Source organism: Panthera pardus, unplaced genomic scaffold, assembly GCF_024362965.1.
Source record: "Panthera pardus isolate Hobbes unplaced genomic scaffold, ASM2436296v1 HiC_scaffold_25, whole genome shotgun sequence".
NCBI classification, from domain to species: Eukaryota; Metazoa; Chordata; class Mammalia; order Carnivora; family Felidae; genus Panthera; species Panthera pardus.
This window is the reverse complement of record NW_026526821.1, coordinates 77,314,719-77,458,897: the sequence shown is the minus strand read 5'-3', so window position 1 is coordinate 77,458,897 and position 144,179 is coordinate 77,314,719. Positions and strand designations below refer to the sequence as shown.

Sequence of the window (144,179 nt, the reverse complement as noted above, 5' to 3'; positions counted from 1 at the left end):
CAGAAAGCTATTTCTACCATGGCTACAGTCATTGCTTTGTTTCCTCCAGAGAACCCATGGATCAGGGAGAAGGAAGACAGGGCCTTAGGAAGTAAGAACGTCAGTGTGTCTGCTGGAAACCCTTAGTCACCTGGGGGAGGAGCTCTAGGACCCAAGTGTGGGGTCTTAGAGAGGCACAGATACTTAGAGCTGAGAGGGAGAAAAGATATTAACATTCCAGGTTCACAGTGGTGGGCAATGAGGCCAGAATGTGTGGTGACTGGCCCAGAATCAGGCGGCCGAGGAATAGTGGGGTCAGCAATAAAACTAAGACTTCTCGGCCCCCGATCAGATCTGGTTCACCTCACCACTGCACCAGAGGCAGGCGGCCCCAGGACTCTTCGCTGGTGTCAGTGATTTTGGGGTGGGGAGCAAGAGGAATCCCATCCATTCAAAAATCTCTGTTCTTTTACTCTTTTGTGCCACTCCATCACTAGCTTTCACTCTTTGTTTCATTGACCTAAAGAGCAAATTGGACATGGCCTTTTGGAGTTGGGGTACTGGAGGCTGAAAGGTGATTTCCTACAAGAAACATGTGTATTGTTATTGCCAGTCATGAGCTGCCTCTAGTCCTATGGCAACCCAGACTTTTCTCACTGAGCCTTTTTGTTATATTGGGTGGAGTCTGGGTTTGAAAGATTGTTTTCAACGAAAATGTTTGCACAAACAACGTTTACCTCCTTGGGGTCCTCACACTCACATCGCATCGTCTGGTCACCACCCCTGCAGCTTGGCCTACTAACTGACCTGCTGCCCCTGACCATACCCCAGAGTGTCCGGGATGCATCTGGTTCTCCTTAGATGGATCTGGAAGGTCATGGGAACTAGTGGGTTCTGGGCAATCTAACTCAGTTGGTGAAAGCACAGCTTCTGAGGCTAGTCTGTCAGGGCTCCCATGCCGACTCCACCACGTCCCAGCTCTGCAGTCCTGGGCGCGTCACCTCTTTGCCTCAGTTTCCACAACTTGAAATTAGAGATAAAGATAAATAATAATAAAATAATAACAAATAGTAAAAAAGCCATATAAACAAGTGAACTAAACATAAATAATAGAAGATAAAAATAATAAGGTTGTCATGTTAAATGAGTTCATGTGTGTGATGTGCTCAGAACAGTTCTGGCCATTATTCAATTGCTTGCTATTATTAGTAGTAGTAATAGTAACAGCACTGGTACTACCATCTTTATGGTGCCTTCAACATAGTCCGTGAGGAAAGCCAGCAAAGGAAGTGGGGTTGCTGAGAGAGAGGAGGAACACCTAAAGAGAGAAACGTGGTTAAAATCTCATGTGCTGCCTGAAGGTAAGACAGAGATATAAATATGGAGACAAAAAGATATAAATATGGAGTTGGATGCCTCTCCAGGCCGCGGTTCTGTTATCTCCTGAGGACCAAATATACTTCTCCCTTTTGGGTCCTCTGAGCTCCTCTTGTAATAAAACTTCTCCCTTGAGTTTCTTTGAATGAAGGTTTGTTCCGTGAGACCAAAGTATTCCTAAAGAAGGACAAAGGTAAATCGTGTGAGGATGAAAGCAGACAGACATCTTTCCCCTGTATCTCTTGCCTTCTCTAGCACAGCGTCCTGGTTTAGGCTTTATGCTCAGGTGCATCTCTGGCCAAGCCCCATTTTGGGTAATTCAGTTTAAATAAGCAAGGCCTGATCCCATGGCAGCAAGCACTGCCCTGGCCATTGAAGTGAGTACTGTGAGCTAGGAGACATGGTCACAGGCTGGCTCCACCAGAGAAAGTGTGTCTTGTTCCATTTTGTACAGAATCTGGCACATAGAGGGGCTCAAAGAATGTGGACTGTGGAATACATAAAGGAAGCAGCATATGGCTGTGGATGAGTGGTCAGGCAGTTAGAGGAGGAAGAGACCACTCTGGGGCTGGGGGGAGTGGAACTGGGGACTACTTTTTTGGGTGTTAATATCCCCAATGGGAGTGTATTACGGGACAGCTTTTGGGTGTAAATTTGGTCCACCTTTATCCCCATTCCTAGACCTCTTTCACCCTTTCAGTCATTGACTATTTCAAAGATTTCCAAAATAATCAAAATGGGAAAATCAGGGCTTTCACGTAAATTTACTTTACTATCATTTGTTTTTTAATTGATTAACTGCATTTGGGTTTCAGGGTGGGTTGAGGTTTTACCCTAATCTTTATAGTACTTGGAGGCCCTCTGTGCTTTTAATGAATGGAGATTCATTTTATTCTCTTTACCTTCACACCCTGCTGAGAAGGGAGGGCAGGTGTGGATAAAATCTTGATCTAGACATTGGCTTCATCTCTGGACTTTTCAAAGGGGTGATATTTAAAATATTTAGCCACCGGTACTGCTCAGGCCCCAGCAAATTGGGTTCAAATGTTATTCCAGTCAGGGTCAGAACGGGGCTGGCTGTAAACAACCTGCCTGGTGAGTTCTCCCTGAATACCAACGTTGCTCTTTCCAGATATGGTTTGCTAGAATTTGGAAGGTTTTTTGTTGTTGTTGTTGTTGTTTGTTTGTTTGTTTTCTTTTTCTTTTAGAAATCCGTAGGTGCCAGCACTGGACTTCTAAGCGAGAGGTTTTTGAATACTGTTAGCGGGGAGGTACAGACCAGCCTGCACACAAGGGTCACTGGGGCAAAACCCATTCGCATGATTGAATGTGATCCTTCTGTTGCTTTGCATCTCTTCCAGGCAGGAAAATGGAGGCAATTTTGAACACTCGCCTTCATTTCATTACGTAGAGATTTTTGTAACGTGGCTCCCGGCCCCTGGCCTTTTGAGTCTCTATCCACCCACCTTTGTATGGTGGTCGTGTCATACACCCGACACAGATGTGGAGATCTAACCAGAGACTTGGGGGAAGGACAGAGGCCCTCCCACAGCCCCTCTCCAGCATGAAGAATGAGAGTGGCCCGACTCCTGTCCCCACCTCCGTGGCTCGCCTCACACAGAGGCACATGAATTTGCCAGCCGGATCCCTTTCCCCTTTAACTGAAACTTCCTTCCTTGATGATTTCACTTCAGACACTGCTTTCCCTAAACCTTGCCTTGACTAGAATCATGCTAATGTTGACAGTTCTTCCCCCACCCCCACCCGCTTTGTTACATCCTGCAACCTAGAGAGAGTGTGAGGTGAGCCTGTCGGAGGAGATGAAAGATGGCAAGAAATGGGTGTTTGGGGACCAGTTCTTTGGTGACATCGACTCTGCAATCCTTTTTTCACTCTCAGTACCTTAACTCCCTCTCTCGCCTTCTCCCTCTCCCTCGCTCCCCCTGCCTGCTCTTCCCTCTCATTCTCTCTGAAATGGTGTGTGCCTCCAGTAATTTACATAATACTCTTCTGACACCTTTACTTTAGTCATCAATCACGGTACCTTCTCTCAGTCTATCTTTTGTCTGAGCATGTCTCTTCTTTATCAGGCCATGCACAAAAGATTAATTTCACAGTTTTTCTCCCTTCTTTCTTTCCTTGCAAGATACAAAGCTCATGAAATGACAGAAGCAAGATAATGAAAACAACAATGCAAGCAATTTTTTTTTGTTCTTGCAGGTTGGATCTCAAGATACTTTTTCTAACCTCATTGTGTGCCATCTGTCTTAGAAAAGGTCTGCTCTGTATTTTTTTTAATACCTTTCTGATGCTGCTCAGTAGACTACCTGGGGGGGGGTGGATTACATATTTAAATCAGGTCAGAGGCTTTGGTTTTCAAAATCTTTGGAACAATTAAAGCAAGGGGCCCGTCTCTAATGGAGGCATGGACTACTGCACAATGCCCACGCCCCAATTAATATTAATGAGCTCTTATGCATAGCCAATTTATGACATTTGATTGACTCACCAACCACCCTTCAACCTGTCTTATAAAGTGAAATATATGGCAAAGAGGGGCTTATTTGCATATGCATATGTTCTTAATATTAATTAGGCTAATGGATGTAAGGACTTGGAGATAATTTGGGTCCTGGTGAAGAAGAAAAAAAAAGTCTACCACCCACAAAATACAAAAGTGTTCTGTGTCCTGTGTCTGCACTTGAACAAAAGAAGTTGAGGTGGAAGGTAAAAATAACTCGTGCCAGTATTTCCTCCTTTTCTTGTATTCCATAGGATTCAGAGTTTTAAAAAATAAAAATATTGACCTCAGGCATTAGTATCACTTATCTCCTGTCTTCCATTTAAATTGGGAAAGTTTAAATAGATTATGGAATAACGTAAAAATAAAAGCCTAGTTCAACTGTATGCCGGCAGCCATAGGTCAGATCTCTCCCGTCAGCTCGGGACGCTGCAGCTTTAGGAGGATGTGGTGTCTCACAGGGACACATGTCAGACATAGGACAAGGGTTTAGGTCAGGAGGAAGTGTTCCAAGGACATCTGCTTTAGCAGGGTCACTAATGGAATTTATCCCCACCGTGGAGTAGAACTCTTTTGATGTAGCCTAATTAAGCCTAGAGAACAGAGTCAAACTTCATGGATTTTGTTAAGGAGAGTGGGGGCAACAACAAACCCTGATTTTTCTCTCCAACAATCCTTTAAAGTCCCACCGTGATGATCTTTGAGACCAATGATAGAAGGAAAAACATTTATGTAACTGCTCACCCTCTATATTCTGAAGGACATTGATAGCAGGTAACTAGCAGGCTTTGGGCAGCAGAATAGCATATGTCATAGGAGCTTGCTGTGTGGTACCATAAAAAAGATCATCATAAATAATCACAGTGACTGTTACTTGAATGCTTCTTCTATAACGAATGTTATGAAGAGCACATTCCATATTCTTTCTATCTAATCCTAGTTGTGTACAGTATAGAGTTGGGAATGCCGAAGCCAGGATTACACTTAGGGGGACTGTGACTCTGAAGTATAATCTCTTTCCTTTGGTTTTTCAAGGTCGAGACCACTCAAGGGTATTGTAGACTGGAGGTAGCTGAGCCTGGAGTAAATAAAAACGGCAACTGGCACCACAGAAGAGGGATACACTGCCCCTTCCCGAGATTGCCAGTGACTCAGCTAACTCTGTGATGTCCAATTAAATAGTTAACATTCAAAGTAGACATTATTATTTGTTGCCACACAGATAAAAAGAAAGTGAAATATGGAAGGAAACTTGATTAATTGGCAGTTCAGTGAAGTGTTTTGGAAGAAAAAAAATTTATTTGTATTTAACATTAATGAATGAAAACTCTTTATAGGATAAGTCCTACTGGACAGAAATCTTTCAGAGCTTGCTAGAATGGTTATGTCCATGGAAAGAAGGATGGGGCAAATAGATGGGGACCGAATGAGGCCCATGCTGGGAATCCAAGGTGGTGACATTAGAAACAAGCAAGGAATGGAGGCCTCCAGAACCAGGGATGGCCTCATGGATTCTTCTTATCTCAGCTCCCCATCTCCTTTCTGAAGTCTGGTGGCTAGGCACAGCTGGATGCTAAAACTCCGCTGGGGGGGGGGGGGGGTTTACCTTCTGATGGCATTCCTAATGAATTTTATGAGTTGCCACAGCCCTTACCTAGCTCTCTAGTCCAAGTCTGTATGTATCTTATGTGACCGTGCATTTTGGGGAGGGGAGTGGGAGGAGCAGAAAATGGTGAGGAAACACTTACAAGGAGAAAAGGAGGAGACATCCTCTTCCTGGTGGTCCTAGGCTGGGGTTCAAGCACTGACAGGACCGGTGGGGACAAATATGAGTCCTTCTCTTTGATAATCATTTGTTCTGCCAAAACTTGTTACTTTTTTTTTCCTAATTATCTCTGCTGCTGAAAATGCTTTGACTGTATTGTAAAGATGTGACAGGTAGTGAAAGAGTGTGTATGAAGTGATTAGGGAGCTGATATACTTTATTCTCATCTCACATTAAATATATGTTCATTACAGCAACAGTTTGTTCACAGAGAGACAGTAGGAGAAGGAGGAAAGGACTGAGGGGTGCCTAATGCCCTTTCTTCTCCTCCACGTCAAGTTTAGCAAGAGTTAACTTAGCGGAATGAATGGTTCAGTGTGCGGGCTCTGGATCCAACTGCTTGAAATTGTATCATGGTTCCACCCTTTATGACTTGGGTGTCCTTAGACATATTCCTCAAGCTCCCTGCACCTCAGTTGTTACTTTCTGTAAAAGAGGTATAATCACAGCATCTATCCCATACTGTGTTGTTGTGAAGTGTAAATATAGTACAGTGTTTGGCAAAGTAGGTATTAACTCTCATTATTACTAGGTTTCTCCACTCAGTTGATACACCAAACTGCCTACTTTTTTCACTTAGCATTTTTGGAATTCACTCAAGAATGCTCTCTTTCAGTAAACATGTCATTGCCATTGCCATGGCAAAACCATGGCCGATCACTTTATTAGTTGCTGGGAATGAGCAGGGCAGATGTGATCTCTGTCCTCATAGAGCTTATGGTCTAGCTGAGCAGAAAGGTATTTAACAGCTGAATACAACAGAGTATGATGACTGTTAGAGTGAGGATTTACGTGAGTCACTGGAGGGGTCAGAATGGGGAGGTGCCTGAGTTCTAGATGTCTGGGAAGATCCCTGAGGTGAGATGTGAAGGACAGGTCAGAGAGAGGCGCTGGAAGGAGGTCAGAGAGGAGTGGGTTGGAGAAGGTCGTAAGAGTACCATAAGTAAACTCCCAAAGATGGGAAAGGGCAGAAGAAGGTTCAAGGGACTAAATGGATGTCCAAGTGGCTGGATCTTAAAAACTTCAGGAAAGAAAATGGTGAGGGAAGGCAGAGCCCAGCTGTGCGAGGTGTGCTTAGCCATTCAAGGAAGTGGGATATACTCTATGAGTAATGGGAAACCACTTGTGGATTTAAAGCCGGAGAGTTAGATGTGCTGAGATGTCCGTTTTGCAAATGGATGGGGAGGGTGTACTGGCTGGTGAGGAGTCAGTTGCTGCTGTGACAATTAAGGAGAGGGCCAGGGCAATGAGAAAGGGCAGGGGTAAGTACCCTCCAGTGCCCGCTGGCCAAACACTTGTCTCTTGAACAATCGCTAGACTGGCCCACTGTGAGTCAGTCCAGGAAGGGCAAGTCGTGTGCTTCAGTGCATGAGGGGCCATCTGAAAACCGGACACCCATCTGCGAGCTCCGGGAACGTTTTTACATAAACCCTCCAGTTTTTTTTGTTTTTTGTTTTTTGTTCTTTGTTTTTTGTTTTTTTTTGCCACCATCTGCCAAAAAAGAAAATGTGTCGAGAGCACTTTGGGCAAAAACACACCGGCAGTTTCTCCCCCTTCACCCCTCTGTCTCTGCCTACCCTGCCAGTGAGAAGGCTGAGCTGTGGAATCCTTTGCAGTAGAAGAAAGCATGTGCTAGAAATGTCGACCATTTCTCTTTTCCGACTCTGCTAGCTTCAGGGCCAGACACACAGTAAGTGCACACTCAAGGCACATTGACTCACCTGGTCTCCATGATCTGTTCTCTCCTCCTGAAGAGGGGCCAGAGTCAAGGGACGTGATGCTTCTGTGATTGCCAAATTCTCCTTTTCCATCTGCTCAGCATTTATCAAGGTAACAGCGGTCAGGCTTCTGGGGAGGAGAGGACATTGCAAGAGGAAGCTGCATCTGACGAGCCCAAGATGCTCGGCTGCAGTCAGAGGACAAAAATGTGGTTTGATCCCGAGCCTGTCATTCAGCTCGACTGCCTGTCAGGCCCCTAGGGTTCCCAGACCTGCAGGCCGCCATTTGGCCCAACATTTGGGAAGCAGGATACTTATGGAATCCATTTTGGGTTTGGCAGCCAGAACAAAGAGTGGGCTGGAATGGAGCAAAGAGGTGTAAATGTAGCCCAGAGCAGGGGGCTATCTGGTGTCACATAGCTGACCCTTCTGTGGCAAGGGTGGGGTGTTGGGGAGAGAGCGTGTGCAAGGAGACCACATAAACCCTTGCAACAAGCCAGAAGAGGGGGAGCCACATTGCAAGTGAGGTCTTTCAGGCAGCTGCCTCCCAGAGATGAGCAAACCCGGTCTTGGTTCATCTGTAGGTCGAAAGCGTTTTTTGTTCGGCTCTGTACAGTTGCGGCCTGCCAGAGGTGGGATGGGCATCTTGCATATCTGTGGGAGTCAGCACGATCTCTTTCGCCCCTACAAATAGCACTTGCTACTTCCCGGGGCGGTCGAAACGAGTTTGGCTGCTGGCAGCCCCTGTGACCCTGCATCTGAAAGAATGTGGGCATTTGCATGCCCATCTTCCCAGCCCCCACCCCACATACGCGCGCATACACACACACACACACACACACACACACACACACACACACACACACACCAGTGAGCCCTGTTCTGCTTGAAAAAACTCTAAAATATTCTGTGTCCTTCATATACGGGGGAAAACCCTTTAGGCGTTAGATACTGCAGTAATTACTATATAATGGAGTAAATACTATACTATAATAATTAACTTGTAAACCTTGAAATAACATTTACTGTAATTTAGACCAAATATGAACTGTGAGTAATGAAGCTCGATCCAACATGAAATCATTTGCAGGGCGCTTTAAACATATGCCTGGGAAAGAGAGCAGCGGTTTCTCGTCGTTACCAAAATGGGCCCCGAACAAGGCCCTCACAGACTGGAAGTGCATGCAGCTGCCGTTATTTTGAAATATCTTGGTAGCATTTTTTTTCCTTTTTAATAAATCACTTCCCTCCTGCCTTTTCCTAAACTGTCCTTTTAGGCCATGGGAAGGAGCCCAGGGTTTTGTTTTAAATTTAGTTTTGACCCAAATGATTGCAAATGCTCTATGCAAAGCTAACATTTGAATCCTGGGCAAAAGTCTTGGAGTTGCGCAGAGGGTGAGAAGGTTCTTGGGTTGCCTACATCAATAGTGAACGGTGGATGCTTCTGGAAAGTGGCCTCTTCCTATTTACTTGAACTTGGGAAATTGTTTCATCTCCAATGGCCTTATATTTGCTTCATCTGTAAAGTGGAAAATACACTAGAACCCACCTCATAGTATTTTTGTGTGTGTCAATGGATAACATGTGGGAAGCACTTAGTGGAGAACTTGGAGTTTGGTGGGATGTCCACAGCAGCTTTGGTGGTGATAATAATGCTATTGCAGGGACAGCCCCAGGACTCCAATCATGGGATGGGGGGAAATGATGGAAAAGATCAAATAAAGAGGAAGAATATGCCAGGGATAAGCTCTGCTTCGGGTCAAGCTAATATGGAACGCATGTACGCGCCTTCTGACATCAGACTCCTGTGCCTTCCTCTGAGCTACTGCTTCGGCTCAAGGTTCGGTTAAAACGGTGCCTCGGTTGATCTCACACTGCCCAGCTCCCAGCCCTCCCTTCTCAGAGTCATACTTTTGGGACACATGATCCGTCCTTCACTTACCTTTCTAGCTTTTTTGCTCATTAGGTCGCACACCTTGCACTCTAGTCAGACTGAAACATTTACTGCTCTCTATTTTGGCATTCCCAAGTCTGATACCTCGTGCTTTCAGGTCCTAGGTCCCCAGAATGCTCTTTTGGCTGACTTGAATTCTGTCTGTCCTTTCAAAGAGACAGTTAAGCTCTACCTTTTCTCTCATGCCTTTTTTTGAAGGAAGACTATTTCAGTTGGGAATAATAATAGGTGGCATTCATTGAGCACTTACTGCATGTCCTCAAGCATGGACTGGGGCATCCTATGGTTTATTTTATCTGATCTCCACAAAACTCATGAGACCGACACAGGTACTATCCCTTACCCTATCTCAGAGACGAGAAAACTGACACACACACTAAGGTTCAGTAACATGGCTGAGGTCACACAGCAGGTGTGACAGAGGATGTTTCTTAGGTGATCGTGGCCTGGAGCTGACAGTTTAGGAACACTCACAAGAGCCATTTGAAAATGGGCTAACTACTGCAAACAGAACTGGTTGCCCTGTGAGAATGAATGAGGTACTTTTCACTGGAGATATTCTAGCAGAAACTGGGCGTGAGATTCACCATAGAGATGATCTCTTTGGGCAGAACAGCTTGGTGGCTGGGAGCATGGTTTCAAAATCTGGATGGTTTCAAAATCCCAATTCGACATTTACACTCGGCTCCTGACCCTTTCTTTTTTTCCAGCACACAACCCCTCACACATATCCACACACCCCCAGCACGCGCGCTGCGCGCGCGCGCGCACACACACACACACACACACACACACACACACACACCCCTACTTTTAGTTTCTTAAATCCACATATGCTACTTATGCTTCCCAACCTTAATAAAGACATGAATCACTTCAACCTTGAACTTTGTTATAATGCAGATTCTGATGCAGGAGACCCGGGCGGAACCTGAGATTCTGAATTTCGCATAGGCTCTGGGTGATGCTGAGATGCTCTGGTATAAGGCCACACTTTGAACGGCAGGGCCTTATATCATGTGCATCATCCCTACCTCCAAAACATTGTAACACTTCCCTATTAGGTTTAGGTAAATGATAATGATTGATTGATGGATTGATTGATTTATTAGATAAACTCTCCGATCTAAGAAGGCCAAGTTTGGGTGATCAGAAAAATAATCCTTCAAGTGCCCACTCCCCAACAGGGTCCATCCGTATCCCTCTTTGTCTTTGTGCCAACTAATAGATTGTTAAAAATTCTGTGTGATCTTCTTTTACTCTTTTATGAAAATTGCCCTGACATCTCTCGTAGTGTTTGCCAGCAGAGATTTTAATTGGGACATGGATAAGGTTTGGAGCAAATGGCAAACAGTGAGAATTTAGATCAGTTAGGCTAGTGGTTTCAATAATGGGTGTCTCTGCAGAGATAAATTATTTTCAGGGAAAATACACATTTAAATCTGTCAAGTTATTCCAATATATTTATATCAGTTTTTTTTTTCTTTTCAGATAGCACTGCACATACAGATATGATCTTTTTTCAACTACATAGTGAGAGCAAGTGACCACTGAACTCTCACTTCTCAAGAGACCCGAAAGTGTTAATGTCCTCTTTCTGTCTGTTGACAGACAGAAAGCGCTTGGCATCACAGATGGGTTTTTGCTCAACGCTGGATCCAGGCACTTCTGTGTGTGCATCCTGATATTAACACAATGGATTGAAATCATATTTATTGTTTTCTTTTTCAGAGAAGGATCAGAGATGGGGGAGTGAATGCTTTTAAGCAGTTTTTCAAGAAACAAAAGGCTACATTTTTGAAATGCCAGCTATTACCAGTCCATAGTTCAGACTCTAGGAAGACTCGTTAGCACTTGCTCGGGTCCGTCCCTCCCTGGAAACAGTGCAGGAATTACACTCTGAGATGTGACCGTTGAAACAGACTCAAAGTCAGTGTGCATAATTACTTACCACAACAGTGGTTAATGTGCCCTGAAATATTCCCAGCTCCCCTCGGCCTGGGGCTTGATGGTTGATATTCAGATATTCTTGATAAATGTCTTAGATGCTTTGCTTATGCCATTTCCACAAAATACTTCTAGGTTCTAATGCATGTGCTTGCCCTCGCCATGTAGGTCTTGGACTGAGTGGAGGAAGGAAAGCCTCAAATGCTGTCACATTACAGCTGTGATGGGGAATGAATGCTGTCTTAGCATGTTAGAGCTAAAAAGGGCTATATAGTATGTAACCATCTCTCTCTAGCTCAGTCTACTCATTTTATAAATGAGGAAATGGAGGCCCAGAGAGGTAGAGTGACTTGCCCCAGGGCCACCCAGCTATTTAGTGGCTCAGTGAAAATGAAAGCCCAGTTCCCGCCGAATCGGAAGTCCCATGCTGCTTCTGTGTCCTAGTGGGCTGCTTCCAGTGCACCTGCCCCTGTTGCCGTGAGAAGGGCTGATTTCTTATTTGGAATCACCAGAAGGTGTGGTTCTCTTGCATTACCTTAGGCCATGCCCCTTGGCTTCTCAAATCCTCTGCCCCAGGAAGGAGGAGATTTTCCACATCTGCCTCTCCTTACCCCCCCCTCCCCCACCCAACAATAGTTCCCTTTTCTGTTCTGAAACTCTGAGCTCTGGCACTACCTCTCATACTCCGAAGACTTGCAGAGTGGTGCGGCCCACAGCTACCCTCATCACGCTGAATTCTGTGTCCTACAGTCTGGTTGGTATTTACTCCTTCTATGTCAAGGCTTCTGCCTCCCCTGTCTCATTCCCTTGGGTCATGCTCTCTATTGTGACGCTAGACACAATGGGTGATGTGTTGTTCGGGGCCCAGGTCATGTACTTGCCCTTGAGCAGCCCCTCCAGCAGTAACCCAGAGTGACCACAGTGCTGGGCATTGGGTACACCATGGACAGAGGTGAGCAGGGCTGAGGATTGAGGCTGATATGATGTTCATAATACACCCTGATGTTCCCTCTGTGTGCAGGTCAACCCTGCCCTACCCCTGCTCTGCTATGTTCATCTGAGGAGTGTTCATCTCCTCAGACGTGCCAGATGGCCTGAGGATCCCAACGTGAAAAAGACATGGCTCCTGCCATTATGAAGTGCACAGGGCAACATGATAAGTTACTAAATCATAGCCTGGCAGTGCATTGTGTGACCACAGGGGTAAGAGGGTTGGGTCCCCCAAGGGAGTTCAGAGCAAGTTTTGCTTCAGAGGTGGTAGTTGTATTAAGCTTGAATGGCAGTGGGGATCTTGTTGGTTATCTCTGGGGGTAGGGGTTGGGGTGGGGGGTGCTGAGGAGGATTGGGGTAGGTACAAAGAGAAGAGGTATTGCATAGATGAAAGCATGGGCAGAGCCAAGAGGCAGAAAGGCTCAGGACTGCTTGGTGGGGGGGACAGAATGACACCAGTGTTCTTGGCTCAAAGTGACTCTTGACAACATACTGACACCATGTGCTGGCAAAACAGGCCTTAATGTCGGAGGAGGGGGGACTACAGGGAAGCCCACACCCCTGATCCTGACACACAGCTCCCTCACATATTATCTCTCCACAGCCCTGCTTCCCCCATTCCAGTCTGGGCTACTCCTGGCCTTTGCTCAGACCACTTGCTTCCATTCTGTCCTCACAGGTGGCCTCTCTCTGGCATCTGCCTGGATGCTCCTGTCCTTCCTTCTGCTTCTCTAACCTTGACTCTTCCCATAATGCCCAAGTTCCTCCTTCCTCCCCTGTGAAATCTCTAAACATTCCGTAAGGGTTAGAAGCCTCTCACACTACCGACTCAGGTCTGCAAAAATGGCCCTTTCCCCAATTTTCTTTAAATCAAATGAAATCAGACTGTAAGCCCCGTTCTGTCCAGAATGATAGTAATTCAATCTCAGAGATTGTTAGGGCGTTCTCTACTTCCTGGGAGTTACCAGCCCCCCTGTAGCTGGAAAATGGAGGAAGTGTCTCTGGTTTTCAGTCCATTGTGCTTACAGAGATCTCTTTCTCTCCAAGCCTGTGTTCTCCTCAAAGGTGGCAGACACTGTCATTCTCAGGCTTTGCAGGACCTGCCCAGTTGCCCAGGTCAGACCTTTTTGGAAGACCACATAGCTGTTGTCTTCTGGGGTCTTGTGCTACCAGGGAGTGGGGCCTGGGTCTCTGCCTTCCCAGCACCTGCGAGTATCCTCCTGCAAGTCCCCATCTTCTCATCCGTCTCTCCTCTCTCTAGCTCCCTCAAAACAACTCACTTCCCTCTGGGCCCCCAGAGCTTTGGCATAACCTCTTCGGTGAATTTAGGCTTTTGTGGAAGGCAGGAAGAGGGGGCCCTTCTGAATCTTCTACTTCCAACCTGCTTCACAAACCTTCTAGAGCCAAGTGGGCACCGCGGGCTTGGCTTCCTTCTTAAGAGGTAGGATTTGTGCAACAGGGAGGAGAATACACAGAGAATGAAATTCAAATTCTAATTATTATGTCAATAAATTATCTGAATCACAGTCCCATCCATCCCTTGAATTCTGGATTTAGATGAGTTACCTGCCTAGACAAACTCTCCGTGCCCTAGTTTCATTATCTATAAAATGGTAATAATATTAATAATTACTTCCTAGGTTGTTACAAGAATTAAATTACTTAATACCTGCAAGTTACATAGAATAATACCTGGATCATAGCTAAGCTCTTAAAAAAACTGTGAGCTGCTTCATTAGTTATTATCCATTTGACCATTAACATGCCATAGAGGACTGTTAATGATTTTATTATGAGTATGGCAGTAAGCATGCACACATGATTAAAACCTCTTGTGCATTTCAGTGCTCAATACATTGTGGGTGATTCTGACTTGACAGAAGAGCAAGATTTGTCCCACGAATCCCAGAGGAGAGTCTGCGCCCTGAATAACTATTCCGACTATTGCTCACCATATGTCCACAACCAAAATATAGTTTTGGAGGGCAGGAAATGAGCACACATGTGCACATCTGCAGAGAGTCGCCTGCTGAAATCAACACGTAAGACATATTTACCACCGAGGCAAATGCCTTCATGTGTTTGTAAGTGGCTATTTCTGAACACCCAAAAGGGAAGAAGAGAGGAGCCAAATTCAAATGGCATCATGTGTTTGTTATTTTGGAGCAAGGTTATGTGGAAGGAGAGCTTCCCTTCTGCCTGGAACACTTTAAGGGGGAGAAATGAAGTATTTAAAGGTATTTTAATGATCATGAAAGGCACTGGCTTAATAGGGCAGGAAACTACGGTTCTCTTTTTAATCCCAGAAGGAAAATAACAAGGCTGTAGCGTAGCCTTCCCTGAAGAGTCATAAACTGGACTGCAAAGAGGCAGCCCCTTGAGACCCTCTCTGGGTCTCTGTGGCCCCTTAACTGTGGGTCTGTCTGCTTAGGTTTCCAGTGTGCTTATTAATTAATGATCATAGCACTGTGCTTAGGTAGCAGAAACCTGAACAGGGTTCTGGGAAAAGCCATTGACTTCTGGCATACAGGGTTAGGGACCTTCCTGAACAACTCAGCCTATTTAGTCCCACATTTCCTGCTTCCCAGCTCTCTATGGCCAGGTCCCCCACTTACCTGTTCAACTGTGTCTTCTCTTCTTTCCCTGCTCAAACATGGAAGTCCCCCATGCTGGTCCCTGCTTCCCCACCAACAGCATCACGTGATTCTTGTTATTTTCAGTGATTATGTTTTATAAAGTCACAACGAATGCTGAATTCGTGAATACTGAACCACTGCTCCTAGGGGAAATACAGGGTTAGGTTCCTGCAAGCCTCTGGTCATAACATTTCATCAACTAATGAATACAGAATCTTATGATGTGTGTTTCTGTTCAAAGACACCTTAAAAGCAGCCAGCTGGACACTCTGGGGTTATCAGTGACTCAGGGCTTCATGGAGGAGAGCCCTCAGCCCCCAGGCACTCTCTCCTCCACTTTCACCTTCTCTGTTCCAGCACGTGGACCTGAAGTGCAACAACCCCGGATGCTTTCCTGCCTGGAACCTCAGGTGTTACAGATTTTACTTCCTCTGAGTACGTTTCCTCACACCCTATATCTGTGTCACAGACCATTTGATAATCAGACCCTTGAACTTGGTCTTTGCCTTTGCTGGAAGCATCCACTGCCACTTTCCCTTATGTCCCGAAGCCTACTACAGCAAACCCTGCCCATAATATTGCCCCAAGCACCTTCTGCTGACATCTCTCACTTTGGGATGGAATTATTTTTTGAAAGTGCTAAGAGTATATTTTTCATCTCTTGATTTCCTTTCATCTCCAGAATCATTTGACTCTCTTCATTAAACAAAAACATGCATTGTAACTGTGGTGGGGCCCTCAAGCCAACATGTTAAGGACACGTGTTACAGACATCATGTGGAGGTCATCAGCAGGCAGTGAGCCTGGCTAGCATCAGCCTTCCTTCCTGACAGCACCCCCAATGGCCATTCTACGGAAGGGATTATGAGAGGGAGGAAGAGAGTCCAAATAGTACAATTCCACATGAGATGACCTAATTGTGGAAGGCTAAAGCAGGTTTATATAGAAGACTGGGCATCTCAAAGAAACCAGGACTTGAATATAATCAGGAGAATGTTTGGCAGATGATCAGAAGGCTATAAATAGGACTGTGTTTTAACAGCCATCACCTTTTGTGACAGCATTTGTCTCCAGATTCTTAAAAATTACCATACCACAGTCACTGGTGGCTTCTCTAGGAGAAATCACAGTGTATTTCCAAGTGAGTTCCTCCACTCTGATTTCTTGAGTTTAATTTCATTTGTATTTTAGTTGTTTTATCTCCAGCTGGCTTTTTCTCTGTTTCCATTCATCTTCTTATAGTACCTCCCCTTTCCATTCCACTATATCCTCCTCCTCTGTTCCTCATGCACACAGGGACATAAACATGTTTTGGATTAGAACCCAAGCTGATTATCCTCCAAATGTATGACAAATCAGTTGTCCACTAATGACCTTGGGTAGTGCCACATTTGGGAACGCTCATGGGCCTGTTCTTCAGCTTGAGAGGAAATACTGGGAAAGTTTTGTTGTAGCTCAGGTAGAAGCACTCCATGTAAGAATGGCACCATCTTTGTGGGGAAGTCTGAAGAATGTCCTCGTCATTACCCCCAGAGGGTGAATTTGGAGGGTAAAACTTCTGTCCATCATTGGACAGAGAGAGAATTGGAAGTGCAAGAATATCCAATGACTTCCAGACTCATACAGAGAAACAGAATAAGGGCTAGGATCCAGGACTCTTGTCTCAAAATTAGGCCTGACCAAACAAGCTTAGCCTGCATGTGTCTCTGTGCCATTGACCAGCTTCCTACCTGGATGGAGCTTCCTTTTCTCTTTGCCAATCCCAGATTAACTAACCTGCTCTGCCCAGAGACCCTCACATGTTCCCTCTTTACGCGGCCCATAGGCCCCCCTCACTCCATGACCAGGAATGTCCCTTTTCCCAGTGCCAAGGTACCCAGAGAGATTCAGAAATCAAATTATGGTTTAGTAAACTGAGTCTTAGCATGTGCAGTGCATTGTGGGAAGTTGGCTTATGGAAGAGTTAACGCAGTTGGATTAGAGAACACGTATCTTTGTAAGGCGTATTACCATAAATACAGTTTCATGCTGCAGGAAACCTTTTCTCTGACAGAGTGCTTGCCTCATCTCCTATCTGCACCACCCCCTACCCCAGTTCCGTCCCCAGCCTCTGTTTTCTTAATTGTACATTGAAGGATCGGCATGCCTGGGATACATCCATCTGCCCTTATGTCTCTCTTTGTCTCATCTTCTCATAGGCAATGAGGTCTCCTTCCTGCAGGGGTGGTAGAAAGGGAAGGAAGGACACAAACTGATTTATCTTGGCCTGTCAGTTGTTTTGAGAACATCAGCAGTGGAGGGCGTCTGCTCCTCCTCAGTCATCGCAGGCTCTGAGGCAGAGCCCCGCCTTCCATTAAAAGTATGCGCAACGCCCCTTGACTATGACCATGATGCTCATTCATTGTCTGCTTTCCAACACAGCACTAGCAGGGGGTCTGGAGCCTCTACTTCCAGGCAGCCTCCTGTCAGAGCTGAGCAGAGAGGCAGCCGAAGGCAAATCCTTCTCTTCTGGGAGGGTACTTGATGGTATTGGTGCCATGGCTAGAGAGTTTCATTTTGGGTATAAATGAGAAGCAAGCATTGCAAGTGACAGTTATAGCAAATCAGAGTACAGTGGATGGTTCCAACCTTTATTCACATTATGTGTCATAATAAACGTCTTTTTAAGAAAGATGGCATGTGCAGAGTCAGACAGAATAGCCCAGGCTGCAGCTTTGCAAAGGAGTAGGAGGAATCACCACTGTAAAAGCAGAGTGTGGCCACAGGATGAGATCACACCTCCAGCTGGAGCCCTACAGTCTCCTCCCTCTGTCCTCTAGGAAACATGACACATAGCATGGCACTGCATCCATTATTTGTAATGTCAGAGTTAGGGAGGGTTGAGTTTCATACTGATTGCACCTTTGGAACAGAGATGGATCGGGAAGATGTTGCTGAGCTTTGATGTGGTGGTTAGCACCTCTGGGGTGAGGAGCTCAAGGTTTATACAGGTTATGAACTGAAGTCTCCTCGTGGCCAGCAGGAAATCTGGTCACATGCCATCTTTAGTTTTGAGGAAGCTGAACACGGGAGGTTCCATGACATATCTCACGTTCTCAGCTAAGTGACCAGCAAAACCTGATTTCTGAGTATTGGTCCATTCAGAAGAGACAGCTATGCTTCCCATGTGTAGAGGATGTACTCTATACCAACACATACCTGCTCAGCATCCCCAAAGATTGTCTTCTGATTCCACTTAATGCAGAGTATTTATGGCCAAATAAACCTGTATTTGTCTTCTGTGTTTGCTGAACTCAGAAGAATTTGGTTAGAGAGATCTCTCAACATCAGAGACCAATAAATGCTGTAATGTGGCATAGTCATTATGATGTGTATTTAAGCTACATTTCTTCATAGAACTTGCCATTTCTATGGGTTACTTAGTCTAAGAAGTCATCTTCGGGATTCCTAGACAGACAAATAGAGAAGGAAAGATTATTTACGCTGATTCAGAGGAAGCATACCCTTAGAGATGATACTTACCTTACCTTCTCCAGGAGTTAAATAGCAGTGACTACATAATTGACAGTCATCGACCATATCAGAAGGCCCAGAGATATTAGGTAGCTGGTCCAGAGTTTCATGGTTAGCTGGTTTCTGCTCTGGAAGGCAACACCTTGCCTTCAGCATTTGAACTGGTTGGGGGGAGAAGTTCACAGGTTTTCTACCCAAAACATGGGCCATAGAAGAAAGAACATCCCAATAGCTTACCAGGGAACATCCACTGTTGAACTTGAATTCTGAGTTAAAATTGAGCACACTATTCTCTGCTCCACTGTGTCAGTTTCAGCCTTAGTGGAGTGACTAGTGAGCATGGAGGTGGAGTATCTTGAAAAGGCAAGGCTGATCACTAGGGGTGTGCAAACTTTATAATAAGTGGTCCGGATAGCATGGTCCATATCGTCTCTCTTGAATCTGCTCTTCTCTGCTGTTGTCAGAAGAAAACAGTGGGCTGAATTTGATCCATGGGCCTCAGTTTTCTGACTCTTGATTTAAAACTATCAAGTTATGATAATGCTCTGATTTCCCTTCAAAATCAGTAGCCTTCTGCCATTGAATGGAGAGACCAGGGTTTTTCCAGGTGAATTTAAAGGGATGATAAAGAAGGTGGGACTGTTAAAGAGTACCACTATAAAGCTTTGTAAACCACTGCTATTGCTTTGTACAAAATTATTCTCTCCTCTCCCTGTATTAATTGAACATATCTGCACAAGTAGACACTGATATCGATCCCTTACAAAAGCCATGAGGGCAAACACAAATGCACACACAGATACAGAAAGACTTGTGCAACACCAGCTGCATGTTCTCAAGCACATCTGGGCACACATGAGCACATGCACATGAAAACACTCAGGAATTCATCTGATTCGATTCCCACACTGGGTATTTTATCTGACTCTTTAAAATCACAGCTATGCTTAGAAAGTCCTCAGCTACCCAAACTTTTTCTGTGATCCTCTTTGTCACCTGTTTCTTGCTGCAAAAACCCTAAATGATGACACTAGTAGTAGCATCATTCTGTATAAAAAGGTAAAAGTTCCTTTCCATTTCCGCCCTGTGTTTTTCTCTCTCTCTCCCCCCCCCGTCTCTCCCTCACTCCCTCTCTCTTTCTCTCTTGCCTGCAGGCCGTCTTGAGTTATGGCCAAGAAGCAGCAGCTTTTCCACCTCACCCTCTGTACACAGGGCTGAGGTCCTGGCATCGAGAACCTTCCTTCTGTGGGCTCAGTGCTGTAGAGGAAATTGATTTTCGGGCTCCGGCACAAGGTTTTCTACTTGTGTGGGCTGTCTACACTGAGTCCCTGTTCAGAGGGAAGGACTGGGGCAAGCTGCAGAGTCCAAGATGCTCGTTCTGTTTCCAAACACATTTCACAGTTTACTTAGGATGAGGAGCACAAGTAGCCATCAAAGCCTATCTGGTTTCTCTTCTGGGTTCTGCAGGTGAGGAGGAAGCACAGTGGACAGGATTAAGTGGTCTTGATTCCAGAATTCATTTAAGGATTTGCATCCAGTCTCCTGGCCATACCAGGAGTGCAGAATTTAAAAGTCTGCAAAGATGTGGTTGGGCATGGTGATATCCTTGAAGGTTGGAGTGCCCTGGGATTGAGGCTGGGCTGGGGTGGGATGGAGACATTGTAGTTTCCTGGCAGAACTCTCCCTGTCCCTTTGTTGAGTGGGAGAGTAAGAAGAGCTGTCTTGACCCAGGTGGACATATCAGCAGAGTCACATGTGATTCCCAGGTGACTCTTGGGGATGCTGACAGGGGAGTGGCATGAACCAGCAAGGTTCTGTGTTGATGGCACAGTTTTGTAAGCACAGAGGGGAGAGGTTTGAGATTCACCGATGGGCACTAAGAGCTACTGTCCATCCTGGGTGGAGGATGGGGCTCAGTGAAACAGAGCGGTTCTCTCCTCCATGGCTCTCATCCTTATAAGATAGTCTATAACCTTTAACATCCACTTCTTCCCTCAACATAAAAAATGTTTTAAGAGTACCTGCTGTTGAAGAAAGTTCCCAACTTTAGTTACATTGCTATTTATTTAATGCGTTACCCTCAAGCCAGGTTTGCTAAACTGGGCCAGAGTTTACTAAGTCTCTGAATATCCTGAGACAGCATGCAAAATTATAAGCAAATTTTTCTCTGTGTGTATATGAAATGGTGCGAGTGTGTGTGGTGGCTCTTCAGCCTTTACCAAATTCTCAGGAAGTCTGTGATGTCTGCAAGGTTAAAAACTCCTTTCTGAAGCCAAAGGAATCTTGCCCCAGTGGTTGAATTTCAGGTGCTATGGCGGGTGGCTATAGAAAGTGCTTATCACTTGCCTTGCATGGACAGTGTTCCCCTCTGGCCTACAGATAAGACAGGAATGGGTGATAGGACATCCAGGTCACCAAGGGATGTGATGCTTTGTAGCATGGAAGGGGCTGATACAGCTCTCTCCGTCCTTCGTCTGTGATGGCGGAGCTAAAAGTAAATACACATTCCAGCTGGGTGTGGAATATCTTCAACTGTTTTGCAAGGTCTAGAAACAATGACAGCTTTAGCTTTAAGAACCTCGCACGTATTGATTTATATGATCCTCATAACCACCTTAAGAAGTAACTTGTGAGTTAATTCCACTTTACAGCTGTAGGAACCGAGGCCTAGGGAGATAGGTGAGTTGCTCAAGTTCACTCCACTGAGGAAAAAAGTTCCCTTTCACATGACTGGACAAGCTATTGGGATGGAAAGGGTTTTTTTTCACAGGTCCTGGGTAGACTCTCCCAGGGAGGCCAGCTGCATCCTTTGTCTCTGTGGGGCCAGGCTGGGCACCCGTTCCCACATACCTAGCAGCACAGTCTCACTCGGGAGCGTGCCTTTCAAGAGCACACAGCTCCTCTTTTTCCTGACCTTCCCACCCATGGCTGTATCCCCAGTGGCATGGCCTACCAGATCCCTGGCCCAAATAATATAGCAAGAACATACTTTGTGCTGCCTGCCAGAGTCCCTGCTTGGACCAGCTGATTCTGGTTTGGAATGCCAGGCAGAAGCTGGGACCTGGCTCACCCTGCCTACTGCTTCTGCTCAGGCTTAGCCAGAGGCAGGGTGGCTATTTCTCCCCTTCATATGGCCAGAGCAGAAGAGGACATCTTTTTGATAACTCTATTTGGTATTAGATTTTTTTCTTCTTTCAGAACTCACAAGGAGACATTAATAAGTGGAACTTCGGGAGAAGACAAGGGGCTGTGTATCTCAGGGGTGGCATGGGTGTATCGGGAAGGGCAGACTGTGATGTTGGCAACTTGCTTTACCTCTGCGAGGCTCAATTTTCATCTCTTTAAAAGGAAGAGTAATAATAATAATAGGTGCTCTATGGATTGTTGGGGAGATTCAGTGAGACCATGCAGATGAAAAATTATTGGCATATGCATGCTTAGCACAGTTCCTGAGATGTTGCCAGCACTTAGTCCGGGATTGCTATTAATGACTGAGGGGCAGAGAGTGAGAGGTCATTGTAGGCTGGAGAGGTGAGGGTGGGATTAGTAGGTTTTGATATTCGTAGAAGTAGAGGAAAGGATGACGGAATGGGAAGAAGCCTGAGGCAAAGGCACAGAGGTGGTGTGGGAGGCGGTGTGGGAGGTGGTGTGGAGGGGCTGGAGGTTGCTGCAGTGACTGGGTTCATTAGAGCAGCAGGGCCAGGTGAGGTGGGAAGAACAGATGGAGGATGTTTTATTGGTGATGCAGTTTGAGTCTTTATTAGGTAAATAATTGGGAATAATTCCAAAAGTTTTTGAACAGAATGGAAATGTGGTAAAATGTTATTCAAATGGTATTTGAGGGGTGCCTGGGTGACTCAGTCTTTTGAGTGTCCGACTCTTGATTTCAGCCCAGGTCATGATCCCAGGGTCATGGGATCAAGCCCTGCATCAGGCTCTGCACTAAGTGTGGAGCCTACTTGGGCTTCTCTCTCTAGCTCTCCCTCTTTCCCTCTCCCCCTCTCCTCCACTTGTGCTATCTCTAACAAATTAAAAAAATAAGTAAAAAAAAAAAAAGTATTTGAGAAAGATGAACCAGACAGGAATGTACAGAAAAAACACGTGGCAGAGACTGTCATGAAGTCACCAAAGTCAGTTTGCTTTTCCTCCTGCGTATATAATTTCATTTCCCAGTTTCTTTTATGGCAAGGTGAGGCCATGTGACTGAATCCTTCCCAGTTAAATGTCAATGGAAGAGATGTGCACTGCTTCCAGGTTTGGCCCATTAATTGGAATCCTACACCTTCCCTTCCTCATCTGGTAGTCAGATGCAGAATATCTGACGGAAAACCTGGAAGTTCTGGGGGATAGCAAGGCCACAAGTGCAAGAAGCCTGGGTCACTGAATGTGTGGATCCAAGCCTCGCCCCCTCCCCCACATCCATTGCTCATTGGACGTTATGCCAGTAAGAAATAAGCATCTTCTGTGTTAAGTTATTGAGGGTTTGGGATTGTTCATCACAGCTGGTAACCTAACGTAGTACAGGTTGGAATGGAGAGAGACCAGAGGGAGAGTCAGGAAGTTTGTGATTCAGAAATGAAACAGAAAGCTTTGACTAATTCGGTAGAGGTTGAAGTGAGAATAAGCGAAAGATATTGTATCCCCTTGGGCAGATTCAGATGACTAACTGATTAATTAGGTGGTGTGTGTGTGTGTGTGTGTGTGTGTGTGTGTGTGTGTGTGTATGTGTTGAAGGAGAGGAATACGTAAAAAAATGCCTGTGATTTTCTAGTCCAGTGACTAAGAAAATGGTAATACCATTGACATAAATGAAGATATCAGAAGATGAGATAGGTCTGGGAAAAGTGGTGATGAGAGTTATTTAGTTGGTGGTGGATTTGAGGTGATGGTAGAAAAGGAAATCTCTAGACAAGGGTTTGTTAACCTTGGCACGATTAATATTTGGAGCCCAGTAGTTCTTTGTTGTGAAGGGCTGTCCTGTGCTGTGGAGAATGTTTAGCAGCGGCCTTCTTCCCTACCCGGTAGATGCTCCCCTCCATCCCCTGCCAGTTATGACAACCCATAATGTCACCATGTTATAATGTCTTAGAAATCGCCACACACCAAGGGAGGTGATACAAAATCACCCCCAGATGAGAACCACTGGTTCAGAGGGAATTAGAGATGTGGGTGAGTTTGAACAGCCTGGGTTCTGTGAAGGACCATATGTATTCAGAGCACTTTGAGTTCTGCAAGGTTCAGGTTTCTGCCAGTTTATCAGAAGTTAGCGGCTCAGTTCAGGCTCCATTGGAAGGTGTCTATAGGAGCTCAGGCCCCAATGTGATGAACGCTCCTATGCTGTGCATTCTGGGCTTTGGAGAAGATGAAGGGTACGGAGATCTGGGGGACACATGACTGGGTTCAGGGACGCAGGAGAGCCATGGTAGGGACCAAACATAGCTTCCCTTCCAACATCCCAAGGCAGGGACAGTGTGGCCTCTCTCCAACCCAAGAGGGGCCCAGGCTCTCAGAGTCGCATGTGGTTACTTCAACGTATTACCAGCTGAGCCTGTAACAAAGCTTTCCAAATGGCATGAGCAAATCTCTTGGACAGCAACTGGCAGCATGATTTGGGAGGATTCCCTTTTCATTTCCTATGTTTTATGATTTTTTCCTTCTACTTTTCAAAGAGCATTTTTATAAGCTAGTATTCTATATTGCTCTGCCTGTACTCTGAAGAAAGATAAATATTTTCAATGTGTTGTCTGAGGCATAAGTTCCCATTGAGAAAATGTATCCCTTATGGACGTAGCCGTTTTGACCTCATTAGCTGGGTAGATCAGAGGGAATTTGACAAACAGGCCCCTGTATGCCCAGGAAGCCTCTGCTAGTTTCCAAGGGGAGCTGGGGGGTTGGTACCACTGGGGGTGCACCTTTGGGTTTCCCAGAGGGCCGCAGAGGGAAGCAAGGGGAGCCTCGTGAATAGGTTCATCAATGAAAGAGGCCCGTGAGAGTGACCCTGCTCCTGGTTCCCAACTCCAGGGTCCCACTTAGCGGGAGTGGTGAGGAGAGACTGGAGAGCTGGCTCAGAATTCTACAGAGGCTCCGGGACCACCCCAGGGAAGCTCACACAGAATGCAAAACCTCCGACAGGTAACTACGGCTGCTTTCTTCCTGAAGGGCATTCCGAAGGTTTCACCAGATGGAGTGTGACCAGCTCCTCATAGTTTGACTGAAACATTCCCAGTTTTATCACTGCAAGTCCTGCATCTTGGGAAACTCCCCTGTCCTGGCTCACCAGGGATGGTTGGTCACCCTAGCAGCTATTTGTGCCCTGAGGAAGGAGGGCAAAGCCTACAGCTTCCAGTGTCTTTCACAGTACCCCACATGTCAGACATTCCGCCCTTTGGGTCTTTTGGCAGCCCTGCATTGTATTTTGGTTCTAGAATCCCAGTTTCAGACTTGCTAATCGGGTGACTTCAGATACATCACAGAACCTTTCTGTACCTCAATGTTCTCATCTGTGATTTTGGGTAATTCTACCTACCTCCACAGTTGCTGTATGGAACCAGTTAGATTAGTGTATGTAAAATGCTTGGCACATAAAAGCTGTCGCAATGTAGATAATGAGCAATTGTTATTACTACTATAATTAATATCTAGCTCCCAGGATCCTGTATTAATAGGTGGTAGCTCCAGAGAAGGGTGATCTTGTAAGCCACCATCAGCTAACAAGCCAGGTCAGTTTCAATCCTCATCTTTCCTGAATTACCAGCAGCTTTTGCACAGGTGATAATGCTGTCCTGATGGTGTCCTGAAATGCTTTTTCTGCTTGAACTGCAAGTCTACTTCGTTTCTTCTTTTTTCTGTCTCCTTTAATAGATCCTCCTCAAATTCCCAACCTCTACATGTTGGGGGGCCCCCAGGTTTTAGTCCTTGGAATTTCTTGTTTCTGTCCATCTTCATTTTTTAACTGATCTCAACCTGTCTCATGGCTTTAGATACCATCTTGACACCGAAGCTTCTGAATGTACACCTCAATCCACAACCTTTCCCTTATGCATAGTGTCATACACTCAATTTATTCTCACCAGCAGGTAGAAAAGCCCCCTTTGTTTCACATCTTTGGCAAAGCTTATATTGTCATCTGTGTGTTTTTCTGTCTCTGATGAAAGTGGAATAGTGCTGCATTATTTACTCCTGGTCCATCGTTGGTCACCTAACCCTACTTCTGGTCCTTGAAGGCATTCTCACTCTCCAGCCTCCTTGCTATGACACTACATTATGGATTGATGCGTTCAAGACTCTAAGATCCTTGGAGGCAACTTTGCAGTACTTCCTTGAAACGCAAAGGATGGAGGGAAAAATAAACCAGCTTCCTATGGATGGAAAGCTAGGACTGGAACCTTTATGTAGACTACAGTTCTGTCCAGGGACATTACCTGTCTGGAATTATTTATCTTTTTTTTCCTTTTATTTATTTTCTTTATCTTTTGAAAATTAAGGCGTGATGATACAATCATGTAACCGGCTTTCCAATTAATACACAAGGATTTTATCTAAATCATGAGACACTGCTCAAAATTTTATCATCATCATCATCACCATTGTCATCTTGCAAATTCTTTTGCAAATGTCTTTCTGAATTTCTTATTTATGGAACAAGGTGGGGATGTAAATAAAAAATGCCTCTATCTGTGTGACATATTCTTTTGAATAACAGAAATAGCAAATATTGTTTCTTTCAAGGTGGTTATGATATTTGGAAACAACTAAAAGTTGACACATAATTATTACTTTAATTGGCTGTGTGACCTGGGACAAATTACTTAACCTCTCTGAACCATTTTTTACTGATTTGTAAAATAAAGGGTCATGTTTTCTAATCATGAAGGGTCTTTCTGTTATGTTCTATGGTCTAAAGGACTATTTAGTTGTCTGACAGTTGTCTGTTATTATTTGGTTATTTCTTCCGTGGATATGCATGTATATGAGGTGTGTGTACAATGTATATGGGTGAATATGTGTGTACAGGGGCTGGAGATTACAGGCTTACACAAAGATTGATGGTGACTTTGAGATAACATTTTATCCCGTCTCTGTCTTTAGACCAAACCATATCCAAAATTACCTAAGCCAAGGGGCTAATCTACTCTGAAATTCACAACTCTTAGAGTTTTTTGTCTTTATTTTTGTTTTTAAGAAATTCTTTTTCTTTTTTAATTTAAAAAATTTTTTAATGTTTATTCTTGAGAGAGAGAGAGAGAGATAACGTGAGTGGGGGAGGGGCAGAGAGAGAGGGAGACACAGAATCTAAAGCAGGTTCCAGGTTCTAAGCTTCCAGCACACAGCCCGACACGGGGCTCAAACTCACTAGCTGTGAGATCATGACCTGAGCCGAAGTTGGACGCTTAACCAACTGAGCCACCTAGGCATCGCTTTTTTCTTTTCTTTTTTTTTTAATTTAATGTTTATTTATTTTTGAGAGAGAGAGAGAGAGAGAGAGAGAGATACTAGGTGCAAGCGGGGGAGAGGCAGAGGGAGAAGGAGACACAGAATCTGAAGCAGGCTCCAGGCTCTGAGCTGTCAGCACAGAGCCTGATGTGGAGCTTGAACTTATGAACTGGGTAGATCATGACCTGAGCTGAAATCAGATGCTTAACCAACTGAGCCACCCAGGCATCCCAAGAAATTCTTTTTCAAGATTAAACTAAATCTTTCATGTAGTCATCTAGTCATGGCCACCCTTGTTCTCCCTGGAGGTAGGGAGGCATACCCCATGTGAGATATTAATCCTGAAAATGAGAATTTGTATCCAAAGGATACCTCCTTAAGAAGAGGACAACATGAAGGAATGATAGACATCTGGAAGGAATGATAGACATATGAGCATGTCCAAAACTTCCCCTTGCAAAGGGGAAAAGGCTATCTGTCCATCCATCCCCCCATCCATCTTTCTATCATCTGTCTGTGTATGCATCTCTCTTAGCCTAACCTACTTAGGTAGTGTTCTCTTCTGGTGTGTCTGTCCCATTGTCAGGTTAGTGGTTTCTGTCTTCAGAGGCAAAGAGATGTCAGAGGCAGTCATCCGTGCTAATACCAGACATTCCACCAAACAAAAACTCACACAGAAGTGTGAATTTGAGGGCCATTTAACACTGTAAATTTCCCCCTTGTATAACAATTATGGAAACACGCCTGCTAATTGACAATGTCGTGCGGCACTGTGTGAATGTGAACAGTGTTCATTCGTCCTCATAATTCCTCTCTTTGTGGCTGGTCGTAAGCCTGTCCAGAGGATGTCGTGCCCAGCCCACTTATGCAGGAAGCTTTCTCCTAGCTGAATATTGTCTAATATTCCACACATGTGTACTCGTACTGTTGGGACCAATATCTGGCTCGTTGTACTAACAACTGCAGTTTTAGTCTAAAAATGCGTGCTCCTTTATCTTTTGGTTTGGGGGTGTGTTGTTTTATTTTAATTTTCTCATTTAGTTATTCCTCCCCTCTGGTGGTTAAGGAATATTACTGTACTCAAAAGAAGAGCCCGTGGCCTCAAACTATTTGGTCCCTGGCAATAGTGGGACTAGACTACCACTTTTTTTTTTTTTAATGTTTGTTTATTTATTTATTTATTTATTTATTTATTTATTTATTTATTTAGAGAGTGTACAAGCAGGGGAAGGTCAAAGAGAGAGGGAGAGAGAGAATCCCAACCAGGCTCCACCCTGTCAGTGCAGAGCCCAATGCAAGGCTCAGTCTCATGAACTGTGAGATTATGACCTGAGCCAAAATCAAGAGTTGGACGCTCAACCGACTGAACCATCCAGGTGCCCCTCTAGACTACATTGTACTGCTTGTATAAAAATCACTTACTGGAGTCTGGAGTGGTATCTTCAACGACAGATTTAAACACAAACAAGACCAAAATACCAATCCTTATACTGACCGGGACACTAACCCCTCCTAAAAAAACTATGCTATCTCTCTGGAGAATCCAAAGAGAAATAAGGCTAAAGGCTGGTCACTGCGGGCTGACCACCTGGGTATAAATCTTGGCTCTGCCCTGATAGCCAGATATGTGTCCTTGAGGAATGTACTAAAGTCACTTTGGGTATTGCTTTTCTCATCTGTAAAATGGGGATATGGTTAGAGCTGTTGCGAGGACTCAATGAGATAATCCTTGCAGAACACTTTGCAAGGTGTCTGGCATACAGGGAGCGCTTGTAAGAAATATTAAGTTGTCTTGGCAGGAGTCTGGAAAGTGAAAGGCACACTGGGTCAGCCAGGTAGCCCTGAAATCCCAGTTTAAAACAAATAGCAGACATGTTATCTCATTTGACCCTAATTCACATCGACCCTGAAGTTGGACCCCAAGTCTGTGACACAGACTCATTGCTGGGATGGTCCCACCGGAGCCCTTTCTATCCAAGAGCACCCACTCTGCCAGCATAGTGGCTATCAACACGCCATTCATATTTTAATCTAGGCATTGGGTATTGCATCTTATTTCCCTTCAAGTTATTAGGGTACACAAGGTGGGCACAAAGATTACCTGGGTGAACGTGGGTGTGCACAGGGCTTTGAACTTGAGCTTGTTCTCATGCTGGCAGGAAGAAAAGTAGCAAAGATACAGGTTGGCCACTGGAATCCAGATTCTCTTTTTAGATTCTCCCTGTTTGCTCAGGATTACTCCCGAGGCCATGTGACCTGATGAAGCAAATAGGATTTTTATTTATTTTTTTTTTTATGACTCCTGTCCTACACAAGAGAAAAATAAAGGAGGGCTCAGAAAGTGAGGGAGAAGAAAGGGAGAAGAAACTTTGTAATTGCTAATGGTGTTTCAAACTTATCTTAGTTGCTATTAAATTAAAATTGCAACTGGATGTGAATTGACACTTTATTCCTCTTAATGTTTTCTGGTACACATAATAAATACTGAATTTAGTAGATTTAGAAATTCTCGATGGCACATCATTAGCAGGCGTGTCCTCACAGCCATGTGCTCACAGGTATGTGTGGGTGTGTTGGCATCTCATTGCATTTGGTGTGGTTTTTTTCCCTGTTTTATTTTGTGCTTTTGTTTATTTGTTTTGTTTGTATAATCTCTCAAATCCAGCCACAGCCTGTTCTTTTTAACATCAATCTTGTTTCCCCAATTCTCTCTCTTTCTCTCTCTCTCTCTCTTTTTTTTTTTTTTTTTTTTTTGCACAATGAAGTCTCAGGGGCTATGGAGGGAGGGGTATGGCAGAAAAAAAACTATTACATTATAACGTTTTATGGATTGTCAAGGCTCTAATGACATTAGCCACCTAACTGCAAGGTAAAAACCTTTGTGATGTCACATAACAGGTTGCCACGAGTTTGACAAACCTTTGTGAAGGAAACCAGAGAAAGGAGCTGAAATGCCCACAACACATCCCCCACCCCCCCACCCCCACCCCCCGAGATTCTGTCGCCACCCATGGACATTCCCTTCTTGCTTATCAGTACCTGAAGGGCACATTTAGTATAAAATATATATAAAGTCTTCCCAAATCAGAAAGGTCTCCAAGTCTCCAATTTAATTGGAATGGAAAATGCTAACTAATTGGCATCAAAATTTGATTTGTGGGAGAAACCTCCTTTTCGTTGGAAACACAACAGTGTGTCTGGGAACACAAGCCCAGTCCTTCAAAAATCATCCGCGAGCGCCGCCGAGGAATCAATTAAAGTTGATTTGGCATATCTGCTTTTGACAAATATAAAGAAGTCTCTGATTAGGCAGAGAAGCAAAGCAGCTTTCTCTTTCTTGCTCTCTCTTCCTCTCTCTTTCCGGTGCCTCTTCCTCTCTTCTCCTCATTTCCCTTTAAAGGCAGTAGGTGTCAGAAGGGGGTGGGTAGTGATATGCAAAACACGGCCTCCATAACCAAAGTAGCCTGCAAAATTAGGTGTCAGCATGCAAAGCTTATTGATGTATGAATGCGGAAAATGAAAGGCGGCAGTAGACAGCCGGGGCTAAAGGTGAGACAGGCACAGCGAGAGCAGCTGTAGATCCACGTCAAGGTGTTGCTATATGAGCTCGGGTTTTTTCTGGAGGGCCACAGCCTAACAAGGTAAGCCTGGCCATGAAATGATGGAACAATACAATATAGGCACACACAGTGTGAATACCAAATAAATTGACATGGTGTCTGCACCCCGCCCCTCCCCCCCACCACGCACAGAACCCCTCCTCCTCCCGCGCTGCCGCCCCCCTTCAAAGTATGCCTGTGTATTCATTAATAAATTCATATTCTTGAGTTTTCAATAAAAGAAGAAAATGCAGTGTAAACTGGAGTTACTTAGTGACACCCAGCTCATTGCTTTTTATTGTTGCTTGCAGCTACGAAGCCTTCACAGTGCACTAGTAGAATTTATTACTGTCTGTCTCTGTAGCAAGTTGGCGAAGTGCGCCTTTTGAAGAAAATTGACCCACACTTCATGAATATGATGAAAAATGCCAATAACACTACAAAGACGAAGCTCTTGACATTACTCTGCAAAGAGCTAAAAGACAGTAATGAAAGTATTGCAATTACAAATCATTACCTCCTCTCCAGCCAATCGCCACCTTCCCTCCTCTTTTTTTTTTTTTTTTTTTTTTTTTTTTTGACCACTCTCAAGCTCTGCGGCTGCCCCAGGTGCTGTTTTGCACAGCATGATGGGAAATGGAGGGTGGATGAAAGATCCAACTGACTTCTCAAAGAAGGAAGAAGGAAACAAGAGGGAAAGAATGGAAGGGTTCGAGGGAGTGCGATAAAATTGCCCCTCCTGTTTCACCTGGAAAAAGAAGGTATAAATGAAAAGTTCTTAAAGCCAGTGGTCAGAAGGTCATGACTTTATGGTGTGGCCTCTTGCAGCTGAAAAGTGGGATGCAGAACACCCCATCTACTTTACTAGAACTGTTCCCTCTTGGCAGGTTTCTCTTCAGTCTGGCTTTAGGGAGAGCACCTTTAGTCCTTAACCTTTTATTATTTGTTAGAGATCCAACTTAGACATTGGCAAATGAATGATCAAAAACGTATATTAGTGTGTTTTCGGTGTAGGAAGCTGGTCTGTCTTCTTATTCGAAAGGTGGTGCTAAAAAAGTCAAAACAGGGTGAGGGACAGAGAGTGCTAACTTTAGACTCTAACTTTAGACCTGGATGTGTAGAAAGGCCCTTGTCCTTACAATTTAGACATCTTTCTGAAATGGGCTTTCTGTTGCATATGCTTTCACTGTTGATCGTTAGAGTTTTGTTTTGTTTTGTTTTGTTTTTAAATTTTTGGGGCTGTGTGTGGAGGGAGTGTGTGAATACATGCATTTCTTGACTCCTGTATGGCTTACGTAGGAAGATAGCAGAATTGTCTTCTGCTTATCCTTTCGTTCAGGGTATTAAAAATTTTGGAACTTTATACAGAGCATATACAGTCAGAAATAGAAACAGGGCAGAAATTATGAAGAGAAGAAAATAGCAGCTTCAGAGATCTGCCTTGGAAAGAGGAGAAACAGAACAAGGACAGATACTGTGACATAATTATTTGACTTTGAGGTGGTCATCTGGCCTCCAGATGCCCTTTCTCAGCTCCTACTGTAAGGTTCATTTTACTCTCAGATGCTGCTAGAAAGTCTACTAATTGGAGATTCGGTTTTGTTTCCAAAATACCCCATTAGAAATTCAAATTCCTCTGGGAATGGTAGACTATAAATCATTTACACATTAGTATGAAATAGCTATATCAGATTTACTTTCCTTCTAAAATCTAGCTAAACTTTTGATTTCCCTTACGGCACAGAGTATTTTGCATCACAAAATACTGAAGTAGGAAGAAGGTAGAGACTAAGTCTAGATGAATCTGGACAATATAGGGTTTAGGATACCCTGAAAGAATTGATTTTGGGGAAGAAGAGCCACAGATGGCAGAAGATATATCTAGGAGAGAAGATAGAAGTGGGGCTAAAATAGCCCATTTCAAAATGTTTGAGGCTAGCCTTTTGACCAGAAAATGGAGAAGAGGCACATTTTCCTGCCTCTTCCTACTTTCTCCTATATTAGATGTTCCGTTGCCTTTTACCAGGACCCAGAATTTAGGCTAATTGAAATATTGCTGTGAGTCAGGTTTTCTGGACTAGCCTGGGAGCCTGGGGATCAACAACGTAACAACAAGAGAAAATCATTGTTTATCTGTCAAAATGCATTGTAGGATTCTAAAACCCAATTTATTAATTGCAACTCATACTCCCAACATAGAATGGGTACCATGAGCTATGGGGGCTGATTGGTTATAAGTGCCCACTGCCTGCCAGATGCTCATGAGATTGACTTAAACCACCACGGCTATTTAACTCACTCTCCTTACTTTAAGCGCGAAAATGCTTACATACTAACAACACCGAACTTTTAAAGCTTCTAGTTTTCTTTTCAGTAATCTCTTTTACATTTATTAACTCATTCGCTTACCTGATGATCTCATAGCTGAGAATATCCAGGTACAACAATTCCCGGCTGTAGACCAGGTTGTCAGCTAAGGACTGTGGCAGGAATGACATTGCCTGTCATGCACATCTTCATACCTCATCGCCATATCCATGGCATCATTACCGATAGACTAGATGGTCCTCTTTTACTAAGCCTTGGAATCCTTCTCGTGCTATGTTCAAGGGAACTCCTATTTGTTGATCAAAGTTGGCATACCAGAGTAGAACTATTTGTCATTCTCAGGCTTTACCAGTTCATTTAATGTCAATATCCCTAGCAAAATTGTCTCCCTAGGAATAGTGGTTGGCCAGTGCATCTCCTAAAGGGGAAATCAAATCTCTGAGTGGTCAAGCTAATAACATAAGGTACTCATCTCTCATTCATTCATGCTTTCATTCCATATAAATACAGTGAATTCCTGTTATTTGCCTGGAACCGTTTTGGGCCATGTAGGTATATCAGTAGAGCTTTCTAAGATTTGACCATGAAGTAGAACCTAGTGGCTAAGCTTTCTGATACACAGCCAGAAACTAGCCTACCAAAGAGAAGAGACTTCTGGGTGGAAGATAGCATTAGATGGAACCACCTTTCTCTGCAGGACAGCAGTGCAGTGGGAGGAGCCTACAGAAGTAAGTACAAACTTAACTCTGGGGCTCCTGGCTGGAACCTGGATTAGTACTGAGCGGAAGCTTTATTTTACATTTTAAAGTTTCTAGAAAAGGACAAAAATGGCTAGAATGGTAGCAGCCACTAAGCAGTAGAGCTGAGACGCATATGTAAATACGAATATGACATAAACTGCATGTCTACAAGAATCCATGTTGCAAAATTGGCCCAACCATCAGAAGATTTTGCATATGTTCTTCTACTCTCTGTGTGAGTCCAAACATGCCAGATCCTCTCTTTCTTGTAGCAAGAGTGATAGCTGAGGCTGGCAGTGGAAGCTGAATGGGCTCCTTGAGGGAGAGGACTGTGTTTGTATCACCAGGTCTAGCATGGTTGCCAGCACATAAGTGGCACTCAGGATATGCTGGGTGAATCAAATTGTTCAGAAGGTCAAAGGAAATGCATGTTCCTCGAAGGGTTGATTTTCAGGTGTTGGCCATTAGGCATTCTGTGGAAATTTGATAAATGGAATTTAATTTGATATTGATACTGGAGAAGTTGCATGAAAGCACATGGACAGAGTAGATATTACAGACCTAGATACTCAGTAAATGCTAGTATGCTTGTCAATACAGGGTTTTCTCCCCTCTTTTTTTCATGCTCTATGTGGTATATGAGTTAGGCTAACACCAAGTTAGGCAGCTGTAACAAATAATTCCCCAAATTTCAGTGGCTGAACACTGGGAGTTTATTTCTTACTAATAAGAGTTCTATGTGGGCATTCCTGTTGTCAGGAAATTTTCCTTTGTCTTATGGTTTTGCTAGCCCTTAGGGCCTTGAAAACTCTAGAACCAGTCAGCAGACAGAGGAAGAAAGTATTTCAAAGACATAAACTGAAATGCTTACATTCCATTGGTAACAACCCCTTCAGACCCCAGCCAGTGCAAGGTGGAGGCTGGGAAGTATGGTCGTGGCTGGGCACTGGCTTCCTAGTGAGCACTGCTCTGTGGAAATGGAGCAGGGATTTGGGGTAGGCAGCTAGCCATCTTGCACACACATAGGAAGGTGGTTCTCAAACATCATTCAGTAGCGGCGGCTAAAAAATGTGATGTGGCTCAACTGGTCAGACCTTCCCTGCCCACTGCCACAGGAGAAACCTCACCATCAGTCATCCCTCAGCTTATTCTTCTCACAGTTCCTCACTCAAAATACAAAATTGTGAAGAAGCAGGAACACAGTTAGGTGGTTCACATTAAGGAGGGTGGTCAGAGAATGCTGACCCCTTGGCTGTATCATGGAAGGAAATGAATACTAAGGGGACCAACTTTAGAATCTGTCCAGGGTCATTCTCCATGCCCAGGCCCCCTGAGGAATGTAAGCCAAAAGGAATCAAGTGTCCTCAGGAAGCTGATGGAACAGTTCATGAGAAGACTGTCCCTCAGGCTTCTGCCTGTTAAGCAGGTGCCACTGATAAAACAATAGGGAACTCTTGGAGGGAAACCCAGGCCAGTCCAGTCTGTCTCAGTGTAGCTCCAGTTAGTGAGTCCTCAGAAGCACCTCTCAAGGTCTGTCTGATCTGGAGGTGGCCATGTTTTCCTGTTTGCCTGCATGATTTGTCCCAGCACCATCTTCCTCCTATTCTGGGCATTTAGGAGACAGGAAAAACCTCTGATGTGAGAAGTGCAGTCAGTGGGCTCTGGTCTGAGAAACTTCTATGATGTGATAGAAACAATCATATTGAAGAAAACAGCCATCAACAAAGATGTCATAAAGTCTGGGACTCATTTAGGCCTGAAACAGTCATCCCTACACTTCTTCATACTCTTCTTTTTTGCCAGGTTCATCTGCATTAAAATTATCATTCAAAAGGCATGGAGATAGTATGATTCCAACTTTGGGGTATTTTCATGGCTTCATTAGGTTTACATACTTCTTTAACTTGGATTCACTGTAAATATTCTGAGGCCAACGGTCTTTATATGAGGAGGCAATGTGAGTAACCTTCCCTCCTAGGGGTGGGGGCAGCTGTAGAGATCAGATGGGGGCCTGTTTCATTGTGGTACAGACGCCACACTTCTTGGTGGAAATAAACGCCCAGATTATTGAAAGAATGTAGAGATTTGTTGGCAGTTCTGGGTCAAGGTAAGTCAGTAGTTATATATTTTTTTCTATTTGGAATTACACTAGGGAGAGGCTGGCCTCAGGTGCTCAGACAACTGGCTATACCCCCTTGTCACTTGGCCACAGAAATTTGAATGGGTTTGTATACATGGCTTCTAATATTTCAGGCCTTTTACTTGCTTTGTAAGTGATGCAGCTTCCCCCTCAAGTTTTGCATTTGCTCTAAACCAGATGGCCATGATGCCTTGGCTAATGCCTTTTAATATCTAAGCCTTGTATATCTAGTGCTTGGTTAATAACAGGGAAAAAGCTCCGGTGACTCACCTTGACCTCTAGAGGGAAAAAACATCCTTTTAATAATCTGGGAGTTTATTTGGATCGAAGGCATACTGCATGTTACACAATCTTCTTGTAGACCCTCACGGGTCACAAAGTGGCACCCTTGTTTTTTATGAAGTCAGCAAAGACGTATAGGGGCCAGGCTCACCGCTTCTCTGAGAGCCTTCACATTCATCTTTAATATGTAACCTCCTAGCAGAGCAGAAATCCTCACTAAGTTTAACCGGATTTTCTCTGACAACTTTTCTAAGTATATTACCTTTGTTGCAATTAAAGGTACGTTTTCCAAATGTCCTTAGGATGGACTGCAGGCCCGTATTTTAGGAGTCAACCCACAATCTCTCATGTCTTTTTACTTTAAAGTTTCTCTCTGCTCCTAAACTGGGAACTACTTGAGGGTAGAGACAAGTACATTGATCAGTGTTCTAAATAGAATGAACAATGCCCGAATACATTAGTCAGATTTGGTGAATAAATGAATGGGTGGAGGCTTATGGTACACCTTCACCAGTAGTTCTCAACCAGGGGTGATTTGCCTCCAGGGGTAATTGATAATGTCTGGAGATGGTTTCGGTTGTTATAGCTTGGGGGATGTATGTATGTGTGTGTGTCGGGGGGGATACTACTGATATCTGGTGGGTAGAAGTCTGGGGAGCTGCTAACAGTCCTCACAACAAAGAGTCATTTGGCCCAAATGTCAATAATGCCGAGTTTGAGAAACTGCCACATGCATCCCATAATGCCACATGTGTTCAGAATGTCTGGAGGTGGCCATTGGTCTTTGGAAGATCCATTCAGCAAATATTTATAGAACATTTTTCATGTTGAAATTCAACCAAGGTATCCACTCATAAAGCCCGTTGAAATTTTCTTTTCCCTGTCTCATCTCCTTTTTTTTTTTTTTTTTGCCTTCCTCCACCCCATTCCCTTATCCTTACCATCTTCCAATATCGATGGGAAAAATGAAAGTATACAATGGACTGTCTGGAGGTAGGAGCATGGCTCTTTCTAATTACTAATTTAATTATAGCTGTGTCTTTCCTGGACCATTCCTTCCAAAGATAAATCTATTTATGCTGCCCTCACACAACTTGGGAAGCCCTTTAGAGATGGGTATTGAAGGTAAAGAAACACATTGACAGGATGTTTACTCTAATGATGCTCTCAAAAGCATTTGGGAGGTTTAAACATATGCTTCCAGCATCTCTTTCTATCTTCACATTGCTGCTAAATTGTGGAAAGCTGTAAATAGAAATAATGGACTCAGTTTATTTTTAATTAGAAGGCTGCTGCTTATAGCCGAAATCGTGACACTACCAAGCATGTCTTTCTCTCATTTGGAAGGAAAGAATGGAGTGATCCTAGGGTTTTGAACTTGAGCCAGGTTCCCTGAGTGTCTTGGTCTCTGAATCCCTGCAAATCCAGTGCCATTCAGTGGCATGTGGCCATAGGATGATTCTCTGCAGCACTTAATAGTGTCTTTAGATGTAGAAAATAATGCTATATTATTTCTGCAATAATAAACACTTCAGGGAGTTGTTTTATTTTTCCTTTTTCTTCATGTTTAGTTGTTAATATTTATCCATCAATTCAATAAAGCTTCATATTCGGTTTTTTTCTGGGAAGGTCCTATTAATTTTTTTAGGCATGTGCATGGAGTAATGTCATGATGCTATCTCCCAAATATACTTTATTCTGGGAATATAATATTTCTCCATAGACAACATTTCTGAGGCTGTTTCCCTCTTGTGCCTCCCCCCCCACCTCCCCCCCCGCCACCTGTAAGATGACATGGATAGACTGAGCTAGCCTGGTGTTCTGTTGTTTTAGGATCCTCTGGATCCTAAGTCAGGAACCTTCACTGTTGTCTCAATCTTCTGCACTAAAGTGGAGAAAATGCCCATGTAAACACTGCCCAGTTTGGAATTGCCTGGTCATGGGGCAGAGAGCAGTCACACAAAGATCCAGCTCTAGGCCCTAGTGCTTCCCAAAATGCTGTGATTTATGATATACTACCTGCCTTGAAAGAACTATTTCTCTCTTCTTTCCTGATATTTGAATTTTTTTCCCCTACTGGATTAACATTTCCTATTCTGCGATGGGATGCCAACCCTAAAGTATCATGATTCGTGGAGAGAAAACTTTACTGTTTGGCATTCATACTATAGTAGAAAGGTCTAAGAAGAGAGTTTGATGGAACTAAGAATTAGCATGTTTAGTGATGCCTAGTTAGGTTTAAAAGGATGTTATGGAGGAAAATGGATTTGAAGAAAAGGAAATATGATAAAGTGGTTTGCAACTGTGCTGTCCACTGTGTTAACATATGTGACTGTTGAGCCCTTGTAATGGGACTAGTCTGAATTGAGATGCAATGGAAGTATAAAATACACATTAGATTTCTAATGGTATGAAAAAAATGTAAAATACCTAATTTATAACATTTTATATTGATTACATGTTGAAATAATTATATTTTAGATGTACTGAGTTAGATAAAATATATTATTAAAACTAATTTTACCTATTTCATTTTACTTTTATTATGTGGCTACCAGAAAACGTAAACTTAGTATGTGACCACAGCTGTGACTTGCATTATATTTCTGTTGGACAGAATGCTTACTGTGAACAGCCTTGCCTTCCAGAGCATGTTTCCGTGGCCTAGAGGTAAAAGTTTAAAAGTTGCCGTAATTTGGTTTAACCCAAACTATCCTCTAGTTTCAAGTTCTCAGTCCTAGAGCAGGAATTCAGCCCCATGGGTAACTGAGCCTCCAAGTCAATGGATAACATTATGTCTGTGAAGACTCTAAAATTAAATGCGAAGTTGTGTGTGTGTGTGTGTGTGTGTGTGTGTGTGTGTGTGTGTGTGTGAATTCCACTGAGGAGAAGCTTCTTGACTTTCTTCAAACTCTCCAAAGGATCCTTGACCAACACGTGATTTGTACAAGTCCAGTGGACCTCTATTCCTATAGAAGTGAATGGTGGCTGGTATTCTCCCTGAGATTGGGCAATAGGGTGATATTGCCTTGATCCCAAACTGTTTTAAAACTCTGACCCATGGTGAGAACTCTCAGTGTGATTTTGTCACTCTTTTGTTCTTTAGTTCCTGGTAGCTTACTGTTGCCTTCAGAATAAAGATCATATTTCTTAGGATGGCATTGAAGGCCGATTATATGACTACTTTTCGAGTTGCATGTCCATATATGTTCAACCACGAAAGTCTGCCTAATTTCTCAGAATCTGACCTTCAGTTAAGAACCCTGTGTCTAGGGGTGTCTGGGTGGCTCCATCAATTAAGTGTCTGACTCTTGATTTCAGCTCAGATCATGATCTCAGGGTTGTGAGATCGAGCCCCATGTTGGACTCTGGGCTGAGTGTGGAACCTGTTTAAGATTCTCGCTCTCCCTGTTCTCTCTCTCTCTACAAACAAACAAACAAACAAACAAACAAATTCATGTGTCTTTGGAGATGCTGTTTCCCCTTCTTAAAATTCCTTCCTCACCAAACTTTCATTCATCTACATTCTACTCAACATTAAACTAAGTTATAAGACAGGATGGGGAGAACGTATTTGTTTATCTCTTATAGGATTAATATGCAAACATGCAAAGACTTCCATAAATCAGTAATAAAAAGAAAGTACAAGAAATATAGGCAAAAGATAATAAGAAATTCAAGAATAAGAAAAGATGCTCCATTAGTAAGAGCCTTTTACTTAAATTTTGATGTTCTAGATACCATTTAAAATCTTTTGTGTAGTTAATCATTTCATGTCAATATTCATTACTACTAATACCTCAATAAAGGCAAGTACAAACAATAGCAGATGCCACGGTTGGTGATGGCAGGAGAAATGAGCATTGGCATAAAGAATCACTGGGCCTGTAAATTTTTTTGAAAGCTGGTTTGGTAACTAATCAAAATTCAAATGCACATACCCTGTGACCGAAAATCATGTTTCTAGGAATCTGCCCTGTACAAATACTAGGAGGAATGCGTAAAAGTGTAGGTACAAGGTTTCTTCATGATAATCTGGATTGGGTAAATCAATTCTGGAATAAGCCTATAATACAGTCATTGAAAAAGAATCAAATTGACCAACATAGACTAATTTGGGAAGAGATGAATAAGTTTAATTAATTCGAAAATATTAACAGTATACTATAGCTAGTTTGATTTTACTTTTTAAAACAAAGTATGCATGTGTGTATGTGGTAGTACCACTGTGTTTATTGAGAATTTCTAAGTACCAGGTACTGTTTATATTCATTTTCTTTGTTTAAATTTCAAAACAGACCTAGAATATGTACTTTTACTAACTGTACTTTACATTCTGGAAAAATACTGCGGAGAGAAGCTAAGTGAATAGCCTAAGGTCACACAGCCAGTTGGTGGTTGAGCTGAGACTTGAAACCAGCCAGTTAGATTCCAGAGCTGGTTGTCTTGGCCTCTGTGCATGTGTTGGGAGAGGGGGTAGAATGACATATTTACTTAAGAGCGAATTACAAGTCTCAAAGCATATGCCCTGCACTGTTAATGCTTTGGAAACTGAGATTGGAAAGTGGGAGGGAGGGACTTAAATTGTTTGTTTTAGAGACTTCAGTAGAAGAAGGAATTAAGGTCAAATTGAGGGTAATTTTTTTATTTTATTATTTTTAAAATTATATTTTTAATTTCTATCCAAGGTAGTTAACATATAGTGTAATAATGATTTCAATGATTTCAGGAATAGAATTCAGTGATTTCATCACTTACGTTAACACCCAGTGCTCATCCCAACAAGTGTCCTCCTTAATGCCCCTTGCCCATTTAGCCCTTCCTCCCCCACAAAACCCCTCCAGCAACTCTCAGTTGGTTCTCTGTATTTAAGAGTCTCTTATGGTTTATCTCCCTCTCTGTTTTTTGTATGATTTTTGCTTCCCTCACCTTATGTTCATCTGTTTTGTATCTTAAATTCCACAGATGAGTGAAGTCATATATTTGTCTTTCTCTGACTGACTTATTTTGCTTAGCATAATACACTTTAGTTCCATCCACATTGTTGCAAATGGCAAGATTTCATTCTTTTTGATTGTCAAGTAGTATTACATTATACACACACACACACACACACACCACATCTTCTTTATCCATTCATCAGTCCATGGACATTTCAGCTCTTTCCATACTTTGGCTGTTGTCCTTAGTGCTGCTATAAACATTGGGGTGCATGTGCCCAGTTAAGGGTAATTTCACATTTTGTGCTTTTCTGTGTTTTCACATATTGTTCACTTTCTATATATTCAAACATAACCTATTGAATATTAGACATATTATGCCTTTGTAATTGGGAACATATCTATAAATGCTGTTTTGAACTTAGGAGACTCTGCTCAGTCTTTGTGAAGCCTTTTCCAGTCTTCTCACTTAGAATCAACACTGCTCTGGTCTGTACTCCCTTCGAGATCATCATGCCTTATATAGTGTTAGTTCGATGACATCTTTCTTCTGCCCTAGATGGGAAGCTCAGTGAAGGCAGAGATGGCACATAATAGCATTCAGCTGGTGTTCTGGATGGATAGATGCGTGGGTATGCAGATGGATGGAAAGAGTAAAACTGGCATGAATGTCACTGAGGGATTGTCACTGATGTCACCTCAAGCTTCAGCCTCACTGCTGTGTTGTGATCATAATAGTCTAACAGGTAGGGCTGCTGGGACCTCTCTGAATCACTGTGTGCTGTGTCTAGCTTGATGCCAGGATGAAGTAGGGCCACAATGACAAGTGCTGTTTAGCCTGATTTCCTTGGCACCACGTTGGGCTTAATAATAGGGAGAAATGTGGCAAATAAATTCTCTAAAAATTTACCAGCCTTGGGTGGAGATAATGAGAAATAGTCTAATCACAGAAGAAAACATAAAACTTAGGAGGGGCCTTAAAATGTCAACTCTTTTACTTGGGCCTCCTATGTAGATGAAAGAGCCCTCAATGGAATGAGAGCATGTGTTTAAAAGCTCTCAGTTCTGTACCTGGCACTTAGTAGGTATTCAGAAAAGGTGTCTGTGTGAACACATTAATGGAATACACCTCCCATCAATTTTTCCAGTAATCCTGGATAGGAAAAAAAAACATAGGAATCATTTATTATATTCTATGATTTAAAAATTTACTCAATAATTATAATCTATAAAAACAAATGAAAGAAAGGGAACTCACTTGATTATTGATCTGCTCCTATATGCTTTCTCTGTCTCTACCCTTAAAAGATAGGGGATTGATTAGTTAACTGGGGAAGCAATCACACTTCCAGATTATCAGTTTGATTCCACTATAAACTTGGAGTGATTATTTCCTTAAAAATGACTGTGCTGAGTCAAAAGTACAAGCTGTGTCTATAGCCCTCAGCAACAGACTTGACTGGTGGGAGCCACAGGCAGAATTGGCCTCCTTGGTCTGCTGATCCTGGCTTAACCCCTTGAATGCCCAGCTGATTTTTAGGTGATACTTGTAGAGCTTTTCACTGCATGCATGCTTTCTGTGGGATCACTCAATTAACTCTAATTGTCCTGCCCTGGAGAGCATGGCCCCGGCAGACTAGGGAGTGTGGCCCTTCAGGGGTTTTATTTCAAACCTAATTGTACAGAGGGTGAATCAATCCATGGACTCTTTTCCTCAATATTTAGTCAGACAGCAGGAGCTTCAGTGTCACAGGATCCCATTCTTCACTAGAGAGTTAACTGACTCCTTGTGGACTTCAAAAACCGGAAAGTAGGCTGTGCTTGCTGGTCAAGAATAAGCAGGGTGCTGCTGTACCTGGTCCAACAGGGGCTAAGATATTTTGAATGAGCTAACCGCTCAAACCCAGGAGTGGGAAACCTGTTTGTAGCATGTATTTTGGTAGAAGTCATTTGTATAGAGGGATCACCAGTGGATGAGATAAGGAAGGAAAGGGAGGAGGAAGAGCCAGAGGAAAGGAAGAGGAAGGAAAAGAGGAGGAGGGGTAGGGGAGAAGGAGACAACTATGATGTTGCTTACTTTAGTAAGAGCCATTCCTAGAGGCCCTCAACTATCTCTTGAGCAGGCACAGGGTTCAAGGCAAAAAGTGCCTTGCCATCCTCCTCCCCATGTGCCCTGACCCCAAATCTCTACTATTTTATACAAGGAAAAAATGCTGAGTGTCAGGGAAGTCCTTGAAGAAGGCAGGTCCTCCAAAGTTGGAATATGTGTGTGTGTTAAGGATGGAGGAGACATTTTTGGTGGCGGCGAGGAAAGATATTTCTGGACCACTTGTTTATATGCATACGGACCTTAGGACATTTTTACAACCTTTTGGAGAGCTGCTTTGTTTCTTTACATAGTAGCTCCAAGAACCATTCAAACTGATGGCCCTTGTCGTGTCAGCCTTAGGAACAGTTCTAGTTCTGGGCTTTGGTTGAAGACCATTCCTCAGTACTTTCAGAAGAGTTTCATCATAAAAATAGAGATAATGTCTGTGGTATAAAGGCCATCATGTGTTTTTGAGTACCTACTACATTTTGTACCCAGTGCTAGATGCTGTATAGGATACAAAAAAGTTCAAAATCCTTGGCCTCAATGGATTTACTACCCAGTCATTAGCCAAGATTTTCCTACAAGATAATTATCTTAGTCACTTAATCATGCAACTTTTCAGGAGCCATTTATGAAACATTTATAAGTTGTTAGGTACTGTACATAAAACAGTTTTTTATTTTGCCTTCAAGAAGCTGGTAGAGACTAAATATTACATTGTTTTGTGTGTATTCAGAGACTATCAAAAATCAGGATAGACTCTATGATGTAATGAGGACCAGAGCAGACTCCCAGTAAATCCTGTTTGAGTGGTCCTATCTCAGTGTGCATTTGTGCATACATTTGGTAAACATGTGGGAAGTAGTAGAAGGCATTGAGCTAGAATTTGATGCCTGGGTAGAGTTTTGATGGCTAGAGAGAAATGCGACTTGCAGAAGGCAGGGGCTGCATGAGAAGACAGGTTAGGTCTCAACTAGAAGCCTTAGTCTGTGGACCTATGGGAGACCCTGATTTATCCTCTCACTTTATAGGTGAAGAAACTGGGCCCAGCAAGAGGAAAAGGATTTGAATTCAGCACCAAGGACCTGGCAAGCAGCAACACCTAGCCAGATCCTATGAGTTCCTTGTGCCGTTACTTCTTTATCCCAAGAATGGAGCACTGCACTCTTGAGTACAGAGGAAAGCTTGGGGGTCTCCAGGGGCAGAAGCCCCGGTATAGTCCATTCTGGATACTGAAAATAATAGCAGCTTGGAATATGGCAAAGAGTGGATGACAGCAAAGAGGGAAAGAAAGAGGAAAGGGGGAATGGAAGGAAGAAAGGAAGGAGGAAAAGATGTATTTATCATGGGTCAGGCAGTCCCCTTTAATCATCATATCAATCCTATGAACAGGGTAGATATTGTCCCCTTTTACACCTGAAGGCACTGAGGTTCAGAATAGTTACATATCTTGCTCAAACTCATACCTAACAAGTGGTAGGAATGAGAACCAAACCCACATGTATCAGACTTTGGGGTTTGGGCTCTAACAACTGCATTGACTGCAACCAGACTAGTATCCAGATGACCTTGTGTTTTGATCCCTAACTTCCTCTGCATCAGTGCTTGGCACAGTGCTCTCTTCCCTGATATTTTGAGGGAAGACAAAAGTGTCAGGTGTCGTGACTTTTTACTTGAAGTTTCACTTAATCTTCATCTCTCTTTAAAGTTGTTAGTATTAGCCCAGTCCTGCAGGACAGGAGACTGAGGCTGGGGAGTTCAAGCCCCAACTTCTAAAGGAGAGAGCCGGAATTTAAACTAGGTCCCTCTGACTCCTAGTTCCACGTTGCTTCCTTTATAGCATGAGTTTTCAGAGCCACAGAAGGGGAGGATCCCTTGCAGGTAGCTGAGGAGCGACTGTCGCATGTCTACCATTCCCAGCTTGGGAGGGAGCCCAGAACTGGAGAATCTTATCAGCTTTATTTCTCTGCCTGCCCTGAAACTCTCCCCTTGCATTTTATCTTAGAGGCAGTTTTTAGGAGCTATATTGTCCAGTAATTCAAGAACAAGATTCCCAGGCTCCAATGTCCTGCTAAAGACTGAACTTCATAGAGTTATCTAGTCCATGCAGTCTGTCTGTATAATATCCTTCCTTTGTAGAGAAAGACATTAGGAAAAAGATGACTTTCTAATGGCAAAGGACAGGACAGGCACCTCCGATATCATATGATAACCATCTGCTTAAGGAGTTAGAGCTACTAATTGGTCTCTCACCTTCAGTTTAAAAAATACACCTCCAACTTGGGGTTATTGTACAGTTCACTCATCAAAATCTACATTAAATGAACCTTCAAGTTGTGGCACAGACCACGACGTTTTTTTTTTCTCCCTTGTCATGGAAATTGAAATGACTGCCAGGAAGGCATGGAGAAAGGTTGTGCGACAGATGGTGGGATTTCTGAGGCCAGGGAAGTCTGTAATTTATATTTCTCAGGGCTGGTTTAAAGCACTATCCAAATAGCCCAAGCTGGAGCACCTAGGGAGGCTGGTCAGTGAGTTGCTAAATGTAGGCTGTCTGATAGCTTTAGGATTTCAGGACGTAATGATCAAATAAAGTCCTTGTCCTCATGGAACTTAGACTTTTCTAGGTCTTTATCTCTCTGGGTAAAGACTGATGCTGAGGTAGACAGTGAACATAAAATTAGGCAGAGTAAGATGACTCACATAGGATGATTTAGGGGCAAGTCAAAGTCTTCCCCACCGACCTTCCCAGCAAGCAAGAAACAACTATTTTGTCAACTTGTTATAGTGTCTGAAATACCGCCATTAAAGATGCATTGCTATTCTGAATTGCGAATTTAGAAATAATCCCCTGGTAAAACGTACATAGTCTTTCAACATATATTTGTTTCTTTGTCTTCCTGGCACAAACATCTTAGACCAAAGCTCTGGGTGGTGGAGATGGTGCAGTGGGTGGGACAACTTAGGGAGGTAGCAGTTGTAAAAATGAAATAGTTCACAATTTTGTTGATATTGGACATTCACGCAGGAATTTCCAGCATCTACTCTAAGCCTTGCTATGACAATGTTGTAGGGGCATGGCTTCACTTAGAAAACCCATAGATCAGAAAGAGAGTGGCTGGCATATATGAAGAAGACGCCATGTTGTTTCTGCTATCAGGAGAGTCCAAGAGTGCTCGCCTTCATCCTTCATTGCTCTCTGACAATTTGTAGAATTAACTACAGAGTCATGATTACTCTGGCAAGCTGATTACCCTGGTGAAAATGTGTTCTTGTTTCCCCAGAGCCACCAGCCCAGTGGAAATCCATGTGCTGCTTGTTTCTTCAATTTCTTGTGGCTGAACCAATGACGATGACGGTTTCAGGAAAAGAAGAAGATAGAAAGTCCTTCCAAGCCATGACTGAGGTAATGAGCTACAAAGCTTGACTAAGCCAGGGTTAATCTCTTCTGTTTCTTCACATGACTTAAAGGCAGTGACCTCATTCGTGGGCTCTCATCCTACTGTCACTCCCAGTTGAAAGGTCCTCCATCACCCTGTCTAATCATTCGGATCCTCCAGTTCCTTCCAGTTCAGAACACGACTCATGTTCTCCACAAAGTGCTTCCTTTTCATTCTTGTCTGCATAGTCCAGTCTTCTGACCTTTTATTGTTCTTATCGTTTTCTTAGACTGTTATGGTTTTATTGCCCTGCAGTATTATATATCAAGTTCACAGGCATCCTTTGTATCTCTCCAGCTAAACTATAAGCCCCTTAAGGAGAGGAACGATGTCTTATATATCTCTAGTGCTTAATGAATTACATGGCACTGTAGCACTTTTTGAATTGAATTGAATTGACCCATTCATCTCTAATCCAGCGGCAGTGCTAAGTTTCCTGCCTTGACTTGGAATGAACAGTGCCAAAGGATATAAGAAAAATATTAAAGTTGATCAAGTCTTCAGTAGAACAGCTCCACTAGAAACCATAAATTCCCTGTGAGGATCGGACGGAGAACATGCTCTGAATACATAACCTTGGATCACTGTGAGCAAGTGGGTGAAACAAGGTGAAAGGTGATTTAGAGGAAAGGAAGAGAAAATTAAAGAAGATTAGGGAACTCAGAGACTATATTTTGAGACTATAACCAGCAGGACAGTTAATCATCATGCGTTTCCAAGGCACGTATTTTGTAGTAAAGGGTGGTTTTAGAGAAAAAACACTGGGGCAGAGAAGAGGTTGTTCAGCCAAAGATGTGTGAGCTCCTGGAAACAACTGGGAGAGAAGAGGAAGAAAGTTCTGGAACTGGAGAAACAGCGTTGTGGAAATGAGAAAAAAAATAGATTGGAGACCCCTGGCCTAGAGCCTAGAAAATGTAGGGCACACTTTGTGTAAAGATTTTACACTTTGTGTAAAAGATTGTAGAAAGCGAGCCAAGGTATGTCTTAAAGAATATTCAGTGAAAGTCCTTAGCCACAGGGCTTGTCTGGGCCTTTGAAGGTCTTGACTACTTTCCCCATCCAGGAACGAGTGGAAAACCTCAAGGGGTGGATGGAAGGGAAATTGTTAAAAGTTTGTTCGGCCAAGGGCTGGTCATTAGTGCCACAAGCTGTCCCAGTCCATCCACCTAGCCCTGGGGGCAGGTTATACCTCTGATAAAGACAGGATTGGGTTCTGGAGAAGAAAGGGCAGTAGAGGACAAGTCTTTACCCCTTCATTTTCCCATGTCTCATTTGGTGACCTTACAGGGTGTGTCAAATTGATGATTTCTTTCCTGCTGCATTTACCTGCCCCAAGGTTTGCTGTCTCTGAGGATGAGGTTTGTTGTTGCTGCTGCAGGGAAAATGGTCTGAACTGGGGCAAGATTCAGAAGCCTGTGGCGATGCTTTTCATGCTCTTTCTAGAACTGATTCCTATCCGTGTCCTTAGGCAAGACACTCTGTTTTCCCATCGCTAAAATGGGATAATAACTGCTCTGACAAAAATAGCATGGGAATAAATCCATTTGCCAGGCTTCTCCCTTTGAAGTCAACAAGGATGCCTTATCATTACTATAACCACTTTAACGCTCTCTCTTTGAAGACACCAGCACAAACCTAGAGGCATCTCAAATACATTTAATTGCGTCCATTTTTCTCCCCGCAGAAATACAAGAGGGGTGGCCAAAATGTGTGAGTGGGAAGAGGCAGCCGTGTGGGTAGAGGGAGAACAAGAGCGGTGAGGTCAGAGCTTCACAGTCCTGATAGGAATCACAATCTCAACAATAACGATAATCAGGAGCACCATCTGACTGTTTTTTAAAATATAAAGACCCTCCACGAGCATGCTGTAAACATTGGTGAAAAACCTGGGTGGCCTCTGGGGGCTGGAAGCCGATTTCAGACACGCAGTTTACAGGTGGGGAAAAGGAGACCTGAGGAATCATTGTCGGGAATCAAATGAGGAGCAGAAAGTTGGAGAAATTCACCTCCAAATTCACGGGGGCAGGCTTGTAGCACCCACATCCTACTCTGGTGGCAGAGCAGTGATTCTGAAGAGAATTGCAACTCTCAGATGCATGCCTTTATTATTCAAGGTCCAACCTCAGCACAAAACCTGTGGGTGATTTTTCCCTCTCTCTTTTTTCCTGCTCACTCTTTCTGGGCTGATTCTATTAATTTCCCCCAATGGCACGTGTGCGGTCCTGCACCGACGCTGCCATTGCTGATCTCCTTATTCGTCTCGTAGCAGAGAGGCCATTTGGATGAATATATGTTCCCCATTTTCTTTGCATTATAAATTCAGTGTTGTGGGAAAAGGAGCGAAATGTAATGGCAAGGCCTCCGCAGAGAAATGTCCCTATTTGAGAAGAGGAGTTTTATAGGGGGGAACAATTGACAGGCTCTCAGTACAGTGGGTACGTTTTTCTGTACAACTGCATCACCACTAATGATAAATGAGGAATGTATGATAGCTGGCACCATTGTCTGACAGCTACAGTTTTGGCCAGAGGGCCGTGGCAGCCTTTAGACTTCTGTTCAAAATGAGTTAAACATATTAGGCATTATGAAGGCACAGAAGCCTCGAGAATGAGTGCTGAAATGAGTGATCCGGGTAGGCTCCTGGGTACACAACTTGCAAAGCAGATGTCATTCTAATAATGTGTGATATAGAACATGCCTGGCCTAAACCCTGCCGGATGAAATATGAAGCCCCGTTGGTGATATTTAATACCATTTTATGAGGTGCCATCTTATAAAGACAATGCCCGCCGTATGTGGAATGCTTAAGGTATTTTGCCAAAGGCACAGGGAGGTATCTGGAGTAAGTAGAATTTTTATTATTTTATAAGCCTTTACTTTGTAATATTTCTGTTTCCACATTATTGTGGGGCTTGCTGCCCTAACCCTCTGTCGAGTGAACCTGACGAGCGGCTTGCTGGTAGATTGATGGATAGCCCTCGCTGTTTCTGGAAGAAAAGGCTAGCTCCCACCTAAATGCGTTCTTCAGAAAGCCCTCAACGCAGAAATACAGCTTTACTACCAGCATTCTCTGAGCGGGGACTTTGAGGGCAGCACACAAAAATATTGCCATTTTGCAAGTGGACCATCTCGAGGGTAATAGAGGATTTGTGTGGACTACAGCTACCAGTTCACATTTTCTCTTTTCTCTACAGTTTCTGATGCCGGGTACCCACCGAAGTTTGGGGTCCCTTTTAGGACATCCTAAGGTTGATCAGCCTTGTGAGTCTTAAGCCACAGCGTCGGTGTGGATCTTGCAGCCCCTAAAGTCCTAGGAAGTCTAAGTGTGTGAACAGCGATGGTCCAGGGCTGGAAGGGATTCTTGGGAGAGGTGTGCGTGGTGCAGAGAGAGGAAGGGCACTGTCGGGAAGGATGAAGTGATGATAAGAGTACCCAATTTAAAACATGTCACATTTTACATTTGTTTTCTAAATGCATTTACATTTACAACTCCCATATCACATACAGCCCTCCATAAGTTGAGAGCCATATAACTGACCAGACTCAGAATGCTTAAGAAAGGCATCACATGTTACATTTCTGAATCAGGGTCTGTACTCCTCATACTCATGGTCTGGGCAGTGACATTTCTTCAAGGATCTGTTCAAGGGGAAGCATCCTGTATTAATTATAGGTGCAATGGATGAAGAAGAGTAGACTTTTAAAATTTTTTTCTTTTTTGAGATACCGGCATATCAAAGAAACTTCCCAGCACATCCTCGGAAGTAACATAACCAAGGTCATTTTCTTCTGAATTTAGGTTAAGCTCTTTGGACAGAGCTCTGCCCAACAGTTTGTGGGCGTGAACACTGCCTTCTCTCAATGATAAACCATCCAGACAGTGTGCACGGCCTGCTGGATGTGTATGGCCAGGAAGGCTACTTTTCACCAAACCGTTGCCTCTCTGCCACCATCAGTGGAGCTATTTGCTAACGCGTAGCCTGGTGTGTTTGTTTTCCAATGGGCTTACACAGATTGTTCTTGTTATTGTGTGATTTAGTTAAATATCTAGTAATTGATGAAATATTACTGCAAAAAGAAGGGAGTTGTTCCTCTGCTATTGAAATGCACACTTTGGGGCTACTCGATGAAAGCAAGACACTAAAAAAAAAAATGTGCTGTTGAATTAGGCATGTGTAAGACATCTGCAGAGGATTGGAGGAAGATCATAAAAAGTAAGAGCATTTTACATTCAGATGGCTTTACAAGTGTCTAGTTCTCATTCCATTTGAAAGAGACTGAAATCAGAGATTGTAACTGATGGATGCTAGGGGTGTGGTTTTTGTAAGAACGACGAGTTGAACCCCCAACAGCTGATGCAAAGACAAGGTTTAGGTCTACATCAGAAGATTGACCGATAATGTACTTTGAGGAGTTTTCAGCTAAACTAAAATATTTAAAGTCTACACAGATGACTTTTGCAATTCCGTGCTTTGGCAGACACTTCTCCTCAACCAGCCCACGACGGTCCTCATTGGGGAGGATCTGAATCTGTTCAGGTTCCAACTGCTGGTATGATTCCAAGCAGAACGGCTCCTTTCTTAGATGAGCTGGATTTTCACATCAGCTTTTTTTTTTTTTTTTTTTTTTTGAAATGAAGGGAGTCAGAAAAGTTTGGTGCTTGAAATAGAAGGACAACATTGTAGAGTCAGGGACAAGAGCATAGGATTTGGAGCTTGATGACCCAGCTCTGCTACTAAGTATGAACAACCTTGAGGAGGTACGTCACTTAACCTTTCTAGACCTGTTTCCTCATCTGTAAAATGAGGATAATGATATTCTTCCCTATCTACCTTGCATCATTGCTCTGACTAGCAAATGATAGAATGTGAAACCTTTCACATCATCTATGAATATGACTTGCCCCTGCTGCTGCTGTTTCTACCTCCATCAGTACCGCGATGGCTACCACTCATACTGTGCTTCCAGCTACTACTACTTGGGTACTGATGTGACTAGGGACAGTAGGCACTGGTTTCCCTCAATTCCATGGGGTCTCTTTTGGAAGGACAGCTTTGCTTCAAAAGGGCAAGTGCTAGACTAGGGGTTAGAAGACCAGTTTCTTGCCACTCAAGAAATGTGTGACTCTGGAGAAGGCATCTCAGTCCCTCCATGTGTGAAATGAGGGGATGTCACTCACCAGTGGTTTTCAAGCTGCTTTTCTTCAGAGCCCTAGGTATCTGCTTACATCTGATCTGTTTCATTATTATATGATTTTATGTGTAGCGTTTCTGTGTAAAATTTTGTTTAGAAAATGAAAATAAAGTTCCCGTTTTAAAAAGGGCTTACAAATCACTGGATTAGAGGTTCCCTAATGTTCCTTTTAACTACAAAAGCCTGCAATTTTGTCATTCTGGGAATTATGTCCCCCATTCCCTGATTCTCGGACCACTGTGGTCACTTAATTCCCAACTTGATCGTCAGAGCCAAAGAGAACAAATTGTCCAACTAATTAATTGCCTCCCATATGTGTAAGTGCCAGCTTTCAGCGTGTGGCCTGGCCCTTCCCTTTATGGACAACGGCAGCCTCAAGGTCCATATGACAATATTTTCTGTGGCAGTCCTCAGGTCTAATCTTTAAACAGGACCTGAGACACCTCACACTTGTCAGGAGAAGTAAAGGAGATTGGCAGATTTGTGACTTTCTATCATTTTCAGCTAAGGTGTTTTAGAGACACGTGTGCCCCTCACCCTCCAAATACAGGGAGAGGAATGTGTGACGGCTACAAATCCTCTCCATCTCTTTGTATAAAAGTCTGACTGATTGCTCTTTTGCTGTAAATACCTTGATAGATGAACTAGGGAGAAATGCATGTTTCCAATGAAGAGCACAGAAGTTGTGACTGGATGTTACCACAAGGCCCAGTCCCTGCCCCAGGGAAGGTATTAGAATGAATCAGATTATTTCCTTCCCTCTTCACTTCCCTTGGCTGGAAAGTCCTGAGATTTTTCTTCTAAGGGATTCACTACAGGCAGTGGTCAGAGCCGTTCTGTTGCTACCCCATTTCTAGGTGAGCCACCCCCCTGCGGCTTGGGGTTCAAGGTTGCTCTGACTGAAGACTCCTCACCTGGAGTGGGTAATAACTCGATATTGCTTAGCACAGAGATTTGGGGGAGACGGATATCCCTTGACTGGACACTGTCTCATGTCCTATAATTTCTAACCCATTGTGATCAAATAATCAAAGAGGCCAGAGAGGACACATATCCCTAATTTTCACAGGCTCCTGAAACCATGTTTCTGAGTACTGATGTCACCGAGCCCAGCACCTTTTTTGTGTCCTGTGAATTTTCACCAAGGAGATGGGAGTATCTCCGTTCTGATTTGCATCTGTAATGAAGAAGAAGATCTGCTGTGCTTGCTGGCCAGGCAGATTGATCTGCACCCATTAGAAAGGTCTCATTTTCCAACAGTAGGGTAAAAACTTTTGCCAGCAGGATTGGATAACTGAATGATTCAGGTAAACAGTGTTTTGGTTGTTGGAGAGTTTTGACAGGTACTATATGTGGTTATGTGTTTCTAATGCTTTACAATACTTAATTTTTGAACGAACTAATTGATGTATACTATTGTCACTCCTTGGGAGTTACAGATGTCTATCCAGGGACATACAAATAGACAAAAAGAATTCCTCCTGAGGATCAAGCTGTAAAGTCAACATATATTGTGCCAGAGCACAGATAAGTGAAATCTCTTTACAGTGATGGGATGACTTTCATGTTCAGAAATACTTGGCTGCAAGCTGAGGCACTATTGTGGCAAATCTACACAAATAATATAATTACCAGAGAAGGGGCTGATCAGATATAAAAGTAGAAAAAGGGGAGGATTCCAGTAGCAAATGCTGGCTCACATAGGGGAGAGAGAACCTCAGCCTGGTAATGCTGTGCTGTGGTCAAGATGGCTATGTCAGGTGATGCCATCTAAGACACCAGCCGTACAACAGATCCCCCTTTTTCTGATTCACTTAAACTTCTGATGAAAGTTCATTTTATCATGAGGCTCTGGCCTTGCACAGAAAACTCCTGGGCAGCCAGACCCAAGGATTTAGGTCTGAAGGAGAGTAACACTTGTCTTATAGGTAATTAAATGAGCACTTAGGTTTTACACCACAGGTCTCTTGAGCTTGACTTGCACGAGTCCACTGGTGAGAGATAGGCTGTTCTCGGTGTGCCAACAAATCAGTTTCCAAGGACCATCAGAAATGCAGACCAGACCCTAATTAACAATGGGCACAGTTGCCTGTGTCCACCAGGGTAAGTGCACCAACCGAATAAATGTTGTTTTGTAAGCCGCCTGAAAACAGCTCACTGGACCCTCCCTGGTCAGCAGACCTTTTGTACATCTGCACTGTGGGACCCTTTCGTCTAATCAGAATTGTGTACCAGTGCCAGGCAAAATAAGTGCACACACTGGTAGGTAAGTCACATCTCTGTGACTCACCTTTCCTCCATTTGGCCACAGCAGACAAAGGATCCGCTACATCCTCATGTCAGTAGTTTAGCGTCTTCAGCTTTGCTGTTCCTCATGCTTTGGCCTTGAACATTGACTCTAGACTTGGGTTTAGTCTTGCTTTTGTTTTTTCCCATTTTTCCCTTTTTTGTTTTTCATTAAGAGTGTCGTTGAGGCCTGGGTGCCTGGACGGCTTAGTCAGTTAAGCGCCTGACTCTTGATTTCAGCTCAGGCCATGATCCCAGGGTTGTGAGACTGAACCCCACATTGGGCTCTGCACTGGGCACGGAGCCTGCTTAAGATTCTCTGTCCCTCTCTCTCCCTCCCTCCCTCCCCTCCCCTGCTCTTGCACACACACTCTCTATAAAATAAAAATAAATAAAGAGTTTTATTGACGTTTAACTGGCAAACCATAACAGCACATTTAAAGCATGTGATTTAATAGGTTTTGATAATATTGATATACCCATGAAACCATCACCACAACCAAAATAACGAACACATCTCTTGCCCTCAAAAGTTCCTTTGTGCCCCTTGTTAATCCCCATTTACCCTGCTCCTGGGCAACCGCTGATGAGCTTTTGTCCTTAGATTTTAAATCAAGCTCTTGTGGTATATTTTTGTACTGGTAACTAAGGACCGTTTATTACTACCTCAGTTGCCTCAATGGACTTTTCTAGCTCTGTTGGAAACCTGGGTGTCTGCATTTCACTTCTTGTTGCAAGAATTCCCTATAAATGAAGACTTTCTTGTCCAGACTGTGTTCTATACTTTGCTGCTAGAATAATTGTATTTCACCTACCTTCTGGGCTCTCCACCTGTTCTCTCTGCTGCATTCCTGACATCAACCTGCTACCAGTTCATTTCCCAGCTTTGTTGGCCACCAAGCTCTGCATGGCAAATAACTTTGCTCTGCCACTGCTCCACTGTAGGTCCTTGATAATGTCTGGTGTCTTCTGGCTACGTTTTCCCCCTTACCTGCTCCTAGAAATGTACCTAAAAGTTGCTTGAAGCCACTGGTCTAACCAGTTGTTACCTTTCAGTCATTCTAGGATGAATCTATCCCGTCATCAGTTGATCCTATTATTGCCAAGAAAACATTTATCCCTACAACTAAAGCACAGTGATTTTGATTATTTCTTTATTCAGAAAGTTCCTTGGAATCACAGGGTATCTCAGTAGCACCATTGTGAATGTCACTGACCTGAGGGTACGTTACATTGATTTACTGGTTAGTAGAAAATTCTGGGTTATAGAAAAAAGGATGAATTGTGATAGTGACTAGACCCCAGCTGATGAGGAAAGTCAAGGGAAGAAGGTCACTGCAGGAACTATGGGGCTGTTTTCAGGAGTATCACCAGGACTTTCTATTTAGTCTTTGAATTCTGAACATTTTCTGTAGCTAGAGAAACCCAACGGGCGGAGGTAGTTATAGCTCCTCTACCTCTGCCTTAACCAGAATCAGAGTGAGAAATTAAATAACAAGAGGTTTAATCCAGTTCTCTAACATTTATTGAGTTACCACCATGGCTAGACACAGAGTTACTTGGTGGTGAGATTTAACAGACCTCGACCGTTTCTGCTGTTGGGTTGCTTACAGCTCAGTGAATGGGAAGGAAAAGTTCCTGTTCTAGTATCAGAACTCCTTTGGCAACTCTTCCTTGTTATAACAGTTGTTTATAGACCTGCGTGCTTAGGGGACCTTTCATGCGTTAGCTAATCCCCCAGACTCAACCTTATGGCCGACTCTAGAAAAATACCTGCTTGATCATTCTGGCTGTGGCATCACTTCTGGAACTTTGATGTGTGCCTCAGAGGTGACTTAGTGGCATATGTCTGTTCTAGGTGAACTGCTTAGTTCATTAGGTCCTGGGATGATGGTGGGAAGTGCTCTGCCGTGGAGGGCTAGAAATAGCATGACCCATCTGTATGTACCCACTGAATTTTGGATTTGTATGCCCAGTTGCTGTTTGTACTCACATGAAGTCAGAGTGCTATTTTTTGCTGAACACTTCTATAGGAGCATATGGATTTTTGATCCTGGTTTCTTTTTGTTTTTTAAGATATGACATTTTGGATATAGGGTCAAGTTAATAAGGCAACTCAGGTACCTCTATCTAGAGAGTCTCCTTCCCTTGAGGGAAAAGTGCAGTATACAGAAAGAAATGTCCCTATTCACATAAATATCTTCATGGCCATGGTGTGTAGTTCATTAGGGACTTTAGTCACTATTTATTAGTATACTCATTGATAATTCTGGTCAGTAGCATATCTGGATACTTGAGCTGTCTCAGATTTTTTTTAATGTTTATTTATTTTTGAGACAGAGAGAGAGCACAAGCAGGAAAGGGGCAGAGAGAGAGGGAGACACAGAATCTGAAACAGGCTCCAGGCTCTGAGCTATCAGCACAGAGCCAAACACGGGGCTCGAACACACAAACTGTGAGATTTTGACCTGAGACAAAGTCAGAAGCTTAAACAACTGAGGCATCCAGGCAGCCCTCAGAATTCTTTTTTTTTCTTTCTGGAATTCTTAATATAGTCCTCAAACACAATTAATTTAAATTAATATCTTTTATAAGCATATGCCATCTAGATATGTAAGAAAAGAAGGTTTAGAGACTTTAAAAATGATTGAGAATGTCAGTTTTGAAGTATGGTGATAATATCTGATACATATCTACCTAAGGCATCCTATGTATGAAGTCCTTATAAGACCAGTTCGCTTAAAATAAAGAAGTCATGGGAATGTAACGTACAGTATGGCGACTCCAATTAATAATACAATTGAAAAATAGTATAGCATATCTGAAAGCTGCTAAGAGAATAGATCTTAAAAGTTCTCATCACAAGAAAAAAATGCTTATAACTATGTATGTATGTTAACTAGACATATTGTAATGATCATTTTGCATATATACAAGTATTAAATCATTACATTGTATACCTGAAATTAACATAATGTTGTATGTCACTCAATAATAAAAGGTCAGTTAGCCTTGCACAGAGTAAATCTCTGTAATCTAATAAATTATATAACTCTTAGTCTTAGCTAGGCTCTATTTATGCCTTTCTGTGATGGAGTTGATATTGTATGTCTGTGGATGTGTGTGTTATGTGCACGTTTAGGTTTTTTGTTCTGTTTTGTTTTGCGGAGGTGAGTAGAGACTATAAAACAAAGAAAAACATTATTAATAGTACAAATCCTCCCCACAGCTGTAATGGTGAGTCAGTAGCATGGTCATTATGTATAAGCACATGAATTTTTATCTCTTTAATCTTTCATGAAATTAAATTACTTCTCTTCCTTTAGGTTCTTCCCCTGAGCAGAATTTTAGGGAGGCTGGGTGATAGTGAAACTTAGGAAACATTATATTAGAATCTCCTCCTTAGAATATGAAATAAACCTAAAAAATGATATAATAATCTGCACAAGGGCACTTCGGTATAAATCTTCAGATTGTTTCATTCATTCATTCAACACCTGCTTATTAAGCACTAGACACTATTGAGCACCAGACACATGACAATTAGGTCCATAAACATAAATTTGGCACAGTCTCTTCCTACAGTGTGGTCGATAATGAAACGTGTTTCTCGGAAACAGTGAACTCCCAGCACAGAACTTGTCCCGTAGGCTAGGTTCAGTAAGTGTTTACTGACAACAGTCATGGTTTCCCAAAGTGTACTCTGTGGAACACTCACCTGGAGGTGCTCTGGGAAAACAACAGTGAAAAGGAGATTCCTGGTCAAAATGTTTGGAAAATAGTAGCTATTACCTTTCTCTCTTGAGGATTCACAAAGCAGAGTTATATATTTAAGGCTCTGAGAAATCTTACTGAATTTTGTTTAATCCAGCATCTCCAAAGCTCACTTAATTGGGGTACCTTCTTTAAAGTAAACTTAATAACCTCCGTGGAACATATGTTAGAGAATACAGGGTAAATGAAAGTGAAAATCAATGTCAGAAAGACCTCTAATGGTTTAAACAAGCTGTGGAAGCCTTCGGTTCTTCCCCCAACTGCATGACTGAGGTCCCATCCCTCAGAGGCCTCATTATTGTATGTTTTTGACTTAGTGCAGAAGAAAAATTTTGGCCCAATAGGATGAGTAATATTGGGATATATATATATGTATATATACCATAGTTTATTTTGTATATATAAATTATATGTACACAATATATATATCATATATATGTTATATATATAAATATATAAATATAATATATATAAATATATATAAATATTTTAATATAAATATATTAAATATATAAATATATATATAACATATATATACACACACACACATATATACATACATATATATATATATATACACACACACATATATATGTATATATATATATATATATATAATTTACAAAGGAAAACATCACTGGACAAAAATGTACCAGTCTTAAAAATTGCCCACTTGTACCCCCAATTGTAGTTCATATGGAATCACACTTCTAGCAGATTCTAGGTACATTTCCATCCCAAGTCACCTGGACAATTTTTATATTATTAACCACATGAGTAGAATTTAATGGGAATAGCTCAAATAAAACCTGCCCTCACACTACCTTTGATTGTCAGTTTCCATTTTCTGAATGGCATTGATGGGAGTTCTACTCAGAATCCTTCCAAAATGTTTGAGGAATCCTTCACCATTTAAGAAATATAAATCAAGGTTAATTGAAGAAAAACGAGAGAAAGCGTGTCTTTATGTTACTCTGATAAATCTGTGGCCAGGCAATAATTGCAAAACAATACATAGGTGAAAAATAGAAGCTGACAACTCAAAGTAGCAAATTCTGATTGTATGGAATTACATTATTGCACAGGATAACTCAGCTCCCCGTCCCCATTCATATGCTTCCTTGGAAAAAGCTTGGAAACCAGGTGCATTTTTCTATACCCATTATTTTAGTTATACAGGTGGTTCATTGAACAGAACCTTTATTTTTGGATCCCAAAGTTGACTTCATTCCTTTAGCAGTGTGACTTGTGTTTCTCTCATGTACAACCCTTGTTTCAAACTCCATGAGATTTTTCCTTTTTTCTCCCCTTCCAGCCTAGATATTGTTGCCACTGTCAAATGGGAAATACACAGAAATAGGAGATTAAAAATGTAAATTTTATAAACAGAAATCAAAGGTCCTAAATCCTTAGCAAAGAAAAGCCAACATAAGTAAGAACATTAAAAAACATACATAAATAGTGCTTCCAGGCTGAATATGTTAAATAATTCAACAGTTAAGTCATAAGCGTTCTTAAACTTAAGTATAAAAATGCCCTTGACAATATTTCACAGCCGTGCATTTCTTTAAAATATTTAGCATTCTCATTAAAGAGAATGACTTTAGTTTATATATTAGTTACACTCCTGCTTGTTAATATGAAGGAATTTAGGAGCAAAAAGCATTCTTATGTGTATAAGCAAAAGGCAATTTACATACAAAGTTAGACAACAATTCACTTTTTATTTATTTCTGGATCATGAGCATCTACATATAGCTATACAGCATTTAAACAAATTTGTTCCTTAATGTGCAATATTAATATTCTCTGCCCCAAAGTGCCATTTGCTAATGCCATTGTGAAGACAGGTTCCTTCAAAGCTACACGGAAGTCCCTGCTTTAGAAAGACTTAATGAACCTTACATTTTTTGGAATACTGCACAGTGTAATGCCTATTACATATTCATTGCTAAAATGGAAGATTTCCTTTAACTCTGAGCTTCCTGGTCTAGTTCTCTGTAAAACATTGTCAAAAGTCACCAGAGACTCTCGTGGAAGATTGTGACTCTTGATAGCAGGATGTAATGGGGAGGTTTAGAGTGGAGAAGCCAGGAGTCTATCGCCCCACAGGGAGACGTTCTGACAGACAAATGGATGGATAATACAATTTTTGACATAATGGGATGAAAAAGTTTATGCCAGAAAGAACTGAATTAAAGTTATTACTTTAAAAAAAGTCTGAAGTTTGAAATCATCAGAATTTCCAATGTGTGCTTCATTGTACTGCTGAGATGCAGAAGAGATTTTAAAACAGAGATGCTGTCAGCAGATTTACAGAGTGACTAACAAGGCCACCGTAAAATTTTAGTTACCTCTTTGGAAACATCCACAATAATAACCACAGTGTTTCCTTTTTTCTCTCACATTTTTAATAAAGGAAATGCAACACTGTCCTTTTATGTTCCTACTTTCTCATTACGGAAAGCAGAGCGGTAATTTTCTGAGGTTCAGGATACAGTTCAGGGGGATGGAAGAATGGAAGGTGCCACGTTGCAGACTCTTGGGTTTGTTGAAATGTGGTTCCTAATGTAATGGCAGGCTTGGAAATCAGCAGTAGCAACTGGACAGCAGGCCTCCCTTGATGTGTTGAGGACTGATTTGGAAGGGTTACCAACCCCCTCTCCTTTAGATCTACCTTGTGGGTCTCTGAGGTGCCAGCACCAAAACCCAGCATCAGATACAGCCACCCCCTTTATATATTCCACCTCATCGACTCAGTCTGGATGCTTGGAAACATAATGCTATCTTCATTCTCCTGACATTCTCCATTTTATTTCAGACCTTTAAAAAAATCACAGAATCTCATAATTGGTTTCCATTACACTCTATCTTGTTCACGTTTAAATCAGTTCATACTGTCATTTCACCAAGCACAATACTTTGCACCTGCCCCTATTACTTCTTTTGTTACTTTGTATGGATTTTATTTATTTAGTGTCTGTCCTCCTTTGTGGATGATTCCATGAGGGTCACACTGTGTCTTTTTGTCCTGATGTCTCGGTGCCTATTAGGCTGGGACTAGGAGACATGCACTCTCAGGGTCATGCAAGCGAGTGCCTCTTTTACACCCTGGGTACCTCATTTGCCTTGCCCTACTCTTGGCCCTGGTGCTAGAACAATGCCTCACATGTAACAAGAGCTCAGTAAATACCTGGCAAAGGTCAAAATGCCCCACTAGATGAGTAAAATTTAAAATATATTCTCTATTGTTGGAATAGATATCCTAATAAAATTATTTTCTTGCCTTTAACATTAAAAAAATTTTTTATTGTCTTAGAGAGAGAGAGAGAGAGAGAGAGCGCATGTGAATGAGCTGGGGAGAGGGGCAGAGGGAGAGAGAGAATCTTAAGCAGGCTCCATGCTCAGGTGGAGCTGGACGTGGGGCTCAACTCCACAACCCTGGGATCATGACCTGTGCCAAAATCAAGAGTTGAACTCTCAGCCACCTGAGCCCCCCATGTGCCCCTGCCCTTAACATTTTTGAAGGTAGACCATTATTACTATGTTGTATTTACCAGAGATAGTTTTTACATAGTTACATAGGAAAAGAGAACCTCAAGACTTAGAAGTTATTTCTCAAGCAGTGCACAGCATTGGCTACTCCTGGGACTCAGTTGGTAAGACTCTTATAATACAAAGCCTATTTTTAATTAATGCTAAATAATGGTTTAAAGAATAATATAATTCATGAAAATTAAATATCTGGAATTATGGACATCAAAAGAAAACAGTAAAGGATAAGTAAAGGAGGGAGAAAAGGACATAAAATAAAAACAAAAAATAGAGGGAAGAAAGAAACCTCTGGTGTCTTGCATGAATTCACCACCCGCCTACTGAATTCACGAGTTGGCTTATGTGTATCAAAAGATAATCCAATGGCATATATGTTAGTGAAAGATATTCTGACAGTTCAGTGACTAGAAAGTACTATTGTAGATTCCCAGTGCCTACCATTAATGAGGAAGGGGAGAAAAATGTAGACCCTGGGAAACTAACACTATTTAAAATAATATGTAACAAAAAATGTTAGTGTGCTGACATTTTTTTCTGACATTACTCTTCCAAGGGAAAAAAAAAACAAAACAAAAAACACTCAACATGCACTTTGGAGAACTAAACTATAGTTTTTCAACTTTAGATCACCTGTCAACTTTAATTCTTGGGCCGTAGAGGGATATCAGTTTATTTTAAAACAGTGATGTTTCAGAAGAAAAAATTATATTAGAGTGAGAAACACCCTGCTTAGAAATAAGGTGATGATGATGATGACGATAAGCATCCAAAGCATTCCCGTGGTGTTTTATAAAATGCATTCTCCAATGTTTCCCCATTTGATTCTTTAGGAATCCTGTGGCATGCAGGTATGGGAACATTCAGTATATCAAAAAGGAAACTGAGGTTCACAGAAACCCAGCAGCTTAACTGAGGTCATCTGGTGAGTGCATGTGGACAACCACTCAGTTCTCAACCACATGGAAATAACATGTTCTCATTGGATTTTCAAGCAGTCATGTGCTACCAATGAAAAGCATAATAACCCACAAAAGTCAGACCTAGAGTGGCCCCTTAATGTATTTGGATACTAGGTTCAGGATGTAGACATTATGTTGTCAACATACAGAGCCATATAGGAATTGGTTCCTTGGTACTTCTTTACTTTGGTAATCCTGACAAGTTTAAATTTTGTCTGAAAGGGGAATTTGGGATGTCCTGAAAGTGGTAAAGTATCACCTTGTTTAGAAATAGTACTGTTGGGGGGCGCCTGGGTGGCTCAGTCGGTTGAGCGTCTGGCTTCGGCTCAGGTCATGATCTCATGGTTTGTGAGTTCGAGCCCCGCGTCGGGCTCTGTGCTGACTGCTCAGAGCCTGGAGCCTGTTTCAGATTCTGTCTCTTTCTCTCTCTGTTCCTCCCCTGCTCGTGCTCTGTCTCTCTCTCAAAAATAAATAAACATTAAAAAAAAATTAAAAAAAAAAAAAAAAGAAATAGTACTGTTGGGGCACCTGGGTGGCTCAGTCAGTTAAGTGTCTGACTTTGGTTCAGCTCACGATCTTGTAGTTTGTGAGTTCGAGCCCCCAATTGGGTTCTGTGCTGACAGCTCAGAGCCTGGAGCCTGCTTTGGATTCTGTGTTTCCCTCTTTCTCTGCCCTTCCCCCACTCACATGCGCGCGCACACACACACACACACACACACACACACACACACACACACACACACTCTTTCTCTCAAAAATAAATAAACTTTAAAAAATTTATAGACCAAAAAAAAGAAAAAAGAAATAGTACTGCTTCAGATGACAAGCAACATCTGAGTGTTTGGTTCCAGGACTCTCACTAAAATGAAGTCTGCTATATTACAGTAGGCTGCTTACAAGAGACACACACTGAGAAACCATGCCAAGAGAGGCACCAGAGTGATCCAGCTCCATAAAAAGAAAGTGAATCCAAGTAAGATTCACTCTGGAGAACCAAATTTGCAAAGTAGCACCAGTGTCAAGGTGGCTGTGCCTTGTAGCAAATTTCATGTAAAACCTCTTCCACCCTTCTAACTATTTGGAAGCATAAGTCTCCTTCCATGGTAACTTCCACATTCACAATTCTTTTTCATTCTTGGTAGGTTTTAATTATTTCATTTATCATATTGGGAATTTTACTCTGATATTACATGATGATGTGTGGTTGAGAAGAGTGCCTGGGGGCACCTGGGTGGCTCAGTTGGTTAAGCATCCAACTTCAGCTCAGGTCATGATCTCACAGTTCGTGAGTTCAAGCCCTGCCTCGGGTTCTGCACTGCCAGCTCAGAGCCTGGAGTCTTCTTTGGAATCTGCGTCTCTCAGATTCTGCGTCTTCCTCTCTCTTTGCCCCCATCCCTCAAAAATAAATAAACATTGAAAAAGAAATAGAACTACCCTACGACCCAACAATTGCACTACTAGGTATTTATACAAAGGGTACAAAATGCTGATTTGAGGGGGCACATGCACCCCAATGTTTATAGCAGCCCAATAAAAGCCAATTATGGAAAGAGCCCAAATGTCCATCAACTGATGAATGATAAAAGATGTGGTATATATACACAAGGGAATATTTACTTTTAAGAATATGAGTATAGAGGTGCCTGGGTGGCTCAGTCGGTTAAGTATCCAACTTCAGCTCAGGTCATGATCTTGCAGTTTGTGAGTTTGAGCCCCATGTCAGACTCTGTACAGACAGCTCAGAGCCTGGAGCCTGCTTGGGATTCTGTGTCTCCCTCACTCTCTGCCCCTCCCCCATTTGGATTCTGTCTCTCTCTGTCTCTCTCTCTCAAAAATAAATAAACATTAAAAAAATTAAAAAAGAAGAGTGCCTAGGATTAAACTGACTTCGTGAGGACTTTGTGAATACCATAAAAACCTCCCTGAGTAGCCTCAGTGGGGAAACTGAGTCTTCTTCCTCAATCCCTGGAAACGACCGTGGGGCAAGTGCCCATTTTCTCTCTGGGTGCATCAGTCCTGGTCTATAGCATGGGGCAGGGCAGAAATTATTCATAGGAAATAGTGATATCTTGGGGCGCCTGGGTGGCTCAGTCGGTAAAGCGGCCGACTTCAGCTCAGGTCATGATCTCGCGGTCTGCGAGTTCGAGTCCCGCGTCGGGCTCTGTGCTGACAGCTCAGAGCCCGGGGCCTGTTTCAGATTCTGTGTCTCCCTCTCTCTCCGACCCTCCCCCATTCATTCTCTGTCTCTCTCTGTCTCAAAAATAAATAAATGTTAAAAAAAATTAAAAAAAAAAAAAAGAAATAGTGATATCTAGATGCCAGCTGGGCCTGCCGTGGTGTGACTATGAGATGTTCACTCACCTTCCCTGTGCCTACCTTTCTGCCCGTGAAGTAGAAATATAGGAACTGCTGGCTCTCCAAGATACTGGCCATTCTACTGTTCTGACCCTCCCACCCTCCATACTACCTGAGGTATTTTTATTTGTAGCACTTCTGACACCAAATGTGTATGTGGGGAGTTCCACATCAATAGCAAATTATCCAAATCTTCTGCACCAGTTGGATGTCCAACAATTCAGTTGAGTTCTCATACAATCTGTGATTAGCACAGACCCCACAGGTTGTCCTCACTCCCGACCTTCTGACACCAATCCCAAATCCCATTACTTCTGACCAACTGGCTATAAATTCAGAAATTCCCATGACCCACTTGCCTCTCTCAGGTTCAGGAATTCCCTAGAATGACTCATGGAACTCAGGAAGGTGCTTTGCTTCCTATTCCTGGCTTATTATAAAGATACAGGAATAGCCAGCTGGAAGAGATGCATAGGGCAAAGTATGGGGGGCAAGCTTCGTGGAGCTTCATTCTACAAGTGTGCAATTCTCCTGGCACCTCGGTGTCTTCAACAACCCATAAGCTCTCCAGATTCTACCATTTAGGGATTTTATGTAGGTTCCATCTCATAGGCATGACTGGTCAAGTCACTGGCCATTCATGATTGACTCAACCTTTAGCTTCTCTCTCATCCCCAGAGGTCAGGGGGTAGGGCTGAAGGACCTGTCTTTCTCATGATCATCCCTCATCCTGAATCTATCTGGAGGCCTCACCAAGAATCATTTCACTGGCATATAAAAGACACATTGTAACTCCAGAGATCTCAAGGGTTTTAGGAGCTCTGTGCAAGGCACAAGGAACCACCTAAAACAAAAACAAATATTTACTTTTTATTATACCACACAGTCCATTGAAGAAATTTTCTTCCCAGGAGTCTGAGAGTTTTCACCCTCTATTCTATGACATGTATTGTTATTTTTTAAAAGTGTATTTATTTATTGAGAGAGAGAGGGAGACCACACATGTGTGAGTGAGCAGGGGAGGGGCAGAGAGAGAATCCCAAGCAGTCTCCCAGCTCTGTGCTGTCAACCCAGAGTCCAATGCAGGGCTTGATACCACGAACTGTGAGAGTATGACCTGAGCTGAAATCAAGAATTGGACATTTAACCACCTGAGCCACCCAGGAGCTCCTGTGACCTGTATTTTTATAATGCCTTTTCGTTCAGCTAAACATCTGAGCCCTCTTACTGAGAGTCCTGTGTGGTACAGCACTGCCTGTCTCCTGTCCCCTTTGTTGGAGGGAGGACCACGGGGTGCCCTTCTCTAGTCCATGATTCACGGCCTTCAGTCTTCCCCAGTCTCTTAGAACTGGCTTTCAAAGGGCTAGTGCATCCCAGCTGGAGATGTGAAAGAGAGCATGAATAAAGGGAGTCATCTCTACTGTCATTACCAGAGGCATTGTCATCTTCACACAGTTGATAGCCAGTGACACTCAGCTTGGCACTATCGAAAAAGTTTTTAAAAAGCCACAGCTTCTGCCTTCTAGGGGCACACACCTGGAAATAGCATACCTGACATATATAGGGGCAATGCAGAGACAACAGTAATTGTATACACATCAGATAATTAACCACACTTACTAAATAGGTAAAAAGAATAGCTCAGATGATGAGACATGGGCCAGAACCCTGGATCAGGGGTGGGGTGGGCGGTGGGGACAGCGCTATGTGACTAAAGGAAACAAATTACTGAACCCCTCTGGGATTTTGTGAAATGACAGCGATGATAACCCCATCTCAGATATAGGGAGAGAGCATTAGTAAATGTGGCTGGGAAGTCCCCAATAAAATGGAGGACATTATGGCATGGTGGGCAGAGTACTGAGCATTCGTGCCCAGGCACTGTACTGGGCATGAATATGGCAGGTGAGTTTGGAGAAGGGCACATCCATAGGTACTACCATGAAACAGACTTGGGGCAGTCTAGGGTAGGGGATACCCAAAGTCCTCTGTGCTCTGATCACCTGTCCCTGTCCTCCTTGTCCTCCCTGGCTTCTAACTACACTCATGCCCCCACTTCCTGGCAGTTTCTCTCCCCTTGATTTCTGTAACAGGGCACTATCATGATTTTCCTAGGTCTCTTTTGAACATTGATTTTATAAGCAGCTTTTACAAATGTTGACATATATTCTTTGTCATTATAATATGTAAATGGCTGAATAATAGTCTATCATGTGGATACATCGTAAGTTACTGAAGCATTCCTGTATATTTCGATTGATTCTGTTCTCACTCTTATGATTATTCCCTCAACCGGTGAACAGATCAGTGAGTATGCATGTTCCTTAAAATGTCCTCTGCTGTGCAGAGGCCTGCACCTGTTTACCTGGCCGCCAGTCATACGCAAGAACCATTCCAGCACCTCTCCAACTTCTATTTATGTCATTTGTCAGTGATTCTTGCTCCCACTTTTTTATGTCATTCCTCAAAATTTTAACCTCTGTCGTTTTTACTGTAATTCACCTCTAAACAGACTCTCAAGACCTCAAAAACGCCTCAGCTGACTGCTCTAGAACAGATTCCTTCCTGTCTCTGAACTCTCATTATCCAACCATCCAACCATCAACCATCCACCCACCTATCCACCCATCACTTATGGGGCCCTCTACATATTCTATTTATGCACTTATTTTTTAGAGAAACAATGATGAAGACATGGCTTCTGTCCATGATAAATTGGCTAGTGTAGATGAGGAAGAAGATAGATGAATACCTGATTGAGTACAATGTATACAAAATAGATGGATATTCCTAATTGGGGTACCCATCCTGATGTGGGAAAGGGGTGGATGTTAGGGACAGTTTCTCTAGAGCAGGTGGCATCCATGCTGAGTTCTGAAGGATGCCTAAGTGTTAGCCAGGTTAAGAAGGATAAAGCAGAGTGTCTTAGAGAAGTAGCAAGACAAAAGGCAAGAAAGAGAAGAAGGCATATTTGGGGAACTGGAAGCAGATCAGTAAGCTGTGTGTGTGTATGTGTGTGCACACCTTATGCACATGTGTGAAAAGCCAGTTTAACTTCGAAAAGGACAAGACCATGGAATTTCTTGCTCATCACACTAAAGTTTAAATTTCCTCTGAGGATAGTGGAAAGCCATTGAAGGATTTCTGGTTTAATTTTTTTAAACGTTTATTTTTTGAGAGACAGAGACAGAGCATGAGTGGGGGAGGAGCAGAGAGAGGGAGACACAGAATCTGAAGCAGGCTCCAGGCTCTGAGCTGTCAGCACAGAGCCTGACGTGGGGCTTGAACCCACAAACCGTGAGATCATGACCCGAGCTGAAGTCAGACGCTTAACCCAACTAAGCCACCCAGGTGGCCCCCATGGAAGGATTTTAAGTGGGAAAGTAGTATGGCCAAATTTGTTTTTGACGAAGACTGCTTTTCCTGAAGCTTGGAGAATGAACTGCAGCTGGGCAGGACAGAGACAGAGAATCTATGTACGTGATGAAGACTTGAGCTCGGGGACAGTGAGGATGTAGAAAAGGAGGGAAATAGAAAAGCTATTAAGGAGGTAGAATTGACAGAAGAATTCTGTCAGGGAAGGTAGGGAGGGGATTGGTGAAGGATGAACAGGAGGCATTGACAACTCCCAGGTGTTTGAGTAACTCACCTTTTGTAGAGCTTCAGTATAGATTGGACCACCTGATAGCACCCACGGAGAGTTGATCAACCATGAGATGAGAGGAACGTCAAGGACAAAACCCTAAAGATCACTAATATTTACATGGCAGTTCTTCCTCATGAAGGATGCTGGATTCACAGCATCCTTTAGCTGTAAAGGAAGTAAAAGCTTCCATATTTAACTCAAGACTCTTGAACAGTACATACAACTGCAGTGCTCTAGCATTAACTAATACTTGAGCAATTGCTAAAATTCTTGACATTTGTATGTGCCAGTAATGGTGTACAGTAGGTTTTATTATTCTTTTGTTAATGTTAATTAGAGAGGCTAAGATACTTTCCCATTCGTGTAGCTAGTAAGTGAAGGAATCATAGTCTCACCCAGGCCTGTCTGATATCAAAGTCTAGCTCCTTCGACTGCACCACTGCCTTTGTCTGGCCCCTCAACATTACTGCTCTGATCCATTATGCTAGTCCTATCAGTAATGCTCCTCTGCTTTATTTCCATCAGTTCACACTCCAGACTTCCTCTAGGAAGCCACATCATTATCCCAAAGCCGTTCTCCTGACTCACTTTATCCTCCATTTTGCATCTCCCCCAGTACTTTTTAAAAAATATCATTTGCATTCTGTTCTTTCTGGTTTAGATTTTGGAGCAATTCAGCCAGAATATATTGAATGCCAACTGTGTGCCAGATATGCCAATGAGCACTTTCTAATATGTCACACTGTGACTGAGATCTTGTAGATGTATGCTGTTCCTTGATGAGGTAAATCCAATGTTGGGATTGGAACTTGGGTCTACCAGACTCCAAAATCTGTGCTTAGTGGGAGAGGGCGAGAAAGGAAGGAAAGAAAGGAGGAAAAGAGAGAAACAAGAAAACAGGGATAGAAATGTAAAATAAACATTTAATACAGGCAGTCCATTTTGGAGGCAGAGATCTGGACTGGCCATGGTTCTCAAGAAGGCTGTTGGCAAACACAGTCCAGGTGGGCTTGTAGAGGCTCACATTTTCTTTCACTGGCTCAAGACAGAAAATGCGCCTCGTGAATGTGACTTGTTCTAGAGCATAATGCAGACCTTAAAAAAAATCTTGGGAAGAGAAGTATCATGGAAGATAAAATCCATGTAACCGATGGGTAGCCAACCTTTCTCAGAGGCACTACAATTGAGGCGTCATTGATGCGGCACACACAGTGGAACGTCTGACGATAGCAAATGAGCTGGGAAACCTAACAGGCACTGGGCTCTCCTATACAAATATATAAAGGCATCAAAGTTAACAACTTATATAATAATGCAAAATAAGATAATGTCAGATGTGGGGCCTGATTTACTCCAGTGTCCTAGCTTTGGGGGGCTGTTAGGATCTCTCTTGCACTGTTAGATTAACATGATTGTTCCCTTTTACATAACTAACTGTTCTACACTTTCTTTCCCTGACATTCAGTTTCTCAGTGAAACAAGCAGCATCCAGTTTCCCCTTGTCTGTGCATATAGCAAAGCCACTCACGAAGCCCTGCTTAGCAACAATCTTTTGCAAAGGGCCAGATGATAAATATTTTAGGCTTTTAAAGACCACGTAGTCTCTGTTGCAACTCCTCAGTCCAGCCATCGTAGTGTGAAGACAGCCGCAGATAAAACGTAATGAGTGTGTCTGTGTTCCAATAAAACTTTATTTATGGGAACTGAAATTTGAATGTCATAAAACTTACATGTGTCAATAAATTGAATTCTTTTGATTTTTCAACCCATTTAAAAATATAAAAACTATTCTTAGCTTGTGGCTGTCTGAAGACAGGCAGTGGGCTGGATTTGGCCTGTAGCCCATAGTGTGCTGACCCCTGCACTACAGCATGGAAATCTTAGGGTGGTTAGATTCCCCTGTGTTCATAGGATAGCCTTCCAGAAGGAAGTGGTTAGCTAACTCTGTTAGGGCCTCTGAGCTTCAACTATTAATTGATATTATTTCTTAATTCTCAGCTATATTTTAAGGTATGAACCTAAGGAATTTTAAAGTCATTATGTGGGTGAGGGACTGTTAAAAATAAATCCTTCAGGTTTAGAAGTGGTAGAGAGGGAATAGAAGGTGTTAGCAACTCCAGGAGTTTTCAGGCAGATGGTTCAGAGAGCATTGAGGCTGGCCGCAAGTTGCCTCTAAAGGTCATCGGTACAACTTTGTGTCTTCTCTTTATGTACTTTATGTCTCTCATAAAATAAAGTGAAAGCAGTTTAATTTAACAGTCTAATTAGCGATGAATTTTTCATTTTATATTTCTGACTATGCAATACAGGGGTCTGGATTTGACTAGGGCCAGGAAGGGATTGTGTATATTAAATCGGGCCTTTCCGACAGCAGGCCAAATCGAAATGGTCTGTGTCTGTTTGGTTGCCAAAGAACTGTTGGGCATGGGGAGATGTCACTGTGCATTTTCTCCAAATAACAGGCCCAGGTATTGGGGTACTCTTTGAGCCTCACTTTCAACTGATATGCACTTCTTTCCTTATACTGTATGTGGTCAAGAGAAGGAATACTGTTTTGTAGGCAGTACCCAGGCATGGAGGGGGCCAAGTTTATGGGTCTCCACAAACATTTGTTCTTCTTTGTAGCAGTGTTCCCAGTGGGCTAAATGTGAGCTCTCTTTCTTCTTTTTCTTTTTTGTTCTCTCACTTTTGAAACTAAAAAAAACCCACAAAAAAACAAAACACAAAACCCACAAAACCTTGCCCAACAGATCTTGAAATTCAACACCTTGGGATTAATTTCTTTTTTTAATTGGTTTTACACCTCTAAGCCAAAGCGTGAGGGTCTGGGGCAAAGACGAAGCCTTGAGAAAAGACCTGATCTTGAAACTTGGCCAGGAGTTGAGAGAGCCCTCACTCTCAGGAGATCAGTAAGACTCCATGCGCCCTCATTTGAAAAGGCAAAGGACGGACCAGAGACTATGGGACTCTGGTTGAGTCATGCTTTTTCCTGTATAAGCCAGAGAAGTGGCTACTTTTAAATTTGACTTTGTGATTTAATCTCTATAAAATCATTTAATCCTCTTCCTCCGCTGCAAGTGATCAGCCCCAAAACAGCAACAAATATCCCCACAGACAGAATATTCACTTGAGAACATATAGCTTTTCAAAGCTGAAAATAGGATTTTTTTATGAACAATCCCATCAAAATACAGATTAAGTCCCTAACCCATCCAAAAAAAAAAAAATCCTTAAAATGTCCATAATTCCATTCATGCTGTAACAAATCTGTCCATTTGGGGGGATCTCTAATTTATTTAAAGAATAAGATGCCTGTAATTTCCGGAGCTGTATTTTGTAAGGCAGCTGTAATAGACACATATCTTGTAACATTTTGGGAAAGATAGAAAAACAAAAACAAAAACGTGTCTTCTTAGGAAAACAATTTGTTTTCCAATGATGTACATTCAACTTTGGTTTTGAGGTACTTCTCACTCCAAAATGCAGTCCTTTCTAGATCCACAGTGCAGGAGGGCATGAGCGGAGTTCTGCCTTCACTGGCCCTGCCTCCAGCATCTGGGTTTTGGGAGAAGAGAGCTTTCAGCCTGCAGGTCCGAGGCATCCCAGTTCACGTGTTCTATAAGTGCCCTGAGTTCTGCTGCTGCTCCTGCTTGAAGGTGAGCTTGTTCAGCTCACTAGGGCCAACTGCACCCCAGGGGCCCAGAGCCAGTCAGAGATGAACACAGAAGAACCAATTTGGTAACTACTCTGCCTCCTGGTGCCCTCCGGTGCTGGAATCAACTAGGCCAGGGGGGATATTGTCCCAAATATGGGTGGACAGGTAGGCAGAGACAGGGAAGTGGTCCTGAAGGTGAGGTGAGGGGTGTGGGTGGGGTGCAGTGCAGGGGAAAGATCTTTCCTTCCAGATGAAATCACTTGGATCTGTAAATGGCAGAAAGGAAGTCTTGAGATGGCTTTACCGACTCTGGCTGATTCATTTGATTAAGTATGGGTGAAGCGTTAGCTGTGTTTTTTTGGGGGGCATATATCCATAGTACCAGGCACCTCCTATAAATAAGCCTAGTTTACCATAGCTTTTCCTTTGTTTCTGGACTCCTGTGGTTCAAAAACTGCAAGACTTAGGGACTAATATCAAGGGGAGGATGTTTTCAGAGAGAGACAGAAGGAGAGGGAGATTGAGACATTGAAGGGGTTGCATCCTTGTGTCTCCTTTGGGTTGGGGTGAATGGGCCGTGTTGCAGCCAAAAGAGAAACAAAGGATGGCACAGAGAAAGTGAGTTCACTGAGAGACTAACCCTTGTTTACTCAGGGAAGGTAAAGAACAAGCACAAAAAGGAGTGTAAGGGACCACTGGCACCTGTTATCGGTCATTAACAAACGACCATGTACTGCTAATCTGTGATCATAAAAAGGCCATCTGCTAATGCTCAAAGGTCATTAAGATGCCAGCCGTGTTTACTGTGTTCTCATTGGTGGGGCCAGTCATTTCTAAGAAAAAAGGAGCTTAAATGGTTATTGTGGTGGTGCCTGCTAATGCCGGTCTAGTTATGGGTCTGTCAGTGTTTCCATTATAAACCAGCACTCTCATCTGATTTAGAATACAACCACAAAAATAACAGGTTAACGGAGTATGCATGTGTGTGTACATGTACGTACTTTTTATTTTCACAGAGGGGGAAACTTGAAGTGCACCAGCTTGCCTCTATTCACGTTCACAGATATTCATTAGAAAAGAAAGGTGATTTCTTCATTTCAGGTCTTCTTTTATTTAACCTGACTGATGGGCCTGTTTCATAGAAGAGCCTTCCCACAGTGCCTAAAAACTGTTTTCCTTGATAAAATAAACATCTTTCCAAAGAAGAATCCCAACTTGATGGGAGACCTTGGCCCTTCCATGCTGCTGAGAGAATTGGATTATGTGTGGATTGACCAAAGATTGGATTACAGTGTTGGGAATGTACCTTAGAAAGGGCATGTACTGAATTAAAGCTTGCCTCCCCTTTTGCCTGCTTCTCTTGCCCCCAGAAATTATCAGATAGGTTTCCCAATTGATTTTGTTTCTCTAACCCTTCAAATGGATTTATGCATGTACTTCTCTCTAAAGAGGAGAATCGAAATTATTTTTTCTTTGCTTTTTCAAGATAACAGTGAACTCATAGGAACCTATTAGAGTGATAGACCATGTTAAGTGTTCAAAGATGTTAATAATATAATCGTGGTAATCTAGAGCTAAATAATTTCATTATTATATATGTACACACTTATAAATGTGAGAAATATGTCTAGAGCGCTGAGGAACTCTTCTTATATATTTTCTTGTCTCCTCTTCTAGGATTCTCCTGGAAAGGGAAAGATAGAAATAAAGCTCAGTGTGTAAACTAATTGACCAAAGGACTCACAAACAAGTTACGTAATTTTAAAATTCTATCCCCAATCTGTTCATTGTGGCTGTTAAGGAAGGTGGCTCTTATCAGTGGGTGGCCTGGCAGAACATATGTTCCACTACCTGGCCACAGCAGGTGGGAAAGACAGAACCCACTTCTAAAATATGAATTTTAGCAATACTCTGTGTGCATGCACATGTGCATATTTGGGGGTAAAACAAGCAAGCATGGTCAGACCTTCAAGGTTATATCAGTGTAGACCTGTGTGCCTAAGTGTGATTTTCAAAAACGCGGGCAGTTGGGGATTTTGTTTGGTTTTGTTTTTTGTTTGGGGTGGTGGGGGGGAGGTTGTCTTCTGAGATTCTTTAGTGATAGAGGCCAAGACTGTTGTTCAGATTTTTTCTCCTTAATTTCTGATAGCACCGTTTCTCATCATATCCTTGCCTTTCATCTCTGCCAATTAACTAAGTAGCCAGAGCCTTGTTTTGAAAGTTCTGAGTAGTTAGTAAGCTCTTTTTTTTTTTTTTCCCTGAGCCAAGCCAACGTGTCCTCTGGAGGCCTCTGAATGAGGGGTCTGTCCACTGCCCCCACCCCTGTCTGCCTGTTAGTGCAGGCCTGGGCTTAATCTTTTGCTTTCAACGAGTTGCAAGGGGGGTGGGAGTTATAGAGCAGGGGGTGGGGTGGTGACCGCAGGTGGCTGAAGAAAGAGGTCTTGTTCTCATGATGCTAAATGGCTGGTTAGCACTGCTTTTACTGTGAAATTCAGCTTCTGTCACTTCGTGGTTAATTGCTTTATTATTCTCAGATCCAGATTGGACCTGATTTAGTTCTGTCAGGAGCCATGACTCTTCCTGGCATTTGGCCAGGATCCTTTCGATCCTTTGATCTGAGGTTTTATAATCACATTACCGTTCAGATTGCGGCAGGAGGCATGGGGCTTTTGCTGCCTCTTTCTACTCAGAAGTGCACAGGTTTGCTCAGTAGGTGGATGGAGTGTGACTTTGACATGGGCAGGGGATTGACGATCGGGGTCTTATCCCTAACTCAGTTTCTCCTTCCTGGTATTAGGCTTTATGGGTTTAATTTGCTTTCCTCTTTTTGTTCAGCCCAAAACAGCAATGGTAGTAGGCATGGACTTGCCTCTTTGGTGGGTTGATTTTCTGCCATCTCAAAGTTGAACCCTGGGTGAGGTTTTGTCCTCTTCTTTTGCCAAAGCTTTTCTGCATCAGCTGGCTGTCCTTAATGTGAAATAAGTCAACAGGTAGTTCAAATGACCTCCCCCCTAATTGTAAGCAGAGCCTGGCTGGCCCGCATCAATTGTTCTGGGATACAGACGCCAGGCGGAAAACATCGAGTAGCCCACGGGCTGCATTGTTAGTGTGCCTGGTGCGGGTGAGGAGCAGAAGCAGCTATGGCCTGGGCTTTTTAATAGGCAGGGCTGTAAATGTCGGCCAGGCCTAAGTCACAGATGCACCACAGAGCTCTTTCAAGCCCTTATTCCAATGCTCCACTTGTAACTATTTTTAACCTTATTAAAAAGGAGCGAAATGCTTCAGCTTCACAAGCGCATACTAGAGTCTTGCAGTAAATTTCTTTGGTTTATAACTCCACCTTTGATTCAGAAGGCCAGCGGGCATGAGAACTTGGATAAACATAAATCTCCAGATCTGCTCCAGGGAACCATATGCAGTTAGGGATGTGCTAGAGACCGGCCCTGGGGCTCCAGCTGGAGCAGAGGGGAAGCAGAGGCTCCCCTCTTTGGATTTTCAGGCAGCTCAATCTTCAATTCAATCTTGCAAAGACAGAATTTGTGGCATTTGTGTAATAGAAACACAGACAAAAGTCAGAAGCATGCACCCAGGCAGGTGATGTCTGATAAATTGAGCTGCACGTGACCGGCTTCCCAGCACAAGGTCAACGGGCCCGTGGAAGCCAACTGCTGGTGTAGGAGGCAGAAGTGGGGCTGGCATTACAGGACCAAGGGATTTTTGTCTCTTTTTTTCACTTGTCACATGGCAGCTCCTCTTCTATCAGTGGCAGGAGCTAAAATCTCATTTAGAATTTCTTCTAAGCTTTCTAGTTTGGAAAGTCCTTGCTAACTTTTGAAATAAGGACTTTTGGGGGCTGGGCATAATCTTGGTCCGAGGTTCGTGCAGGGGTCTCTTTGTCATGGTTCAAAACAGAGACTCTTGGCTGCTATACTTCTCTGAGTTTGGGTGCCCACTATGTGAAGAAGCCCAAATGGTACTACATTTTAGACCGTCAACGGGGAGGCCTGAGAAGAGCTGACATGATAACAGAAGTTTCTGGTTTAAAACTTTAGCAGTCGTTGTGAGGTGTGTGTTATGTGTACTGTGTAAGAATCAAAGGAGCATTGCCTAGGACAAGGAAGACAAGATTTCTGTCCTCCAAGAGCTTGTCATTTTATTAGAGATGCCACATCTAGTTATTGAGCCATATGGGAAGTACATGACTAGAGAGTTAACACCACTGGAGGTCAGAAAAGAAAGTATTTATGGTGCCAAGACAGGTCAAGACAGGCTGATGAGAGCAAGGGCACTTGATTCTCAGATACGGTTAAGTGTCGACTGTAGTGAACATCTAGCATTTTAACTGTTGGTGATTACTTCTCTCCATTCACTTTCTGGCGACAAAATTCTTGTCACTGTGGGAAAAATCCATTCTGTGTGGTTGATTCAGCTGGGCTGCCCCACGATGGTGTCGTGCATGTGACTGAGGCCTGGCTCATCAGAATATCTCACTGCTTTGGCTATGTTGATTGGTTCCAGCATGGACACCTGACTCGATCTGGCCAGTTGTACTCCTGAAACTCTCTTGACAGCTGTAGGGAAGACTCATTCTTTCCATTGGGTTTGCCAGGCTGGAAATGTGTGGGAGAGGGGCTGCTAACAGCTCTTCTTACATGGTGTGGAGAAGAGGCAGTTTGAGCTGAACAGAGATAAGCAGAGCTGAGAGATGGCAAGGGAGACAGACATCTTTTGGTGACATCATTTGAAGTTCTGTAGCTAGCTGTGTCTGAAGCCAGTTATGTGGGCCAATCGTCTCTTTTATCTCTGCTAGTTTGAGGCAGGTCCTATAAGGTATAATTGGGAGAATGTGACTAATATGGTGGGGAGGTGACAGTGAAGGAAATGCTTCAAGGAGGTAGTATACTTGTTTCTGTGTTAGTGCTGATGGCTCATAAAGAGCGTTAAGTAACTTTACCCAAAACAGAGCAACAACAACAGAATGTGTCACCCTGGCCGACTCCTTTCTCTTCAAGATAGGCTACATGGCAGTGTATAGGATCAAGGCAAGATGAAATGTTTATTGGTAATGGGCCCAAAAAATCCATTTTTAGAAATATATTTATCACAGTGAGCTGCCACTCAGACCTCCCCAATTTTCTTTAGAAACCTCATTATCACCATATATTCTGCCAAGAACACACTTTGAAACATGATACTTTGACCAGCACTTTCAGTTCAATATTTATTGAACTCTGTGAGTCAGGTACTATGCTAGGTTTGGGGGATGCACTGAGGAACAAGATAGACATAGTCTCTGTTCTCAAAGAACTTGTGAACTCAAAAAATAGTGTAAACTGGTATTATTTAATGAGAATAGAGTTTTCTGATGGCTTTATATTTATTAAACATTGAATGTCTAAGATCTCTCTCAAGACTTTGTTTGTCTGGGCCTCGGGACACAACTGTCTCACAGTTCCCTAACTCCTTCTTACAGTTTGTTCATCTGTGCCTTATGTCATAATCCCCTGGTCTTGATTTATTTAAGTGTTAAACTCCTGAAAGTTTGGGCCATTCCTATCAACTTGCTTTATACAATGCCAATTAAAGGGTTTTGCTCAAATTAAAAGAAAAAACTAAAAAGAAGAAAAAAGAATACTGTGCCAATTCCAGCTGAATTGAGTATAATATCTTTGTGTCCCTTCCATAGCATCCTCCCCACTTACTTTCTTGGCCTGGGATATCACGAATTATAGCATTGATAGGTATACTTTTATGCTTCTCGGTAGTGATATACTCATGGTAGCAAAATAAGTTAGCCCAAGGGCCACAAATAATGGACATTTTAGATGCTGGTATGCCTCTCACCTTGTTTGTAAGGGTAAGTGAATTAGACTTAGGTCCAAAACTGGCTCTATCACTTAGTAGTTATAGTTCTTGGATAACATTGCTTAATGACTCTGACCTTCGATTCCTCAATGATAAAATTAGGCTAATAATAGTATCTATTTGGATATGAGGAGTAAGTGAAATAAATGCATGAAAAATGCTTAGCAAAATGCCAGTGTATAAAATATGCAAAGGATGCTAATATTAGTGCGTGAATGTATGATGAAAAATAAGATCCTTACTGTCTCGAGGTGCTTACCATCTCCTCAAGGTACCTACCTATAAATTACAAACATGACAAATACCACTTTTATCAAGTGATCAAACTAACATCATTACTAACATTTATGATTTAGTAGTAATTGGCCAAATCTAAATCATGTGCCTCCTGATATGATGCACTGAAAAGGACACAATACCGTATTTATGATATTCTTGCCAAAAATACACAACCTGAATTTAATCATGCAGAAGCATTAGGCAAACCCAAGTTGAGAGACATTAAAAAAAATAACTGACCTGTACTTTTCAAAACTATCAAGGTCATGAAAGACAACAGACAGATTGAGGAACTGTCTAAATGCAGTGTGTGATCTAGGATGGAATACTGGACCAGAAAGAAAAACAGGGGACTTTAATAGGATATTTGGCAATGTTTGAATATAATCTTTAGATTTGATGATAACATTGTTTCAGTGCTAATTCCTGATTTGGGTAATTGCTTAATGGTTATGTAAGATGTCAATAGTTGAGGAATCTAAGTGAAGGGTATGTATAAATTCCTGTCAATTTTATAACATTTGGGAATCTGAAATTATTTCAAAAGGAAAAAAGAAATGCATGTAGTAGGCATTCAATAAATCACGTTGTAACTGAGGGAATCTTCCTGAATCTGGGCCAGCCATTTAGATGAGGTTGGCAGCTTTGAATGCTGCGTCTGTGCATACCTCTGCTGGAAGGTCTGGTAACTCTGTGAGGGTATTATACATTTGCAAGGACATTCCTGGGCTGGTTTCTATCTGATCCACTCCCTATGGTATGTCCTCCTTCTCCACAGGTCCTTTGAGAAAGACGTATGAGACAAGCAGGAAGTTATTATCTGACAGTTTTTAGAAATTGAGCTCCTCCTTTGAGGTCAGGGTGATTGTCCAGTTGATACAGATCTACTGAGAGCTCTCTGCATTGTTCAACCGTTAATTTTGCTCTGGAATCTACCATCATCCTTTCACCTGTTGGGCCTTTCCTGTTAATCATTGGGAACAGGAGGAATAATTATGGACTTCTAAAAAAGGGTTAAGTGTCCAAATCTGACATTCACATTATCAATGTAGTACATGCAATAGAAGAAAACTTGGAAAAGTTGACTAAGGCTACCAAAGGGGCATAATACGAGACTATGCAGAGTTCTAGAAGGAGACTTTGTTCCAGAAAAGCCAAACCAGAGAGAGGTTTTGAGATCTATAAAATGCAAAAGATCACGGAATGTAAATACGTATTCTTCACCGTACACGACAGAGATATATGTCGAAACGTAGAGGGACCAGTTCTTGGAAAATAACAGGAGAAGTCATCACACAATATAAACAAAACCCATCAGGTAATGAGTCTGCCAGTGATGAGGTTCTTGAAGGGTTTGCATTAACTTGTAGGAGATAGATCTGAGAGACAAGTGAAACCATGGAAGTTGCCAGACAGACACACAGGCACATCCTTCACCTAAGCCTCCTTTCTTTCTGTCCATGTTACAATCACATATCAAACTGTGTAATTTTCCTCTTCTTAATTTTGTTCATTCGTTCATAGCCCTTTGAGCATGGGCTGCTCTGTCCGAGTGAATCAGTGGTGATGATCTCATAGGAATGTTGTGAGGTTAACAAATACAAATTGTAATGTGCACTGCAGATATAAAGTGCCATAAAAATGCTAATGAATGATAATGTGCGTCCACTGGTTAGCGGGCCAGTGAAACAGGCCAAGGATAACAGAAAAAGAGACTGCCTTTTGAACACACAAAGTGCAATCCTATTCATCTGGCCTCATGCCTGCCACCATGGGAGGCTCTGGCTCGGGTCTCATTATTCACCCAAACAACTTCCTTTCCTTCTCTGTCTGGGTCTGCAAGCTGCTTTCTGAGCAAAGAAAGATTCCCTGAAACCTTTTGGCGCCATCAACAACAGCAGCAGCAAGAAAAGTTTGGCTTGAAAAATTCATTCATGGGAATGAAAAAATACAATGGAAATCTATCATTATGGATGTTTGGGAAAGAGGGAGAAAAAAGACCTGGGCTTTGTTTTGCATTTTGGTAAGAAATGATATATAGCTACATAGTAAAAACAGTTTTATTAAAAACATCTTCTCACCCTGTATTCAAAATTCGAATCGTGCCCTCTTATCATCCAGTCACTTTAGAATGAAAGTTGGAAATGCTGATACTGTGGAACTAGCCCTTGGTATTCTATCTCATAGCTGATATATTTGTCTAATACTTTGGTTTTTGAAGGCCCATTACTCAGGACCAGTGTGCAGGGCACTTCATTTTAATCCTTTCTGCTTACTGAAAACAGGAATGCTAGGAAGAACTTGTAGATAAGATTACATTCCGTCTTCTGTGTGTCCCTAGGTGGTGGGCTATAAGCCAGATAGCAAAGCAAATGGAGTTGTCATCACCCTAAGAAAAGGGTTCTGACCTCAGATTTGTGGGACTTTTGTTTAAGGAAATCCTGCTAAGGGTTCTCTGTTGGTTAGAACATTCCTTCTTGTAGAGTGGAAATTTTTAATAGCCCAACAAGTGTCCAGATATTCATAATGGGGAGTTCAGGGGCTTTGAGAACCTTAGTTTAGCAATAGAACAGGTGTAGAATTTCATTATGTCTATTCTGCCCGAATAAAAGGAACCTCTTTTTCCACTGAAGCAGCATATCTAGGACCAGTCAGGAGGCTTGGGCTATCCTGTGTTGGGAAATGTAAGGGGAATTGTGACGTTCTCACTCCATGGTGCCATCTGGGCTCCATGAATGGTTCAAGAGAGGGTGGCTGAGTGACCCAGATTAAACTAATACTTTGGTTTACACAAAGCCATCCAGCAATTATACACATGCTTGACAGTGTTATCATCATTATTTACTTTGCTATAAGCTAGATTTATAGCATTTGTAATACTAAGCATAAGAAACATTAATAGCTTTACTAATTATATCACTACTTTACCGATATACATAGTGATAAAAATGCCAAGTAAAGTGAACTAGTAAAACATTTTTAAGAGGATTTTAAAATCAGTTACTGATTGACGATGTCTTTGGTGAGTCTTGGGGTTTGAATGGAGAGGACAGCCTTCTTTGTAGATTTAATCTTGCCTTCCTGCCTATTCATAATAAATTGAAAGTCATTCTGCCTTAACCCGACTATAATCAACTGAACCATGTATTTAATATGGAGCCAACAAAATGTACTTTGTTTTGGATCAGAGCTAAATGAAAATCCAAGCGTAGAGAAGGAGAGAGGGAGAGAGAAGGAGAAAGAGGGAGGGTGAGAGGGAGAGAGGAAACAATCATAAATGAAGTGGGGGGAATAAAGAGAACCGAGTAACTAACATCGTGCGTCTCCCCATTCTGGTTATTGATCTTGCTCTGTGTTCTCCAGAAAACACCTTGTTATAAATGAGGATATTGAGTGAAGAAAAAGAGTTAATAAATCCACTGCCTTTGCCACAACTGCTAATGGAAATCCATGAGCAGTTTCAGTGCTGGACAAGTAAAAAGACCAAACTCAGAGTGGAGGGCATAGTGGACAAGAATGGGTGGGCAGCGTGTCTGGTCTGTGAGTTGAAATGGTGGGCAACATTTTTTGTGGATTGCAGCGCACAATTCCTGAGGTCCTGAGTGTTGACCTATATAACAGGTCAGCAGCAAGGCTGCCTACTCTGTCCTATAACAGGAGATACCTGCTTTTGTAAATGAAGTTTAACTGGAACACAGCCATACCCTTTCATTTAAGTGTTGTCCATGGCTGCTTTTGTGGTACAGCCCAGAGTTGAGTAGTTGCAACAGAGGTCTTATGGCCCACAAAGCTGAAAATATTTACTATCTGACCATTTTTTTATTTTTTTATTAAAAAAATTTTTTTAACGTTTATTTATTTTTTGAGAGACAGAGAGACATAGAGCATGAGCAGGGGAGGGGCAAAGAGAGAGGGAGTCACAGAATTTGAAGCAAGCTCCAGGCTTTGAGCTGTCAGCACAGAGCTCAATGGGGGGCTCGAACCCACGAACCATGAGATCATGACCTGAGCCGAAGTCAGGCGCTTAACCGACTGAGCCCCCAGGCACCCTATTATCTGACCATTTATTTAAAAAGGGATTACTCTAAAAAGTTGCCCATTTTTGTTATTATTTTTCACTAGGATTCAATATATGCCTTCTTCAGAAATTTTCACTGCCTACCTGAATGCTATCTGAGCATCAGGAGACTGGGATGGGGGTGGGCACGGTGGGTGTGTAGAAGAAGGCCTGTTTGTACAAAACAAGAAGTGTGACCCTTCAAAAAAAGACCTCGGTTGCATTAGATAATCCTGATTTTAAATGTCTAATCTTAAAGCTATAACTCAGGGATAAAAGAGTGTGAGTATTTTTATTTGTGGTTTGTGGTGGGTCTTATTGCATTTCTCCGTCTTCTTAAAGCTGGCTGGGAGGTTCATAGTAGGGAATAACTCACCTAAGCCAACTTGAATGAATTCTCCACTACCACCTCCCTGAAGAAAATTCCTAACATGGAAAATTCATTTCAGCAAAAGAGGTCTCTATTTTTGAAATGTTTTGACCTGATTTAGAGGCTAGATATAAATAAAAAGGACAGAACTGTTTACTCACTAAACGTATGATAAAATATTTGAGAGCTCACCCATACTGGATGCAATCTAACAATATTTGCAAAGTAGACATTGTATTTCTGTTGCTTTCATTTCTCTGTGAACAATTCTTGGATTTTCCATCACACTTGATCTCATTGTTGCCTGTGTAGAATTCAACACCCTATAAAGTTCAGCTGAAATTCAACCACTTTCATGACTGGTTCTCAACTAATTCACAGTGGAAAACTCACAGGCTTTGCAATCAGATTAATCTGAGTTCACATCCTGGCTCATCCATGGCTGAGGGGCCGCAAGCAAGTTACTCCTAGCCTCTGAGGTTCCAGTTCCTCATTTGTAAGTAGGTTACAAACTCAAATCTCAGAACTGTTATGAAAATTAAATAGGATGATGCACATAAAGAGCTTGGAGGATGATAGACTTTCAGTGAGTTATGATATTATTTTCTTGGGTGCAAGCCTTCTGCTTTGACTAACAGCAATTGCCTGCACCCGTTAAGTGACACTTTCTGTATACTGTTTCACATTTTTAGTTTCTTTTCATAAACGTACTCCCCCTCCCCAATTGAATTTTGTGCTTTTAGGAGTGGGCACCACGTCTGTGTATCTGTTCAAGTGTATTGCAAAATAATAGGTATTTAATAAATTTCTGGATTGATTATGGGTCTTTGCTTTGTTGGGTGGATAAGGAGAAACCAGAGCAAAGAGACTGCATATTTGCAAGCTCACTAGATTGTCCCAGAGACTGTGTGAGGGAGTGGAGGGCCCTGCCTCGCCCCAGTGTGATAAAATATCCAGATGTCTATATTTGCAAAATGGGAGAGATGGAGTAGAGCTACTTTTGAAATGCATGGTCCTGCTCAGAGGGCCTCAATCTGTTTTTTTTTTTTTCTCTGCCCGCAGCCCCATGAAAACATTGCTTTCCCGTACAACACTGAGATTAGCCTATCAGTGAGGCTAGCTTACTTAACAAATTAATTATGCCTTCAGTAGGGAAGATAGCCCTACAATTAACTTTTACAAATTTATCATCTTTAGATTACTGTTCTCACCTGAGAATGTGTCAATATTGCAGTAGGCATTTTTTGAAACATAATTTAAATGTAATAAAATTGATCCTTTTTAGGTGTATGTTCTATGAATTTTGAGAAACTTATGCAATGTGTAACCTTCACTACAATGAAGTGAGAATATTTCCATTATTCCACAAAGTTTTCTCATGCCTCTTTGTAGCCAATTTACCTCCTCTGATTCACCAGCCCCTGGAAGCCTCTGATCTGATTACTGATCTTATAATTTTGCCCTTTCGAGAACGCCATATAAATAGAATCACACAGTATGTGTCCCTTCCAGCCTGGCTCATGTCACCTAGCAAAATACTTTTGCATTTCATCCATATTGTTTCTTATCATTCCTTTTTATTATCGAGTATTCCAGTATGAATGCACCATGATATATTTGTCCATTCACCACATTATGGACATTTGGGTGGTGTCCAGCTTTTAGTGCCTATAAATGAAAGTGCTCTAAATATTTGTGCACAAGGTTTCAGTGTGTTCATGTGAAGAAATGGGTGTGGGATTCCCTTGAGTGAGGAACTGCTGGGTCATATGGTAAGTATATTTTTAACTTTATAAAAACCTGTCAAATTATACTCCAGAGTGGTTTTACTATTTTGCATTCCTAAGCAGAAATATGTAAAAGTTCCAGTGGCTCCATATCTTTGTCAGGATTTTGTACTGTCATTTTTTTTTTAATTGGATCAATTCTAATAGCTGGGTAGTGGTATCTCACAGTTTTAATTTACATTTTCCTAATGGCGAATGACGTTGACCAACTTTTCGTGTGTTTCTTTTCAATGAATGTATCGCCTTTGGTGAAGTGTCCCAACCTTTTGCCTATTTGCTTTTCTCTTTTTTGGAGGGGAGAGAGTTGTTTGTGTTTGCAACAGGAGTTTTTAATTATACCATATTTTTGCTAGTCAACACATAATATTTCATAACATGATACTACAGGGAGTCAGTCCACTGTCATCTTGGAATATTCCTTTCATTACCTTGTATTATAGGTAAAATTTATTATAGAAACATATTAGCTGAAAGTCCAGAGTGAGCAAACTACCATGGTTTCTTTCAGCATCATGGTGACATAGCCCTCTGTCCATTCTCTCTCCTCATCTACGCCCCCCTTCTTGTTGGTGGGGCACACACCAAATATCCTTTTGCCCAGGGCCTTTGACCTAGGGCTCATTTTACCTGGAAAAGTCTCCCCCAAACTTTGCATGGCTTTTATGTGTCTCCTTCTTTCACTTTGTTCAGGTCAAATGTTACCTTCTTCGGTAGGCTTTCCCTGACCAGACTATGTAAAATACATCTGCTTCCTCCACATCCTCCTACTTTAATACTTCTTTGTACCGTTTGTCACTACCTGGTATGCTATGCTATGTGTTATTTATTTGTTTACTTACTTTCTCTCTCCTCCCACGGAACTGTAAGTTCCATGAAGGAAGGAACGTGGCCTGTTTTGTTTCTCTGCTAGATTCTAGAGCCAGAATAGTGCCAACGATATAGCAGGTATTCAATAAATTGTAGGAAGAATTAATAAGTCTTAAGGAGAAAGGTGAGAGAAATGCTAATTAGCTGAATTTTTAGACAGGCCTGCACATCATACCAGACCTGGCCTGCTCCCAGCACTTAAGAGTTTATTAAGCTATTTCACATTTGACCCAGGTGAACTCCTAAACTAAGCTTCCTTGGCCTAAACCTGTATAACATCTCCAAGTAGATGTGATGGTCCTTTAAAAGACAGGCCTAAGGGGCGCCTGGGTGGCGCAGTCGGTTAAGCGTCCGACTTCAGCCAGGTCACGATCTCGCGGTCCGTGAGTTCGAGCCCCGCGTCAGGCTCTGGGCTGATGGCTCGGAGCCTGGAGCCTGTTTCCGATTCTGTGTCTCCCTCTCTCTCTGCCCCTCCCCCGTTCATGCTCTGTCTCTCTCTGTCCCAAAAATAAATAAAAAACGTTGAAAAAAAAAAAAAAAAAAAAAAAAAAAAAAAAAAGACAGGCCTAAGATGGCAGCAAATAGAAGTAGCAGTGACTGCCTTTGTTTGAGGCCCGCTGCCTGATCTTTCTTTGTCTCTGGCTGGTTTATTCATGCAGCAAAGCAGAAACAAACTTCACGAGTCTGAGGATTCTCTCTCAGGTACGCTCTGTGAGTGGGCTTGGATTCTTCTGTTCTGGATTGCTCCAGACTTATTTTCTCTCTCTTGTGCTTTCTCATGTTGCATATGCAGACACGGCATTTAATTCTTCACTTTCCCTGGCTTCCCTCTGAGTAGACTGGGGGAGTCCTGGGGAAGGGTGGTGCCCCATGATGCAACGGATGGGCTAGCCTTGAGTTGGAGGTCTCCAGGGTTAGGACCTTTAAGAAGTTCCTCCTCTTTCATGAGACTGAGATCACAGTGGAGTCAAGGGTGGGTTCTCCATCCTTTCCATACTCTGTGCTCCTGCTCGTAAATAGTTTTCCATACCTGGTTCAAATCCACACACTTTCCTGAATTGGGATGTGATAGAACACGCTCTGGGTTGGGACTAATGGGAAAGGATAGAGAAGTTCCTAGGACAAATGATCAGTTAACTAACCGATCAAATGAACAACAAAATACCAGACCCTTAGCAATAAATGGCTGCTTTTGAAATCAAGAATATCCCCCAAGAAAGAAAAAAAAAAGGTTTCTAAAAATGTGCTGTTTCTTTTTTTTTATTTGATACAGATATTCAGATTTTTCAGTACATTTTCAAATCAAAAATTATTGGAAGAAAATGACAACCTAACCTACATTAATAAAACACAAAACAGCATTTGGGCCTTTTTATTGTCAAGACTTCACAAATAGGAGAAGGTGTTATGAAGAGCAAAGGGATACCGTTTGTAGCATTTCCCTTGGGCTGAGGTGCTTTATAATGTGTAGGCTTGCAGATTCTGGTTTTCAGAAATCTTCTAAGCTGAGCATGTTTCAGAACTGATCTTTGCCTTCTTGGTGATCTTAAGCAAAATTATGAAAATCTTCCCAAATCCTGATTTTATAACACCAAGAAATACTGACAGTTATGCTTCAGGAGGTTAATGATGGTCTAATTATCTTGCACCAATAAGGAAAAAGAGTCAGCCTTTTGGCAAGATTATGTCAGAACTAGTCAGATAATATAGATATTTCTACCTCCACACATTTTCTAAAGGGGGATGTTGCCGCTTTAATTAAATGTTATATGAATACATTTCAAATAGATCCAAACACAGGGCAAACTCTGTTTCAGAACTGTTTTTCTTACATTTAAAATGTATTTGAAATGTAATTAAAAAAAAAAGATAACGGGAAAGAAAAACTAAAATAACTCGAAACAAGCAGAATATAGTAGCTCATCATTACACTAATATATCAAACAATGTGATCTTAGCTTAATTATCCCCTTTGAGAGTTGAGAAAACTAAGCACAACCTTCAATTTACAGCTGTTTGGTGCCGGGAACCTGAATTATTATCGGAGAAGAAGGGGGGAAAAAGTTTATTTATTGTGACCTCCACTCAGTTTTTATTCATTGTGGAAAATCTGTATATTCACAAATGAGGGCTATTCATCCTTAGACCACAGCATTCTTCAGCTGTCCAGGCCTACATCAACTGCACTTCTCCAGCTTTTGTGTTCATCTCGAAGGCTCTTCATCCAGATTGTTCATCATCTTGATGGTCGAGCTTTATCTTGCTTTTGTGCAGCTGCATTCCGCTTATCCAAAGTGCTGAGAGAGACGAAGGAGAGGGAGAGGGAAAAGAGCGAGCAAGCAAGCAGGAGAGACCGAGCAGGGGAGAGTGGGAGAATAGAAAGGAGAAAAAGCAATGGCCGGTGCACATATGAGGATAATTTGTAGTTTCTCAATAATAATATAAAAAAAAGGAGGACAGGCTAATTACTGGCTTAACTAGGGCAGCCTGTGGATCTTCATGTCAAAAGGACTGCCCGTAATTATTTGCCATCAAAGCACATTCATATTGTGGCACAAAAGAAGGGCCTTTTGCAAATGGATCTTGCTAATAAACAGGGCTGAGAGGAGCATTATGTGTCTCCCTGGTTGCAGGCACATTAACACAGTGACATGGAGCATAACTCGGGGCCTGAGGAAAAAAACACCAGAATGATAATTATCCCCCGCCCCTCCCCAGCTCCCTCTCGGTCCCTTTGTGTTGGATGAGGAAGCCGAACATGACCTATTGGAGGGCCCAAGTCAGGCTATTAGTGACCCCAGAGCCCTGACAAGGTGCCTCTGTTCTTTTAAAAGCCTGCCTCTTGATGTCAGGAGGGCCACGTGGACAGGCTGGCTCAGCTCGAAATGGTCCAGCAAACACTTCAACCTTAAAGACACCTGGAAGGTCATGACCAATTTAATGCAGATGGAGACAGCAGAGGAGACAAGGCTCTGTTGAATCTGGGTGCTGAAGTTTCTTACTCCCTTTTCTTTTTCTTGATTGTCCACACTTGCTCTCAAGCATGTATTTAAGTCCTCAAAACTAGATCTGGGCGGGGGAAGAAAGTTCTCTCTCTTTCTCTGTTAGTAAATGGAGAGAGTTTCAGGGTGAAAAAAGGTGGATACAGATAGAGCCCCTTGGGTTAACCCTGCTTCTGGCAGATGTGACCATCCTGATTACCCAAAGGTAGGGGTTAGTTGGGGCGGGCAGGGGCCTGCCTTTCTTGCTTCTTGCTGGGCAGGTGCAAGAGGTTCTTGTGCAGTAGAGGCTCACCTGTGAGCTACGCCTGCCTGATGCTGGCATTGCCAGAGCTTCAGACCCGCTCAGAAGGCCTGAGGCTGGTTCTGCTTTTATAGAGCAGTTGCTAGTAAAGCAAAGCGCCCGTAGTCAGCTTGGAAAATGTACCCGAGACCATTAAGATTGGGTTGCCTTTCCTCTTTCCTTCTTCTTCACTTTCTGTCTTGTGATTTTTCTGTGGGAGGTGCCTTCTGACAGGGGGGCACCCCAGAACCCAGAATGTGGGGGAAGGTATTCTATCTTACATGCACCATGAGCAAAACCAATCCCTGGAACTCTTATTTTACCAGCAGAGAAATTAAGGGTGATAATTTGCATTGCAAAACAATGCTTGCTTCACAAATGCCGATTTTCCTGAGCATTTAAATATTTAATTATTTGAAAGGTTGGAGGTTGATGAACTTCAAGTTAAAATGTTATGAGCCATTTCTAATGGAAAATCTACTGGGAATGACTTAGAAACACTGAAAGATGTGTATCTGTGGGAAAATAGGATTAAGGGTTTTTAGGATTTGACTTAAACTGATCAGGAGTTTGCCCTCTATCTGAAGCAGGTTGAGCCTAGGGAAATGGCACACTCTCAGCTTGTAAAGTGCCCAATAACCTGCCTGCCTGCCTTCCTTCCTTCCTTCCTTCCTTCCTTCCTTCCTTCCTTCCTTCCTTCCTTCCTTCTGCTGTCCCCCACCCCACCTCCTTCCTCTCCAAATATCTTAGCATAAAGAAATTGGGGTGCTGACATACTAATTATAGACATAAAATTTCCAAACTATTAGAGTGGTTAAAAAGAAAAAAAGTTGAAACCTTGCTATTCTTTATTTGAATCTCTCTATCCTGGACCTCTATCTCTGAAACGTTTAACTCTTATATCCGACTGCTCGTAAGACCTCTACTCTACACTAGCATATCAAATACACATCTTAAACCCAACATATCCAGAAAGGAATTCATAATCCTCCTCCCCCACCCCGATAGCCTTATTCACAGTTTTTCCAATCTCTGTGGATGTCAGCTGCAACTTTCCAAGGCTAAGGTCAGAAACTTTGTAATTATTCTTGTCTCCTCTCTTACCACAACCAAGCTACCAGAAAATACTGTTGGCTCTACCTTGAAAATACATTCAAAATGGAACTACAACTCAGTCACCTCCACTGATACCTTGGTCTGAGCCATCATCATCTCATGCCTCCATGATTCCAGTAGCAGGTTTAACAGGTTTCTGCCCCATTTGATCTACTCCTAAATTGGCAGCCAAATTGGTCCTTTTAAGCTGGTCATGTTGGAAGTTTGTTACAAAGGCCCACGAGGTTCTGACTTTATCTCTTACTTTTCCTTCCCTTAATCATTCCATTCGAGCAACAGTGCCCCAGAAATTTTCCCATAAACACATAGTAAGAATGCTCTGCACCTTAGTACACTCAACTCCCTCACCTCCGAGTCATTTTTCAGAACTCACTTTCTCAATGAAATGTATCCTCAACACCTCAACAACCCTGCAGTTACCTACCACCCCCAGCACCGTGATTCCTGGCACCCTTAGAAATGCTGAAATTTTTACTTTAAAAAGTAGAAAGGGGAGTCTGATTGTTTGTCATGATTTCCCCTTCCCATGTGTGGAAAAATCCATGCCAAGCAGTTCTCCAGTTCTCAGCATATACTGACTGGGTGTAAAACTTGACTCTGTTCTGACACTGTCTACCTGGAGATAGTATCAGATCCCACAGGTCGAGGGCTCAGTCCCCCAAGACTGCCCCCTCCTTAAGACACCAATGGCAAGGCCAGATTGTTACCTGCACTTCTAAGCAGCTGGCTATAAATCAGAGGTTCCCACAGCTCGGCTCCTACATTGGAATAATTCACTGAAGTCGCTGACAGAACTCAGAGAAACATTTACTTACATTTACCAGTATAAAGGATGTTATGAAGCATACAGAAGAATGGCCAGATGAAGGGGTTACATGAGGTGAGGTTCGGAAGGGTTCTGGCACAGGAGGTTGTGCCCCCATGGAACTGGAGTATGCCACCCTCCAGGCACGTGGGTGCTATAACCAACCTAAAAGCCAATCGTATCTGATTACTTGAGAGTTTTTATAGAACTTTAATTTCCAGCCCTCCCTTTCTCTTTCCAGAGATTGGTGGGTAGGGCTGGAAGTTCCAACTCTAATCACTGGGTCTCTTGGGACCAGCCAGATCGGACACCATCTCAGGGCCCCGCCCTAGGTCACTTCATTAGCATAAACTTAGGTGTGCTCAAAAGGGGCTCCTTAGGAGTAACAAAAAATACTCCTGTCACCCAGGAAAGGGGTTTAGGAGCTTTGTGCCAGGAACCCTGGACAAAGACCAAATAAATACATTTCTTATTACACCACACCCCTTTACTGTGCAGCTGTGGGCTCTGTCAGCAACCTGGAGGACATTAGCAAATTCGTGAATCAGCTTGCACTGCTTATTGTGAAGGAGAATCATTTGTTAGCTTAAGTAAAACCTGGATTAATTACAACTGTCTGTGAAAATATTGACTAAGGAGGTCTTTAGTATACATTTAAGAAAGGTGAAAATCTCACAGACTCATGAAATTCAAGCCCTCTTTTTGTTCATCAGTAGTAGTTGGGGCAGTAATAAAAGCAGACACTTTGGTTCAACTGAATAATGATACAGGAAAAAATAATTAGGGTTTCAAATAAATGATTTTGCAAAGCTTTTTTCCCGGGGTATCTGTGAACAAATGGAGTGTGTGGAAGGGTGGACAAGCAAGACAAGAAAATGTACTTAGAGGTGGCTCTCCGAAGAAGTTGTTCTTTCAGTTTGTTCCCTCCTTTTGTGTGACTTGGGAAGAAACAATCCTAGAAAACCTCGTGAGAACAGTTCTGAAAAGATTTGAAAATGCTTATTTTCTGTAGGTTAACATATGAGGGAATGGGGTTGGTGGCATATTGTGACCCCTGTTTAATGTTGATCCTAAACTTCTTAAAAGTGTGTGTTGGGTTCCCTGTCCATGTTTCCAGCTCCTCAGTGTATTACTGTTCAAAATTATTTACTTTGGTTTAAAATCATATATGTGATGTCAATTATTGACTTAGAAAACATGCCTTGAGTAAAGTGCTTGTTGATATTAGCACACGCAGAAGAGTCTTTGTGGAAGAAACAATGCTACCTCTTCTTTAAAGATAGAAAAGTAGAACCAATCAGGGCTCCCATTGTGGGCCTGGGCATCCTGAGCGGGACTGAACAATCTTTCAGGGTACATTTTCAGGAACCCTCCTGCAAACAAAAGGGGACTTCCTTTTCCCTTCTATAGCCTGGTTTTTGAAACCAAGTGGAATCTGTCGCATAATTGTTGCCGTAAGGAGAGGCCTCATTCTGTGTCTGAATCCTTTATACCCTCATGTCCCTGAAAATGCCTTTCCAGAGAGAAGTGTGCAGGAGAGTCAGTGGATTGGGTGCCGCGGTCCAAAATCCCCTACAAAAGACAGAAGAAAATAGAGTCCCAGCCTGTAGCGTGTGGATCAAAAGAGAGGAAAATAGAATAGTTACATTTAGAAAGCTTATATGGATCTAGCTACTCATTAACACCATCAGACAATATGGACGTATTTATTCTTTAACAAAAGCTGACCACCCACAGAATGAGAGAGAAATTCTGATACTTACCTCATTTTTCAGGGTAGAATTTTTTGTTATTGTTATAGTAGTATTAATATATAGTAGTGTCAGTAGTATAGTTAGTATTTTCTCCTTTCCTAAATGGTAATGTGTGTTTGCGTCCTTTATATCCACGTTTAAACCTAAGTACACACATACACATGCACATATACATGCATGTGCATATAAAGAAAAAATATGTCTACTGTGTGTGTATGTATGTACAGAGCAAGATATATGTACACATGTGTGCATATTATATATACATATATGTGTTTATATTTATATATACACGTATATAGGTCTTACATATATATATATATACACACACACACACACACACATATATACATATATATATATATATATATATATATTTAAAAGTTTATTTATTTTGAGAGAGTGAGAGTGCAAGCAGGGGAGGGGCAGAGAGAGAGGAAAGAGAGAATCCCAAATAGGTTCTATGATGTCAATGCAGAGCCTGACATGGGGTGCGATCTCATCAACCATGAGGTCGTGGCCTGAGCCGAAATCAAGAGTTGGACGCTCAACTGACTGAGCCATCCAGGTTCCCCAAGTCATATATATATGTTTATTAAAAAAGTTCCAAGTCTTCCAACAAGACCTAAAGCATGTAGTGTCTTTTTTGCTGTAGTGTGATACATCTTTCTTTAAAACACATCATAATATTTCATATTGCAAGTAATATACATTCACTGCAGAATATTTGGGCTGTATAGGAAAGTACAAAGGAGAAATAAATATCACACAAAAATCATATAGTACAACTATCTAAAGAAAACTACTATTACTGTACTTTGTTGTTGTGTTTATGTGGGATACTTTTTAATTTTGGTTGTCCCCAAACTACTATTCTCTAAGAGGATATGTGAAACATATGTCTCACATGTGAAACAAATAAATTGTGGCATAATTGGTGCATTCATTTTGGTATTTTAAGACAATGCACTTTTTTGTTCAATAAATCTCCTTTTCTGAAGTACATACTTATTCTTTGCCCATCCATCCATCCATCCATCCATCCATCCATCCATCTATCCATCTATCCATCCATCCATCTATCCATCCATCCGTCCATCCATCCATGTATCTTTCCCATGTGTACTTACAGATCTTCAAGTAATGTTTTTCATTTCCATTAGGATTTTAGGTTTTCCCACCTAACTAGTCTCTTGCATTATCCTAGGTCTACCCAAACTCCATTTTGGTAATGTACCAACATGGTAGTGATTTTGTTTCCTTGGTATTCTTTTTTCCCACTGCCTCTTACCTCCTTCAGTCCTTTAGCAATTCATCTCAGTGGCTTGGATTATGATGTCACTGTTCATCCACTTTAACCTGTTAGTCTGAGCTTTTCCTTTGTGGGTACCATCTGTAGTTCATCCATCATGCCTTCATCTCTTTTTACTTTCTCAAGGTTTTTTCATCTTTGTACCTATTCTTCACCTCCCTTTTATAATCACGTCTTCCCATTTGACTTGGGCACAGCAGTCAATCATTTCAACTACGTCCTATCTCATACATTCAGCTTATTAATGAATTTATCACCCCTTCCCACACAATGCTGAGGAAATCTTGTGATTTTTCTGATTGATAAAAATTTATGATATCCAACCTTAGTTAAAATTTTAAAGCTGATGAAAATAACTTTTTAATGGCAAATGCATCCCTTTCCCTTTCTTTCTGATGTTTTATTTTTTCTTTAAACTACAGTTCTGTCCCTAGGCCTCTTTCTTTTAGTGGGCAATCTGACTGCTACTATCAGAAAGAAAAGCAAGCTCATGGAAGTTGGTGTGGTATGGTGGAAGAATAAGGGACTCTGGACTTTGCTACATTACACTTTTGGCTTCACCAATTACCATCTGTATGACTTTGACCCTTGACTTAGTCCTTGAAAAACTTTCATTTTTTTTATTTTGAAAAATTTACCAACTTCATAGGATTTGTCAAGAAAACTCAATGACACGATATGTTCAAAGAATTGTAGCTATTATTCTTATCAGGTAGCAGTGCTCTCAACTTCCTTTTCCATTGAGTCCTAAGTTTATTTGTATCTTTGTCCTTTCTTACTCCTTCCCTATTGGTTTAGAAGAAGATATAGCAACTCCTTCCAAGACTAATAACCTGGAGACTGTATCCTGCATCCTGGACCTTGGCTCCATCAGGTATTCTGTCTCTTTCTTGCATCTTCAACTTGAGTGGCCACACATCTTCCTCATGTAACTGCCCATTCTCTCCAAATTCCTTCCTTCTTGACAATGGTTTTTTGAACATATGACTATTCATAACTCACAAGTGTAATCTTTTTACTTTTCAATCTTGTGCTCTTGGCGTCTTGTTAACCCCTTTTCTGAAACTGTTTATAAAAGTGTCCTATGACTCCTGATTGGCAACTTCAATTGGAGATGGGCCTTAGTTTTCAGCCCAGGAAGCATGAAGAGAACATTGTGCTTCCAGTGCTTCTATTAGACTTGGTTGCCACTCACACTGTGGTGCTATGACACTGTATTGTTATTGGGTTGTCTTTCTCAACTGGTAGATGATGAATGTCTTGAAGAGAGGGCTTTATTCCTAAAAGCCAAACTGAAGGATAAACACACACACACACACACACACACACACACACACACACAACCACATTGACTCCAAAGACTGTTGTCGCGGAAAGGAAACTTGACATATAAAGATTGCCTTATATACACCCTGAGGTTTGTAAGTGCTAGGAATGGGCATCTTTTCATGTTTAGTGAGTGTTACCAGGACATTTCTGACATTGCCATCAGCCAGTCAGCAGATATTTATTTATTGACAGTGCTAGATACTGTCATGAGTAATAGGAATTCAGTTCTGAATAAGACCTAACTGTCTTTGCCTTTTGGGGCTGGTTGAAGGTTCAAGGACTTGAATTCTGTACATCTACCCCTCCCCACAGGACATATTAAACACTTAAATTTTACAGCTTTACACTTAGAACTTTTGGAGGGAGAGAGTTATGTTAGAAGTTTCTGTCATTTTCACTTGGGTAGAAAATGTATTTTTCTCCAGACTCATCTGGAGTCAGGGATAGAGTCAGTAAATTAAGTTTAAATTTCAGTAAGTATTTTTGACTTCTACATAACAATGATTGCATAATATGGGAATATGTACACTTGTTATTTAAAAACTGAGCACCTGTGAACTTAGGCACATCCTTGCATGAAGGTTTTGTACAGATGGCACAGGTCTAAGGAAGGAGTCACAAGCACTAGAGAAACATATCCAGTTTGGAAAGTTTTGCTTTTTAAGGTCCTCTGTGTAGAAGGAATTATGGAACAAATTTCACTTTGAAAGGACCAGCTTTAAAAATAGCCTTTATATATATACACATATATATGTATATATATAAACAGAAATAGTCTATCATTGCTTTAAATCTCAATATGTGATATTTTCCATTCTGAGATTCCTGGATATATATATATATATATATATATATATATATATATATATATATTCCAAATATATATGGATTTCATAACTCAGTAGCCTGCTTGTTATTGAACCAGACATACATTTGAAATATCCTTATCACGATTATGTAACTTCTGAAAAACTGAGTACCCTACTTTGAAAATATTTAAGACGATGTAATGCATTATCAGTACAAGATGATACTGCATAGTTTGTTTTGAAACTGCTATTGTTGTTGGAGTACAACACATTAATCACTGCCACTGGGGTTTTTGCTTTTTTAATATAATCAGAAGAGAAATATGATATGATCACCCCAACCAAAGTGCTGGAAGAACTGAAGCCACCTGTTGGCATCTTCCAGATGACAACTTTGAATGTATGTCAGTATTATCATATCTTTTTGTGCTTGAATGAAACTGTGACCCTCTTAGCATCTTTTTGGTGTTGCCCATACATTTATCCTCTCTTGTCCTTTGTTTGGTTTTTGGCCCCACTTTTTCAGCAGTTTGGGAGAATTATATGAGACTCACACCATTGGGAACCTGGGGATGATGACAAGGGGACTATCTTTTGCACTTCTGGGGTTTCACAGAAGTTTGAACAATGTTTAACACTTGTAAATGCTTAACAGATACTTTTCATAAGTCTGAATGGAGAAGCATGGTTGCTTTTTTAAAAAGATTTTATTTATTTATTTATTTATTTATTTATTTATTTATTTATTTATTTATAAGTCCAAGTTAGTTAACATATAATGTAATAATGATTTCAATAATAGAATTTAGCAATTCATCACTTACATATGATACCCAGTGCTTATCCCATAAGTGCCCTCCTTAATGCCCATCACCCATTTAGCCCTTCCCCCCACCCAACACCCCTCCAGCAACCCTCAGTTTGTTTTCTGTATTTAAGAGTCTCTTATGGTTTGTATGATTGCCTTTTAAGTCTGTGTGACCACTGTGGTCTGAAATCATGGTCCTTTCCCATTTGAAAGGCACCTTCTCCATCTACTTATATCTGTTCTCAATAGAAGATGGCTATTGAGGCTCTGAGAGATGACCCTTAGAGAAGTCTTGACTTCAATAAAGTTTATTTCCAGTCTTCTCAGACCAGTTACCTACTTCGAAGGTCCCTTGTCCTTTACCTGTGTTTTCTGTTTCCTCGTGTACTCCAAGAGCAAAAAGATTTTGCAGGAAAATCTGCTTTTTAATAGCAGCCAATGCTTTAACCTAAAGGAGTAGCTCTAAGTTCAGGTATTGGTCAACAAGGAGGGGAAGAAGGTATTTGGGGACAATTGGGATTTCCTGGAACTTCTTGAAATCCATTGAGTTAGGCCACCAGATCCTGTGCCCACAGATGAGACAAGTCCTAAAACTGGATAATGTTTGATTCTGGTCAAGGGATATTCTGCATGGGCATGGATTGGGATTTCCCTTATTTATTAAACTTAAAAAATTCTTATGACAAACAGTTTTTAAATTATATAGATGAAAGTTTATTTTCTTTCTGACTTAAAGGCCCCTGCCTCCACTACCACACCCACAGGCATGTACACTCATGCTCACACAGGTACATGCTTTTTGTATCCATCATACATCAACACTTCATTCTGTCTCCCTGTTAAGCTTATCCACATATTTGGGCAAGGGTAAAGGTGGGAAATGTGCCCCCTATCCAAGCAATCTCAGTTTATTGAACCTGTACAGCATTTATCAGGATTCTAAGACCAGGGACTGTTTGTCTTTGATAACAAATGCCAGCCATCAGGTCTATAGTAAACCTAGGAAAAACTGGGAAAAATCTTTTTTCATGTAACTGTCTTGTAGAAAATAATTTGCCCCAGACATTTTCATCTTTGAAAGAATGTAGATTTATAGGCTTGATTTCTTAATCAGGGTGAACTTTTGTTAATGTTTCATGGCTAGGATATATATGGTCGTGCCATGGACCCAGTGGTGATATTAGTAATAAAGACAATATTATTAATATCACTACATCAATATAAAAAGAGTTATAGAGTTAACATTTGTAAGACAAAAAAAAAAAGAAAGAAAGAAAAATCCCAGGTTAACAGTTGCCTTCTCTGCCATTAACTCACTCGTTGGCAGTATTTTATGCACTCATATAGTTTATATACCAAGACTAGTATTTGGCAAGAACAATCAAAGACACACAAAAACAACCAGTTGCTTCTTTTTTTCCCCTTGCTTTTCATTTTCCCCTCCTCCTCCTTATGATGAAATTTTATTATTTCTTTGAAACTCCGAATCAGCCTCTAGTGGGGGGCCGTGTCCTTTTAGAGCCAAAGTACAGTATTTGAACTTTGCTATCACATAACACTTTCTGAGACTGCTTGTCTGAAATGACTTAATTTGCACTGCAGGACCAGCCCTGAACCCACAAATACTCCAAAAAGCCACAGTGAGCCAGGGCAGCAGACCTATTACTAATTTTTTATTAAAATCCCTGAGGCACCCAACACAGGGCCCCAAAGCAGCTTTAATAATAGACAACATACAGCACATTTTTCTTGTATTGCCATGTAATCAAATCTGAGGCTGCTGTTCACTTTCTTTGTTTTACCTAGAGGACCGGCTTCCAATTTAGTTGTGGCCTACTCTAAACTGATTTTTCATTGTAATTAATGCCTACTTTGGCCTCAGCCACTTATACAACTTTCCATTAGAGGTTTGCAGCCATCCACTGAGTCTTTTACTAAGTTACCCTCACAGACCTGCTATAGCTGCAATTTTGTTAAAATCTTTCTTTTTATTATTTTTTGTAAAGAATTTTTAAATTGCTTAGCTAAATAGTTAAAAAACATTTTCCTTCTTCCTTCTTTCTGTGCTGTACCTATTAAAATATTTGGGCAGAGGTCCATGTTGGAGAAAAATTCTCTCTCTCTCTCTCTCTCCCTCTCTCTCTCTCTCTCTCTCTCTCCCTCCCTCCCTCTCTCTCTCCCTCTCTCTCTCCCTCTCTCTCTCCCTCTCTCCCCCTCTCTCTCCCTCTCTCCCCCTCTCCATCCACCCCCTTAGCAGCCTCCGACTACCGCAGCCTTGAAGTGATTTCAGAAAGGCTAGTGGAACTTACTTAGATCCAGGGACTTCTGTGGCTAATTTTCTGTCTTTTTGTGCTGTCCATTTCCTCTGAAATAGTACCTGAGGTTTAAGGTTCTTCAGCAGAGGATGTTAGGAGACCTCTGCAAACATTCGGGCAACAACCTTCCCACCACTAACCTTAAAAAAGATTATGGCAGTGGGCCCAGGGTCAGATTGAATAGATGAAAAAGTATATGGCATGCCTTTGCTGCTCCCTGAACCTTTCTCTGTTGGCTGGGCTGACATTTTCAGTGACTTTTCTTAGAGTCTTGTTTAGACTGTCTTCCTAGAAAATTCTGGATCTGTTTACTACCCATCTTCTCTCACCTCCCTTGGCATTACCAAATCACAAGGAACAACTATCAGAAATTAGAGCCCTCTGGCTCCTTGAATGGAAGGAAGCCCTCCTTCATGTCCATGAAGACATGGTTTTTAAGAAGACCCAGTGAATTAGCAAGGTCCATTAACACAGCATTGATAACAAGTAGCTTCCACAGAAGGCAACTTCCTTGGCTTTAAAGGCCTTGGCTAAGAATACTCTGAAATTATGAGAACTTTGTGCAGTTTTTGCTTTTACATTTTAAACATTAGTAGTTTACCCTATGGGACTGATGGAGGATGATCTCCTACTGTCTGGTAATGAGCAATGGATTTCCTTGTCTTAGCTGATATAGGTTACGAAATGCTGCTATCCATTGGGTATAATAATTCCCTTTCTCATCTTTCAGAGTCATTTTTTACTGGATAACATTTTACACTGTTGTGTAATACTGTCGGCCTTTTAAATGGCATGCACAGACTCTTTTGATCACATCTACGTGTGAGTTGTTGAAATTGAAAAGTGCACAGTGTCTCAATGGAAACTTGTATCTGTGTTGTGGCTAACTGTCAACAACTTGGTAAAGTTTTATGAGAGAGAACACATTTGTAGGTTGGGGAAAGTGAGATCCAGGTCTTTTTCCCAACACCATTGCTTGTTTGTTGAACAAATAAGGCTTGCTCTTCCTCATTAGGTGGTGTGGCCTTATCAAATTTATGGCAACTCTTCTTTCTCCCAGCCAAGATCCACAGGCATCAGAAGATAAACAGAAGCACCTATATAAAGCACTTGATAATTCATATATTTTACCATAGAACATGGTTCCTTTGGTTATTGTTTACGTAAGAAGTGAACCTTGAAAAGACTGATTTGTGTGTGAGGCTTTAGAAGTCAGGTAGTGTGCTTATACTCACACCTCATGAATCTTACGTTTGCATTCATACATATAAATTATCTAAAATTTAAATGTAGAGTGACACTGAAAGGGAAGTGGACTGGTAATTTATTAGGTGATATGTTTTCCTTCTAAATTGGAGCGATCTCATGTACCATGGGTAGAATATGTTGTAAGGACTGAAGACTAAAAAAGAATCACAGCCAACATGGAGAACCAGATTTCTAAAAGTTTACTTAAGAAAAATTCTATCTCAGTGCTTTTTATTTTCCTATTTTTCCAACCTCTTCTCCCTTGTGTCTATAACCAAAATGATCTATCCTGCCTGCTTCCCGAATGTGATAGCCCAGTCATAGTTTAACTCATTCATCAGCTTCTCGTGCACCTTCCATTAGCACCATGTCACCCCTCTCCTTGCCCTAAACATTTCCCCATCCATTGTACACCAGTTGGCTTCTATTTTAAAGAACTTCCTGGCATTGAACATCAGAGTCTGCCTTGTGCCAGTTCTGGCAAATAAAGACAGCCCTCCTCTTTCCTTTAGAAACATCAGGATGATTTTATTCCACCCTTATTTTCAAGTGAAAACATGAAGCTTGACTCTCTGGCTTTAAAGTCCCTCAGAAGATTAATTAGGGATTCCATTTAGGTTTTTCTAAAATGTGTGTGTATGTGTGTGCATGTGTGTGTGTGCGTGTGTGTGTGTGTGTGTGTGTGTGTGTGTGTAAGATGAAGGGCAGAGGAACATTCTATTTGGACCATTGACAGATGTTAGAATTTTCTAGCAAACAGAACTGTTGTGCATCCTACCAGGTGCCCAATCAAAACATGTCTTACTGACATCTGAATGGAATCAGATGGAGGCAGCACAAATGCGTTTCCCCCCCCAATATGAATGGGATATTTTCTTGTCTTTCTGACACAAGACAAGATGCTAAGAATTAGAGAGGGGTTGGGCGATTGTGGTTGGCCTGGGCATTAATGCTGGGCTGTTCAGAGCCCTTTCACAATACTGAATACAACTGCAAGGGCTATTTTTACATTAATTGGAATGATTTGGCATCATAAAATATTTGAATGCAAAGGAACTGCGGAGATAATCTAACTCAACACCCTCACTCTGCAGATGGGGAAAATGAGACCCAGAGAAATTAATAAAATTGCCCAAGGTCCCATAAGCAGCCAGTGAGTCAACTGAGAATGAGACCCAGCTCTTTGTAGAATGTTCTCTCCCTTGATCTGCGTAAATAATTCTGAGGCTTCCCGTCAAAGCCCAAGCCTACACCAGAGACAGAAATATTGAATTTTGGGAAAGAAGTTTAAGGTACCAGTTAATCTGCATCTGCAGTGAAAGCCCAGCAGGAATCTCCAAACGACTTTCCTGCTAAAGTAGCTGTTTGAAATAGACCAGCCATTTGAAAACTGCAGCTTGGTGTAGTGGAAAGCATGTCACTGGAAGTCAAGGGTATCTGTCCAGCCCTGGCTAAAATGTTGATCATCTGGACCTTCGAAACATTAAAGTGCTTTGAAAGAATCTAAGAAAGTATTTAAAATTCAGATCTCCACACTCCTGCTCCTAGATAGGAACTGCATATGTCTGAGATAGTGCCGAGTAAGCTGCATTTTATTGACGACAGTTTCTGAAGACAAGTTACTGACTCCGTGAAGCTTTGAGTCAAACATATGTGTCTGTGTGTGTGTGTTTGAGTGGGCAGGGAAGTAATTGATAAGAACATCATAAAGAAGTTAAATCCAGAGATTGATAAATGAGATGAAAAATAAGGTATAATAAATAGATACATGCTGTGTGGGACTGCAGTTGCTGGTATGGACAGAGATGGCTTTCAAAGACCCAAATAGAGAGGAAGAACCTGTCATTTGGAGATTTGAGGGAAAAAACAGAGCGGGGGAGCTTGTGCAAAGACTACAAGACAGGAACATCCTTTGTGTGAGCAAGGACCACCAAGAAGGGTGAGGGAGGCAGAGAGTGGATGAGGGAAAAACACCAGCCCATGAGGGTGGAGAGGGGCATGTGCATATCCTGTGTCTGTGGTGAGGAGTGTGAAATTGGAATGTGGATTTCTTCCTAATTGAATGGGCAACTATCAAGTGTTTTTTTTTTTTTTTTTTTTAGCAGAAGAATGATACGATCCAATCTTTGTTGTAAAGAGATGCACTTGAACAAGCGTCCCAGGTGATTCTGACGCAAGGCATCCGCAGATGCACACTTTGCAATTCTCGGCCAACCTGTGATCTTCCGCAGTGATTTGCCTTTCTGGGTTTTAGTGTTCTTCTTTATAAAATCTGATTCATGACCATCCCTATATCACAGGAATTGTAAAAATCAAGTGTTCCCCTGGGAATATTGTGCAGCGGTAAATCTTAAAAATGTATACATTTATTTTTACTCTTGTCTCGAAAGCCAAACTGGAAGACTATTGACTGGGAGGTAATTCAGATTTTGGCCACTGGGTTGGAAAAGTCATGTGCTGCAGAACACCCACTTGTAACCAACTTATTTTTCTTCTTTCCAGTACTCATTCTAAGTGGATTTCCCTTTTGTGTATGTATGTGTTTGAGACAGATGGCGACTTTACAGCATGATGTTAGAAGAAAAAAGTGTCTGGAAAAGGAAGAAGGGAGGCAAACACGAAAAGCAAGCCTTGAATAAGCAATTTTTCTTAAAAGGAATACATTCTGGGACAGTTTATTTTTGTGATCTGCCTGGAATTTGGGGACAATGTGCTAGAATTCTCTTTTTGCCTTCAGCTGGCAAGCTGCCTAAAAAAGGTGGGGACTTGGAAGAGAGACACAGTGTTTCTGTTAAAATAAGGCTTTATTGAAAAGCAGGACCAGTGGCTAAAGTTAGTCCTTGGCTTTTTTAAAACACTGTGGCTGGGTCTACAGAACACTGAAGTAGAGAACGGAAACTATTACCCAGCTGGGCAGTTGGGCTCAAATATCTAAGTATACTGTGTTCAAACCAGCGCAGGCCAAGCTGTTTTTGGAAAAGAATATGAATTATTTGGATAATTTCCTTAATTTCCCACTTTGTGGGGTAAATATGGTTTATATTTGAGCCGAGGATGAGTTTAACATATTTTCTCTTTCCAGAGATACTTCTCTGTTGTGTTCCTTCCATTCGCCTTGCGGTTGTTGCTGCCTGCGCTTGTAGAACAGCTCCCTTTGGCCTGGGGATCATCCTGGACTCTGGTCACGTCAGACTCTTTCCCAGCCTTCCAAACATCCCCCGGGTGTACAGGCCTTGCTTCTGAGTCTGTTCTGGTCCTTACAGGATCCAAAGACAAATACTTTGCGCTCACAACCGATCGTTATTTTTTAACTTTTCTGTAGGAGTCAGCCTTAAAACGTTGGCGTCGTGATTGGTTCTGCATTTTTCCTATGCTTCCAGCTCTGGCTGCAGTTCTATTGATTCCTCCTTTAACGTGCTTCCCAGATAACTATGCTATTCAATAATATTTATTGAGGCTTAAGGTATGTAAGTTCTTTTATGTTGATGAGTTAATCCTGACTAATTCCCATGATACCTTTACTAGTTGATGCTGTTGCTTCACCGTTTCACAGTTGAGGAAACTGAGATGGTGAGACGTGAAGGCACTTATTCCACATGGCAGAGCAAGATGTGGTAGACTGAGGGTGTGAACCGACAAATTAGTAGCTTCAGTCCATGAATAATAATTGTGTGAGTTCTGTGGGTCAGGGGTTTGCCAAACACTGAGAATTCAGTAGAGACCAGGGTAAAGGGGGAGACTGAATTACACCGGAAAATTGTGCTAAGAGACATTATATAATTGGTGTGTAGATACAATTTGTTAGTGCATGGGAAGGCTGATTATTATAAAGACGTCAGTTTTCCCCCAAATTTTATTAATCTAGTGTAGTTTCAAGAATATTATTTTATTTAATGTAACAAATTTACGACTGTAAAATTAATATGGGAAAAGAAAAAATAGTAGAACATTATGCAATATATCTCGTAAAGGAAGAGTAAAAAGATGAGAATTCTCTTTTTGATGGTGAATTCTACTACGAAAGTAATCAAAATAGTGTAGCAGATAGATGTGTGGAGTAAAGTAGGTAGCCACGGGCTAGACAAATCTATGAAAATGTGGCATGTGATACATAAAAAATCACAAATCTCCAGAGAAGGAAGTGATTGATCACTTTACTGATTGATCAGTAAATGGCATTAGGAAAATTGCTTTACAATTTGGAAATGTAAGCTTAAAACATTACTTCTTCCTTTACACTAAAATAAGTCACTAATCATTTATAAAGAGAATAAATTTTAAAATATGAAGTGATTAAACAACATGTAAATATATATATATATAGAGAGAGGGGGAGAATAAGTAATAAGTATATTAAGTGTATTGTACCTTATGACTCATCAAAAATATACAAAAAATTTACAAATTCCCACATTTTATCATTAAGTCAGCAGAAATGTAAGCAGAGGTGTTATATTACTCACTATGGTGATGAGCGTAGGCAAAGTGCTTGCTCACTCAGTGATATAGGATTAGAAAGTGTCACGGTCTTTCCACACAGTGGATTTTTAACATTAACAAAGAGCTTCAAAATTTTTAAACCTATGACTTGATACTAGTCCTTTAATATTTTATCCAAAGGAAATAATAAGAGAAGTATTCAAAAAAATTATGTATAGGTCTATTTACCACACCATTATTTATCAGAGAAAAAAGTTTCAAAATGACATAAATGTCCAACATAAGGAAATAGTTAAATTATGATATGCAGGAGTATTATGAAAGATGCAGCTGTTTAAAATTATATTTTGAAAGAATATTTTATGTCACGGAGAAATGTTTATATTAGATAAAGTAAACATGATACAACTTTATATATTTCATCCTTTAAAAAAATCTGTGTATGTAGATTTCTTTTTTTTTTTTTTTTTACTGAATGGGCGTGATAAAATATTAAAAGTGGGAAAATGAGCACTTTGTATATGGAAAGTGAGTAAGAAGACACTTTACATCACGTATGTCTGCATTTTTCAAGTTTTTTTTTCTTTTCTTTTCTTTTTTTTTTTAGGAGCATATTAGTTTTATAAATTGGAAACAAATTTGTTTGTTTGTTTGGGGTTTTTTTTGTTTGTTTGTTTGTTTTTTAAGAGGAAGCAAACCGACCCTAACATTGACTCAAGTCCGTTCCTAGCTTAATGGGGAAACTGCTCTCAGATGGTATTTGGGCCTGAGTAGCCATGTGTCTCCAGGATATGGCAGGCAGGTCCTGTTTCATCCGTAGAACCCTATGTATTGTGGTGTGTGTGTGTGTGTGTGTGTGTGTTTTAATAAGGGAAACTAGAGTTTTCAGAATACTTAAAGGAATGTTTGGCTCACATTGTCATTCAAATTGGTCTAATTTCATTGAATTTTGTTTTATCTCTAGTAAAACATTTTGAAATGGTCTTATGAAAGACCCTCTACAACCAAGCTATTGGCTGATCAATTTGATTAGCAGTTAGGAATTATAAATGGAAGATAAAACGGGTCTTTTCTTGTTATGCAGCCCTGGTAATAAATGGCAAGTACATATTTTTGTGAAGCTTTTATTCTTAGAAAGAAAGCAAAAGGATATAATAGGTTTTTTAAATACATGCCACATAATTTATTCTGACAAACAGATGTATTTTGTTGTTGCTATTATCATTTGATGAAATACTTTAAAACTAGTCCAAGGTGGTCCATTTTCGAATATAATACATACAGTACATCTAGTAGTTAACAAAATTTGGATGTGTAGCATAGAATGGTCATTATTTTTACTGAAAAAAAATAAAGGCACTAATTACTTACAGACAAGATACTTAGCACAAACAGATAAGCTTCAAAATGAAAAATTCTCAGTTTATGATAATTATGTTCTCTGCTTTGTTTTCAGAGACTGATAATTTGAGGCTTTAAAATCACCAGGAAGCCATTAATTGGAATTCTTCAATAAAAAATAAATTACATAGAAGTTCATGATGAGTTGTAAAAAGCAGAGAGACTGTATTATACAGTGAGCGACATTGCTTCACTATTTATAGCCTCATGCAGATATGTCTAACAGAAAACTGTAAAGAATTTGAGATGTGCAGATAGCAATTATTCACAGATCCAAACTATCTACAGATATTTCAAATAACAGCTTTTAGCAGATCTCTGCACCAATAAAGACAGGGCTTTAATATGAAGCAGGGTTTTGCTAACATGTTGCATGTCTTGTTTTTGACATTTTCCATGGCTTTCTAAGGCCATCTCAGATCGTAGCTTCAGGAGAGAAAGATGTTTGTATCATGTGGCACAGTGCAGCCCCCCTGTAAGGGTAATGTAGCCCTCTGTAAGAGCAGGTACACTTTCAGGATGGTGTCTGTGGTACAGATGGAGGTCTGAGTTGCACTCTTTGTAAGGTCAGCTGCAGCATTCTCAGCTGCAGAATACTCTCCCTTCATCCCTTCTAAAGAGAACCAAATCACTGTAAATCCTAATCTACCATGCTCAGGGCTAGAGGTGAGAGTTAGGATAGCCTCTTTGGGATGTTCCAGGAGAAAAGCAAATCTTTGGGTTTGAGAAGCAAGCAAGTAATGATGATAAACAGGTGCTGTGTAAGTCGAGGTCAAGGGGAAATGCGAACATACCAGTCTATAATTGGATAGTGAATGTGACTCTGATATGGAAGTCTGGATACTTTGGATCCTCTTTTCATGTGATGTCAGCATGTGAAGACTGGCATCACTCAGGCCCATTGTAGAGGGACAGAGAGAGATTTATATGAGGGTGACAGACAAAGACCATTGTCTAATGAAAAGAAAATGGTGGGACCTGAAGGGTGTAAGAAGGATGTGGCAGTTCGCTTTCAGTTTTTCTTAGGATACCTGCCTCAGCCATCTGGTCCATAGTTTCACAATGTGCCCATAGTCCGTCCACAATTGTGGGAGATACAGGAATGTTTGGAGTGTGAAGGGAAACAGGAGAGCGTGGTCAGGTGTACAGACAGGAGGCATCATGATTCTGTGAAATGTGCACCAAGTTCATAATCTGTGTTTGTCAGGGTAGGTGAGGTTACACTTCAGTGGCAAACACTCCCCAAATCTTGGAGCCTTGATACAACAAAGGTCGACTTCTCCATCCTGATACATGTTTAACATAGGTTTTCAGGGGATTCTGCTCATCACAGTTGCTCAGGTACCAAGTCTTGATCACCAAGGAAGGAAAAAGGGAATGTGGTAAGTTTTGTACTAACTCTCAAATCTGCCACTCAGAGCTAGCACATGTCTTTTCGGGTCACATTTTATTGGTGAGTGTGAGTCCCATGGTCACTCTGAACTTCGGTGAGACACAAGAATGGTCCTCACATGGACTTGGATAGAGAGCTGGAGTGTCTGTGAGCATTCCTAGTGAGCACCTACATTAGTTTCCGGGGGCTGCTCTAACAAGTTACCACACACTGGGAGACTTAAAACAGCACACATTTGTCTTCTTACGTTCCTGGAGCTCAAAAATCTTAACAGTTTCACTGGACCAGAATCACAGTGTAGACAGGGTCATGCTACCTCCATAAGCTCCAAGGGAGAATCTTTTTCCTGTCCTTTTCTAGTGTCTGAAGCTGCAGGGCATTCCAGAAATGTGAAAGGATTTATGTACGATATTATTTCTATAAATTAGGAAATTTAGATGAAATGGATGATTTTCTAGAAATAACCCAATGAAATTGACCAAATAAAAATTAGACATTTTTAATAGACCAAAAATGATAAATGATTAAAAAAGATGTCAGAGTTTTGGTTCTAGTTGGTTAAGCATGGGACTCTTGAGTTTGGCTCAGGTTATGATCTCCTGGTTTGTGAGATTGAGCCCCACGTTGGACTGTGCCCTGACAGTATGGAGCCTGCTTGGGATTCTCTCTCTCCCTCTCTGCGTGCCCCCCCCCCAAAATAAAAAAATAAATATTAAAAAAACTGGTTTCTATGTAATTAAAAAGCAAAAAAAAAAAAAACAAACAAACAAACAAACAAAACAAAAGCATTTAGACTCAGAAAGTTTTAGAGTATATTCTACCAAAGATGTAAGGAACAGATAATTCCCTGTGCTTTATAAACTCTTTCAGGGCGTTTAAAATGATATTCAAAATGATTTTACCAGGCTTACAAGCATGGCACACAAGAATAAAATGATATAATACACACTATACTATTGATTCTACTATAGATGTAAAAAAACCTACATAAAATAACAAAGCAACAACATGAAGGGGGTGCCTGGGTGGCTCGGTTGGTTGAGCTTCCGATCATGACGTCACAGCCATGGAATCAAGCCCCATGTTGGGCTCTGCTGACGGTGCGGAGGCCGCTTGGGATTCTCTCTCTCCTTTGCTCTCTGCCCCTCCCCCACTCTCTCTGCATCCTTACCTGCTAAGGCTTATTCTGAGCATGGAAAGATATGCAATATTTGGAAATGTCTTGATTAGACTTACTGTATTAACAGATTAAAAAGATAAACTAATATAGTAATCTAGGTTTTCTCTGGGGAGGAATGGGAGAAGATTTGATAAAACCAGTCCATATTCAATTGACATGAACTTTTGACATGCTCATTTGGTAGTATCTGTCAGAATGTAGTATTTGTGTACCTTGTCTCCCATCAAGTCCTATTTTAAGTTTATGCCTCAGGGGGGAAAATGCTTGCTAATGTATACAAAGAAACATGGACAATTAATTTCATGTTGTTGATAATAAGTAAGAAGTAAAGTCATGCAAATGGCTATCAGTGGGAGGAAACAGAAGACCTAGAAAGATCACCAAAACACTTTTTTTTGTTGTTTTTTTTTAAAAAAGTAAATGCAGACTAGTCCATTCAATACGATTCTTATTTATGTTAAAATAAGACAAAAATAAAACCTAGGTATATAAATACATAGAGAAAGCCTTGAAAGATACATGCCAAACTGATAACTTTTGTGGTAAGGAAAATGGGATCAGACTGTACAGGCAGGGGTATGAGTGCCTAATAACTATAACTACATATGCTTTTTAAAATAATCAAAATTCATTCAAGTATCACTTGCATAAAAATAATGTTAAGAAACAGCAGAGGAATAGGGGCTTCATTTTTAAATGACCTCATTAATCCTGTTATGTCACGCAGAAATATGTATTTCCTCTGTGGATGAAGGCATCTCTCAGTTCTCCCGAGCTTGGGAGAGCCACCCCTTTGAACAAGTAGCTGCTATTGTTGGTATTCTGTGTCCTGCAACATCCTTACGATGTATATCTGAGTTTCTTTAATGACTCCACAAGAAGGGAATGCCCTGTTTAGTTGCTTGGTTCTTACATCGAGTTTATCTTTATTCTAAAATAATAGCACTAGCCACTGGTTGGTTTAAATAACAACTCCATACAAACCAATGCCACAATCCCTGGAATTCCCAGCATTTGACTTTTTTTTTACTTTCCACCTCTCCAAATGCCTAGGTTCGCAGAACCTATGCAGAAGTTTTTCATATTTATATTTTTTTACATGTGATGCTAATTCCCCCATTACTTAAATGTGATGAATTCACGTCTTTTTATGACTTAATGACATAGCCAGTGTGAGTTTATGGAGATAAGGTAACAATGCCAAGATAGAATGAAACGATATTGGCCAGTGTCTGAACATGTCTTAATGTCAGGATGCAGTAGGGCAGAGTCAGGGACAAATGCCACACAATAAAAATATTGGGTCTCTGCAGGCACAGAAACAGCTCGTAGTTCTTGTTGAATAAAACCCACAGTAAATCACATGAAATCAATTGATAAGTGATCCCAGGCAGATTAAAAATTGTCCCTTCTCCTTCATTAATAAGGTGGCTTCAGTCCAAATTTGATTGTTGATGTGGCTCACTTTGATAGACTCCTTCTTACTTACTGAAAAGAAACTTTCCATAAGGAGACATTATCCTCTCTTTCTTGTGCCAGCTTCGTATTTCCGTGTTGCCATTCAGGAGGGAAGAAGAGTGAAAAGTCCGTTGAACTGGCAGCTCTGGCCAGGGGAATTGCTTCTTGGCATTTTCTAAATTCTTCACGCCGTATTCTATCTCCCTTCGCAAATTCTACCATCAGAAAACTTTAACAAGATTACAAACAAACAAACCCAAACCCCAGTTGTCTACTCTGAGATGCCTGGCTACTCTGGACTAGGGGCAGCAGAGATACTCTGGGGCTTTGAATTCTGTCACCAGTGGTGTTCTCTGGGAAGCAGGCTGAGACAGAGATGAGCATGAAAGAAGCTGATTGGCAAGTGTTCCAGGAATAAGACCTGTAAGAAGTGAGGAGAGCAGGGCTGGTCCCAACTTGCAGCTGGACCACAGTGCTGTGTCCACAGAGGCCTCATCTGATCCATTAGAAAGTTCTGGAGCTGGGATGGTCCTGCTGAGGTGTCTCCCATTTGGTTCAGGGGGCAAGTTTTTTATAGCCTGCATTGGATTTGGGCTGCTTCAGGAACAGGGCCTAAGCTGGATGAGTTTATCTTCAGCCAGGGACTCTCAGAAGGAATGCTCAGCTATCACTTAGCACATACCCAGCCACTGGGGAACTGAGTGCCTCATCTTGGAGGACAGGACCTGGCCACCACAGAATCTCTGTGGGCCACCACAGAATCTCCTCACTGTCTAATGTTAGCTAATGCTCCTGCTAATTAGATTCTAAGCCGAGCATTTATTGGAATGTCACTGTGTTATCCGTTACCCTAGTGAAGTCATTCAGCCTGTGTCCAAAATGAAAAGACTGAAGTCCTGACTGGGCCCTTCCATCTGTGAATTCTGTGTACTAAGGACTTTCTTGCTGGACCATTTTAAGCATCGGTGTCTAAAATAGAAGTGCAACAATTGTTATAGTTTCTCATGTCTTCGTTCCTTTTACATACTTTTGTCTAAACCTCTCGGGTGACTTGGGTGAGGGGAGGTCACATGCATCTTTGACAGTCTGAAGTTGTCAGCAACAGTTCCAAAATTTAATTAAGTACTGATTGTCTTCTATGCACATGAGAGAGAAGAAAAAAATCTTCAGAAATAACAGAATTAAGCATGCTCTATTTTGTAGCCTTGTAATGACCTCCAGCAAACGCCTGACCTAGTTCTGAGGGCCTTGAGTCCACTTGCGTGAACATGATGCCTTGAAAAGCTGACTAGGAAATCAAAGTCAAAAACGGGCACCATCCCTGGTAATGGAGCAGGGAGGGATGTCCTGTGTTAGTGGTAGAAAAGACAAAATTTAAAATAGAATGAAAATTGCCTCCAGTCACTTAATTTGGAGACAGCACAGGAACTGTGCAGCATTTGGGTCTGATGGTATACCTTGAATTAAAAGAACTAATCTTCAGCAGGTTTTCTTATTATCCCTATGGTGTTGGGAACAGCTATTTCCCCAGCTATATTAATGACTAGGGACAGCAACTCCGGCACTCCCGCCTGCCCCCAAGAGGTTAACTAGTAAGCAGTGCTCTGTGAAGGTCCCAGAAGGTTCTGTGTGTCGGCCTCTCCTCCCTGCTGCTACAACTGAAGCATCGTTGGTCAGCAGAAACATTGCTCTTGCTGTTTTACGTTAGAAGGTAAACTTCACATTGGGTGGCAGAGCAAGGATGATGTCAGAGGAGTCTTGGACGGTGATCCAAGAGTTTTTTCCTTTGATCATAGGAGAAGGCCCAAAGGGCATGACCTGCCTATCTTGTCTGTCCTGTGTAAGTCACTTCCGGTGTCCCAGCAACATTGCCCACAATGTGACTTCTTGAACACCAGTCTTGTGAAGTACTTCACTGAGAAAACTTTTTTTTGCATTGAGTTTGAAAAAAGCTGTTTCCCACACCCCTGTCTTAAGAATTCACAATGAATATTAGCATATTAAAACACCATGTAGGGGCGCCTGGGTGGCGCAGTCGGTTGGGCGTCCAACTTCAGCCAGGTCACGATCTCGCGGTCCGTGAGTTCGAGCCCCGCGTCAGGCTCTGGGCTGATGGCTCGGAGCCTGGAGCCTGTTTCCGATTCTGTGTCTCCCTCTCTCTCTGCCCCTCCCCCGTTCATGCTCTGTCTCTCTCTGTCCCAAAAATAAATAAATGTTGAAAAAAAAAAACACCATGTGGGGGCGCCTGGGTGGCTCAGTGGGTTAAACAGCCTTCTGATTTGGGCTCAGGTCAAGATCTCAAGGTTTGTAAGATGTGTCCTGGATCTGGGCTCTGCACTGAAAGAGCAGAGCCTATTTGGGCTTCTCTCTCTTACTCTCTCATTGCTCCTCCCCCTCATGCCCACCCTCTCTCTCTCTCTCTCTCTCTCTCTCTCTCTCTCTCAAACTAAATAAATAAACTTAAAAAAAAAAAAAAAAAGACCATGCGGTCGTGCCTTAAAGAAAACAGTCAGGTGAATACATGTTTTTCCAATCTCATTTCCAATCTTATTTGATTTGCAACCATCTTTCCCCTTCCCTCTTCTTGGTAACGGCTTCATAATCACACAAAATGTACTGCAGGCCACAATTCGGGAAATGCAGCTTAAGCTGAACTGTCAGACTGTCAGGCGAGGGCACGGGCCAGTTTGGTGCTCCTCTTCTTGCAAGTCTAACCTGTCTTCCTCCTCCAGGAATCCTCTGATCACCCTGTTAATTGTAGCTCAGGTTAAGTGATTTCTCATGATTAAAAGTCAAATTGTTTTCCTCATCATCCCTCCCATTCCCTGCTTCCCCTCCCCACTCCTTGCTTTTCCCTTTAAGCCAAATAGCAGTGTTATAGCGTAGGGTCACCCCCGCTTGCTTATACATTCTCACTAGTTACAGCCATCTTAGGTCTCCACTATGCTTTGCTCATAGTGCAGCTTCAATAAATATTGATGGGTAATTGAAGAATGCAAAGTAGCGAACGTAGGTGAAAGAGTCCATCTGGAAACAGGAACATGGGTAAGAACACAGCTAACTCAGAGGCAAAGGAATCCTGGGGAAAGGCAGAGGCTCTACGAGATGGTTTTCATGTCTACCTGGAACTCAGTTCAGGAAGTGTAGGGTCCAGAGCAGCATGCCTGGGATCCAGAATGACATCAGACCTCAGTAAGGATGTGTGGAGGACGATGTGTGGAGGATGATTCCTTTGGAACACATCACAGTCCGTTTGACTACCTTTACTCTTTTAGTCAAAATGGTGCACGAAAGTCTCATTACTTTTGTCCCACATCTAGTTTTTTATCCCCCAAGGATACTCTTCAATTCTGAAAGCCCTTGAGAAGTTCCCCAAGGTACAGTGTTTCTTGTTTCACCACATCCCCCACTTATAACATTTTCTTATTTGGTTTCTTGAAAAATGCTGTAACAGCCTTTTACTGTAAATAGTGGCTCCTACCCTCAAATTTACCTCTCCCAGAAGAAAGACGCAATAGCAACTCCAGGGTGAAGTATAAGGAGGAGGTAGTGGCTATTACACCACTAGGATTCATGTGGCATTATAAATTTCTATGAAAATGGGCATTACAGAGAATCTGCTTTGCTTTCGGGCAACCTGGTTACCTTACAGAACATTCTATTTCTTTTCTTTACCTCAGAGCATGAGTGGGTAATAGTTACAGCCATGAATCTACTAGATTTTTCTTCAAATAAATAGATGGTAAGATAAGTAGATCAACAGATAGGAGATATATAGCTTTATAAACTCTGGGATTATATCAACTTTAACTTCATAAGTGTTAATTATGTTTCCTGTGTAACCTAATTTATTTAAAAAAATATGTATTGAGTATGTGAAAGTACCTACAGAGAGACACAAGAATTCATAAAATGTCCCAACACTTTCAATATAGTATTTTTCTTTTATAAATATGATTGTGAGAAATCAAAAAAAAATTTGTGTTTCATTTTATATTTAAGAGAGAGAGAGATACAGAGACAGATGTGTGAGCAGGGGAAGGGCAGAGAGAAGGGAGGCACAGAATCTGAAGCAGGCTCCAGGGTCTGAGCTGCCAGCACAGAGCCCAACACGGGGCTCGAACTCGTGAGCTGTGAGATCATGACCTAAGCCGAAGTTGGATGCTTAACCAACTGAGCCACCCGGGTGCCCCTTGATTGTGAGAGATTTTATTTTGTACTGCTCACTGCAGAAGGGAAATATTATAAAGAAGAAGCAAAATTATGAAATTTGACTCTGGACTTTAAGTGACAAAAAAGGCCCAGCATATCCATGTAATTTCTTCATTCTTAGCATTTTAATCAGCCAGATGATGCATACTGCTTGCCATTCAGTACAGTCTCCGTCCCAAGGAGCCGTATAGACTATCAGGTTTACACTGATGACATGAAGAGTGTGGGCTAGTGTCCTCAGGGAATGGCTTCCAGTGGAGCAGCATTTGGGCCTTAACATTTGGACAGTCACAGGGTGAGAATGTGTTGGGGGTGTTTTTAGGCCTTGGGGATACTAATATGAAGGGCGCAGAAATGACGGAATTACCAGTCCGGCCAGGGCAGCGCTACAACACGGGACTGAAGTATACCCACTAAGTGAAGAGTAATGGCAAATGATGCTGGGCATGTCCAGTTTGGATGGGCAGCATTGCTAGGTGACAGTTTTGCTTTCCTCCTAATGGCCAGCCACTTTTACCTGCGGCATTGCAACATACTGACCTGTCATAATCCATTATGCAGTATAGTGGAGTGATTTGATTCTAGGAAAAAATAGCTACTAGAGATTTTGTTTGACTTATTTTGTATGTAAATGAAAGTTCCTATCTTTATAATCATGTGTGATAGGGATCTTAGTGTACCATAAAGTCTTCTATTGTCCGTTGCTCGAAGCTAGACATGGCTCAGCCAGCTTGGCCAGATGGTGGGACAGAAAGAGTAACACGCCGTGACGTATGCACGGCATCCACCTGCAAGGGGCTGAAGAGTGTCTATCTAAGGGAGAATACATTGAACCCAAAGAGCACAAGCCAGTGCCAAACCCTTCATCATGAGACAGGAGCTTATGTTCTCCTGGTGGCTGCTCCTTGACTCTGCTCCCCATCCCACCCCTTGATGCATATCTGGGCCCTGACATGATATAAAGCCATAAATCCATGTTACACATTGGGACTCTAAAGAACATTACCTTTGGGCTCCTCCAATGGAATGCTGTGCAGGGTGGAGAGAATGCTTTGCCACTGTCTCCTCACTGCTGTAAGGCAGCCTGAAGACAAGTACTATGCTTAATAGACTGAGGCATGAGGAATAGCTCAGACGCTCTGAGATACTCTGGAGGTTTCCAGAAGTACCTGAAGCAAGGGCTTCATCAGATGGCAAAGGATACCTATCAGGATGTGATTTCCTAGCAAAGCAGGTAAGCAATTATTGGGTAAGCGGTGTCACCCTCATTCTCATGTGTTCCCATGCTATTACTGAATGGGAAGAAAGGGGGTGGCCATAGAGCAACAAGGCTAATTTTGTAAACACAAGAGATCCAGGGCCATATGAGTGAACAGTGCACATCAGATGCACAGTGGCCGGGGGGTCACCTAAGAGTCTCAGCTACACGTGTCTGGTCTCGGAGCCATTGAAATTCCAAATGGGTGATGTCTAGGGGAAAGTGATTTTCTATGATGAACCTAGTGGCCAGGTGAAGAAAGGATTAATTACAGCATATATTTCAGACCAGGAGGCCCACTTACAAGGGTGGCGTTCAATACAGTCAGCATTGAAATCAGAAAACTTATGTTCATGCTCTTACTCTTCGAATTAGCTGCTGTGTGCCTGTGGGTAAGATTCTTACTTTCTGAGCCTGCTTTCTCGAATACTATGTGGTCCGTGAGATAACTTTGCTGGTTTGCCTCTCCTCGCCTTCTGCATCTCTATCTGTATCTCTCATTCTTTTACTCGGAATGCTCTTTACTTCCTCTTGCCTGGGTTTACTGTCTTCCCAGCTCTCCCTTTGAAAATACAAAAACCCTCAAAGAATCGTCTCAGAGTTTTTTCAGCTATTACCCCTGGGGGACAAATGAGGAAGCAAATAAGTATGTGAGAGTTTACAAAGCAATAGTTTGTAAAAAGCTTTTCAGTGATTCTTTTTCATCTTCAAACTTAACTTTCCTGATGCCCTTTTAGCTTCCCTGATGACTCATTGGTTAGTTTTTCTCCTGGACATTAACCCTGCTTGACCCTGCTCTCTTTGACACTGGTATTCATGTGAGCTTCTCCCCCTTTTGTGTAGATTGTCTCTACTTGCAATGGTCGCTACAGCAGAGTGATAGTGAGTGCTCAAGGGATTGTTGTGGTCCATGAGACCCAAGGAAGAAATGTGTGGCCTCCACTGTGGGCTCCAGGCTGGCAGCTTCCCAGTAATATCTTCCAGGTTCCTATAGGAAACCTGAGGTCCCATTCAGTGGTTATGTGGTAGTTCCACACCCCCAGCTGATCACCTATCCCTCCTGTGGGCCATTGGAGTATTCTAAACTGAAACCAATTGGGTATGAGCTAGGGAAAGGTACGAGAAAGGGAAGAGTGGAAAAATGTGCATTTGTGTCTGTCTTTATGGTACACACATATTTGAAGGAATTATTCAAAAAATGTGTATGGGGGATGGAAATCATTTTAAACCTGTATTTCTACTCTTAGATAATATAAGATAATCAACTGGGCCAACCACATAGTAGGGGGTTAAGGAATGTTGGTTCATTTCCTGGTGAAAGTAACTATAAAATTGTGAACAGGTCACATATATTATGAATCTTGTTACATATTGAAATATATAACACAAATCCTAGGACAAAATATTGAAAGTTTTTTCCAGCTCAGGTTCTTAAGTTCTTCTCCTCGCTCCCTTCTTTTCACCCTTCCTCCCCCTTTTTGGTGGACTGGCGCTGACAGTTATGTATGTTGGTTAAGTTGCTTAGAACTTCATAGCCATGCAGATTTTCTGCAGGAAGTTATTTTTCTCTCCTTGTTTGACTTGGTGGTGGCGGGAGCTTGGTGAAGGAATGTGAAAGCTCATTAGAGTTTATTGTACGGTGCAGCAGGGGGAAGTGAAATTATAGAAGCCAAGGGGCGTGGCGGGGGAGAGGCAATTGCTAGACCAGCGCTGACACCAATAACTTTTTACGAGGGTGAGTCAAAGCATCAGGGAGGCTGGAACCAAGTTTCCACCCTCTTGAACCTATTACTGTAGATCATGACAGAGAATGGAGGGAAGGCAAGCCTCTCTCTCAGGCTGGGTAGGGAGAAAGACAAAAGTTATGGAGACAGATGTCAAGGTATTTGAACTCAAGTGGTGGTGAGGGCGGGTGGAGAGATTAGGAGAGACTGTTAATGTACCAAAAATAGTAAGAGTCAGTACCTGATTACCTAGAATAATGGAAGTCAGGAAGCATGTCCCTAGTGAAAAAATAGTGTCAGTGGGCGATTTCCATGGACATCTGAGATTGTCAGTTCGTCCCTCCATTTTCATTTATTTTTTTTAAGTTTATTTATTTACTTTGAGAGAGACAGAGACAGTGCTAGTTGGGGAGGGGCGGGGGGTGGTGAGAATCACAAGTAGTCTCTGCATTGCTAGCACAGAGCCCATTGCGGGGCTTGAACCCACAAAGCCGTGAGATCATGACCTGAGCCAAAACCAAAAGTCAGACGCTTAACTGACTGAGCCACCCTGGCACCCCTTCCCTCCATTTTTATGTCCTTGTGAGAATGAAGAATCAGTGTCATGTTCAGCCTGCCGGAGAAATAGGGCATATTACGGACATGTGAAGCTTGAAAACTAGCCCCCTTAATAGAGACACTGTGATACCCTATCTTAACAACTCTTTGACCCTGAGAGTTAACAGGCAGAGGCAGGCATTGCTGGTGAGGCTGGTCCATACCGACCGCTCTTTGCCAATTCCCTTGTGCCTCCTTTCTTCAGTCAAGGGAAAGGCCTCAGTGAGGAAAAGCATAAGTGGGCCCAAACTTGACTCTTCTCTATGCTGGTGGCACCTAGATCTTTGCATTTCCTAGAGACGCATTCTCCTAGGACACTTCTAACCCTTCCGGTGGCCTCAGCTGTGCCAAGCTCAAATGGGAGAACTGTTTCCTTCAACCAACCAGAAAAGAACTAAATTAGTAACAACTTGCTCCGGGCCACAGCTTCTAACGTATGTCTTTACACTTTCATCTCCTCTAGTGTCAGTACTCCACACATTTGCCTCATTAGTTTTTCTTTTTTTCCTTCTTTCTTTTTCACACTAATAAATATATCTGCCTCTGGATGTTACTAGAAGGAGATGCAGAATCCTTTGAATGAGACCCCTCAATCTAAAGCTTCACCCATTATATAAAAAAAAATGCAAACTGCAATAACAGCCCAGGATGGAGAGTGTGTAGGTGCCACAAAGGATGCCAAATTGTTAGCACTTACCCTCTGCTCCCAACTCCACACAGCCCTTAATCAAATGCTCGGGCTGTGGTCAGCTTTGGTAGGGGCGGGTGCGCCCAGGCAGGGGTGCAGACTGTGAGAATAGAAGGGCTCTCTCTGAAATTCCTTAGAGCAGCTTTCTGTCCTATATCAAAAGATCGCTGCATTGTATGGGAGTACAAAATGGGGTTCCAGACACCGTTGGGTCTGGATGGCTCATCTCTCCGCTTTCTGCCCGTGTGTGGTCACTGTGGTGCTGCTCCATTAGGATTCTTGGAAAGCAAGGACTTCTTGGATGGCACTCAGTGGTCTTTTGTGCAGACCCGGAGGCCAGCCTCAGTGAGGTTTCCACGCATGTGAAGAAGAGGCTGCATGTAAAGAAGTGGGGAGATGGAGCTGATTGCAAGGCCCTGGAGTCCAGACCTCTTGCCTTTAGCTTACACTGACTTTGGCATTCAGGAGTGTCATTTGATACACCTCCTGGAGACAGAGGTGGATCGGCCCCCCTCTGCTGACTCCAGGGTAGCCATGCACACCCCCCCGCAGTGTTCCCTCCTGGGCTGGGGGCAGCGGGAGCAGCGCACGAATACTTGGCTGCATCTTCACACTGAAGCACCAGACCCACTCTGCTTTCCCCGAGAGCTCTGTGTTGGGCATATGTCCAGCTGAAAGGTTTTCCCTTGTGGTTGCGATGAACAAAAACAGCAATGGGAGAGGGCCCCCTAGAAAAATGACCGCCGTCTTATTGTGTCCTCAGGCTGTCTCCTCTCCCTGGCTACTTTTCCTGTAGAGGAACATGCTACAACAGGATCTATCCTCGTTCCTCCAGGCTCTCTCTGACCTTTATTTTAAGTATCTTGTGACATGTGTACATGTGTTTTTATTGCAAACTGCCTCAGATCCATTTGGATATGGATGCTATACAAATTATAAATAAATAAATACATGATAAAGAGAGGAGCTCTTCCCTGCCAGCTCGTTGCTTAAAAAGCAGCAAGTTTGCACTTGCGTGACTCTGCTTTTGCTGGGCCCCATGCCGGCAGCCAACAGGAGTGAAAACAAAATCTGTCCCTTTCAGCACCACACATTCCTCTCCTGAGCCTAGGGGAAGAGGTGGCAAGTATCATTTGCCAATCAGCAACCAGATAGCCTTGTCTTTCCTAAATTCCACATATTTAAGGAAATTCCACCCAGTTTGGGGGAGTCAGGCTGGTAAATCAGGTAGTCATGGCTCTTCCTGCTGGGTTCAGGACACCTCTGCCTCATTCTTTCCCCGCCATTCTACGCAGCCCCTGGCTCACTCTCCTGTTCTGCCCTCTGCCTGTCCCTTGGGAACCTTGTTTTTCTCATAAGCAAATGCTCCGCTGTCCTTCCTTTATTTTACACATCAGCGTCTTGGCACTTGCTTCAGTGCGATCTAGGCTTCCCCTGAACTCCCATCACTTCCAAAGAGGGCATCTGCTTATCGTTTTGGTAGTCCCTTTAGTCATCTCGTGCTTACTTCTCGTCTTGCTGACTGTCTCTTTCAAGACAGGGTGCTGCCTTTGAATGCTGAAGCCCACCTCTTGTCTTTTCATTTTGAGCAGAGAACATCGGGCCCACTTAATAGGCTGTGGAAATCATTCTGGGTGATTCTTCTCCATGTCCTTTGATTTTGGTTTCCATTTCTCCTGTTTTAGAAGTGGCCTTCTTCCTTCCGAAGGCTCCATCTTCAGCTTTGGCCTAGATTTCAGTCACTCCCTTCGACCGCGGCTCCTTACCCTATCAGTCTGACCCTGGTTTTCTCATGACTCCATTTACTTCACCTCCATGACTTCTACCCCCATCTTTAAATTTAAAAAATATTAATGAGCTAGAAACCCTCATTCTACCATGTCACCTCCACAGGCTATTTTCCTCTTGCTGTTTTTCTTATCAACATCAGCCTTTTGGAAGGAATACTTTGGCCCTCTTGCCATTGCTGTGTGATTCTCAATACCACCACCATGAGGAAACTACTTTAATTTTTTCTTAATTTTTTTTAACGTTTATTCATTTTTGAGAAAGCATGAGTGGGGAAGAGGCAGAGAGAGGGAGACACAGAATCTGAAGCAGGCTCCAGGCTCTGAGCTGTCAGCACAGAGCCCAACGCGGGGCTTGAACTCAGGAACTGCAAGATCATGACCTGAGCTGAAGTAAGACGCTCAACTGACTGAGCCACCCAGGTGCCCCAGGAAACTACTTTCTTAAATATTATCTGTGGCCCCTTATCTGCCAAGTCAAGTAATTCCTCCCACCTTACATTCTCTGGAATATTTTCTTGCCCCTCACCTTGTGCTTCCATTTCATGCTATGCTTTAGGTCCTACTACCTCTAAAATTATTCCTTTTCCATGTCATTTGTTGCTTCATTGAGTTCTTTGCTTTGCCTTCTCTCCTGAGATTCAGTTCTTAAATCCCAGTTGTCTACTTGGCATCTCCTCCCACATAAAGTTCTATCCCACCAGAATCTCAAACTCCCCTTTCCTCCGTCCTGTTCTTCTACTGAAACCAAATGGCTTCTTTCTCCAGGATACCTTTTTCCCAGTGTCTGAAATCTGGGTGTTTACTCCAAGTACTCCTCCTTCCATAGTTCACACATCTGATCAGTTGGTAAATATTGTCATTTCCCCCTCACCAATGTCTCTTACATCTCTTCTCTTTCTTTCTATTCTTGGTAGCAACCTTCTGGTTCAGATATCTCTGCCTCCTCCCAAAGCATTCCATTAAATGTCATGGATATTTGGAAAGCGAAAATCGTTTGTAGCCTGAACCAAAGACATACAGATGATTCTCTCTTTCACTCCTCTTCCCTCACTATGGATATGTAGACTATGACAAAAATCAGTTGCCTGGGTGGCTCAGTCAGTTAAGCATCTGACTCTGGCTCAGGTCCTGATCTCACTGTTTGTGAGTTAAAACCCCACATCTGTCTCTGCTATCAGCACAGAGCCCACTTTTGATCCTCTGTCCCTCTCTCTCTCTGCCCCTCCCCCACTGGTTTGCTCTCTCTCAAAATAAATAAAACTTAAATTTTTTTTTTTTAAAGTTCACTTCTATACTCTTAATGATGGTTTTGTTGTACTGCATGATATAACTTTATTTAGCTTATGTTAGATTTTTATGGAAAAACGATACTGTTTTTAAGTCAGCTTGCTCTGTACTGACTGACCTATTTACTCAGAAAAAAAAGAGATTAATCAAGTGTAGCTTGGGGTTGGCAAATATCAGAGGTTGATCACATGGAGAAACCCAGAAGAGAATGCCCACAGAAGACAGCAGAAAGTAGGAGACATTTTAGCAGCTATAGGCTTCAAAATGATATAAGAAAGAGTTTTAAGTGGAGCACATTGCTTCTAAGCAACAAAGTAGTGTTGATGTCATATAGCAAAGAATAAACAAGGAATAAACAATATGCAAAGAATAAACAAGGACGGGGTGGGGGGGCATGAAAACATTACAGACAACATGTGGTGAAGACCAGAAAAACCCACACAAAATTATAATAACAGAGACTTTATTGCAGCAAAAACATTGTATACCCTTTGTGCGATATGTTTATGTGTAGTATATATACTTATAAATTAATTTTATTCATTTCTGTGTTGCTTTATGGATAAATAATTGTATTTTTCATTGTAAAAGAGTAGTTCATTTTATATATATATATACATACACACACACGTGTATGTGTGTGCATATGTGTGTGTGTGTGCATATGTGTGTGTGTGTGCATATGTGTGTGTGTATGTGTGTGTGTATCTCAAGTTTCTTTTTCATTTATTTTCTTATGCTAGTTAAAAGAGAACCTTGCTAAATTTTGGGGTGTGCTAAATAGAGATACCTCGAACCTTCCAGTGGTGGTAAACAGAAATAAAGATGAGTACCAAGAAATGTTAAACAGCCTCCTTAGATCTCACCTTATTATTTTTTTTTTTTTTACAGATTTCTCAGGGACTTTATTTGCTGGATTTTCTACCATCATCAACTTTTTCTACTTCTTCATGAAAAAGTAGTTCATAAATAAGAAGTGGGGAAGACCATGCATTATACTATAGAGATACAAAGTAAGTTAGTCTTGAATTCTACTCAATAACAATTCAAGTTACCATTAAGAGCTTACTACATACCATACCATACCTGTATACTTTATAGGCATTAACTCACTTGATCCTCATAGAATTTCATAAGGTATAAATGTTATTCTCATTTTGTTTTTTTCCCCTTTTTTTATTTTTCAATATATGAAATTTATTGTCAAATTGGTTTCCATTCAACACCCAGTGCTCATCCCAAAAGGTGCCCTCCTCAATACCCATCACCCACCCTCCCCTCCCTCCCACCCCCCATCAACCCTCAGTTTGTTCTCAGTTTTTAAGAGTCTCTTATGCTTTGGCTCTCTTCCACTCTAACCTCTTTTTTTTTTTTTCCTTCCCATCCCCCATGGGTTTCTGTTAAGTTTCTCAGGATCCATTTAAGAGTGAAACCATATGGTATCTGTCTTTCTCTGTATGGCTTATTTCACTTAGCATCACACTCTCCAGTTCCATCCATGTTGCTACAAAGGGCCATATTTCATTCTTTCTCATTGCCATGTAGTACTCCATTGTGTATATAAACCAGAATTTCTTTATCCATTCATCAGTTGATGGACATTTAGGCTCTTTTCATAATTTGGCTATTGTTGAGAGTGCTGCTATGTACTTTGGGGTACAAGTGCCCCTATGCATCAGTACTCCTGTATCCCTTGGGTAAATTCCTAGCAGTGCTACTGCTGGGTCATAGGGTAGGTCTATTTTTAATTTTTTGAGGAGCCTCCACACTGTTTTCCAGAGTGGCTGCACCAGTTTTTATTCCCATCAACAGTGCAAGAGGGTTCCTGTTTCTCCACATCTTCTCCAGCATCTATAGTCTCCTGATTTGTTCATTTTGGCCACTCTGACTGGCGTGAGGTGTTATCTGAGTGTGGTTTTGATTTGTATTTCCCTGATGAGGAGCGACGTTGAGCATCTTTTCATGTGCCTGTTGGCCATCCAGATGTCTTCTTTAGAGAAGTGTCTATTCATGTTTTCTGCCCATTTCTTCACTGGGTTATTTGTTTTTCGTGTGTGGAGTTTGGTGAGCTCTTTATAGATTTTGGATACTAGCCCTTTGTCTGATATGTCATTTGCAAATATCTTTTCCCATTCCGTTGGTTGCCTTTTAGTTTTGTTGGTTGTTTCCTTTGCTGTGCAGAAGCTTTTTATCTTCATAAGGTCCCAGCAGTTCATTTTTGCTTTTAATTCCCCTGCCTTTGAGGATGTGTCACGTAAGAAATTGCTACGGCTGAGGTCAGAGAGTTCTTTTCCTGCTTTCTCCTCTAGCGTTTTGATGGTTTCCTGTCTCACATTCAGGTCATTTATCCATTTTGAGTTTTTGTGAATGGTGTGAGAAAGTGGTCTAGTTTCAATCTTCTGCATGTTGCTGTCCAGTTCTCCCAGCACCATTTGTTAATGAGACTGTCTTTTTTCCATTGGGTATTCTTTCCTGCTTTGTCAAAGATTAGTTGGCCATACGTCTGTGGGTCTAGTTCTGGGGTTTCTATTCTATTCCATTGGTCTATGTGTCTGTTTTTGTGCCAATACCATGCTGTCTTGATGATTACAGCTTTTTAGTAGAGGCTAAAGTCTGGGATTGTGATACCTCCTGCTTTGGTCTTCTTCAAAATTACTTTGGCTATTTGGGGCCTTTTGTGGTTCCATATCACTTTTAGGATTGCTTGTTCTAGTTTTGAGAAGAATGCTGGTGCAATTTTGATTGGGATTGCATTGAATGTGTAGATAGCTTTGGGGAGTATTGACATTTTGACAATATTTATTCTTCCAATCCATGAGCACGGAATGTTTTTCCATTTCTTTATATCTTCTTCGATTTCCTTCCTAAGCTTTCTATAGTTTTCAGCATACAGATCTTTTACATCTTTGGTTAGATTTATTCCTAGGTATTTTATGCTTCTTGGTACAATTGTGAATGGGATCAGTTTCTTTATTTGTCTTTCTGTTGCTTCATTATTAGTGTATAAGAATGCAACTGATTTCTGTACATTGATTTTGTATCCTGCAACTTTGCTAAATTCATGTATCAGTTCTAGCAGTCTTCTGGTGGAGTCTGTCGGGTTTTCCATGTATAATATCATGTCATCTGCAAAAAGTGAAAGCTTAACTTCATCTTTGCCAATTTTGATGCCTTTGATTTCCTTTTGTTGTCTGATTGCTGATGCTAGAACTTCCAACACTATGTTAAACAGCAGCAGTGAGAGTGGACATCCCTGTCGTGTTCCTGATCTCAGGGAAAAAGCTCTCAGTTTTTCCCCATTGAGGATGATGTTAACTGTGGGCTTTTCATAAATGGCTTTTATGATCTTTAAGTATGTTCCTTCTATCCCGACTTTCTCGAGGGTTTTTATTAAGAAACGTTGCTGAATTTTGTCAAAGGCCTTTTTTGCATCAATTGACAGGATCATATGGTTCTTATCTTTTCTTTTTATTAATTGATGTATCACACTGATTTGCGAATGTTGAACCAGCCCTGCATCCCAGGAATGAATCCCACTTGATCATGGTGAATAATTCTTTTTATATGCTGTTGAATTCGATTTGCTAGTATCTTATTGAGAATTTTTGCATCCATATTCATCAGGGATATTGGCCTGTAGTTCTCTTTTTTTACTGGGTCTCTGTCTGGTTTAGGAGTCAAAGTAATACTGGCTTCATAGAATGAGTCTGGAAGTTTTCCTTCCCTTTCTATTTCTTGGAATAGCTTGAGAAGGATAGGTATTATCTCTGCTTTAAACATCTGGTAGAACTCCCCTGTGAAGCCGTGTGGTCCTGGACTCTTATTTGTTGGGAGATTTTTGATAACCGATTCAATTTCTTTGCTGGTTATGGGTCTGTTCAAGCTTTCTATTTCCTCCTGATTGAGTTTTGGAAGAGTGTGGGTGTTTAGGAATTTGTCCATTTCTTCCAGGTTGTCCAGTTTGTTGGCATATAATTTTTCATAGTATTCCCTAATAATTGCTTGTTTCTCTGAGGGATTGGTTGTAATAATTCCATTTTCATTCATGATTTTATCTATTTGGATCGTCCCCCTTTTCTTTTTGAGAAGCCTGGCAAGAGGTTTATCAATTTTATTTATTTTTTCAAAAAACCAACTCTTGGTTTCGTTGATCTGCTCTACAGTTTTTTTAGATTCTATATTGTTTATTTCTGCTCTGATCTTTATTATTTCTCTTCTTCTGCTGGATTTAGGCTGTCTTTGCTATTCTGCTTCTATTTCCTTTAGGTATGCTGTTAGATTTTGTATTTGGGATTTTTCTTGTTTCTTGAGATAGGCCTGGATTGCAATGTATTTTCCTCTCAGGACTGCCTTCGTTGCATCCCAAAGCGTTTGGATTGTTGTATTTTCATTTTCATTTGTTTCCATATATTTTTTAATTTCTTCTCTAATTGCCTGGTTGGCCCACTCATTCGTTAGTAGGGTGTTCTTTAACCTCCATGCTTTTGGAGGTTTTCCAGACTTTTTCCTGTGGTTGATTTCAAGCTTCATAGCATTGTGGTCTGAAAGTATGCATGGTATGATTTCAATTCTCGTATACGTATGAAGGGCTGTTTTGTGACCCAGTATGTGATCTATCTTGGAGAATGTTCCATGTGCACTCGAGAAAAAAGTATATTCTGTTGCTTTGGGATGCAGAGTTCTAAATATATCTGTCAAGTCCATCTGATCCAATGTATCATTCAGGGCCCTTGTTTCTTTATTGACCGTGTGTCTAGATGATCTATCCATTTCTGTAAGGGGAGTGTTAAAGTCCCCTGCAATTACCACATTCTTATCAATAAGGTAGCTTATGTTTATGAGTAATTGTTTTATGTATTTGGGGGCTCCCGTATTCGGCACATAGACATTTATAATTGTTAGCTCTTCCTGATGGATAGACCCTGTGATTATTATATAATGCCCTTCTTCATCTCTTGATCTCACCTTATTAAAAAAATATATATATTGTGGTGGGTCGCCAGATAAGATAAAATAAGAATTATTGTGGTAAAGTATATACACTCAAATTTGCCATTTGAGCTATTTTGAAGTGTACCATTCCCTAACATTAGTTACAATCACAATGTCTGTGAAAAGCTATTTCCATTTTCTCCATCTCAGCCCAAGCAGGAGTCTGTAATAGTTAAGCAACAACTTCCATTTCCCCCCACTCTTCAGTCTCTGGTAACATCTAATCTATGTTCTATCTCTATGAATCTGCCTATTCTGGATATTTACTGTAAGTGAAATCATGGACTATATGGCTTTTGGGCCTGGCTAAATTCACTTAGCATGTATTCCAGGTTCATCCATGTTGTTACATGTATCAGAACTTTATTTTTTATGATTGAGTAGTAGTCCGTTGTATGTATATGTCACATTTTGTTATTCCATTCACCCATCAGTGCACACTTAGGTACCTATTTCTACTTTGGGGTTATTATAAATAATGCTTCACTAAACATTGACACACAAGTATTCTCTTTGGTCTGTGTTTTGATTTATTTGGGGTATATACACCTACAAGTGGAATTGCTGGGTCATTTGGTAATTTTTTATTTAGTTTTTGAGCAACTGCCAAGTTGGATTTCACAGTAGCTGTTCCATCTTACATTCCCTTCAGCAGTGTTTGAGGGTTCCATTTTCTCCACATTCTTGCCAACACTTACTTGCCATTTATAAAATTATAGCCTTTCTGGTAGGTGTGAATTCATAACTCACTGTGGTTTTCATTTGTATTTCCCTAGTGACTAATGACATCAAACATCTTTTCATGGGATTGGCCATTTGTATAACATCTTTGGAGAAGTATTTATTCAAGTTTTTGGATTGGGCTGTTTGTCTTTTTGTTGCTGAATTATAGGAATTATTTATATATTCTAGTTATTAATTGTCATATCATATGTAAAATTTGCAGATTTTCTCTCCCATTCTGTGAGTTGGCTTTTCACTTTCTTGGTGAATGTCCTTTGATGCACAAAAGTTTTCAATTATGATGAAGTCTGATTTATTTTTCCTTTTTGTTTCTCATGCTTTTGGTGTCATATCTAAGAAGTCACTGTTAAACCAAATTCCATGAAGATTTAACCCTTTTTCTTTTTACTATGAGTTTTTTGGTTTTAGCTCTCGTATTTAGATACTGATCCATTTTGAGTTAATTTGTGTATATGATGTGAAGTGGGGGTTCAACTTCATTCTTTCACATGTGTCAATTCAGTTGTACTGACACAGTTGTTAAAGACTGTTCTTTCCCTAATGAATGGACATGGCACCTCTTTCAAATGTTAGATAGACATATAGGTTTATTTGTGGATTCTCAATTGTACTTTAATGTTGTATAAGTCTACACTTACATCAGTATCAAACTGCTTTGGTTCCTTTAGCTTTCTAGTAAGTTTTGAAATTAGGAAATTAGAGTCCTCTGATTTTGTTCTTTTTCAGGATGGTTTTGGCTATTTGGGACCTTTTGTACTTCCATATGAATTTGAGGGATCAGCTTTTCCATTTCTGCAAAAACACCATTGGAATTTTGATAAATTGTCATCTTCAGAATATTATGTCTTCCTACCCATGAACATAGGGTATCTTTCCATTCCTTTAAGTTTCTTTTAATTTATTTTGGAAATGTTTTGTAGCTTTCAGTGTATTTGTGTTTCATCTGTTGGGTTAACTATATTTCTAAGTATTTTATTCTTTAGATGCTGTTGTAGATGGAACTATTTCTTACATTTCTTTTAAGATTGCTCATTGCAGGTGTATAGACTCACAACTAATTTTTGTTTGTTGAGTTTGTACTTTGCACTTAGCTGAATCTGTTTAGATAAAGTAGTTTTTTGTGGATTTTTTGGGGACTTTCTATATATTAGGATCATGTCATTTGCAAACAGAGATAGTTTTACTTCTTCCTTTCTAATGCGGATAACTTATTTTGTTTTTTCTTGCCTAATTGTTCTGGCTAGAACTTCCAGTACTGTTGACTAGCCATGGTAAAAATGGGTGTTCTTGTCTTACTCCTGATCCTAGGGGGGGAGCTTTCAGACTTTCTCCATTAAGTATGATGTTAACTGTAGGTTTCCATTAATGCCCTTTATCATGATGAGGAAGTTTCCCTCTATTTCAGTTTTCTGAGTGTTTAATTAATTAATTAATTTACTATCAGAAAGTGTGTTAGAAAAGCATCAAATGCCTTTTCTGTTGATTGAGATGATCACATCCCCACTCCCATAGTGTCTCAGTGTGGTAGATTGTATTGATTTTCTGATATTTAACCACCCTTGCATTTCTGGGCTAAATCTCACTTAGTCATGATGTATAATTCATATTCATAAAAGGCATTGATGTGTAATTTTTTTTTTTTTTTGCTTGTGTTTATCTGGCGTTAGTATCCAAGTTATGCTGGCCTCAGAGAATAAGTTAGTTTGAGAAGAATTTATGTTAATTCTTTGAATGTTTAGTAGAATTCAACAGTGAAGCTATCTCATCCTGAACTTTTCTTTGTTAGGAGGTATTTGTTTACTATTTCAGTCTCTTTAGTTATTATAGGTCTGTTGAAATTTTCTATTTCTTCCTGAATCAGTTTAGATAATTTGTGTTTCTAGAATTTGTGCATTTTATCACAGTTTCAGAATGTGTTGAAGTACCGTTGTTGATAGTATTCTCTTATTTCTCTTTATTTCAGTAAAAACAACTTATCCTTTCTTACATTTCTGATGTTAGTTATTTACATCTCTTTCTCTGTTTCCCTTTGTCAGTCTAGCTAGAAGTTTTTTAATTTTGTTAGCCCTTTGAAAGAACCAACTCTCAATTTCATTGATTCTCTGTATTGTTTTTCTATTCTCTATTTTATTTATACTATTCTTATAGGTTTTTTTGTTTTTTTTGTTTGTTTCTTTTTACTTCCCCTAGCTTTGGGTTTACTTTGCTCTTCTTTTTCTAGTTCCTTAAGGTGTAAAGTTAGGTCACTGATTTGAGATCCTTCTTCTTTTTTTAAATGTAATTATTTATAGCTATAGATTTCCCCCTGAGTACTGCCTTTACTGCATCTCATAAGTTATAGTATACTGTTTTAGTTTTCAGAAGTTATAGTATACTGTTTTAGTTTTCAGTTGTCTTTAATTATTTTCTAATTGCTTTTGTGATTTCTTCTTTGACCCATTGGTTATTTAAGACTGTATTGTTTAATTTCTACATATTGGCGAATTTTCCAGTGTTTCTACAAAACTATAACAAGATATTTTGTATGATTTCAGTCTTTTAAAATTCATTAAAGCTTGTTTTCTGGTCCAGTATATGGTCTGTCTTGGAACTTTTTCATGTGCACTTGAGAAAAATGAATGTTCTGTTTTTGTTTAGTGGAGTGTTTTCTATGTGTCTGTCAGATCTAGTTGGTTTATAGTAGTGTTTAAATTCTCTGTTTTATTTTTAAGTGCGCTTCCCACCCAGTGCAGAGCTCAACACAGGGCTTGAACTCACAACCCTAAGATCATGACCTAAGCTGAGATCAACAGTCAGGTGCTTAACCATCTGAACCACCCAGATGCCCCTAAATTCTCTATTTTCTTGTTGATCTTCTCTCTAGAAATTATATCTATTACTAAAAGTGTTTATTGAAGTATCCAAATACTATTATATAACTGTTTATTTCTCCCTTCAGTTCTGCCAGTGTTTGTGTCATCTATTTTGGGAGCTCTGTTGTTTTGTGTATGTTTATAATTTTTATATCTTCTTCATGAGTCAACATTTTTATTAATATACAATGTCCTTTTTTGTCTCTTGTGACAATTTTTTATTTGAAGTCTGTTTTGTCCAATATTAGGATAGCTACCCAGCTCTCTTGGTTACTGTCTGCATGGATTATCTTTTTATCTCCTTTCACTTTAATCTATTTGTGTCTTTGCATCTAAAGTGAATCTCTTGTATTTAGCATATAGTTGGATCATTACCAAAAAAAAAATCATTCTGAAATCTCTGCCTTTTCATTGGAGAATTTAATCTATTTATATTTAAAGTAATTACTGATAAAAAAAGGACTTAATTACTTTATGCTATCTTTGTTTTATGCTTCTTTGTCCCTCATACTCCCCATTATAGTCTTCTTTTGTGTTTGATTGATATTTTTATAGTGAACCATTTTGGTTCCCTTCTCATTTTCTTTGATATATTTTTAATACGTTTTCTTTGTGGTTACCATGGAGGTTATATTTAACATCCCAAATTTATAATGATCTAGCTAAAATCTATATAACTTATCTTCAGTAGCATACAGAAATTCTTCTTCTATATAGCTTTGTTTTCCAACCACCCTTAATGTTGTCAGAAATCATAGCTTTATACATTGTGGACCCATTAATATAGATTTATAATTACTTTGTATGCTTTTTTCTTTTAACTCCTATATGAAATAACAAATAGAAACCAAAACACTATAATACTGGATTTTATATTTTCCCATGTATTTACTTTTGCCAGAGATTTCTATTTCTCATATGTCTTAAAGTTACTGTTTAGTGTCCTATATTTTAACCTAAAGGACTCCCTTTAGTATTTCTTATATGGCAGGGCTAGTGGTAATGAGCTCTCTGAGCTTTTGTTTAGCTGATAATGTCTTAATTTATTCCCCATTTCTGAAGGACAGTTTTGCCAAATATAGAATTCTTGATTGATGTTTTTTTTATTTCAGCACTTTGAATGTCATTCTGCTGTCTTCTGGCCTTCATAATTTGTGATGAGAAATCTACTGTTAATCTTATTGAGGATCCCTTGTATGTAATGAGTTGCTTCTCTCACTACTTTTAAGATTCTCTCTTTATCTTTTGATAGTTTATAATGTGCCTTAGTGTGCATATTCTTGAGTTTATCTTATTTAGGATTTGTTGAGCTTCATGGATTCATAGATTCATGTCTTTCATCAAATTTGGGAAGTTTTGAGCCAGTATTTCTTCAAATATTCTTTCCGTCCCCCACCACCCCTTTTTTTCTCTCATCTCCTTTTGGACAACGTGTATGTTGGTTTTTTGATGGTATTCCACAAGTTTCTTAGTCTCTGTTTACTTTTTTTTTTCTCTCTTTTCTCAGAGTGAGTAATTTCGGTTGTCCTATATTCAAGTTTATTAATTCCTTTAACTTCTGGCTTTTAAAATATTTGTTGAACCCCTTTAGTGAATTTTTCATTTCAGCTATTATAATTTTCAGCATGATAATTTTTGGTACCTTTTTAGTATTTCTGTCTCTTTATTGATATTCTCATTTTTCTTATACATTACTTTCCTGATTTCCTTTAGTTCTTTGGCATTGTTTTCCTTAAATTGTGTATATTTAAGACAGTTGTTTTAAAGTATTTATCTTCAATTGTAATGCTTGAACTTCCTCAGAGATGGTTTCTGTTAATTCTGTTAATTTCTCTGCATACATGACTGATTTTACATGTTCTAATTTACTAAAGAAACTCTTCCCAGCATTTCTTCTCAGGCTTTAGGTAGCCTGTTGTATATTTTGACTGTTGCTTTTGTCCCAAGCATCTGAGTATTGTGAGTTTAGCTTTCAGTGTTTCTGAGCAGTGATAACTGCTCTTCTGTTCTGAATTCCTAGTTAGGTGAAACAGATGGGTACCTTTTGTCAGTCCTTCAGATCACTCTTGGTTAAAACAGACATACACAATAATTTGTGAATAAGCTGTACTCTGCTCCCTCCCAAACCAGAGCCCAGGGTCTTACAGTTGGAATCTGTACTGCTGCTGCCTTAATATTACCACTATTCTGGGGAGGGGATTGGCTTGGGTGGATAAAAATGCCACAAAGTTCTTCTGGTACCTTGAAGTTGGCTTTTTCTTGATGCCACAATCACTTGGTTGCTGTAAATTTTGTTTTTCACAGTTCTGGTAGAGTTGATTCTGACAGTTTTTGTTTGTTTTTTAATATTTGTGTGGAGCAATGAGAGCCTGGAACTGTCTATTGCTGTTTTGCTGATTACACTCCCATCCTAAAATTAACCAAAAATCCTTTGGGAAAGACTTATGAGAATCCTACAATTTCAGACCTGGGGTAAGCTTTTAGATCATGTAGTCTGGAAGTTTATAATCCATCACCCCAGAGCAGCAGGGGTTACATGGAGGGCCACCTCAGAAGGCTTGAGTCTCTTTACCAACCCTCTCCCCCATCTTCACCTATAATCACTGACCTTGCCATCCTTACTTTTATTTTTTTTTTAATGGTAAACTTTCATTTGAATCAAGAGTTTTCGGCTTAAAAATTTTTAGAAACCACTAATTCATGTAAAGAGCTTAGTTCAGGACTAGGCAAGGAAGGTTCAGGTTCCTTATTCAAAGTCATTCAGTTTCCCAGCTACTTAGTTAGTAGCTGGACAAAGACATGTAGGCATGCTTGGGAGGATAATAACTTGGTGCCTTTGTTCAACATTTAATTAGAGCAAAGGCACTGTGCTATGCAGAAGGAAAGAGAAGGGGATTATTGTGGCGCTTCTCAATCCTTTTCTATCATCCTCAACAATGTAGTTGTGGCTACAAATGTGTGCCCTCTCCCAGCACAGCTAGCCTCTGAATTTAACCAGATTGTATCTTTTTGGAAGACAACTTATCAACTATTTATTGTGACTGGAAAATGCCTCTTGGAGCATTCACTGCTCCTTCTACCATAATCTGAGGGGCTAGCAAAGTAATTTTTCTTACCACATGTAATTCTGTTCCCTAGAGGAGATCTAGAAACTAAAATCTTCTTCATTTTGTTACATTTTCAGTTCCACTTATATAAGGCCACTAGCTCTGAATACATGAGAATATTGTATGGTAATAGTGAACTGTTTTTTTTTTTTTTTTTTCATTTTTCACTGTTTTTGAGCAACAAAAGGGAGCTTAAGTGATTATTGAATAAGGCATTGACACCCAGGAAAGACATGGGACACCAGACATAATATCAAGCTAGACCTAAAGAGAGGTTGGAAAATTTTCTGCTGAGAAGAAATAGCAGTCTCCATTGGGTGGGTTTCACTGCAGTTATTAAAGAGAGTGAGCTGGTCTGATGCAATTAACCTCTCATAGTCTCTTAGAGTCCTAAGACTCCATCTTTTATAGTAATTAAATAATTTCTGATTTCACATATCTTCTATGGATATGACAAGTCTTATTTTCCTTGGTATAAATTAGATATTTAATATTTATAAATATGTAATATTGATATATATACACAAAAATAAATATATAATATTTGTATATACACATATCTTTAATTGATTGTATATGAGTATGGAAAACATGATAATAGCACTCAGAAGTTGGTAGAAGCAGCAGTTTTCAATCCATGTAATATTATATCTAAATAGAAAGCAATCAGCTTGGAGGTTTTCTTGCTGACTGGTATATTGACATGATTGTGATACCTCCAGCTGGCTTTTTCACACTGAATGACAATTACACGCATGCCCCATGATAGTTGATGCTCACAGAGCATAAAGAGAAAGGAAAACAGTGATCTTAGGTCCATGAGGGAAGGCTATAACCACGGACAAAGTAAGCAAACAGAAACCTAGCTAATTGAAAGGGAGGATAGTTAAAATTTAGCATTGTTGAATTGGGAATAGCATCAATGTCAAAGGGAACTTGGATTTCACTGGGTGATTGAAAACTAACATGGCAAATTGTTTCTTTCTTCGAATTTATGGCACCAAAATAAGCCAAGGACTTTCCCCCACTGTGTCATAAAAAGGGAGCCATTGAATATACATGTCTGGAATGAGTTTGGATAAAAGCTGTTGTTCTCTAAAAATATTTTACCTTTTGCATATTTTAACTGTGACTTATGGTTATGTGGCTTTGCATTCACATGAACATTAGTGACTTCTGTTTGAAAGTTCTGAGTATCTGAGTCTCTTTACCATCATGCAACTCTGTCCGTTATTCAGAGTAATAACACTTCTGATTTTTAAGCTAAGGAATAATATGTACATATGAAATTAGTCATAAACAATGAACAGTGATATATTAAGGCAAAAAAATATTAAAAGTTCTCCTTTGCATGTTTCAAAGAGGTACCTGAGTTACAGTGGAAAGATCTTGGTGGGAATTCAGAAAGTTTGGATTCAAGTCTCCACTCTGCCACTTGCTGTGGTTTTTGTCAAGTCATTTTTGTTCTCTTAGCCTTTCTCCCCTCTCACATTTGCACTATGGAGACAGGAATTTTGCTTTCTAATCCCTGGGTTATTTCAAAATAGTATGTAGAAAACCATGTGGAAAAAAAAGTGATATGCAAATGATGTGGATGGTGATGCTCCCAACTAGAAATTAATCTTTTCAAAAATTATGTTTCTTTTTTTATAAGCCTCTAGCTTTTATTTATTTTTTATTTTATTATAAAAATTATGTTTCTTACATGCTATTTTACATCTTTTAAAGACAAAGCATAACCAATAACCAGCCATCTTTCCATGAAATAAGAAAAATTTCATTATTATTTTTACCTGAATTGACAATGAAGAATAATGGAAAAAAGCTAAGTGGAAGCAAGAAATAACTAAATGCTATCAACTAACAGAGCTTATGTGTGTTGCTTCACAACCCTGAGGCTTTATTTATTTATTTTTTATTGTTCAAATGCAGATACTCTATTTTCTAAGTTCCTTTAAAATGTTATGATTTGGTAAGTTTTATCTTCATTTATCCTATTATTCTCTCTCTCTCTCTCTCTCTCTCTCACACACACACACACACACACACACACACACACACACTCCTCTCTACCACTTTTTCCTTCTCCTTTAACAAGGTCTTCATGACTTAGCTCAGATGTCACATCTTCCAAGAATTCTTCTCTAATTTCTCCTCCCAACCTCAGTCTGGCTTAACTAAGTCTTCTTTAGGTTATGTTAATACCTTATGCCTAAGCTATATCATTGGACGCTGCTCTTGGGTTAAAAAGAGTGTATGTGTCTTTTACCCCAGCTACAATCTAAGACTCCTAAAAGATAGGAGTCATGTGCTATTCATTTGGGGGACTAGCATTTAGTAGATTCTTAGTAAATGTTTCTTTACTGAGTGAATAAATTAGTAAATGGATAATATATGAGAAGCTCTTTGAAAAGAAAAGACAATGTGCAATGTGATATTTTTCAAATATAACTGCAGGAGGAAGAAGTATTTATCTAGTGAAACAGTACTATATTTGGAAGCAAGAAATCAGTTATTGGGCCATTTCTACTAATTTGATGAGTAACTCCAGGAAAATCACTTGAGCTCTCTGCATTTAACTTTCCATTCAAAAATGGGGCAATCTTCATTTCCCATTGCCTGCCTCATTAAGAATGTCACAGAGGCCAAAACCGGAGCAGTTATGTGATATCTGCTGATTTTTAAAAATAAAGTTATGTTATGCATTTTAGGGGCTGCATTAATACCTGTTCATAGTCAAACACATATCTCACTTTATACTGAAAAATTCCTGAAAAGTTTTCTCTAAACAATTCAGAATTAGATAGCAGTTTAGGTAGACTGAAGAAGATTTATATTTAAGGCATAGTTTTGGTCTAAGACCAGTTTTGTAGTATACCGAATCCTTTTGAAAGGGAAAAATTATTTATAATTTATTTTATAATTTAGAATTTTCTTGTAACACCAGTTTCTTGAAGTAGCACCCTCCTATATCCCACCACATCTCTTCTTCTGCTCCGCAAGCCATTGTTGACTAACAGTGGAGAAGAACTATCCTCCACTGAACCGTCTGTATTGTCTTTGGGATGTTGAATTTTTGTTCAGGAGCACAACCCCTGTCCTGCAAATGATAATTTCCAGCATTGCACACAGATATCTGTGTCTTTGAGAAATAAGCAAAGAAGATGAGTCTTTCTGGAACTTTGGGGTGTCTTGATCCTAAACTAAAATAAAAAGTACAACTCTTAATTCCCTAGAAGAGTAGGGATTTTTTTTCTTTTAAAACAAAGTATTTTTGTTTTTCTGTTTGGAAATTGACCTCACAGTAACAAATCCAGAGTTAATTTCTCATGTAATTATGGAATTACTTATCTCCATTTTATCAGGACACTTCTTGTTCTCACCCAGGCAAGAACATAATTTAGGCTTTGCTTAGTCTTCAGTTAAGAATACAAACTGCACAGTGTTTAGATTTTCCTTGTTATGAAATTGTTATGGGGTTTCTTCTTAAGTGTCCCACTATGCTTCTGTATGAAAATTCTGTCTCATGGGAGTAGGACATCTCTGTCTTGATTGCTTTTTTCTTTTTGAATCAACTGGATCGAAGTATACTGTATGTATAATAAACTGTACCCATGTAATTCCATGTAGCCACCACCACAATCAAGGAGCAGGGCATTTCCAGCTACCTCCAAAAGATCCCTCATGTCTCTTTGCATTCACTTCCCATTCCATCTCAGCCCAAGGCAACCGCAGATTTGCTTTCTGTCAGCATAGATTAGTTTGCATGACTGTCTTTTATTGAGCCCACCTTCTTAGAGTTGAGTTTCTTTCTAGGGAGACAAACTATATGGCTGGATTGAAGGAGAAGGCAGAGCCGAGGCATTTATTTAATCTTCAGATGTGATGAGCACTAAATTTTTGTGGAAGCAAGGATTATCAGAAGTCATAGGCCAGGTGGTTAGTTTCCTTTAGAACATGGGTAACAAAGAACTACGAAATAGGAATGAAGTTTGCATCTGGGTCATTAAAACCAGAAACACCCAAGAGGAAGTTCAGGATATGCAGCAGCTATGATAAAGGAACTTTTCCATTCTTCACATGAACTCGATCTTATGCTTTTAGCCATCACTAAACTACTTGGGGGGTCTGATATTTGTTTTTTATACGCTCACCTTTCAGAAGTGAGTGGGGTTGTTTCCCTTTCATCATGTAAAGTTATGAGATATAAACTCTTATTTTTAGGAGTGCAGGAATTTGTTCCATTCAAATTTTGAAAGTGGTCAAGGGACAGGGCCAAGACTACTTATCTTCATTTGGCTTTAGTGCAGTAGTTCTGACTACTGGACATTTGACTTTATACGGCTAAGAGTCAAGAGCTGTTTGGTGAGATGTTTGCAAAAGGATTGGCATGAAATTGCCCGACTGGTATTTTATGCTTGTGCCACAGTCCAGAAATAAACATTACATTTCTTTCTCTAAATATATTTGTGTCCTGGATAGCCAACTGACAACTATTGTCTTTCTTTCTTTCTTTCTTTCTTTCTTTCTTTCTTTCTTTCTTTCTTTCTTTTCTTTTCTTTTCTTTTCTTTTCTTTTCTTTTCTTTTCTTTTCTTTTCTTTTCTTTCTTTCTTTCTTTCTTTCTTTCTTTCTTTCTTTCTTTCTTTCTTTCTTTCTTTTCCAGTTAAATAGCAATTGTTTTGGATGAAGGAACAGCACTGTTTAAAACTCTTTCACTCTGAAGTGTCTCCTGGGTAAGAAGGAAAATAGATTTCCAGTCTTAAGAATCAAATGACCCTATTCAATGTCAGTCCTATGACTTTGCGCCCCCCCCACCCCCGCCACATGTTAAAATTTTGTTAAATTGGGCTCTAACCTGTTTCAAAGTAAAGTTGAGAGGCTCCTATATCAGAAATGTTCTAGATGTGGGCGTATTTCTCACTTACAAAAGTACCTTTTTTCTTCATAATGTTTGGGGGAAGAAGTGACTTAACCTCTTGACGTCTAGGTTTCCTTTATTATTTTTAAGAAGGTTTAATTAACCAATTCCATTTAAATTTAACCTATTGTTTAGAAATTTCTGGGGACATAATTTATCCAAAGCAGTAAGTCAGATTCTTCTCTCCCTCCTCCCTTTTATTCTTTTATAGGCAAGAACTGGAGTATATGCAGATTATTGAGAGAGGAAAAATAATATCTGAAAAGGTGGCTTTCTTAAAAGGCACCAGCAGCATTAGTGTCATGTCTGAAGCACCCATTTGTGTCAACTGTACAGACCTTTCAATGGAAAATTGTGCTGTGCTACCTTTTAAAGTATGAAATGCTAATTTGGGATTTACAGTTTTTGAACTGGAGGGCTGCATTTTGCATGGGATTTTGTTTAATTTCCCAGTGAAAAAAGGCATTTGAAACACAACTGCCTACAGCCAACTGTCAACAAAAATCAACTGTAATAGCACAGAGCCTGTCACTGATGTATGTGGTGATGTGGTAATCTTCTCAATTTAGCTGGATATTTCTTCTCCGTACAAAATAGCTGAAAGTCTTGCTAGGCATTTATGAATATCGAGAGGTATTATTAGGCTGATAATGGGGCCAGATTAAGGAAGGGTACACTGGTTCAAGATGTCAGTTAAAGAGACGCAGAATGGGACGATGCATGGCCCTCAGTATAAGGGACTCTTCGTATTTCAGGTCTGCTGAAGATTTGGGCGATAGCATGCTGAGTTCCATCTGCTGTGAAAGTGGCTTTCTGGGGAAAAAAATAAAGTTGTTATGCTATTTTTTCCCCCAGAAATCTGTTTTTGTTTATCAAGAGGGTGAAATAAAAAATCTCTGAAAATGGAAGTGAGGAGGGCAGACTAGGGAAATCTCTTGAGGTGAGACTGGTCAGTATTACACTCCTTGCAGCGTGGAGAGCCAGTGGTTGACAGCTGGCATCTTTTCCCCCTAAGTCACAACTGTATAAGAGCTGGAAGAAGAGAATTCTTGTGGAGACTCTGTATTTTAGTAGTGGGACCCCGTTTGGATTCTGAATAACAAACCTGCAAATGCAAGGAAAACAATAAAGCTGCAGATAAGCTATTCTTCGGCAAGGCACAAAGTTGGGACTTATTAGCTGTCATCAAAACATAGCATTAGTGAAGCATCTCATATCAAAAGGGTATTTAGAATCAAATGGCACTTTATGTTACCAGTTGCTTCTTTTTTTTTTTTTTAAGTGAGCCATATTCAAATCTGGCCCCACCATTTTTTAGCTGCGTGGTAGCTTAGCTCTCTGTGTTTAAGTTTCTTCATCTCAACATTGGATTAATAATCATGCCCACGTCATTGGGATTTTGTGAGAAATTATTTAATAGGTATAAAGAACTTAGAGCATGCTTGACCTATAATAAGTATCATGTGATCAGTTATCATCACCACCATCATCATCGTTAGCATCAGTACAAGCAACATATTTACTGTTCTCAAGTACTCATGGCAAAAAGAGAAATATACTAGCACATATGCTACATAACTTGTTGTGAAAGGTGTATCCATTTTTTTCTTGATCATTATGTTTTTATATGTAGATGGAAGACAGGAGTGAATTGTGTTATTTTAGCTACAGGGAATATGTTCTAAGATACTTATAAATAGCACCATGGCTAATAAGAATTTGAGAGTGCCCTGGCCCGTTTCTGCACTGCCTGCCCGGTGCCCCTTTTTCTGTGGCTCTACCCTTCTGCCGTCCCTGCTTCCCATGTGACCTTGATCTCTTTCCTTCCCTGCTTACTTTGGCCAATAGTGATAAATCAAGGATGGACCTCTGATGGAGGAGTGTGGCTCCAGATAGGCACGTTGGTGACATGTCTTGGCACACCCCTAAGAACAGCTAGATTGAGCCAATCTAATCTCTTTCTCTGCAATTCCATGCTCAATCATGGAATTTGGAATTTGGAAGTTATATACAAATTCATGCTCGGGTAAGACAGTGGAACAAAGAGGAAGGCAACACCGTGAGACAGACTCTCTGAGGCTGCCTGTTTTTCTGTGTTTCCTGAGCTTTCATAACTTGGCTCTCAGGGGCGCCTGGATGGCTCAGTCGATTAAGCATCCAACTTCAGCTCAGGTCATGATCTCACAGTTCATGAGTTTGAACCCTGCGTCAGGCTCTGTGCTAACATCTTAGAGCCTGGTACCTGCTTTGGATTCTGTGTCTCCCTCTCTCTCTTTGCCCTTCCCCTGCTCTCGCTCTCTCTCTCTCTCTCTCTCTCTCTCTGTCTCAAAGATAAATAGACCTGGCTCTGCAATTTTTCCAGATCTCATGAGCCCTCTTTATGTCCCTACAACAAACTTCCTGTCCTCTTGACTTCCCACTCATTTGAGAATTTTTCTGTTTGCTGCAACCAGTTAGGGCACGGAGAGTCGAAGGTTCCATGTGTGGTAAGAAGTAAAGTTTTCTGCTGATGAGTAAAAAAAAAAAACACTGCATGTAATGGAATTAAAATAACATTGACAGAGCAGTCAGGGAAATTTCCATTATCCATTTTCAAAGTCTTAGGAATGAAGGATTGGCAGAAATAGGAAATGGGCAATTATCTCTAGGTTCTAGTGGACTGACAAGGTCTTTGCACATATGGTGATTACTTTTTAATGGCATGGTCAGATAGATGATCAACAAGTAAATATAAATAAACATGGTGACAGTAATTTATAGCCTGAGATGACTTCGATGAGGGAAATAGTTTAGATAAGGAGTAAAATTAGGCGATGGATTGGAAGTTGGCTGAAGTGTGTTCTTTAGTACCACATGATTTTGCTGGGGCTCCGCCTCTGAGTGAAAAAATATGACCACCATTCATCCCCTTCCTTGGCCTTGGCCGATGATGATGGACTGGGAATGGATCTCGAATGGAAGAGTGTAGCCCAAGACAAGCACAGGTATAACATAGTTATATACTAGATCAACATATACTCCAGGTAGATATGGACCACTCTAGCTTTTCTGCCTTTTATTTTCAAAGATGACACCAAAACCATCATCAAATTTTTGATTTTTTTTCTCTGTTTGGGATGGATTTGGATAGTGGATAATGGAACAACAATTTAATGAGCCTACCTTTTACTAGGCAATGTATAAGATCCTTTCCACAATTCTCTGATTTAACGAACAAAGCCACCCACTCTCACCTTGTAATCATTGGCATTTATAAATACAGTGGCTACCTGGGATTCAGGCTTCTGTCTTCATGTGGAAAGGAGCATTTTTCTCTGGACTAAAGAGTTTTTTAATCTGCTGCCTCTTTCCTCTAGCATAAAGTTCTAGCCTGAATACAGAGTTTTAATGAGCAACCCATATGTAAATAATTAGTATAAGAGGGGAATTAACTATCATTACCCAATTGCTTTTTTTTTCTTTTTAGAAATGATTTGCTATTCAGTTTTAAGCTTTCCAACTATTTTGATGGAGATCCAACTTGGAGAAAAGAAGTGTTTTTTGTTCTCATTATCACTTCCTGTAAAACTGCATGGTTAATTTCCAGAGGTAGATATCCCTTTGAGTTCTCATGATAGGAAATAGAGAAATCGCTGTTCTGTGCCTTTAAGATCAAGAGAGATCAAGAACATTGGAAAGGGAATATACCATGCACAAGGTCGTATATGAAACAATGGGATTTAATGAGCATGAAAAATTCTGTCACTAATAGGTGAACAATTCTCTTGAGTCTTTCCCAGGATGCAAAACAAGTGGTCTCAGCAGGGACTTTTTCTTCTTCAGGGTTTTTATAAATTGAAGAAAAGGCAGATATAAGCACACTGACAAGTAAGCCTTTGGATGGAGTAGTGAGGCCAGGAGCACCACGGGCTACTTCTCGAGAAGGTGAGCATGACTGATTAGGGTGTTTTTCCGATGGTAGTAACTTGACATCTAAACAGGTCCTTTGGTGATGATATTCCTAGTTCTTCTTTACTGTGTGCTTTTCATTCAAAGGCATTTAAGTACGAGATGGAGGTACAGCCATTACCACCCTATTGTCCATCAGAAATGACACGTCCCGAAATGCTTACTTCGGGCAAAGTGGTGATACTCCTTCTTCGGAATGCCATTTTGCCCCAACGAGAAGATCTATATCTATTTGTCTTCATAGAGTTAGGCTTAGACAAGTGTGAGACCAGTACGCATTTTTTTTTTCTGATGAGCTCAGTATTCTCTGATGTTCATCACACATTTTTTCAAAAATACTCATCCAGAGCCTATGTTTTGCAAGAAGCCACTGGAGATGCAGCAGTAAAGAAGGCAGACACGTCTTGGCTGCTTACATGAGATTATATTCTAGTAAGGAAGACAGATCATCAAGAAAATGTAAACAAGGTAATTATAGATTGTGATGGTTACCAGGAAAGAAAGTTTATCCAGTGGTGCTCAGGGCCATCCCCTCCTCACACCAAACCTCCAACATGCCTTCTTAGTCTTTGAAGCACGCAACTGACTTTTCTAGTTTTACATACATAGCTATAGCTAATGCAGCTTCAAGCGCTCCTCTCTTTCCAAATTCTTGTCCCTAAATCTTTTCTATATAGACATTTTAGAACTGCCAGTGGGCCCAGTAGTAAGACATTTTCTTGGGAAAAAAGACACAAGACACAAATTGTGTGTTATCAAAGTCTAGAACTCCGAGAGGACAAGTTGCTGTGTGGTAGTTATTTGCATACGCATCTGTCTTCCCTGTTAGATCTCCTTGGAAGTAGACACTAATCTATTTTTTTGTCTCCTGTGTTACATGCACATAGTAGGAACTCAGTATATTGCTCAATGAATTCAATTGAATTAGCACAAACCACAGGCTTTTGCCAAAAGCATTAGTGAATTCATGTTTGAAGAAAATTAACTAACAATTAAGATTAAAACGTCAGTATTCACATGGATTTTGGCTGAGCAGATACATTTCCTTACTGGTGAACATAAGGCTTTTCAGACCAATGAATCTGGTATCCGACAGTCCCTTGCCAGCAAGGCATGGCAGGAGTGGAAGGAGAGGAGCATGGGCTGAATGCAGACTTTGGCAAATGGTTGGCACTTCCATTTCTCCTGCCAGACTTATAAGCTCTTGGTGGGTGTGGCAGGAGATAGGAGAGAGAGCAACTGAGAGGTCCTAGGATGAGACCTCCCTATGGAGGTGCCAAGGCTTTTTTTTTTTTTTTCCGGTTTGAAGTTTGTGAGAAGGATGCATGCCTACCCCAACTGAATAATTTTGGGCTTCTTTTCTGGACACTCCCTTCAGGGACCTAGTTCAAACGATTTCTTTTGCTGAGATCTCACAATGTGTCAGCCTCATACATAGAGCCAGGGTTACAAAGATTGACAGTCAAGATTCTTACCCTCAGGTGACCACTGTTCCCATTTGAGAGGTAGGAATTAACATGTAACCAGTAAAGAAAAGCCAGCCATGTTATTCTCCCTGCCCTGAGAGTTCACCTTTGTGTGTACATGCGCATGTGTGTACCCCCACAGATGTGCACACGCAGACACAGGCACATACACATGTACCTTAGCACTTTCCCATATAGGATAAATCAGAGTAATTGCTCCAAGCCCTTCATTTTGGTAATGGGACTTGAGGCTGGTTCCGGGCTTTCCGGGCTATGACAAGGAGCAGGTTTCAGAGCAAGGACCAGGAAAGGCAACTGATATGGAAGAGGGATATGGTTTTATCAGCTGGCCTTGGTTATATGGACCTAAGTCCTCTATGATACAAATTGTATGAAATGAACAGCAGGAGTACACAATTTATTCAATCCTTCCGTTGTTCTTCACTTAAGAAACGATTGTTGAGTATCTGTTATGTGCTAGGGACTAGGATGGTGCAGAAGGGAAAAAAATATAATCTACAGGAAGAGCAGACATTAAGCAAATAGTTCCACAAATATAAAATTTGCAACTATAATAAGGGCTAAGCTGCTAGGTGTTGTGAGAGTTTATAATAGGGGCATTTAACCCATTGGGGAAGACTTTTTAAAAACTTTACCTAGTTTTGCTAATAAAATACATTTTTGGGGTCTGGGGTGGGGAGGATTGGTTTGCTCTCCACTTTGTGTGGTCAATCTTTGTGTCAGTATGTGAATGCCTGCACACAACTTAGACCGGTTCTATCTTTTTATCTCTTTACTTTTCATTTTACTTATGCATTTATTTACTTGCACACAATTACAACT

General features: G+C 41.2%; 1 long non-coding RNA gene across 1 annotated transcript; it reads left to right on the top strand.

Moving 5' to 3' along the window:
• The first annotated feature begins 46,303 nt into the window (after positions 1-46,303).
• Positions 46,304-141,837, top strand: LOC109254565 (uncharacterized). The gene is made up of 3 exons (XR_002074898.2): positions 46,304-46,420; positions 122,200-122,321; positions 141,745-141,837. It is a non-coding gene; the product is annotated as an uncharacterized LOC109254565 (long non-coding RNA).
• Positions 141,838-144,179: the final 2,342 nt, after the last annotated feature.